General features: G+C 37.9%; 1 long non-coding RNA gene across 1 annotated transcript; it reads left to right on the top strand.

Annotated features, from left to right (window-relative positions):
- Positions 1-54985: 54985 nt before the first annotated feature.
- LOC123327761 lies at positions 54986-138414 on the top strand. The gene is made up of 2 exons (XR_006542465.2): positions 54986-55730; positions 137571-138414. It is a non-coding gene; the product is annotated as an uncharacterized LOC123327761 (long non-coding RNA).
- Positions 138415-144179: the final 5765 nt, after the last annotated feature.

Raw genomic sequence — 144179 nt, 5'->3', positions numbered from 1 at the left:
TATTTTCTCTTCGTTAAGTTAGTGATTCCAAAACTAAAAGAACAAAAATCTCTGCTACATTTTAACCCACTGATTCAGGCAACTTGCTTGTGCACTGTGCAAGTAATGTTTTGATGCTTAAATTGTACTCTTCCTATATGCAAATATGTACACAGATTACAATGTGAAGTAAATATTTATGAACTTCCATCAGATTGTTTAACATAAATGCTCATATGAAGGCATAATGTTTTAAAATGTAGGCTTCAATTCCTCTCATATAAGTATCTTTTGTAATTTATAGGCCACTCTAGCCTTATTCCATATAGAAAACATTATTTTTTTTTTTTCAGTAGCCTTAAGATTGAAAAAGCTGGGTTAGAGAGCTGTGTTCCACGGTATATGATATTCCAAGGGGATTAAAGGGAGAGAATCTTGGCCTGTGGATCTTGCATCTGTGAATATGAAGCAAATTTGTCCTGTTTGAGCATCAGGGTTGCCTCTGCTAAAGAAAACTCACCTCTGTGAATGTGAGTATGACACGAAGTGTACTCTTAATATGCATCTAAAATCAAGACTAAGCAGTTTTTTAAAATCATGCATAACACAAACTGAATTGGAGAATGGGCAATCATCTGGCAAAGTAAAGCTGAAAATAAATGTTGGTGTTTAAGAACTTCAATAAATATCATCCCTGTCCTCCTCTGGGTTTGCAATTAGTGGGAATGTAGACTTAGACTCTGGTAGATGAAGATTTTGGAGAACTAAGAATTTGAGACAGCAGTCTGACTTATGGCCAGAGTTAAGGCTCCAAAAATGTAAATAAACTATGATGCCTCCCTGGATCTGTTAAGTTTGCTAAAAAGATAAGTAGCTATGTGTCCTGAGAAAACGATGCTCCAAATAAGAGGATCCAAAACAAATGCTGTTAGATTTGGTTTCATATAGCAGAAAACTCAAAATAACAGAAGCTCAAGTAAATAAAGGTTTATTTTGCCCTTATGAACAAGAAGTATGGAGAGAGGCTATATTAGGGTGTGTATGGTGGGACTGTGTTCATTAGGGAGCTGGGGTTCTTTGTTTATTAGCTGTGTTACCCTTGAAAACTACTCCTTGTTACAAGTCTTAGTTTTCTCATATATAAAGTAAGTGTGGTGATGCATGCATCATAGAATTGCTGTCAAAATAGTTGTTAAGATTAAACAAGATATAAAGTGACCATCAGAATAGGCACAGTGTATGTTATTTAACATTTAGGACTAACGATGAAAGTAAGAAGGCTCAGGAATAAAAATCATGTAACGAAGCAAAGGTGAAAATACAATGACAGAAAACAGAGCAGTAGCTAGGGAAAAGGAGTGGTGGGAGCTGACTCTAAAGGGAGGTGGGAATTTTGGGGCATGATGGAATTATTATAGGTCTTGATTTTGGTGGTGATTATGTAACTGTAAATGTTCATCAAAGCTCACAGAACTGTACATTTAAAAGGGTGAATTTACTGAATACAAATGATGGTGTATTTTTTAAAATAGAAAAAACCCATAAAGTAGAGCCGTAAAATTAAAAGTTTGAAGAGTCCTTTGATGTGTAGGCATATGCGGATACATGCATATATAAATTATGCACTTTTTATAATTATATACTTTATTGCTTAATCTGGAGATGGACAGAATTAAATTATAAGAGAGTCCTAGATTTTTAGATCTGGAAGAAAATTCATAAATTGTATAGACTAACCACATTAAAAACTAAGAAATTTGAGGTCTGTTAAGAAGATGTGATTGGCAAAGAAAGGGCACCAAGCTATTTCTTTGATGGCAGAGCAGTATTTAGGCTCATGTTTCCTATTAGAGTCTGATGCATTCTACTATGTCATAATTTCCTTCTTCAAATTTTTTTTAGAACAGTCATAATTTTTTAAGTTAAAAAGTTACTTTTTCTTTAATATTTAGAAAAATATTAATACTAATCTTAATTGCTATATACAGAAATAGAAACATTTATCACTATTCCTAACTACAAGCCAGATGAAAAATATAGGGAAATTTGAAGTTGGTATTGAAACTCTTATAAGTCACATGAATACCAGAGTAGCTATGCCACTTTAACTGTGTGTGATTGAGTGCCCACACTTTATTAAATAATCTCTGTAGCTTTGGTATAAAAATTTTGGACATGATGTCAAAAGACTAGGATCCAATCTCAGCTTCGCCACTAGTCAGCTCTCATTTCATGAGTAAATCTTACTCTCTTGAGCTCCTAGTTCCCTTATTTGGTTTGGACTAGATCAGCACTTTCCAAATATTAGGAAACATTTTAAAAATCAAATCTCAATCATAACCCTAATCTTAATGATTAAAGAAAAGAAAACTGCTTCATTTGAAGCAGAGAGAAGTCTCTGGTCTCTACCACCTAGCCTCCTCCACCAACCCCTCTTCAGGCTACTTTGAGATATCTTTCTGTTGTCCTAGGGTGCCAGGAACACAGTTCTAAAACTTCTAGAGAAGAAGTCCTTAAGGTTATTTTCTCTTTTAAAATACTCTAATTTGTGAGACCAAGAAATGAAAGGAAAAGAATAAGGCATTTTCCCCCCTAGCTTTAAGAAAGATGAGAAATCACAGATATTATGCAAGGCTTTTTCAATGCAGTTGTGGATTGTTTCATTGAGACTTTAACCTGTGACTTAAAAAAAAGGATAAAAGGACAAAAGAATAACTACTTTTTTGTTTGTAGTAAATTTGGGTTGTAGAATGTTATCAACAAAGCTTGCATCAGGAATATGTGTATACTGGTGCCACAGTAACTTGGGCTAACACCTGCTGCTATCGGTCTTGTATATCCAGCATTAGTCCAATAGGAAAGCTTGGGAGGCTCTATCAGCAAATTTGCTGAATATCAGTGAAATCAGTGCTGTTGCCTGATTGCCCTTGGTCAGACACATGTTGATAATGGGTAATAAACAGACACACGAATAAATGTTCTATGATAATAATCAAAAGTGAGAAGTGAGATTCAGTACAAGAACACAGTGAAGAAAAATTTCAAATAAGTTAATGGTGTGATAAAATGATTTAAAAAAATCATAGAACTAAAGGGTAGCAGCCTAGATGCCCCAAGATTGTATAAACCCAGTGGCTCAGATACATACCATAAAATTAGCTTGTTTGTCCAAGAAACAACACTGACCCCATAATAGTCTTTTGCTACATACTTGGGCAAAACTGTCACTAGCAACAATGTTTTAACACAGATGAAAGTAGTAGAAATGAGATGAAAGAAATTCAAATTTGAGTAACTGTATTTGGAGATACAAACAAGAGGCTGTGACAAGGAAATCCTAAAACACAGTGGCTCAAAGTAGATGTTTAATGTAACTAACCAGGGAGGCTGTTGAGTCATTTAGGAACCCAGGTTCTGTTTATATTGTTCTGCTATTCCCTAAAGTTGTTCTCAGCTGCTTGGTGGAACTGGACACTGTTTGCTTTATAGACTATGAGATATGGAAAGAGTATTAGAAAGCAAGTGATTTTCTCTTTTAAAGACAGAAGACTGAAATGGCTCACGTCACTCTTGCTTAACTACTATTGTGATGGTTAAGTCACTAAGTCATGTCTGACTCTTTGGGACCCTGTAGATTGTTACCTGCCAGGCTCCTCTGTCCATGGGATTCTTCAGGCATGAATACTGCAGTGGGTTGCCATTTCCTTCTCCAGGGGAACTTCCCAACCCAGGAATTGAACCCAGGTCTTCTGCATTGCAAATTCTTTACTGACTGATCTATGAAGGAAGCCCTTAATTGTTACTGCTGCTGCTGCTGCTGCTGCTAAGTCGCATCAAGAGACAAATCACGTGGTCACATGTAGCTGCAAGGAATTCTGGAAAACTAGTCAGGTGATCATATCTTGAGGAAAAGAGTATTCCTAAAAGGAAGGACACCATCTTTATGGCAGAAAGTGAAGAGGAATTAAAAAGCCTCTTGATTAAAGTGAAAGAGGAGAGTGAAAAAGTTGGCTTAAAGCTCAACTTTCAGAAAAGTAAGATCATGGCATCTGGTCCCATCACTTCATGGGAAATAGATGAGGAAACAGTGGAAACAGTGTCAGACTTTATTTTTGGGGGCTCCAAAATCACTGCAGATGGTGATTGCAGCCATGAAATTAAAAGACGCTTACTCCTTGGAAGGAAAGTTATGACCAACCTAGATAGCCTATTAAAAAGCAGAGACATTACTTTGGCAACAAAGGTCCGTCTAGTCAAGGCTATGGTTTTTCCAGTGGTCATGTATGGATGTGAGAGTTGGACTGTGAAGAAAGTTGAGCACCAAAGAATTGATGCTTTTGAACTGTGGTGCTGGAGAGGACTCTTGAGAGTCCCTTGGACTGCAAGGAGAGCCAACCAGTCCATCCTAAAGGAGACCAGTCCTGGGTGTTCATTGGAAGGAATGATGCTGAAGCTGAAACTCCAATACTTGGGCCACCTCATGCAAAGAGCTGACTCATTGGAAAAGACCCTGATGCTGGGAGGGATTGGGGGCAGGAGGAGAAGGGGACGACAGAGGATGAGATGGCTGGATGGCATCACCGACTCGATGCACATGAGTTTGGATGAATTCTGGGAGTTTGTGATGGACAGGGAGGCCTGGCATGCTGGGATTCATGGGGTTGCAAAGAGTCAGACATGACTGAGCTACTGAACTGACTGACTGAAAAGGAAGGATAAGAGAAAGGAAATTAGAGGATAGTCTCCGCAACTGAATGTAAACCCGGTGTGTAATGAAGTTTCATTTTGTAATTGAGGAAATGCTTCTGTGATAGATTAATGGAATAAATGAGGCCCTTTGGCTGAAGGAAAATGAAAGACATTTGTAAGAGAGAGGTAGGAATTTTACTTACTTTGTAGCATGATTGTTACAAATGGAGAGCAGTGGAGTTCTGATATTTATATCATCTTGGTGTAGAGTCCCTTTGAGTCATGTGTGAGACTCAAGATTCACTTCAATTTGTATTTTAAGGTGCAACTGGTTAAGTTCTTGCAGAAGCTGACAAGGCCAAAAGTAAATAAATTTGGTTTTATCTTCATCAGACTTCTCTGAGGGAATGATAATTATGCAAACATATGTTAAATTAACTATTCAAATTCTTAAGTATTCAACTTCAATTCCTTTTGGAAAGAAGACACAGAATAAGTCCAATCCATTGGGGGAAATCTGTGTATTATCAATATTTGACTACAGGGATACCCTCAGTATTATTGACTTAGGGTTAGCAGACTAAAAATGGTATATAGGGTTGGCTCTCATATAGGGTGCCCCTTGAACAATTTGTTCCAGGCTTCTGACAATTTCTTTTACAGTATAGCTCGTACTATGGAGCTTTTCAGGCAAGAGTACTGGAGTGGGTTGCCATTTCCTTCTCCAGGGGATCTTCCCAACCCAGAGATCGAACCTGGGTCTCCTGCACTGCAGGCAGATGCTTTACCATCTGAGGCACAGGAAAGCCCATACTATATATTTAGTATAGGATAAATTTTGGTAAATTAAACAAACCTTGTGTATTAGAAGTGCTATACAAGAGTTAAGTAGAGTCTTTTATAAGTGAATTTTAATCACTTTTTAAGGTCAGGTTTGCAAAGAGCATAAATGCTACAAACTTACCCTCTCACAGAGTTTCTTTCTCAAATTCCTGCACAGAATCCTACAGAGTTATTCTGTTTGTATTTGAAAGATCATATCCTGACTTCTCCTATGAAGACTTTGCTCAGAGTTTAGACAATTTTTGCAGCTGGGGTGAACCTATAGCTTGCTGGGGAAAATCAACATGAAGCAATTGATCACTCATCCAAAAATAAGAGTTCTAACAGAAAGGGGTAGTAACTGCTGAAAAAGTATGCTTCCATCAAATGATAGATGTGTAGGAGAAATAATTCTGCTGATACATAATAATTTTTAAAAGAAATTCTTTGTGTTTAAGGATCATTTTTTTGGCTTTTTATTAAAAGGAAAATTGCTTTCCTAAATGAAAACAAATCTCTATTTCTAAGGGTTAATATCCTGCTGTTTGTTAGTTACATGAAGTTATGTTGAGATACCATGTGGCGTATGGAATTTCTTCACTTAAAATCAAAGTTCTGTGACTGAAAGAAAGAGTAATAATAATTAAACATATAAACATATTGTATATTTGTAGAAAATTTTCTGGTAATTAAATAAAAGAATAATCTTTGTGATCACAAGGACTGTAGCCTTCCAGACTCCTCTGTCCATAGAATTCTATGGGCGAGAATGCTCGAAGGAGTTGCCATTTCTTTCTACAAGGGATCTGCCCAACCCAAGGATTGAACCAGAGTCTCCCACACTGCAGGCATGTTCTTTACTGTCTGAGCCACCAGGGAAGCCACAAAAGAATAATCACAAAAATCCAAATGACCAATAATTTTCCTGCAATTGAATGGCTTTCAAGTGACCTCCAAAATTTGATCCTGATATGTAGATTACAAATCATGCCCTTATTTATAATAGATATTTTCCCTATAATGCTGATAATGAGACTCTTTAATTCATCTGATTATGATGATTATGATGTTTGCGCTCAGAGGGCGCAAACAAAACCTTGTGTGCACCAAGACCAACAGAAAGGAAAAGTGACCCCTACAAGAGACTGAGCCAGACCTGCCTTTGAGTGTTTGAGTGTCTTCTGTGGAGACACAGGTCAGCAGGGACCTGCAGCAGGGACAGGGGCCCTGGCTGCAGCAGGCCTGAGAGGTGCGGTGTGTGGCATAGATCCATTGGAGGAGGTCACCGTTAGCCACACTATAGAGCCGCCAAGCAGACAGCCCACAAACTAAAGAACAATTATACAAAAGAAGTTCTCACATTGTTACAAAAGTTCTGGAGCCCACAACAGATTTCCCAAACCTGGGATCCGCAAAAAGACTGAGAACGTCCAGGGAAACAGGCTCTTAGAGGGCACAACAAAACCTTGTGTGCACCAGGACCCAGGAGAAAGAGCAGTGACCCCACAAGAGACTGAGCCAGACTTGCCTGTGAGTGTCCAGGAGTCTCTGGTGAAGGCGTGGGTTGACAGTGGCCTGCAGAGAGATCAGGGGCACCGAAAACAACAGTCCTGGGAGATGCAGCCTGCTGGCACAAGCCTTTTTCAAAGGAGGTCACCATTACCACCATTACCCCTATCATAGTTTGGCATCATGCCAAACTACAGGGAGGGAACACAGCTCAACCTATCAGCAGAAAATTGGATTAAAGATTTACTGAGCATGACCCTGCCCACCAGAGCACAGCAAGACCCAGTTTTATCCACAGCCAATCCCTCCCACCAGGAAGCTTCACAAGCCTCTTATCCTCATCCATCAGAGGCAGGCAGAATGAAAGCCACAATCACAGAAAATTAAGAAAACTGATCACATGGATCACAACCCTGTCTAGCTCAATGAAACTATGAGTCATGCTGTGTAGGGCCACCCAAGACAGATGGATCATGGTGGAGAGTTCTAACAAAACATGGTCCACTGGAGAAGGGAATGGCAAACCACTTCAGCATTCTTGCCTTGAGAATCCCATAAATGGTATGAAATAGCAAAAAGATATGACACTTAAAGATGAACTCCCCAGGTTGGTAGGTGCCCAATATGGTACTGGAAAAGAGTGGAGAAATAGCTCCAGAAGGAATGAAGAGGATGAACCAAAGCAGAAAAAACAAAAAACAAAAAAAAAACCAGTTGTGGATGTGTCTGGTGGTGAAAGTAAAGTCTAGTGCTATAGAGAACAATATTGCATAGGAACCTGGAATGTTAGGTCCATGAATCAAGGCAAATTCGAAGTGGTCAAACAGAAGATGGCAAGAGTGAACATCAACATTTTAGGAATCAATGAACTAAAATGGACTGGAATGGGTGAATTTAATTCAGATGACCATCATACCTACTACTGTGGGCAAGAATCCCTTAGAAGAAATGGAGTAGCCCTCATAGTCAACAAAAGAGTCTGAAATGCAGTACTTGAGTGCAATCTAGAAAACTACAGAAGGATCTCTGTTTGTTTGCAAGGCAAACCATTCTATATCACAGTAATCCAAGTCTATGCCCCAACCACTAATGCAGAAGCTGCAGTTGAATAGTTCTATAACCTTCCAGAACCAACACCAAAAAAAGATGTCCTTTTCATCATTGGGGACTTGAATACAAAAGTAGGAAGTCAAGAGATACCTGGAGTAACAGGCAAGTTACTTGGCCTTGGAGTACAAAGTGAAGCAGGGCAAAAACTAACTGAGTTTTGCCAAGAGAATGCACCGATCATAGCAAACACCCTCTTCCAATGACACAAGAGACAACTCTACACATGGACATAACCAGATGGTCAATATGGAAATCAGATTGATTTTATTCATTGCAGTTGAAGATGGAGAAACTCTATACAGTCAGCAAAAATACAAGACTGGCAGCTGGCTGTGGCTCACATCATGAGCTCCTTATTGCCAAATTCAGACTTATATTGAAGAAAGTAGGGAAAACCACTAGGCCACTCAGGTATGACATAAATCAAATCCCTTACGATTATACAGTGGAAGTGACAAATAGATTCAAGGGATTAGATCTGATAGAGTGTTGGAAGAACTATGGATGGAGGTTTGTGAAATTGTATAGGAGATGGTGATCAAAAATATCCCCAAGAAAAAGAAATGCAAGAAGGCAAAATGGCTGTCTGAGGAGGCCTTACAAATAGCTGAGAAAAGAAGAGAAGTGAAAGGCAAAGGAGAAAAGGAAAGATATACCCATCTGAATGCAGAGTTCCAAAGAATAGAAATGAGAAATAAGAAAGCCTTCCTCAGTGAAAAATGCAAAGAAATAGAAGAAAACAATAGAATGGGAAAGACTAAAGATCTTTTCAAGAAAATTAGAGATTCCAATGGAATATTTCATGCAAAGATGGGCACAATAAAGGACAGAAACGTTATAGACCTAACAGAAGCAGAAGATACTAAGAAGAAGTGGCAAGAATACACAGAAGAATTATACAGAAAAGATCTTAGTGACCCAGATAACCAAGACGGTGTGATCACTCACCTATAGCCAGACATCTTGGAGTGTGAAGTCAAGTGGGCCTTAGGAAGCATCACTACAAACAAAGCTAGTGGAGGTGATGAAATTACAGCTGAGCTATTACAAATCCTAAAAGATGATGGTGTTAAAATGCTGTACTCAGTATGCCAACAAATCTGGAAAACTCAGCAGTGGCCACTGGACTGGAAAAAGTCAGTTTTCATTCCAATCCCCAAATAAGGCAATGCCAAAGAATGTTCAAACTATAGCACAATTCACACATTTCACATGCTAGCAAAGTAATGCTCAAAATTCTCCAAGCCAGGTTTCAATAGTACATGAACGGAGAACTTCCAGATATTCAAGCTGTATTTAGAAAAGGCAGAGATAGCAGAGATCAAATTGTCAACATCTGTTGGATCATCAAAATAGCAGGAGCATTCCAGAAAAAGTCTACTTCTGCTTTATTGACTATGCCAAAGCCCTTGGACTGTGTGGATCACAACAAACTATGGAAAATTCTTCAAGTGATGGAAATACCAGACCACCTTACTTGCCTCCTGAAAGCAACAGTTTGAATCAGACATGAAACAACAGACTGGTTCCAAATTGGGAAAGGAGTACGTCAAGCCTGTATATTGTCACCCTGATTTTTTAACTTATGTGCAGAGTACCTCATGTGAAATGCCGGGCTGGATGAAGCACAAGCTGGAATCAAGATTACTGGGAGAAATATCAATAATCTCAGATATGTAGATGACACCCTTGTGGTAAAAAGCAAAGAGGAACTAAAGACTCTTGATATAGGTGAAAGAGGAGGTTGAACATGGCTTAAAACTCAACATTCAAAAAACTAAGATCATAGCATCTGGTCCCATCACTTACTTCGTGGCAAATAGATGAGGAAACAATGGAAATAGTGACAAACTTTATTTTCTTGGGCTCCAAAACACTGCAGCTGGTGACTGCAGCCATGAAACTGAGACCCTTAATCCTTGGAAGAAAAGCTATGACCAATCTAGACGACATATTAAAAAGCAGAGACATATTCTACCAACAAAGGTCCATTTAGTCAAAGCTATGGTTTTTCCAGTAGTCATGTATGAATGTGTGAATTGGACTATAAAGAAAGCTCAGCACCAAAGAATTGATGCTTTTGAACTGGAGAAGAGTCTTGAGAGTCTCTTGGACTGCAAGGAGATCCAACCAGTCCATCCTAAAGGAAGTCAACACTGACTATTCATTGGAGGGACTGATGCTGAAGCTGAAGCTCCAATACTCTGGCCAACTGATGCGAAGAGCTAATTCATTAGAAAAGACTCTGATGCTGGGAACGATTGAAAGCAAGAGAAGTGGACAACAGAGGATTAGATGGTTGGATGGCATCACTGAGTCAATGGACATGAGTTTGAGCAAACTCCGGTAGTTGGTGATGGACAGGGAAACCTGGCATGCTGTAGTCCATGGGGTGACAAAGAGTTAGACACGACTGAATGGCTGAACTGAACTGAATTGAGGCAAATGAAGAGAAACTACTGCATCGTTATTATTGGTCATTTAGCACTATGTGAATATATTTCTTCATTTGGTGATGGTTTGTTTATACAAAATACTGGAAACATTTATTTGATTATCATCTATTAATAATTGCAGACAGATTTGAATGATCATGATTGTCATCTTGACAATGTATAACTTCATGTAATTTGACCAGGACCTTCCTGTCAGGAGCTTAGAAAACCTTTTGAACCTGTATAATGCTCCAGAAGAGGAGGTGGCAAGAATACACAGAAGAACTGTACAAAAAAGATCTTCACGACCCAGATAATCATGATAGTGTGATCACTCATCTAGAGCCAGACATCCTGGAATGTGAAGTCTAGTGGGCCTTAGAAAGCATCACTATGAACAAAGCTAGTAGAGTTGATGGAATTCCAGTTGAGCTCTTTCAAATCCTGAAAGATGATACTGTGAAAGTGCTGCACTCAATATGCCAGCAAATTTGGAAAACTGAGCAGTGGCCACAGGACTGGAAAAGGTCAGTGTTCATTCCAATCCTAAAGAAAGGCAATGCCAAAGAATGCTCATACTACCACACAATTGCACTCATCTCACATGCTAGTAAAGTAATGCTTAAAATTCTCCAAGCCAGGCTTCAGCAACACATGAACCGTGAACTTCCTGATGTTCAAGCTGGTTTTAGAAAAGGCAGAGGAACCAGATCAAATTGCCAACATCCTCTGGATCATGGAAAAAGCAAGAGAGTTCCAGAAAATATATATATTTCTGCTTTATTCACTATGCCAAAGCCTTTGACTGTGTGGACCACAATAAACTGTGGAAAATGGGAATACCAGACCGCCTGACCTGCCTGGACATGGAACTGGACAAGAACTGGGCATGGAACAACAGAATGATTCCAAATAGGAAAAGGAGTACGTCAAGGCTGTATATTGTCACCCTGCTTATTTAACTTATATGCAGAGTACATCATGAGAAACGCTGGACTGGAAGAAGCACAAGCTGGAATCAAGATTGCCGGGAGAAATATCAATCACCTCAGATATGCAGATGACACCACCCTTATGGCAGAAAGTGAAGAGGAACTCAAAAGCCTCTTGATGAAAGTGAAAGTGGAGAGTGAAAAAGTTGGCTTAAAGCTCAACATTCAGAAAGCTAAGATCATGGCACCTGGTCCCATTACTTCATGGCAAATAAATGGGGAAATAGTGGAAACAGTGTCAGACTTTACTTTTTCTGCTCCAAAATCACTGCAGATGGTGATTGCAGCCATGAAATTAAAAGACACTCCTTGGAAGGAAAGTTATGACCAACCTAGATAGCATATTCAAAAGCAGAGATATTACTTTGCCAACAAGGTCCATCTAGTCAAGGCTATGGTTTTTCCAGTGGTCATGTATGGATGCGAGAGTTGGACTGTGAAGAAAGCTGAGCACCAAAGAATTGATGCTTCTGAACTGTGGTGTTGGAGAAGACTCTTGAGTCCCTTGGACTACAAGGAGATCCAACCAGTCCATTCTGAAGGAGATCGGCCCTGGGATTTCTTTGGAAGGAATGATGCTAAAGCTGAAAGTCCAGTACTTTGGCCACCTCATGCGAAGAGTTGACTCATTGGAAAAGACTCTGATGCTGGGAGGGATTGGGGACAGGAGGAGAAGGGGACGACAGAGGGTGAGATGGCTGGATGGCATCACCGACTCGATGGACATGAGTTTGAGTGAACTCCTGATTTGGTGATGGACAGGGAGGCCTGGCGTGCTGCAGTTCATGAGGTCAGAAAGAGTCGATCACCACTGAGTGACTGAACTGAATACTCCAGAATAATCTTTCTTTAAAGTTCCTGGATTTTGGGCTTCCTGCCAAGTGTGTGTCCCTGAGGCAGTGTCTTATTTTAATTCTTGTCTTCCTACTGCTCTTTGAATTAGGTCTCCAGAATTCCATTACCCGGAAAGATATCAGACCGTAGTGGGTCACACTGAAACTTGAAAATGACTCCTTAATATTAGTCAGCACAGCTGCGGCTTTGAATCCCAGGAGAAAAGTGAAAGTGTAACCTACTGGAAAATCCTCACTCATCCATTTTCTGACCCTCCTGCATCTTTCCTCAAGATCATTCTACTATTTCTCTGCAGTTACAAGTATGGCAGTTCGTGTATGAATTTTGCAAAATGAAGTAGTTGGCTCTGGTAGCTTGTGAAATGCATTTTCTTTTCAAATTTATAAGCCAATCTTGAACAGCAGTTGTTATTAGTATTTTAGATGTCCCAAGATCTTTACTGAAACATGAAAGTTAAATGCTTTCACAGTTTTTCTGCTCATAGTTTAATTTTTTACCTTTATTTCCTAAGTTGAATCTTGAATATGGAGTGATGTTTGTACTTTCTCTTAGATATAAAGTTGAAAGGCAAGGGGAAATTGGGGCTTGTTTCATTTATATTTAAAAATTTTGCCTGTATAAAGAAAAATAATAAGGCATAGAACAGGATAACAGAGGACTGTCTGGACAGGATCAACATTTCAGCAAAAAGTAGTGCTTTAAGTTAAAGATTTCAAAGCTCCAAGAAGATCCACTGAGAATATTCAGGCTTGAAAATATGACACAAAAGTGCCAAATCAGTGGAATAACAACATAAAGCCTGAATGTTGGAGTAGGCATTATCACTGATGGTAAAATAGCCATAACTGAAATGATTAGAAGGGATTATGGGCAGTCCAGAGAAATAAAATTAAAATGAAAGGACTATAAACGGTCGACTTTAATCTTGTGGTTCCAAGTTTAAGCCAAAATAGTAGCAAGGCAAAATTGTGGAACTATTGTGGGGAAAAATACTTTTTCTAAAATGCTTTTTCCTCAGTACATGCCCGAGAATAAAAATATTTTTCTTTCAATGGAGAATTGTCAGCTTGAAAATTCAAGCACAGTGTGTAAGACATGAGCATTGTAGGTAGGGCATAATTAAGGAGTTACAGTTAACATTAGACAGCATTTGAATTGTTGTATATCAGGTCACGGGAAAGCTTTTTATAATTGTACTTCAAAAGAAGAGATGGAGAAGGCAATGGCACCCCACTCCAGTACTCTTGCCTGGAAAATCCCATAGGCGGAGGAGCCTTGTGGGTTGCAGTCCATGGGGTCCCTAGGAGTTGGACAAGACTGAGTGACTTCACTTTCACTTTTCACTTTCATGCATTGGAGAAGGAAATGGCAACCCACTCCAGTGTTCTTGCCTGGAGAATCCCAGGGATGGGGAGCCTGGTGGGCTGCCGTCTATGGGGTCGCACAGAGTCGGACACGACTGAAGCGACTTAGCAGCAGCAGCAGTAGCAAAAGAAGAGAAGCATGCAAAGAAGCAGAATGCTGACCTATTTAAGTTTAGTCAGTTTTGAAAGGAGTCTGTTCAATATTAAACAAGATTTAAGATTCTTTAAAATGCATTTTCTTTGGAGTTAGAAATATCTGTGATTTTAAGAGTATTATACTGTTTGCTTTTGTTGAGTATTTTTATCTTAGCAAAATGCACAAACCTGTGACTTAATAGCTGGGAGTTTCCATTGGAGTTATCTTCCTCCATGTCTTCATGGTTCTTATGTGCTAGGATTTTAGTGACTTGCATTTGTATCAGATCTCTTCAACCAACTATACATGATTTTGACAAGTCTTTGGCTTTTTGCACCTCCATTTATTTATTTAAAAGTGCTGGATTAGATTTTTAAGGTCTCTTTTTGTTTGAAAGTTCTATTTAAATTTCTCATAATTTATGATTGCTGACATTCAATATAATTATGAAAGTCTGAGTATGGCATAAGAAAACAATTTTTAGTTATTTGGAAGATAATAAGAGAAAACCTTTGAATATTTGGGTGTACCTTGCAAATATGAGAGATAATTTTGAATAATGCTTTACCAGTTTGCCTGCCTTTAACTCTATAATTCTTATTTGGACTTAACTGAAGCAAAGAATTATTTATAAACAGATTTACCTGTTTCTTTATTTGAGACATATAATAAGAACATTAAACAATCTATAATTTATGAATAAAAAAACAAATGTCCCTTACTTTAAAAAATATCAGATTATTTGGCTTTCTTCTATTTGTAATCTATCTATCTATTTCAAGAGAAGAGACAGAGAGAGAGAGAGACTAAGGAAGTCTAGGTAAACAGTGTTGAAAGAGTTTAGGGTTAGACATAAGAATTGAAAAAGGAGTAAAATTTTTTTTTTTTCCAGAAAAATTCTTCTATGGAAAGACATGGGCACTGTGTCCTCTTTTGCTTTGCACAAAAACTTCTTTATATTTTCTTCAGGTCAAATATTAGGTATAATAAGTTTGTAGGACTTAAACGACTACTACAGTATTATTTTGAGTCAGGTCAAGGATTGAAGTAAAGGAAATTAAAAGTCTGGGTTTGACTTCTATGGGAAAAGAGTCCTGGTTCTGGGAGCCAAGTTGGACTCAGTGAGAGAAATGAAAGTATACATTTTCCTCTTGATTTATAGATTACTGAAACCTAGGAGAATAGCCAGTCACTAGAAAGAAAAGACTAAGCAAGAAAAAATTCCAAGTTTCATAAATTTTGAAACTGATATTCTAATTCGTTCAAATTTCTTGGTATATACAAGAGGTTATTTAGAGTGAATGAAAACCAAGTGAATACTTACAAAATGATAGGTATATCATGGCCAAAAAGTGAGTGCTATTGATAATTAAAAAGAAAGACAAAGCCCATTAAAAATATGAAACCTCAAAAGAAGTTAAGCAGATTAGGAAAAAAAAAAGTTTCTAAGTAGGATACTCAAGAGGAAAGTCTCAGAAATCCAGTGGGAGTCATGAATAAAAAATGTCTGGTGGATTTTTATGCACATTTTTCAGTTAAATATAAAGACAACAACCTATGTGGCTGTTAGAATATTCTTCTATTTTAAGAGGCTCAAAATTTATTTTGCAATAGAGCCAGTGGGGTATATGCATTACTCTTCATTTTTTTTTTTTTTTACTTTACAATATTGTATAGGTTTTGCCATACATCAACATGCATCTTATAAGTAATTCTACTAGTGTTCTAAAACTGCCACCTTAACTTGCAGGTAATAACATTACCGTTCAGAGAAAGATCTCGTTTTCAGTAGTGAGAGTTAACAAATACTTTGAAATTAAGCAGTCTTGGCTACTTCAGTTTTGATTACATTTAGTATATCTTGTTAGTGTTTTTTCAGATATTTTGAAAAATAGTTGGACATTTTGAAAATTATTTTTTCTGAAAAGACTAATACAAATACTTCTTGGAACATGTCACATGTTTAACTCTTTACATACTATACTATTTCCCCAAGGGATATGAGCCAGTACAAAAATGCAATAAAGTTGAGACATTTGTGAGAAAAGTATATATACAAAGTAATAAGAGATCTATCCACCCACTTTTATCACATTATTCTGTCAGAACACTTAACATTGTCTAAAATCTGCCACTGTTTCCATGTTTTCCCCATCTATGCCACAATCTCATGGAACCGGATCCCATGATCATAGTTTTTTGAATGTTGATTGTTAAGCCACCCTTTTCACTCTCCATCAAGTTGGTGATGCCATTCAACCATCTCATCCTCTGTTGTCTCCTTCTCCTCCCACTCTCAATCTTTCCCAGCCTCAGGGTCTTTTCAAATGAGTCAGTTCTTTGCATCAGGTGGCCAAAGCATTGGAGCTTCAGCTTTAACATCAGTCCTTCCAATGAACACCCAGGACTGATCTCCTTTAGAATGGACTGGTTGGCTCTCCTTGCAGTCCAAGGGACTCTCAAGAGTCTTCTCCAACACCACAGTTCAAAGGCATCAATTCTTCGGCATTCAGCCTTCTTCACAGTCCAACTCTCATATCCATACATGACCACTGGAAAAACCATAGTCTTGCCTAGACGGACCTTTGTTGGCAAAGTAATGTCTCTGCTTTTCAATATGCTATCTAGCTTGGAGAAGGCAATGGCACCCCACTCCAGTACTCTTGCCTGGAAAATCCCATGGACAAAGGAGCCTGGTGGGCTGCAGTCCATGGGGTCGCTGGGAGTCGGACACGACTGAGCGACTTCACTTTCATTTTTCATTTTCATGCATTGGAGAAGGAAATGGCAACCCACTCCAGTGTTCTTGCCTGGAGAATCCCAGGGACGGAGGAGCCTGGTGGGCTGCCGTCTATGGGGTCGCACGGAGTCGTACACGACTGAAGCGACTTAGCAGCAGCAGCAGCAGCTTGGTCATAACTTTTTTCCAAGGAGTAAGCATCTTAATTTCATGGCTGCAGTCACCATCTGCAGTGATTTTGGAGCCAAAAAAATAAAGTCTGACACTGTTTCCCTATCTATTTCCCATGAGGTGATGGGACTGGATGCCATGATCTTTGTTTTCTGAATGTTGAGCTTTAAGCCAACTTTTTGACTCTCCTCTTTCACTTTCATCAAGAGGCTCTTTAGTTCTTCTTCAATTTCTGCCATAAGGATGGTGTCATCTGCATATCTGAGGTTACTGATATTTCTCCTGGCAATCTTGATCCCAGCTTGTGCTTCATCCAGTCCAGCATTTCACATGATGTACTCTGCATTTAAGTTAAATAAGCAGGGTACAGTATATTGCCTTGTAATACTCTGAAACATCCACTTCTGCTTCATTGACTATGTTAAAGCCTTTGACTATTGGATCACAACAAACTGTGGGAAATTCTTAAAGAGGTGGGAATACTAGACTACCTTATCTGCCTCCTGAGAAACCCTTATGCAGGTCAAGAAGCAACAGTTAGACACAGAAAAGCACAGTGGTTCAAAATTGGGAAAGGAGTAAATCAAGGCTGTGTATTATCACCCTCCTTATTTAACTTACAATTCATAGTAATTTAATAAATATGAAGTATTTGTTTTTTTAAGCTGGTAAACATACAGCCATGAAACCGATTTGAATTGCCAAAAGATTTTATAATAAGCCTGTATATTTCTAATATCGTTTATGATTTTCAGTTTGGCCAAATTTTCTCATTTTTCTTAAGTCACTTTACTCTGTTCACCCTTGTACTTCTTTCTTTACTTTTTCAATAATTTCAACTTCTTTTTATTGATGCTATTATTTTGCTTGTTTTGGTTTATTGTTGTTTTGCTTTTCCTTAACGTCTACATGTGCGCTTAGTCATGTCTGACTCCTTGCAACCCTGTGGATTGTAGCCTGCCAGGCTCATGTGTCCATGGGATTTCCCAGGTGAGAATACTGGAGTGGGTAGCCATGCCCTCCTCCAGGGGATCTTCCTGACACAGGGATTGAACCTACATCTCTCGTGTCTCCTGCATTGGCAGGTGGATTTTTAACAAACTAGGCAAACTGGGGGTCAAAGTGAATATTTATTTTACATTAAGTTGTTTTTGTTTGATAATAAATTCTTTTCAGCTATCATCTGAGCCCTATTTTAGTTGTACCATATGAATTAGTATAATGTTTCTAATTATTTCTAAAATAATTTATAATTCATTTTTCTCTTGGATTCATGAAAGCCTTTTAATTTATAAAATGTTTATCCTTTATTATAAACTTTCATTGAATTATATTTAAGGAATGAGACCTATCAATATATCTTTTTAAAAAGTTTTAGAATTTTTAAAATGTGACGTAAAATTGGTGTATGATTGTCAATGAACATAAGAATGTATTTTCTCTGTTTTGAATGTACTGTTATATATATAGTCTATCAATTAATTTAATTAAATAATTAATATTCTCAATATTTTAACTGCTTACTCTGTAAAATTGTGAAAAAGATATATTTTCTATATTTATATTTTAATCAAGTTAATCTTTTCACCTCAGGAGTTCTTAATTTTTAAAAATTTTCATGTTGCTTGTTGCTTAAAAATGTATCTCTGTTTTATCATCTTGATGAATTACATTGTTTGCCAATATGTTACAATATCTCCCTTTCCTATTTCAATGTCATTAGCTATAAATTTTACTTTATCTAATGTTAATTATTTAATTATGACTGTGCCTGTGTGTGTGTGCTCAGTCAGTCGGTCGTGTCCAGCTCTTTGCAACCCCAAGGACTGGAGTCCACAAGGCTCCTCTGCCCATGGAATATCTCAGGCAAGCAAGAATACTGGAGTGGGTTGCCATTTCCTTCTCTAGGGGATCTTTCCGATCCAGGGATCAAACCAGGATCTCTTGTGTCTCCTGCATTTGCAGGTGAATTCTTTACCACTGTGCCACCTGGGATTCAAATATTAAACATCTAATCTTTTCATTCTGTTTGCATTCACCCATTTTTTATTTTTGATGTCTCATTGTCACGGATTTTGTTGTAGCTTTCAAAAACAACAAGTATTTTAAAAATAAAACATAGTTTGATTGTCTGCCTTTCTTTAGGAGAAAACAACCTTATAATAATATTTATAAAAATGGTTGAAGTGTGTGCTAAGTCGTTTCAGTCATGTCCGACTCTTTGGAACGCTATGGACCATAGCCTGCCAGGCTCCTCTGTCTGGGGGGTTCTCCAGGCGATAATACTGAAGTGGGTTGTCATGCCCTTCTCTGGGGGGTCTTCCTGGCCCAGGATTTGAACCTTGGTCCTGTTTCCTGCATTGAGAGATGGGTTCTTTACCATTAATACCATCCGGGAAGCTTATATTTCTTCTATCTCATTTTATTTTTGCTTAATAAATTTTCTGGTTTGGTCAAGTTTTAGTTTATTCCTTTCTTTTCTTACGTATTTGAAGTTTAATGGCTGTCAAATTTGTTGGTGTAATGTAGTCACTGATGGCCAAATTAAAGGTCAGTTATATTCTCATCATTGAGGACACATGGTGAACAAGAGAGTTAAGGTGTTTGCTGTCATGAACTTTATATTCTGATGAAGGCAGATAGATTATAAACCAACCGAAAAATAGGTAATAATTTAATAAACAAGAAACTATTAGATGAATACTGTAGAGAAATCAAATAGAAAAATATAATAGGTGACTGGGAGGCTTAGAAGTACCTTCTGAGTTCTGCTACCTTCCATGCTCTGTCAAGAACACCTTGATAAAAAAAAAGGCAGTGGCATGGTCACCAACTTCTCAGCATTCCTGATGCTTTTTATTAAAAGTGTTTTTACTCATTTATTTAATTTTTTAGGCCATTCTGGTTGGCACGTGGTATCCTCTCTGTGACCAGGGTTCAAAACTGTGACCCCTGCAGTAGAAGCTCGGAGTCTTAATCACTGAATCATGGAAGTCCCCCAAAGCTTTTCCTCTGCGTTTCTAGACTGGCAAATGCACAGATTCTCTCTCTTTTTTTTCTCTCATTTTAACATAATGTACATATGGAACTTGCATTGGGGTAAAGAGAACATGTGTCTTTCGGTAAAACTATTTTTTTTTTTCCTTCAGCAGAACTGAATGTTTTTCCATTCTGACATTTCATTAATTTTGCTTCAAGGAAAAGAAATGAGTTGATTAAAAGTGGAAAAAATGACAGTAGTAGCATATTGTGGTAATATATTTATTTCATGTCAAATTAAATCAATAAAAGAGGTTAAGATTATCCTGTAATACTTTCACCATTTGTTGAGGTCTTGAAGATTTTTTTTAAAGAAAGATGGCCAACAAGCTGATTTACACCATAGTTGATACCACAGCTTCTATTGTGACAAAATATTGTTATAATTTTGAGAGAATGAAATACATTAAGATCAGAGCAGTATAGTTAATGGAGACTTAAAATTTATCTACTTAGCACTATAAGACATTAAAATCTTGAACAGTTGAAGCTTTCATTTCACCATTAGTAAACTTTAATTTTTTATAGTGTTTGCAATAGTGTTAAACAATATTTGCAAAGTTTTAACTATTAATTTTCCAGACAGTTGTCATTAATGATTCAGTTTTATGAAACATTGTTTTTTTTAACCCTTTAAAAAAATCACTGGGATAATTTTTAGAGTAAAATAATATAAGAGCAATTAAAATTATCTTAAATTCTTACTTAGCACTCAGTTCAGTTCAGTTCAGTCGCTCAGTCATGTCCGACTCTTTGCAACCCCATGAACCACAGCATGCCAGGCCTCCCTGTCCATCACCAACTCCCGGAGTATACCCAAACTTATGTCCATTGAGTTGGTGATGCCATCCAACCATCTCATCCTCTGTCGTCCCCTTCTCCTCCTGCCCTCAATCTTTCCCAGCATCAGGATCTTTTCAAATGAGTCAGTTCTTAGCATCAGGTGGCCAAAGTATTGGAGTTTCAGCTTCAACATCAGTCCTTCCAATGAACACTCAGGACTGATCTCCTTTAGAATGGACTGGTTGGATCTCCTTGCAGTCCAAGGGACTCTCAAGAGTCTTCTCAACACCACAGTTCAAAAGTATCAATTCTTTGGCGCTCAGCTTTCTTTACAGTCCAACTCTCACATCCATAAATGACTTCAGACAAATATTTGTATGTCTGTGCAGCTCTTAGAGAAAATCCAGATTTGGCTTTACTCACTGATAGTTGGTTTGAAGTTGTTGAAAACTGTTTGAGATACTAAGTGCTTAGAGGGGTTTTGATTATTAGCTGGCAGACTTCAAAAGGCTTGGATATTTGGTTTGGATAAAGCTTGATTAGTTTGAGTGGCTATTCAGATCTCCCCCCAAATCTCTTAGGGCTTCTTTCCAGGTCTTTCCTATTCATTCTTCACCTGTCTCCCAAGAAAGTTGAGCTTCATGGTTTTAGAACTGCAGTTCCTAGATAAATATTCTTGAAGACTGTCTTTATAAAGATTGACAAGTCATTTGATCCACTATTTTTTAGAACCTTTATATTCATTGTCTACATATGCAGATAATTTTCTTTTCCTGTTATCAGGATCGTGGACTTTTAGAACTCTATGGGAAGCTTTGAGATCATCTAGTCAATTCAGCTATGTGTGCGTGTTAAGTCACTTCAGGACTTCCCTGGTGGCTCAGATGGTAAAGCATCTGCCTACAATGTGGGAGACCCTGGTTCGATCCCTGGGTCAGGAAGATCCCCTGGAGAAAGAAATGGCAATCCACTCCAGTACTCTTGTCTGGGAAATCCCATGTACGGAGAATCCTGGTAGACTACAGTCCATGGGGTCGCAAAGAGTTGGACACGACTGAGCGACTTCACTTCACTTCACTTTAAGTCACTTTAGTCAAGTCCGATTCTTTGTGACCCCATGGACTGTAAGTCTTCCAAGTTCCTCTGTCCATGGGATTCTCCAGGAGAGGATACTGGAGAGGGTTGTCATGCCCTCCTCCAGGGGATCTTCCTGACCCAGGGACTGAATTTAGAGGGACTGAATTTGCGTCTCTTAGGTTGCGTTGGCGGGTTCTTTACTACCAGCGCCATCTGTGAAGACCAGCTAGTCAATTCAGTTATACATGTTGGGAAGGTGAGTTCTCTAAGCTACTTGGTGGCTCAGACGGTAAAGAATCCGCCTGCAATGTGGAAGACCTGGGTTTGATGCCTGGGTCCAGAAGATCCCCTGGAGAAGGAAAAGGCTACCCACTCCAATATTCTGGCCTGGAGAATTCCATGCACTGAGGAGCCTGGTCCATGGGGTCGCCAGAGTCAGACATGACTAAGCGACTAAGCTTAGAAGCTACTTTAAGATCAGTTGTTGAATGGAATACAAGTAGTTCAAATAAGACTGTTGTAAGGGACAAATCAGATAATATATTAAAAATATCTGGCCATATTAAGCTATGCACAGTACACACACAGACTTTTTACTTCCTTCCTTTCACATAGAATGAGTTTAGTAGATAAACGTGGACTGGCTTCTGCCTCATGAATCCTCTTTTGACCATAATTCCTAAAATCCTCTTCCTTAACTCTCTATTGATCTAAAACCATTTTCTTCTTTTTTCCTCTTTCTTTCCTTGATAATTATTTTTCTCCTCACCTGTTCAATCTTTGCCTTTCTAGTCATATGGATTTTTATCATATATTGTTTTCCAGGATTAATAGCCAGAATTTCAAGAATACAATCAATACTATATAATGTGCACTTCTTAATAATCCATCTCAAAGAGATTAGCATAATGGATGTAAGTTATATACTTTGTAATTTTTATGTTCAAATATATCCCATATATAAATTATGTATATTATAGAGGTCATTGAAAGCAAATATTTTTCCTTTGATTAGACTGATTGATTGTAGAATATTTTCTATATCAGCTATTATGTTAAGCCCTTTCTTCAATCATTTTTAAAAATCCTCAAAGATTTCTAATGAAACACATATTTCCTCTATTTGAAACACTCTGTCCCCTGATAGTCACACAGGGGGTTTTTCCTCTGGTTTCACCTCAAATATCTTCTTCCATAATATCCCATCTAAAATGTGTCCCAGGCTCTCTTTAATACATCATTTACTTTTATTTCTTACTACCTATCATATACATATATAAAATTATCTTAGTTGCTTACTTGTCATTATTTCCCTCCCTCGACAACTATAATTTAAGCCCCATGATATCAGAGATTTTGTCTGTCTTGTTCATTGCTGAATTTCTAGCACCCAGCATGATGCCAAGTACAAACGGATGTTCAATATTTATCAATGATTTCATGTTACTTCAACTGAACCAAATCTAGTAAGGCTGATTAACTCACTCAGTTAAAAAGCTAGTGAGGAGCAGAATAGTTGTCCAACTCATGTTTCTATAATTTCAACATCCATGTTTCTCACCACAATTTTTGATTGTTCTCAGACTATTTTTAGATTTTACCTAAAAAGAGAATGAAAACAAGAGCCATTCCATTCTTGTGTAAACCAATTCAGGATCCCACACATTCAAATATCCTAGACAAAACTGTTACTACTAAACAGCCATGTGTGTTTTCCAGATTCTCATATTTATTGCAGATATAATGATTTAATTAGAAGACTTTTGAGAGTCCCTTGGATGGCAAGGAGATCAAACCTGTCAATCTTAAAGCATATTCATTGGAAGGACTGATGCTGAAGCTGAAGCTCCAATACTTTGGCCATCTGATGTGAAGAGCTAATTTACTGGAAAAGACCTTGGTGCTGGGAAAGATTGAGGGCAAGAGGAGAAGGGGCTGACAGAGAATAAGATGGTTGGATGGCATCACTAACTCAATGGACATGAGTTTGAGCAAACTCAGGGAGATAATAAAGAACAGGGTATCCTGGCATACTGCAGTTCATGGGGTATCAGAGAATCAGACATGACTTGGCAACTGAACAACAATTAGTTATTTATGGGACATTCATTTCTTCCTTTAGTTATTCGGAAACTTCAAGGAGATATTTTGGATTCATTTTTTCATTTTGTGATCAGTTTTTGAATTCCTCTTGTTTATTTTTTTTTCTTTTTCTTTTCTTTATTTTTTTTATTTTTTAACTTTACAATATTGTATTGGTTTTGCCATATATCAAAATGAATTCCTCTTGTTTAATCCTTCAGTGCTCTGTAGCTTATAAAATAAATTATAATAGTTAATTGGTCCAAGAATTTTTGCATTTAATGTTTATGACATACATTATCAGGTCTGACTACAGTATTTGAATAATTTGTGAGGTACCCAGGCTTAAAATAGTTTCTTTAATAATACCCTTAAAATAGTTTCTGATTTATTGTTATAACAATCTGGGAGCTGGAATTTATTGGTATTATGTTTTCAACATCTCTGGTGCCACCATGTTATTACTCAAAGAATTAAGATTTCAGTCCTTAAAGGAGAACAATGTTGACATTTCCTTCTCTATAACTCATCTATGAATGAGCATCAACCATTTATGAGGAGAAGGAATAAATTAGAAGTGTTATATATTACCATTAATTGAAAAACAGAAAGATACATTATTTCTTTTTTAAATAGATTTTCTATAAATACATTTGCTTTATATTTTACTAAGTTGCTTTTTCAAAACTGAAAATGAAGTCATAGAAGCAATTTTAGTTTGAGAGTCTTTTCATAGGTAAACTAGAGAAGTTTATTAACACTTAGATACAGATGTACAGGAAAGTTAAGTATAACAATTAAAGCAGTTTAAATCTATCTTATTCACAATATTGGGGTGAGAGAAACTCAGAAAACATGTAATTCCAGCGAGTCAACTATATAAATATTTTCAGTTGAGTTGGTAGCAAAAGATTTTAAATATAATCTAAAAATGAAGATTGTAAAGAAATTTACCTCTGATCTTCTTCTCTGAACACTGATTTTATATAAAAGTTTCATGAAGAAAACACTTGGGTATATGTTATTAGGTCATTGTTTTTACATAATTTGTAGTTACTTTTAAGTACCACAATAATGTAAATTATTACATAATTTGTGTAGACTCTGTTAAGAAAGACGCACGCTAAAGGCTATCTCAGTTCAGTTCAGTCGCTCAGTAGTGTCCGACTCTTTGTGACCCCATGAATTGCAGCACGCCAGGCCTCCCTGTCCATCACCAACTCCCGGAGTTTACTCAGACTCACGTCCATCGAGTCAGTGAGGCCATCCAGCCATCTCATCCTCTGTCGTCCCCTTCTCCTCCTGCCCCCAATCCCTCCCAGCATCACAGTCTTTTCCAATGAGTCAACTCTTCGCATGAGGTAGCCAAAGTACTGGAATTTCAGCTTTAGCATCATTCCTTCCAAAGAAAATGCCAGGGCTGATCTCCTTTAGAATGGACTGGTTGGATCTCCTTGGCAGTCCAAGGGACTCTCAAGAGTCTTCTCCAACACCACAGTTCAAAAGCATCAATTCTTCAGCGCTCAGCCTTCTTCACAGTCCAACTCTCACATCCATACATGACCACTGGAAAAACCATAGCCTTGACTAGATGAACCTTTGTTGGCAAAGTAATGTCTCTGCTTTTCAATATGCTATCTAGGTTGGTCATAACTTTTCTTCCAAGGAGTAAGCGTCTTTTAATTTCATGGCTGCAGTCACCATCTGTAGTGATTTTGGAGCCCAGAAAATAAAGTCTGACACTGTTTCCACTGTTTCCACATCTATTTCCCATGAAGTGATGGGACCAGATGCCATGATCTTCATTTTCTGAATGTTGAATTTTGAGCCAACTGTTTCACTCTCCTCTTTAACCTTCATCAAGAGGCTTTTTAGTTCCTCTTCACTTTCTGCTATAAGGCTGGTGTCGTCTGCATATCTGAGGTTATTGATATCTCTCCCAGCAATCTTGATTCCAGCTTGTGCTTCTTCCAGTCCAGCGTTTTTCATGATGTACTCTGCATAGAAGTTAAATAAGCAGGGTGACAACATACAGCCTTGATGTACTCCTTTTCCTATTTGGAACCAGTCTGTTGTTCCATGTCCAGTTCTAACTGTTGCTTCCTGACCTGCATACAAATTTCTCAAGAGGCAAGTCAGGTGGTCTGGTATTCCCATCTCTTTCAGAATTTTCCACAGTTTATCTACAGGAAATAAAAAGTCAAGAACTTGAAAGAGGCTTCTACTTTATCAAGATAGTAACAACCCTGAAACTACAGAGTTTTAAGAAAGATTTAAAGGTTACATTTTACTCTAATTGAGATTTTCCTCAAAATATTTTTAAATTTTAAAAATATTTTAAAATCTATAATATACTTTGATTTACTATTTTAAAGGAAACTAATACTGTTAAAAGCTTATATACATGAAAAACATTTAAAATATGACTTAATGATGGAGCATATTAGAGTGTTCTGGGCTTATTCAGTTTCCTAAAATAATTTAAAATTCACTAACCTGATTTTACTATGGAGATTTTTTTTAATTTAACCTCTATTTTTTGATTTTTATAAAACATATTTTAGAGGTTAATGTTACTATTTAGTGCTTGTAATTATATTTCAACATTGTGAGTTCTGCCTCTTTGTGAGGTCAACAGTAATATTTTATAATTAATCCAGATGAAAAGTTATTTAATTATATTTTATTTGTTTTGTAAACTAGACTTAGCAACTGAACAACAAGCGTTTCCTAGTAGTAAGACAATTTTAATTTAAGTATAAGAAGATATATGTTTGCCAGCATAAAACAGAAGGCCAGTCATATAGGATTCATTTTAAAAACAGTGTGCTCATAGAAGCTATAGAAGAATTAAGGCCAACCAAAGTAATTTTCATTAGTTTTCTTGGTTCATCTGTATTTACACAGTAGCCAAACCAACTTTGTTTGTAGCAGTATTTAAAAAAATTTCTATGGCTCACTATGGGACCTGCTCTTTCAAAGTACCTCAGTAATAATGTAGGAGATTACAGGTTATTTGGGATAAACTCATTTAAACTGCTTATCTTGACAAGGCTACTCTCTTTATGCTGAAAAGCATATCTCTCTACCCATGAATGTCTGAAAATCTGCTCTTTGCAGTTCTATCTATAATGCTCAATGTTGAACATATACATATTCAAATATTATCTTCTCATACCCATCAAAATGATGATCAAAAAAAAGAACACAAATAACAAATGCTGGTGAGGATGTAGAGAAAAGACAACTCTTGTTGCCTTGTTCCACTCTTGGTGGGAATGTAAATTGATACATCCACCATGGAAACAGCATGGAAGTTTCTCAAAAAATTAAAAATAGAACTACCATATGACTCAGCAATTTCACTCCTTTGTATATATCCAAAGAAACCCAAAACACTAGTTTGAAAAGATGCATGCACCCCAAAGTTCACAGCAGCATTATTTACAATTGTCAGGACTTGGAAACAACCTAAGCATCCATCAACAGATGAAGAAATAAAGAAGATGTGGTATACAAAACACAATGGAATACTACTCAGTAACATGCATGGACTTGGGGGGATTTATGCTAAGTGAAATAAGTCAGACAGAGAAAGACAAACACTGTGTAATATCACTTATATGTGGAATCTAAAAAATACAGCAAACTAGTGAACAAAGCAAAAAACCAGCAGACTCATAGAGAACAAACTAGTGGTTACCAGTCGGGAGAGGGGAAGCGGGGAGAGGCAATATAGAAGTAAGGGATTAAGAGGTACAAACTATTATGTATAAAATAAGCTACAAGGATATATTGTACAATATTGGGCACATTGCCAACATTTTATAATAACTATAAAAGAGCATAACCTTTAAAAATTGTGAATCACTATATTGTACACCTGTAACATATAATATTGTATATCAACTATACTTTGAAAAAAAAATGATTGTAAAGCTTTCTGAACTGAGGACAGATAAAACTGACCACTTAGAGTGTTCTAGTTCCATTGCTTAAAATGATGTTGCTGCTGCTGCTGCTAAGTCACTTCAGTCGTGTCCGACTCTGTGCGACCCCATAGACAGCAGCCCATCAGGCTCTGCTGTCCCTGGGATTCTCCTGCCATTCTAAAATTGTCTGGTGCTGAAATATGTTCAACTTCAGTATACACTTGTTGAATTTTTCTTATATTGGGACACTAGATGAAAAAGGTCAAAGATGGCTAAATTGCTCAGCACGTATCTTTAACTAGATTTGAGCATTGAGTATGAAAAACATAAACTGTCATTCTTGGAAACAGAACTAACTGTAGACTCAGATCAAATCAATAATGACAGCAAAATCTTATTTAAAATTTAGTTTTATTTGCAACTACACTTTTAGATTTAATTCTTCTTTGATTTCTGTATTGTTTTTTGGTTTTTCCCTGGTTAATTTAATTATTATGCTTCTTTCTTTGTTGCTTCTTGCAGGGGACTTTTATGAATGATCTAGTTCTGATTTTCAGTGCACACCATGTTCTTTTTAAATATTGGATTAGTATGTGTTATATTTTCTCCCTTTCCATTTCTTGAAGCTTACTATTTTAAAAGCTTTTGAAGCTAGAGAATCTAATGATTAATCACCTTGTTTATGAGTAAGGTTTAACAAATGTTGGCTGGTAGTAATAACCCATTAGTTATTAATGATAAAAAGTCAAGAATTTATATACCAATATCATGAATGCTCACAATTGAGAATGATACAGTCCTGAGGTTCTTATAGCTATAGTTTTTGTTGTGTCAAGTAATAAAGATCCCAGAATGAAAAATATGTTACTTAATTCCATAAGAAATACAAGTTGAAGCAACCAATTTTGTATGGCCTAAAACATCTGTCATTAATAGAGGCTATAGTAATTTTTAACTAACTATATTAGTTTTTTAGTTAAACAGAGGTTCTAGAGATTAATTAAAATGACAAAAAGAGACTTACATTGCCAGAAAAAGATATCTTAATTAGTGTCTAATGAAAAGCTTTTGTTTTTAAATGCCAAAATATTTGAGCCAAGATTAAGAGATTTTCAGCCAAGATTAGATTATTTTCCAGTCATAAAATGTGTCAAATTGTAACTCATGTTTATTAGTATAGCTTTCATTTTTTTATAAACCCGAATAAAATCTGTGTAGAATTGGCAAGTAATTTTAAAAGCTAAATATAACTCTATAAATTGTAATTTGGAATTTCATTTGGATCTTATTTCTTAAAGCCAAATAAACTCATGCTTCATAGGTTTTAGAATTTATGAAATACTGGTTTAAAGTTGGACAGCTTTTTGATTCTCTTTGGAATAATCCAGATCTCAAAGTAATCTATGTGTGAGAAAAAATTGACTATTTGAAACATTATGAAAGCTTTACAAGGTTTAATTTTCCCAGAGGAAGTAAGCAAATTTAACCTTGTATATCTAGTTGGCTGGGAGATATTTAAGATAAATCTCCAACCTCATAAAGATGTATCACATTAAGAAGTCCAACATTTTTGACAATTAGCTTTTTAAACATAAATTCTGTCAATTCTATTTGTTTCAATGTTTTGCATGCTGATAAACTTAAAGAAAATCGATATTTGAGAGTAAAGTAAGTAATCTGAAACAGAACCCACATTCTATTACCATAGATACTCTAGTAATATATCATATATAATTTTACTGTTTCCTTTGGCTTATTTTGGCTCCTAGCTTGGTCTTCTATTTTAGCTTCTATAGGTGAAAGTTTAAATATTGATTTGAGACCTTTGTTCTTTTTTAATTTAAGCATTTAATGCTAGAAAATACCTTTTAGATATTCCTTTTGCTACATGTCATGAATTTTGACATGTTGTATTTTCTTTTTTTACTCAGTGCAAAATATTTTGTAACTTCCTTTATGCTTTCTCCATTGGCCCATAGCTTCTTAAAAGTGTTGCTTAAATTATGAATGTTTGATGAGTTTCCAGGCAACTTTGTAATACTGATTTCTAGCTTAGTTCCATTGTGATCATAAAACAAACTTTGTATGACTTAGCTTTTAACACTGTTAATGTTTGTTTGTGTCTCAGTATTTTCAGATGCTCCATGGGCCTGAAAAGTCTATATATTCTTCTGCTTTTATATGAAATGTGTCAATGTGAATGAAGTCAAGTTGGTTTATAGTGCTGTTACTGAGGTAGGAGGTACATGCCTGCATGCCCAGCCCCCCAGGGTAAAACAATTGGAAATTCATTCCCTATGGACTGAAACTCCAAGACAAGAATAGCAGGACAAATAAGGGAGGAGGCTGGGCCCTGCCCAGACCACATATTTCTCATTCCCAAAGTCAGGAGATCTCCTTAACCACAACTGCGCAGTAAGGCTCCTTGGAGGTCAAAGGAGGAGTAATGTCAAGGGATGCTTTACCCATAAAATTCATCCTGGCTAAGAGATGTGTGCGTACACATGGAAAGATCCTGAGATATACCAAATATGGACTGTGAACCAGGCAAATCAAAATGATTGACCAAGGAACTGGAAGAAATGCCCCATATAAGTGATTTAAATTACCCCGAGAGTGCAACTCAGGGACTCTCCCTCTGAATCTGCTCATGTGTTTATCCACATGTACTATTCTCTTTTTCCTCTTAATAAATACTTATAAATTAAATACTTAATAAATACTTCACTACTTTGCATCTTTGTGGAAATTCTTTTCAGCAAAGCCGAAGGGCCAGGGCCCTTGCCCCTGACCACTGGTCTAGTGGCTAGACCCTGGTGCTCTCACCACCACTACCTGGCCTCAATCTCTGGCTGGGAACTCAGGCCTGGCTCCAAGTCATTGCAGACAGAGGTATCTCAAGATCATTCTGATTTTCTTTATCTTTACTGGTATTCTCTCCACTGGTACTAACAATGATTCAGAGAATTTGTTGAACTCTCCAGTGATAATTTTCTCTCTCTTATTTTAATTTTATCAATTAAAAATTATTTATTTTATTTAGTTTTGGCTGTGCTGGGCCTTTGTTGCCGTGTGAGGGTTTTCTTTAGTTGCGGTGGGTGAGGGCTACTCTCTAGTTGCAGTGCGTGGGCTTTTCATTGTGGTGGCTTCTCTTGTTGTGGAGCACACATGGGCTCTAGCGTGCATGGGCTTCAGGAGTTGCTGCACGTGGGGTTAGTAGTTGTGGCTGGCTGGCTCCAGAGTGCAAGCTCAGTAGTTATGGCTCATGCGCTTAGTTGCCCCACAGCATATGGGATCTTCCTGGACCAGGGATTGAACCCCTGTCTTCTGCATTGCAAGGCAAAGTGGATTCTTAACCACTGGACCACCAGGGAAGCCCCTTCCTTTTATTTCTAATTTATTTGTGTTTTAGTCAAAGGGATTTAAAAAAAAAAATATTTAACAGCTTTACTGAAGTTTACTTAACTTATAAAAGGAAATGTACGTATTTATTGTGTACTCTTTGATGAATTTAAAACTATACAAATGCCCATGATACCGTCACACAATCAAGTTATCTAGCACCCCCCAGCATTTCCTACGTCCTTTGTTTTCCCCTTGTTGTTTGTTTTTGAGTAAGAACACAATATAAGAGTTATCCTCATAACAAATTTTGAATTGCACAATGTATTGTAACTATACGCATGATATTATATAGCAGATATCTAGAAATTATTCATCTAGTATAACTGAAACTTTATACCCATGAAAATCAACTCCCTAGTTCCTTTTAACACTTTACCTCTGGTAAGCAGTATTGTATTCTATGCTTCTATGAGCTTGACTATTTTAGATTCCCAAGTAAGTGGAACCAATGTGTATATATTCAATAGAATATTGAGGAGCTACTGCACTCCCGTATTCACCACAACATTTTTTCACAATAGCCAAGACACAAAAATAGCCCAAGCATCCACTAACAGATAAATGGCAAAGAAAATGGAATACTATGCAGTGCCCCCAAAAGAAGGAAACGCTGCCATTTGTGACAACATGGATGGAACTGGAGGACTTTAATCAGAAAAACAAACCAGTCACAGGCATTGTTTAATACAGCAAGTTCTTCAGACCTTCTGATGAACATCAAATTGTGAGATCCACTCTACTAAATTGACGCAAATAAGTCTAAAGGGTTTCTTGTAAGAAACACACTGTCGGCTATTTCTTTTTCATCTAACTTGACAATATCTGCCTTTTAATTGTTTAGACTACTTGTATTTATGTAATTACTACTTTAGTGATAGAACTGGTATATAATTACCATCTTGTGTTTTATTTTCCATTGTCCCATCAGTTTGTCTCTTTTGTTCTTCTTTCACTGCTCTTTTTTGGACTGATTTGATAATTTTTTTATGATTTTATCTACTTTATTGACTTATTTGCCCTACCTCTTTTTTTAAGTGGGCTTCCCTCATAGCTCAGTTGGTAAAGAATCCAGTGGTTGGTCTAGAATTTGCCATTACTTCTTAATTAACTATAATTTACCTTCAAATATAGTTTATTCCATTTCCTTCATTTCATCTTTTATGCCATCATGGTCATACATTTTACTTCTCCATATTATAAAAATCCCAAAATATATTGTAACTACTTTTTCATTTGGACAGTCTTTTATATTTTTAAAGTGATTAAGCATGAGGAGAAAAGTCTTTGTATTTACTTTCATCTTATCTTTATTATTTCTAGTACTTTGCCTTTCTTTGTATGAATTTAAATTTCCATCTGGCTTCATGCTCCTGATGAATTAAGACATTCCATTAACAGTTATTGTAGGGTAGGGCTGTTGGCAATGAATTCATCCTATTTTGTTGGTCAGAGAAATATTTTAAATTTTATCTAAAATTTTAAAAGATTTTGTTTCTTTTTGCTGAGTATACAATTCTAGGAGCCATTTTCTCTATTGATATTTTAAAAATGTCATTCCATTAACTTTTGGTTTGTATAGTCTTTGACGAGAAGTCTGCTATAAATTTTTATCTTTATTCCTGTTTGTAATGTTGGTTGTCTTCAAATACTACCTCTATTATTGTTGTTCAGTTGCTAAGTCATGTCCAACTCTTTGTGACCCCGTGGACTGCAATACGCCAGGCTTCCCTGTCCTTCACCATCTCCCAGAGATTACTCAAACTCAAACACACAGAGTAGATGATACCATCTAATCATCTCATCTTCTGTTGCCCCTTTTTCCTCCTGCCCTCAGTCTTTCCCAGCATTAAGGTCTTTTCCAATGAGTCAGCTCTTTGCATCAGGTGGCCAAAGTACTGGAGCTTCAGCTTCAGCATCAGTCCTTCCAATGAATATTCAGAGTTGATTTCTTTGATCTCTTTGCTGTCCAAGGGACTTTCAAGAGACTTCTATAGCACCACAGTTTGAAAGCATCAATTCCTTGGCGCTTAGCCTTCTTTATGGTCCAACTCTCACATCTGTACATGACTACTGGCAAAACCACAGCTTTGACTAGATGGACCTTTGTCAGCAAAGTAATGCCTCTGCTTTTTAATATACCGTCTAGGTCTGCCATAGCTTTTCTTCCAAGGAGCAAGTGTCTTAATTTCATGGCTGCAATCACACTCCAAGGTGATTCTGGAGCCCAGGAAAGTAAAATCTGTCAATGTTTCCATTTTTTCCACATCTATTTGCCATGAAGTGATGGGACCCAATGCCATGATTTTTTTTTTTTTTTTGGAATGTTGAGTTTTAAGCCAACCTTTTCACTCTCCTTTTTCACCTTCATCAAAAGACTCTTTAGTTCTATACAGTTTTAAATTTCTTTGGGGATACAAATTTTATGTGTATTAGTGCACTTAATATCATCCTCCACCTCTTGGCTATTCTATCTGCTTTCTCTTTTCTTTCCATTTTAGCTTGGATAACTTCTGACTTATCTTCAAGATCATTGATTTTTTTCCTCATAGCTACATTCTGTATGTTGATAAACATGTCAAGGTAATTTTTCACCTCTGATACTGTGTTTTAAAATTTATGACATTTCTGACTTTTGTTTTACACTTCAATAACACTGCTTAAAATTCTTATCTTTTATTGTATATAGTTAATTTTTCCTAAGTGCTGGAATATGATGTATAGAAGAACAGTTGAGACTGAAGTGAAAATTATTTCCTCTCAGAAATCAGCCCATCTCTTCTGGGAGGTTGTTAATATGGAGACTTCTCCAAATCTTCTCAGTACTTGAGCTGGGTTTGGATTTAATTGTTGCTGTGCATGTGGTAAGTCACTTCAGTCATGTCCAATTCTGTGCAACCCTATGGGCAGTAGCCTGCCAGGCTCCTCTGTCCATGGGGTTCTCTAGGCAAGAATACTGTCATGAGTTGCCATGCCCTCCGCCAGGGATCTTCCTGACCCAGGGATTGAACTCATGTCTCTTACGTCACCTGCATTGGCAGGCAGGTTCTTTACCACTAGCACTACCTGGGAAGCCTTAAACCTTTATTGAATTACAGGCTTTATATTTTTTAAGTTATTTTATTTATTTAAAAAATTAACTTATTTATAAATTGGAGGATAGTTATTTACAATATTGTGATGGCTTTTGCCATATGAATTGGCCACAGGTATACATGTTTCCCCCTCCTATTATGAAACCCCTGCTACCTCCCTCCCCACCTTATCCCTTTGGATTGTCCCAGAGCACCAGCTTTGTGTGCCCTGCCTCCTGCATCGAACTTGCACTGGTCATCTATTTTATATATGGTAATATATATGTTTCAATGCTATTCTCTCAAGTCATCCCCCCCTCTCCTTCTCCCACTGAGTCCAAAAGTCTCTTCTTTACATCTGTGTCTCCTTTTCTGCCCTGCATGTAGGATCATCAGGACTGTCTTTCTAAATTTCATATGGAGAAGGTGTGGAGAAAAGGGAAGCTTCTTACACTTTTGGTGGGAAAACAAACTGGTACAGCCACTATGGAGAACAGTGTAGAGATTCCTTAAAAAACTGGGACTAGAACTGCCATATGACCCAACAATCCCACTGCTGGGCATACACCTTGAGGAAACCAGAACTGAAAGAGACACATGTACCCCGATGTTCACTGAAGCACTATTTACAACAGCTAGGACATGGAAGCAACCTGGATGTCCATCAGCAGATGATGGATAAGGGAAATATAATACATATACACAATGGAATATTACTTAGCTATAAAAAGGAACACATTTGAGTTAGTTCTAATGGGGTGTATGAACCTGGAGCCTATTAAATAGAGTGAAGTCAGTCAGAAAGAGAAAGACAAATACTGTATATAAACACATTATAGGCTTTAAATTTCTATAGCAGTGGGTATGGACCTAACAGAAGCAGAAGATATTAAGAAGAGGTAGCAAGAATACACAGAAGAACTATACAAAAAGGATCTTCATGACCTGGATAACCATGATGGTGTGATCACTCACATAGAGCCAGACACCTTGGAATGTGAAGTCAAGTGGGCCTTAAGAAGCATCACTATGAGCAAAGCTAGTGGAGGTGATGGAATTTCAGTTGAGCTGTTTCAAATCCTAAAAGATGCTGCTGTGAAAGTGCTGTACTCAATATGCCAGCAAATATGGAAAACTCAGCAGTGGCCACAGGACTGGAAACAGCCAGTTTTCATTTTAATCCCAAAGAAAAGCAGTGCCAAAGAATGTTCAAACTACAGCACAATTCACACATTTCACATGCTAGCAAAGTAATGCTCAAAATTCTCCAAGCCAGCCTTCAACAGTACATGAACCATGAACTTCCAGATGTTCAAGCTGGATTTATAAAAGGCAGAGGAATCAGAGATCAAACTGCAAATATCTCTTGGATCATAGAAAAAGCAAGAGAGTTCCAGAGAAAATCTACTTCTGCTTTATTGACTATACTAAAGCCTTGGACTGTGTGGATCACAACAAACTATGGAAAATTTTTAAAGAGATGGGAATACCAGACCACCTTACCTGCCTACTGAGAAATCTGTGTGCAGGTCAAGAAGCAACAGTTAGAACTGGACATGGAACAACAGGCTGGTTCCAAATTAGAAAAGGAGATACGTCAAGGCTGTATATTGTCACCCTGCTTATTTAACTTATATGCAGAATACATCATGCAAAATGCCAGGCTGGATGAAGTACAAGCTGGAATCAAGATTTTGGGGAGAAATATCAACAACCTCAGATATGAAGATGACACCACCCTTATGGCAGAATGTAAAGAGGAACTAAAGAGCCTCTTGATGAAAGTGAAAGAGGAGAGTGAAAAAGTTGGCTTAAAACTCAACATTCAAAAAACTAAGATCATGGCATCTGGTCCCATCACTTCATGGCAAAAAGATAAGGAAACAATGGAAACAGTGAGAGACTTTATTTTCTTGGGCTCCAAAATCACTGCAGATAGTGACTTCAGCCATGGAATTAAAAGACACTAGCTCCTTGGAAGAAAAGCTATGACCAACCTAGATAGCATATTAAAAAGCAGAGATATTATTTTGATGACAAAGGTCCATCTAGTCAAAGCTATGGTTTTCCCAGTAGTCTTGTATGGATGTGAGATTTGGACTATAAAGAAAACTGAGCACTGAAGAATTGATGTTTTTGAATTTTGCTGTTGGTGAAGACTCTTGAGAGTCCCTTGGACTGCATGGAGATGAAACCAGTCAATCCTAAAGGAATCAGTTCTGAATATTCATTGGAAGGACTGATGCTGGTATTGAAACTCCAATACTTTGGCCACCTGATGCGAAGAACTGTTTCATTGGAAAAGATCGTGGTGCTGGGAAAGATTGAATGCAGGAGGAGAAGGGGATGACAGAGGATAAGGAGGTTGAATGGTATTGAAACTCCAATACTTTGGCCACCTGATGCAAAGAACTGTTTCATTGGAAAAGATCGTGGTGCTGGGAAAGATTGAATGCAGGAGGAGAAGGGGATGACAGAGGATAAGGAGGTTGAATGGCATCACCAACTTGATGGACATGAGTTTGAGCAAGCTCTGGGAGTTGGTGAAGGACATGGAAGCCTGGCATGCTGCAGTCCATGGGGTTGCAAAGAGTCAAACACAACCGGGCGACTGAACTGAACAGTGCTAGCAGTGTTGTCTGCAGTGCTGAAGGGTTTTTCTCAGTGTTTTTTTTCCACATTCACTTTTCAGCAGTCCTCCATGCCAACACTACAGAGCGCTCTCTCTCCATTTTTTTACCCTTCCCCAGATTGTTATTGATTGCTGCTCATGTTAGGGGAAGAGGGTGCTCTATTATTCTGGTCTGCTTTCCTGGTGGCTTGGATGGTAACGAATCTGCCTGCAATACAGGAGACCTGGGTTCGATCCCTGGGTTGAGAAGATCCTTTGGAGAAGGGAATGGCTACCCACTCCAGTATTCTTGCCTGTAGAATTTCATGGTTAGAGGAACCTGGCAGGCTACAGTCCATGGAGTCGCAAAGAGGAGGACATGACTGAGCAACTAAACATGTTCATGAGCCTCATTTTTAGGTACGATCTCTGCTGTGGGCCTTGGAGGTGCAGTTTTCATAGACCAGGTTTTCTAACTCCTGCCAACCAAACCCCGCCTTATGTATTTCAAACTGCTTGGATAGGAGAGTGTTTTCTGCTTATTCCCCATTGGTAGCAGACCTCTACTTGGTATGAGTGTAGGATATTGAGTCCAAGACGTTTACCTGCTCCTCTTTCACGAGCGGGAAGATCTTCCTCCTTCTCTTTGCTCACTCCCCAGAAACAGTGGGCATGTCAATGTTCTATAGATAGGAGGACTTCTTAATCACCCCCAAGAAGCAAATGGGTTATGCCTCTCCCTGTTCCCCTGCCCCCCCCAAAACAGGATTTTTGCCTGGATCCTAAGGGCAGTAGTACTTGCTGCCTCTATTCCAGTAACTTAATGCTTTTACATTTTATAAGAGAAGGACCTGAGAAAATACAGTTTTGTATCTGTTCCCCAAGGGTAGCCCTGCATACTGAGGTTACTGAGGGAAGCTCTCTCCAGTTTTCTTTCTTGACCTTCAACTTTCATGAAATTGGCTCATTGGAAAATGTTTGCGCATGAGTGTAAAATATCCTTGTTTCTAGGGATTTCAGTTTTTCCAAATTTATATGCTAGTACATTCTCAGCCTTTAAGAGTTTGTTAAAGTTTAGGGTGATTTATTCCAACTCACTTCTAAGGTGATATCTCATCCTCTAAGGTGAAAATTAGTGTGTACTGTTTCTCCTCAGAGGGCTTGTCACTTGTTGGAATTCAGAGTATTTGCCTGCCTTGCAAACTCAGCTCTCCTACAGAAATGATTTTGTGGATAATTTGATTTTTTTCTTGTTGTTAGGATGATAGCAGCATTCTTTTGTGGTTTTCTGAATCCTAAGGAGATTCAGAACCTCCCCGAATCTCTATAGTTGTTTTAAAGCAGCCAGTTAGTGGAAGAGATGCATTAACTTAACTAATCTTAAAAGAAAAACAATAAAATATATTGATAGTACAGTAAGTTTGAGACTTAAAGAATACTAAGCGTATCTTTAAAATAATTGCAATATTGAAACATGGTCAATAAAATTATATAGTTGTACATAAGAAAGCCAGATATTGGTACCTGAAATTGTTAACTGGCATATGGTCCCATCACTTCATGGCAAATAGATGGGGAAACAGTGGAAATAGTGGCTGACTTTATTTTTCTGGGCTCCAAAATCACTGCAGATGGTGACTGCAACCATGAAATTAAAAGACGCTTACTCCTTGGAAGGAAAGTTATAATCAACCTAGACAGTATATTAAAAAGCAAAGATGTTACTTTGCCAATAACTGTCCATCTAGTCAAGGCTATGGTTTTTCCAGTGGTCATGTATGGATGTGAGAGTTGGACTATAAAGAAAGCTGAGTGTCGAGGAATTGATGCTTTTGAACTGTGGTGTTGGAGAAGACTCTTGAGAGTCCCTTGGACTGCAAGGAGATCCAAGCAGTCCATCCTAAAGGAGATCAGTCCTAGGTGTTCATTGGAAAGACTGATTTTGAAGCTGAAACTCCAATACTTTGGCCACCTGATGCGAAGAGCTGACTCATTTAAAAAGACCCTGACACTGGGAAAGATTGAAGGCAGGAGGAGAAGGGGACGACAGAGGATGAGATGGTTGGATGGCGTCACTGACATGGGTTTGGGTGGACTCCGGGAGTTGGTGATGGACAGGGAGGCCTGGCGTGCTGTGGTTCATGGGGTTGCAAAGAGTCGGACACGACTGAGTGACTGAACTGATAATGAATTATGTGGCATTTCCTATATTTCTATGGTTATATTCATAACAAAAATATTAGTTTTACTTTATGTTGATCAGTACTTACCTAAGTTTCTTGGAGGAAATAGAATGTAAATTTTAACTTGAAGTGTATGTGACTTGAATTAGCAAGAAAGAGGGATGGGCAATCCAGGCGAGAACAATGGCAAGTTCAAAGGCATGAGAATAGAAAATGAGAAGTGAGATTATGGTACATTAAAAAACCATAACGATACTAGCCTTGTTTTGTTTCTCTGTATCAAAAGTGGCAAAGACCCAGAGGGATGGAATGGGGAGGGAGGAGGGAGGGGGGTTCGGGATGGGGAACACATGTATACCTGTGGCGGATTCATTTTGATATTTGGCAAAACTAATACAGTTATGTAAAGTTTAAAAATAAAATAAAATTAAAAAAAAAAAAGTGGCCAAGACAACCCCGAGCCACATCCAATCTGCAGCCTGTTTTTGTATGACCAGTAAGGTAAGAATGATTTTTAAATTGTTAAAAGGTCGCCAAACAAAACAAAACCAAACCAAGTTGCAGGAAAAGAAGGATAGGAAGAGATAAAAGAGGCTGAAAAGGAGGAGGTGACTGAGACTATATGTGACTTGCAAAGACTAAAATATTTGCTATCTGAACTTTCACAAAAGAAGTTTTCCAATCCCTGATCTGTATAGTTTTCTTATTTTTTGCTATTCTATTACAGAGAAATAGAAATCCCCTTCAAATTTTTAAAATCTGTGCTAAATATATGTGCCATATTATCAAATTCCTCTTTAATTTGCTTTCAATTGATTTATAGAATTAAACTGCTTATAATTATAATTTGAACTCATATTTTTGCACAATACACATTTTTTTGTGGTTCTAATTCTTTAAATGTGAATTTATAATTTAAGAGATCACATATTTCCATATAGTTTTTACATTGTCCTTTCCTTTGTTTGTTGGTGAGCCAGATACAACCATAATTTCATTTTTCAAATTGCTATAAATCCATGATATACTTAAGGGGCTTGACAGGACCTGTAAGGAAAAGACAGGACCATGAGATGACTGTAATGTACAACAAATTGGTGAAACAGTACATTAACACTGGATTTTTCCCATGAAGATAATTTTGACTTTTTGATTTCTTCCTTGTCTTCCTTGTTTTTTCTATTTTTATTTGCCATGTTCTATCAGATGGTTGAGACAACCACGTCAATTAGACAGGGCCAATTATCTAAGCCTTTTTTCTTCTCTCTTTCTGTTTGATGGTGGTGATGCCTCACACCCTCAGAAGATGGTAGTTACAGGAGAAAAACTAAATCTGATATTCTGATTTTTCTTCAGGTACTGATTTTTAAGAATTAGTTAAACAAAGAGACTGTCATTTGGATGATAACTGTGGAATTTGATTAGAGCATTTCATACTTGTCTCTATCTTAATGAACACCTAATAACAGTAATTAAAAATAGATTAGGCTTTCATAAATATTGCTTAAAATTTCACTTTTATGTAGTCAGATCTTCAATAGAAATGTGTTCTTAACTGATAAAATATCTTACAGTGTCCTTTTAATTGTTTCACCTGCATCTTCAAATACACCATAGAAAGAACTTCTTCATGGGGAACTTCAGTTTGTGATATGAATTTGTTCTGTGCTTGGCATGCAGAGAGTGGAAAGACCAGGAACATTACTTTGTGACCTCTGCTGCTCTCAGCAAACAGATACCAAAGCACAACAGGAAAATATCTGTTCTTTGTTTCAGGTATTTTATAAAGCAGCTATCAGTCCTGAAAGTCAAATCTGATAATTTTCAATCCCCAATGTAAAAATCAAAGGATAAAGTAAAATTCAGAGTAAGATTAAGGACAAAAGGAACATGAATTCAGTTTTATTGGTCTTATTAGTGGATTTAACGAAAGAATTTCATAACATGCTTTTTGCCAGTTCATTGCTGACTCTGTGGCTTTGATGATTCCTGGCACTCCCATAAGCCTAATTGACTTCATGGTGAGGAAAACTGACTCTTGTTGTTAAAATAAAATGTCAAGATAAACTTGGTAGGTTTTTTGTTAAGACAGAGATTTTTAACCTTGGATTAAAAACACAAGAGAGGAAAAATAATCACATATTTCGACATTCAACTTTCAGATGTGAAGACCTCAAAATTATTTTAACATCAACCTGTTAACTAATGGCCATGGTCTCAAATATTTGGTCTCAAAATTTTCTAAAGACTTCAGGCTTACTAACATTTTCTTCTTAGCCTTGGGCTCCGCAGTAAAATTGCACATTTTCAGCTTTCATCAGTTTCAGTTGAGAGTTTTATTCATTTATTTTTTACTTGGATAAAGAAGTATTAGTAGAAAATAGTATTGTATAATTCTAAAGATCATTTCTAAGAAACAATTGGTTGACATTTAAATTGTGTCTTTCTGAAATTTATACATTGAAGTCCTGACCCCTCATGTGACTTATCTAGAGATAGAGTCTTTTGCAGATAATTAAAGTTAAATGAGTTAATAAAAAGGATGGGGCCCTAGTTTGATCAGACTGTGGCCTTATAAGAAGAGGAAGATCTCTGTGTGTGTCTCCTGCATGTGAGAACACAATAAGGCAGCCATCTGAAAACTAGGAAGAGAGCTCTTACCAGAAACTGAATCCTGCTGGACCTTGATCTTGGACTTTCCAGGCTCATGAGCTGTGAGAAAGCAAATTTCAGTTGCTTAAGCCACTCAGTCTATGGTATTTTGTTATGGCAGCCTAAGTTCACTAAGATAATTAATTTGCATTCAGGGGCTTTCTTAATTTTTTCCACGATATATGAAAATAAATACTTGAAATACTTTAAAAGCCTACCCCCAAAGCAAAAAAAAACCAGCAAACAAAATAAAAGCCTAGGGATGTTGATAAATTGATTCCGTAGCTAAATCACCTTTCAGAAACTATTCATAGAGCAAAATGCAACTGCCTTGTATAGTTAAGAATGAGCATAGCATGGCTTTCCTCCTTCTAACAGACCAGAACTTCTTAGAAACATATTTTACTATACAAAGGTGAAGGCTCTCTTTCAACTTGTGCACTGCAGATACTTGGTTTAATAAAGACTCAATATTATGTCCAGTAAGTCAAAGATTTGTTTGTTGTTGTTTTTTAGTTGCCAAGATGCTTCTGAATCTTTAACAACCCTATGGGCTATAGCTGAGCAGTCTCCTCTGTATGTTAGGATATAAGCCCTTAACTATCTGAAATTTTTTTTCCTCTTTCTCACTGCCTTTCACTCATGCAATACCTTTCTTTGCTTCAAACAAAGTTTCCAATAGTTTATGTGATCTTTGTTATATTTGTATGATTTGACTTTATGATAATAAGTTCAACTAATATTTTTCTTTCTTTTTTGACTCTGAAAAGCCTTACCAAATTACCTGTGAAATAATAGTTACTCTTTAGCCTCACATTTGTTTATGTGCAGGGAAGAGAACCTTAGAAGAGATGGAATTTAAGGGCACGAAAAGAAAACAGCATGCTGTTGCTTTAGGCATATCAAACCTTCCTCTAACTCAATCCAAGTTTGTAAGGATATCTGCAAACAGTGAAACAACTTCTAGTTTCTAATTATGAATTATGGAATTAGTGAAGACGGTATATAGTTCATGTCTAAAGTATATGATAGAAACTACCAAGTGAAACTTCTTTGTGTAAATGAACATATGGAAGTTTCAGATTATAGCACAACTTGGGAGAAAAGAAATTTGATACTGTTTAATTACTTTATATCCTGGATGGTGACAGGAAGGATGTCTCCCATGCACATGTTTATCACTCATGATCATGTTTTATGTGCCAGAGTGGTGCGATGGTGGGAGTGGAGTGATCTGCCTCTCCTTTTGTTTGTTTGCTCAGTTTAATTTCATTGAACTTTGACTGAACTTAAATGCTTTGACTACCAAGAGGAGCCTGGTGGCGAAAATACCAAATACTCTTAAGAAAACTACAAATACAAATACTTTTTCCTTCAAATACCAACAGGATAGAGGAGTTGTCTTTTGAGAATAGCACTGGCAGAACACAGTCTATCTCCTGTGTTCTGGAGTCCTGGACTCCTACCTAGCTGGGAGACATACTTAAATGCTTATATATCTGTCATGGGTACACTAGGGTTTCCCTGGTGGCTCAGCTGGTAAGGAATCTGCCCGCAATGCAGGAGACCTGGGTTCAGTCCCTGGGTTGGGAAGATCTCCTGGAGAAGGGAATGACAACCCACTCCAGTATTCTTGCCTGGAGAATTCCATGGACAGAGGAGCCTGTTAGGCTGTAATCCGTGGAGTCGCAAGCAGATGGATATGACTGAGTGACTAACACAGTGGGTGCACTAGAGTTTTTTATGCCTCTGTTTCATTACATTATTGGATTTTTCCCTTTGTGTTGAGTCCTGGGGTTGAATCATGAACCTGTAATCTGAGAAGGGATGTGAGAGGGAAATTTTGGCAAAAAAGGGTAGGGGACTAAGAGTCCACTGATTTAGTGAACTGAGGGGGAGGAGGGGTATAGGTTTAGCAAGATCAGGTGGCAGAGTTCTTTGCCATGTTCCTCTCCCAATCCCAAGCTTCTCACCCTCAAGATCCATTCTCAGGGTGGGGTAGGAGCTTGTAGGAACATCAAGACAGATATATAAGGTCCTAAGAAGACCAGGCAGAGTGAATTTCTTTCTCTAAAAAGACTAGGGAAAGCAGCAGTTCCAAAAGGGAACTCCCAAAAACCAAATCACAGTCACCCATGCAGGGAGCAGACCAGAGGAGCCTCACCCCAGAGGAGACCAGGCAGGAGTCCCAGGTCTCTTTCTGCTGCACTGACGCTTACCTTAGACTTTTGTGAGGATGGTACATATACCCTCCCCCAGCCAGATGTCTTCTGGACAGAGAAGGATGAGGTGCCCAAACTCTCAAAGACTTGATCATTCCCTAAAACACTAAGCCATTCAAAGATCCATTTAAATGAAGCCAAATACAGTGCTAACAGCGCTAACCTGCAAATAGTCCAAGTACTTGAACTAAAGGAGACTGAGATTTTGTTAATCAACAGTGACAAGGTTCCTTGTTACTGAGAGGGGTCAGAAAGATTATGTTAGCTCTAGAAATTAAGGCAATCCATTTATTTGCCTATCTGAGTACAACGTGAATAAAGTCACAATTCTGATAACGACTAGAAATTAATAAAATTGTGAATATTGTATGGTGGGCATAAGCCCCTTTTCTGGGTCATATTTCACTTATCTTTGTTAAACACATGCTTGACCTAAGTTTGGGTATATATTGGTCTTTGAAACTTTCTGAGGTAAACAAATGTTTGGATTGACTCAATACATTTTTTTGTATTTTTTTAACCCCCAATTTTAATGTACTTACACATTTGAGGTGATTTTGAAAAATTTATTTTGTCAGATGTTAAGGAATAATATGGTAGAGAGAACACTGGCCAATGAGACAATGAAGGTATATGTGTTTTACCCTTGACTTTGTCACTTACAGCTATGAGGACCAAGGCAAGTGCACTAAGCTCTCTGATTATCACTGCTTTATCTACACTACAGAAGCAACTGTCTTGCGTAGTCCATTTGTGAGATGATTGTAAGAGTAAGTTGTATAATGTTTGTGAATGTACTTTGAAAATTGAAATTAACTTTATCAAGGAAATATAAAAGTATTATTTAATGAAAAACTTTTTGACTCTAATTTAGCTATTTAGTATTTTAAAACTTTTTTTGAAATAATCTCAGATCTATATAAATGTTGCAAACATAGTACAAAGAACTCTTAGAAGCTTCCAATTCAAATCTGCCAATTTTTAATATTTTGCCATATCTGCTTTGTTATCTCTCATGTGTATATATATATATCTATATATTATCCATGTATATAGTTTTCTGAAAAAATATTCTAAATAAGCTGAAATTATATTTTATTATGCTACTTTGTCTTTTAAAACTTTAAAGTTCATTTCTTTAGACTAGGAATATTTTCTTATATGACCATAATATAGACAACAAAATCAGAAAATTTAACATTAACACATTAATTTAATCTATAGTCCATATTCCAATTTCATAAATTATCCCCAAAACATCTTTGACAGCAGTATTTCCCAGTCTAGAATCCACCTTTTGTCTTTAGCTGTCATCTCTTTAGCTTTATTTAGCTAATAAATTGGAGAAGGCAATGGCACCCCACTCCAGTACTCTTGCCTGGAAAATCCCATGGATGGAGGAGCCTGGTGGGCTGCAGTGCATGGGGTCACTAGAATCGGACACGACCGAGTGACTTCACTTTCACTTTTCACTTTCATGCATTGGAGAAGGAAATGGCAACCCACTCCAGTGTTCTTGCCTGGAGAATCCCAGGGACGGGGAAGCCTGGTGGGCTGCCGTCTATAGGGTCGCACAGAGTTGGACACGACTGAAGCGACTTAGCAGCAGCAGCAACAGCAGCTAATAAATAAATAGGTTCTCAGCCTTTTTTGGGGAGATTCTTTCATAAGAATATGGGCCAATTATGTTGTGGCATTTTTCTGTTTGGATTTGTCTAGTGTGTACTCATTATTAGATTTAGGTTACAGATTTTTGGCTGGAATGTCACAGAAGTGATGACATGTCCTGCTCAGGATACTGTATCCTAAAGCACATGAATGAATGTTTGCTCCTTACAAGAGATGCTAGTTTGAACCACGTGGCCAAAGTGTTTCCATTTTATCCATTGTATAGTTATGATTTTTCATTTTGTAATTAAGTGATTTATGGAGAAATGTTTTGAGACTATGTAAATATCTTCTTCATAGAATTCATTTCTCTCCTCCATTGAGTTTATCATTCATTGCTGATTTTTGCCTGAACAAATATTTACTCTGATGGTTTCAAAATGGTGATTTTTAAATATAATTATTCCTTCTATATTTATTAGTTAACATTTTATACAAGAAAAACTTTTACTTCTCCTTTATCTGTTTATCTACCTATAAATTTATTGTCAACATGGATTCATGATTTTTATTTTATTCAATGAGTTAAATTTATTACTGTCTTTATTTGTTGATGCTCAGATATACCTATTTGTTATTTTAATAATTTAAGAGATTAAGATTTTTTTTTTATCAGCTGTACAGATTTACATTATTTTTTCGTTCCATCAGTCTGGAGGCCTCAAAAAGAATATTCCTATCTATACATTTGTGTGATATTAAGTATTTTCTGAAAATTAGTACATAAAAATTCTTTTCTCCATCCATGTTCTAAACCAATTGAAATAGAAACATCATATTTAGAGAGAATGAAACAATAGTTTTCTCCTTTAAAACTGTTGGGGAACTTAATAAATTTGTTAGTTCAGAGGGCTTTCTCAAATTTCATCCCTTATAACAGTTACCTAGTCATCGGTTAGTTGGGCAATGAGAGGCATTCCTCATGAGGGCCTCTTTAAATTCATGGTATAGAAGAGTAGGTGAATGTTTGATTTTAGTTAGCAGGCAGATACCAAAGAGGGAGAAGAATTAAATGGGATTTGAGAATGTGCAGTTCTTTCTACCAAATTTACCATGATATCAACTCCCTTCTTGCTGTGGAGAGGAGCATGTAAGGCTGTAGTAAGAGAGGACAAGAGTGTTACTCTATAAGAGGTCTCCCTACAAGAAAGCATCTGGATTAAGGAAGAAGTGTTTTTGCAAATGCCTGGATAAATAACTGTACTTCTCTGAGCCTCAATATTTTCATCTGTAAAAAAATTAATTCTGTTATCCTATTTATTATTTGAAATGTACTATTATAAAAGACAAAGTGAAATGCCGAGGTCCAGCCCCGGCTGATCCAGGGTATTCGAAGGGGAGACGGCGTCGGCGACTATTTACATATTCATCAAAGATATAAAGAGTAATAGAATGAGGATAGCTCAGTAGGAAAATTCAGTGGAGAAAAGAAGCTGAGTAGCTTGGTTTATGCGGAAAATCAATATAACCCGTGACACCAGGTTAGCTCTGACCACGGAGGCCGCAGGCGCCCTCTTGAATAGCGGAAGATGCCCCACCTTAGACACCTTCTCGAGTGGGTCTTAGAAGCCCAGGCAAATAAATGGTCGCAGAGGATAGCCACACTCCAGATGGAGACTCAGCTGGAAGTTAAGGGGAAGAATGCCATGGGGAGACCAAGCGTTGGTGAGCAAGGCCCGTAGCTTTATTTTCAACAGGGGCTTATATACCCTAAGTTACACATAGAGGATAATAGGGGATGCAAAGTCAGCAGTCTTTGATCCTTATCAAAAACCAGGGTTTCTTTCCTGCAAATTTATCATATACAAATGGTTTAGGTGATTTACATCATCTTCTGGCCAGAAGGCCTATTAACATTTTATGACTCTTGATAAAGGTTTGTCAACCGTAAGACTTATTTTCTCTAAGAGTAATTATTTTAAGGTTTGGCGCCATCTTCCGAAGATAAATTGCATTCCTATAGGGTGGATGTGTAATGGGTTTAAAACAAAGGAAAGAATTTATTACCTTAAGGGTCTAAAGTTGCTAGCACGAAGGCCACTACTTATTTTTTCTACATACCAACTATATTAATTAATACAAATTCAAGGATACAATTCAGGGGATGTGAAACTTGGCAACAAGCATTGGCTCATCAATGAAATCTTTTACTAGTTTTATTCTGACAGTTTCTAACTCTCTGATAGGCTCTAAGCTATTTGAATATCTTAAGCTTCCCGTGCCTCTCGAGGCTGGGAGACTGTAAACAATCGTATGCATAGCTGTAGGAGTCCGGGTAAACTTGTCAGGCAAGTTAGAGAGCCATCTGAGGGGTTTAGATTTAAACACTCCTAATCGCCCAGGAACTTTATTAATTGGAGCTGTAAGTTAACTCTTTGACAGAGAGAGTGAGATGGTGGTGGGGGACAGCCCCCAGTAAAGTCAGAGGTGAGAGCACAAAGCAATAAAGTAGGCAGACTCTGGTTTTTTGGGGGGTAGATGCTCAAGAATATCCGGGGGGACTCCTGAGGCTCGATCCCACCTTTGCGTATGCCAAGCGTCCTTCCTCATGACCTTTGTCACGAGTGGAATGTCTCTCGCCAGCTCCCGGCAGTGAAAGTCGCTCAGTCATGTCCAAAGACCCCATGAACTGTAGCCTGCCAGTCTCCTCTGTCCATGGAATTCTCCGGGCCAGAATACTGGAGTGGGTAGCTGTTCCCTTCTCCAGGGGCTCTTCCCAACCCAGGGGTTGAACCCATGTCTCCCGCACTGCAGGATGATTCTCTACCAACTGAGCCACCAGGGAAGCCCAAGAATTCTGGAGTGGGTAACCTGTCCCTTCTCCAGCGATCTTTCCCACCCAGGAATCGAACTGGGGTCTACCTGCATTGAAGGAAGATTTTTTACCAGCTGAACTACTGGGGAAGCCCATAAAAGACAATCCCTTTTGTGGACTTAAAGAAGAAGAGGACTAAGACCTTGTCTTAACTCCAGCATTGAAAGCCTGGCACAAAAGAATGACTCATTTATGGAGAGTCTTAAAGGCAGAATAAAGGGAGATGGGAGGAAAACCAGGAGCATGCAGTATTGCAAAAGTTAAAGGAAAAGTTTTTCAAAGAGAATGGTGAACTGTTTTGGCCTTTACTGCTGAAGACTCAAATACAATGAAAACGGAAAAGTCGCTTTTGTGTCTAGCAATATGGCGTACACTGATTGCTGCAGTGAGCATCTGATATGAAGAAATATTGGGGAATAGAACTTAGACTACCGAAAAGTAGGAAAGAAGTGAGGAAAGGGAAGTTGTGAACATAAACCCACATTCCTGGGAAATTTTGTTCTGCAGGGAAACAGGATAGTAGCCAAGTGGGAATTGTGGGAAGGTTGTAAAGATGAGAGAGATTTGAGACTGTTTATACTGACGGAAAAATGGGGCAAGTGGAGAATACAAAAACTAAAGTATCGGAGAACCAATTCTAGCACACAGGTTAGGTATTGGTCTTGATAAGAGGAGAAGCATCTTCCTTATTTTTATCAGTAGGCCCAGAGAGATGCCTGTGGGGAGCTGCAGACCCTATCTCATGGTTTGAACTTCCTTTGCTATGTAGGAGGGATGATAACTTGCTGAAAATTAAATGGGAGACTTAGGATAGATTATGGGGGCACTTGGAGATTTAATTAGAATAGAAGAAATTAGAAATGGTTGTGAATAATTAGCTGACTAGAAAAATAACTTGGCAGACCAAGACAGAGGGCCAGTTAAGTCTGTTGATTCATGCTTCATGTACAATTTTGTCTTCCTTACTAGAATGTTAAAGTTTGGGAAGTTAAAAGGTATGGTTTTCTAGACTTGTCTTACTCAGCTACCAAATAAACATTTTGTAATTAGCAATATTCTCCATAGTTAATAAAGTATAACATTTTAGTTATCAAGATCTCTGGTAAGCTTTTCCAGTCTTAAATTTTAAACTATTGGAACTATGTCCTGTTTTACATATTGTAGTCAGTTCAGTTCGGTTCAGTTCAGTCACTCAGTCGCGTCTGACTCTTTGCAACCCCATGGACTGCCGCACACCAGTCTTCCCTGTTCATCACCAACTCCCGGAGCTTGCTCAAACCCATGTCCATTGAGTCGGTGATGCCATCCAACCATCTCATCCTCTGTTGTGCCCTTCTCCTCCTGCCTTCAATCTTTACCAGCTCAGGGTCTTTTCTAACCAGCTCTTTGCATCAGGTAGCCAGAGTATTGGAGTTTCAGCTTCAGCATCAGTCCTTCCAATGACTAGTCAAGGTTGATTTCCTTTAGGATTGACTGGTTTGATCTCCTTGCAGTCCAAGGGACTCTTCAAGTCTTCCCCACTCCAGATTTTGTAGTAAAATGATTTAAATACCAATAGTAAACTCTTAAATTTCAATTGATGGGATAGTTTCAAAGTTATCTATAGGAACTTTAAAACTAAATAAGAAACAAAACAGCCTGCCAAAGTACATTTTAATATTTCTCAGCAAATGAAATGATGCAAATCGCTCACTGTTCTTTAGACTCTACCTTATTTTAAACAAATATTTCAGTTCCTTATATGATTTTCTTAAATTATTGAAGTTTGAACCTTGATTCTTGAACTTTTCTTTGTAAAATAAAAAAGCAGTATAACTTTCCATACCTAGACTGAGAGTTAGGTCAATTAGTGGGATAATTTTTTATATTACTGGATGTTTATATATGTTGGTTAAACACTAATGATTTCAGTTTTTCCTATAATAAAAAAGAATACTTAAGGATAATTAAGATAGAAACTATTCTCAGGATTCTGTCTTTTTCAGTTATTTCAGATGGATCTTTCTATGTTTTAGTGCCCAAGAAATAGAAGTGGTTTTTTCCTTTTTTTTTAGCTTGTAACAGATTTTAAAACACAATTGTAAATGTCTTTTTAGTGGATTTTGGTTTGGCCTGCTAATCCCTTTCTGCTCTACTTCAGTTTTACATTAAAGAAATTCATATCCTCTGGCTTATGTAACCAATTCATTATAAAATCATCAGCTTTCCATCCTTCCCTCTCCCCTTCTGTCCCCACCTCTCTCTCTCACCAGTTTCTAGTATCCTTAAATCATACCCTTAGACTCCTGACACATCAGTGATGGGCAAGATTTTTATTCACAGTAAGTTAGAATATCCTAATGATTACATTGTTCATATTCAGGTTTGATTTTACATTTTAATATTTTTGCTACTTGATAGAGATCAGCTCAACAGCTGTATCTTAATTTTATTCATCTTTTGAACTTTTCTTTTTGTTTCCTTTGACTTGATTTCTGATAACCATCTGAGAGAATCTGACAATGGTTGCTCTTTTAGAGATGTGCCTGGATTCTAGCTTGGCTGATTGTACTTGAAGTTTCCAAGTGGTTTTTAAAGAATTTGAGGTTCCCTCAAAGCCCAAATAGGGCTTGCATGTATTTCTGTTTCTATAAAGACACGTACTGTGAGAGAAATTGGATCTCTTGGAATGTTTACCCTCAAATAATTTAATAAGAACATATTTTGGGTTTCTTTAATTATTTACATTTTCAGAATCTTTCATGTGCTTTAGCTCACAGAGTATACAGACTTGTCAAAGTATGCTGTTTGCAGTGGAGCAGAAAATGAATGCTTTTGGGATCAGAGAGCTAATTCTCTTTCTCTTATTCAGTAGTTTTAAACTTTTTTAGAGTAGTTAGCTATTGAGGTTGTTCGTAATGAATCAGTTTCAATAATGCACAGAAAATAAGTGTGTGTGTGAAAGCACTCTAACAGATATCTATTAGATTTCAAACAGTTTTCCTATCCAGGGTCGTATTTTTCAATACCTGCCCAAATACTGGAGGTCCATCTTATTCTTATTCTGTGGTCTTACATTCCTTTGAAAACTGGAGAGTTTAATTCTTTCATCTCTCACTTGCAAATAAAAAAAAATTAAAATTCATTACTCTACAGATTCTCTACTTGAAATGAGCTTATTTTTATTCATGTGTGTTTAAATCCTGCATCCTTTCTAATATGGCTTGAGGATCCAAGAGGTTAGAAAATAGAATTCAGAAAACTAGATGCAGAATATAATTTATTACACTAAATAGAGCCCTTACAGCAATAAAATATTTATTTGATTTTTTTGCTCTTTTTAATCTGATCTGGAAGGGGGCAATAAAAATTCAACAGGCCTGAAGTCATTCAGTGATATTTATATTCTTGTGGAGAAATATAACACTAACTACAGAATCTAGGCCAAACAAGGAGTGAAAGACACTTCCCATCTTCATATAGACTGAGGGTTCAGATATATTCATCTCTTAGGAGAAAAATATGTTTAATAAAATAGATTTACTTAAGTATGAATATGGCCTCCCTACTTAAATCTTACTAACTGAACTTAATTTACTCTTTTGTTATGCTATATTTTATTATTCTCTGTTTCAAAACTTTTAGTGTCCCTAACCATTTGGTTAGGTCTCTGAAGGCAGGAAACCTTCTGTATGCATCTTTGTATTTCCTAAAGCATTTTGGAGAAACTAGATAAAAGTTAACATTCAAAACTTGACTGATTTAATGAGAAAATAAAATTGAGAATGAATGACTTTCTATAGTTTTTTTATGTTGCTGTTCAGTTGCTAAGTTGTGTCTGACTTTTTTTGACCCTGTAGATTTTAGCACACCAGGCTTCCCCGTCCTTCTCTATCTTCTGGAGTTTGTTTTTCTGTACTAACGGCAAAATTTTGCCTGTGATGTTGTGTGTACTCAGCAGAGCTTAAAACCCTGTTTTGACCTGTATGAAAGACCAAGAGCTCATCTCTTCTCATGGTCACATCAAGTTTACAACTATTTACAGAACAATCATGGATGAAAAATTAGGATATAAAGAAGGAACCACAGGGAGATGGGTAGGAGGGACAGAACAGTTAAGTTCCATAACCCCAGGTGCTGCTGCTAAGTCACTTTAGTCGTGTCCGACTCTGTGTGACCCCATAGATGGCAGCCCACCAGGCTCCCCTGGCCGTGACCCACAAATGGGAGATAATTACAATTTGAGGAATTCTCCCAAAGGCATGAGGGCTCTGACTCTCACATTGGGTGCCCAGCCCGGGGTTCCTGCACCAAGATGTTCAGCCCCCAGAACATGACCATGAAGGCCAGCAGCACTTACTATCTGGAGTCCCAGATCAGATCAGATCAGATCAGTCGCTCAGTCGTTTCCAACTTTTTGTGACCCCATGAATTGCAGCATGCCAGGCCTCCCTGTCCATCACCAACTCCTGGAGTTCACTGAGACTCACGTCCATCGAGTCAGTGATGCCATCCAGTCATCTCATCCTCTGTCGTCCCCTTCTCCTCCTGCCCCCAATCCCTCCCAGCATCAGAGTCTTTTCCAATGAGTCAACTCTTCGCATGAGGTGGCCAAAGTACTGGAGTTTCAGCTTTAGCATCATTCCTTCCAAAGAAATCCCAGGGCTGATCTCCTTCAGAATGGACGAAGGCTGGGGGAAATAGAGTCCATTCTGAAAGGGCACATGCAAAACCCCACCTGATGTGAGACCTAGGTCAGAAACAGTAATTTGAAAGGAGACTGCAGATCAGGAGAGTCTCTTACCTCTGAGCACAAAGACATAGCCTCATCCCAGTGCACAGCCTGGAGGCTCCAGGACTGGGATGCCTGTCAGGCATCTACTGGGTGGGGGCACTGCCCCCATCAACCAGCAGGTGGGCTGCTTTAAGACTCCTGAACCTATAGACACCCCCGATAGGAACCTGTCTAGCAGAGGGCCCAGGACCCCTGACCTCATATCCCAGTCAGTGCACAGGCACAGGACCCAGGACCCCAAGGACTCTGCAGCCAGAGACCCCAGGACACAGCCCTTGTGGGGTGCAGAGCTGCCATGGTCTTGGGGCTGTGGGCTACCTACTGGTGAGTGGGGTCAGGACTGGGTGATCCTCGGGCTGATTACATACACTGGTGAGTGAGGCAGACGCTTGAAGAGAGAATCAGGTGGGAACAGCCAGGCCCAGGGGTCACTGAGGTGGTGCTGGCCCTTTGATGGGCAAAGAAAGGTCCCAAGTTCTCCCACAGCAGTTCTTTGGGTTTCTGGAATTGGGGTCGTCCTGCGAGTGGGGGGGTGGCCAGGTCCTTACAACTACTTGATGGGTCCTGGAGTCCTGAGTTTAGTGCCGCTGCATTGGTGGGAAGATCTGGGTCCCAGGCTCTCTCCTGTGCAGGCCGTGTTCCCAGGTGGCTGGTTGCTCAGGGGTTCCTCATGCAGGTGGCCTGTCGGGTCAGCGATACCTCCAGAGGATCCCAGTTCCAGGGCCGGCAGGCTGGTAGGTGGGGCCAGGTTCCCGGCCTAATACGCTTCAAGGGAGGGAGGCTCCAAAATGGCCGCTGGCCCTCACCTCACGTTTGTGGTATCAGATCTCCTAAACGGTCATTGCCTGTGCTGCGTCCCCAGGGTGAGCTCCAGTTGCGTCCGGCATCTCCGGAGACTTTCTTAGACCGACAGGTGGGTCTGACCCAGAGAACTTTCATGTTACTGCTTCCGACCTGGATCCAGAGCATTTTCCGTCCTGGGTCTCATGATTTTGTGTGCACCCTGTGACCTACAACCTTCTGGCTCTCCCAAAAGTAAGCACCTTCAAAATCAAGCGTTCTGGAGGCTGGCCTTCCTGGTGCAGGCTGGGGGCAGGGACCTCAGTGTGGGGCATTGACCCCTCACTTCTCTAGGAGAACCTCCTTAATTGTAATTATCTTCCAGTTATGGGTCACCCTCCCTTGGTATGGTTCTTGACTATACCACATCTCTGCCCCTCCTACTTGCCTACTTGTGGTTTCTTCTGTTTTCACTTGTAGAAGATATTTTCCTGCTAGTGTTCAGGCTTTCCTTATCAATGTGAGTAGCTATAAGTTTGCTATCCTTTTTCATGGTCCTCCTTTTCTACCATCTTGGCTACCAACCTGTCTTGGACTAGCATTCTTTTACCTTGTTAGTTCTTTGATGCTTTTAAGTAGGTTTATGTGAGTTTGATCCCTGGGTTGGGAAAATTCCCCAGAGGAGCGCACAGCAACCCACTCCAGTATTCTTGCCTGGAGAATCCCACAGGCAGAGGACCCTGGCGGGCTGGAGTCTGTGGGGTCGCACAGAGTCGGACATGTCTGAAGCAATTTAGCAACACGCACAAATATTTTACCCAGAATTTTTGCTGATTGATTTATTTGGAAGAATTTTTCTGAATAACCTTGCCTCTATTTACCAGAGATAGAAGGGTGATATAGGCCAGCAAGATGCAGTAACAACCACAAACTGGGTGATTCAGAGCAATAGAAATGTATTGTTTCATAGTTTTGGAGGCAGAAAGCCTAAAATCAAGTTTCAGCAGGGCTATTCTCCCTTTTAAGGTACTAGGGAATGATCTCTTCCAGATCTCTCCTGGCTTCTAGTTGCCTCTGGCATTTCTTGGCTTGTGGCTAGCTGTTTTTTTCCTCTCTCTCTTCCTATGATGTTCTCCTGTGTCCATGTCTGTCTCTGTGTTCAAATTTGGCCCTATCTGTAAGGACACCTTACAGATATCCTTGGATAAGGAAATGGCAGCCCACTCTTGCCTGGAGAATCCCAGGGACGGGGAAGCCTGGTGGGCTGCCGTCTCTGGGGTTGCACAGAGTCGGACACAACTGAAGCAACTTAGCAGCAGTAAGGACACCAGTCAGATTGGATTAGGGTTCATGCTAATGACCTCATTTGGACTTGATTACCTCTGTAAATACCTTATTTCCAAATACAATATTCTAAGGTACTAGAGGTTATATATGTTAGGGCACTAACGTAAGCTTTTTGGGGGACAGGATTCAAATCTTAATGCTCACCAACTCCATTTCCTTTTCATGGGCACCCAAAGGCAAGATTTCCTGATCCCTATTACAGTTAGGTCAGGCCACCTTCTTGGTTCTGACTTTATGAATGTGGTGGGAGTGATGTGTACTGAGCCTAATTGTAGACCATCTTGGATGTTTTTCTTCAGCTTTGCTCTTTGCTCACTGGCTGCCTGAATGTAGAGGGCACTGAGGAGGCACTGGAAGATCTCAACAATACAAGATGGAGAAGCCAGATACCAAATCACCAGGGAAGGTCAGTTGCAGTTGACAAAACCCATTTGGACTGTGATATGAGTGAAAAACATATGCTTGTTGAATGAAGCAATAATCAGTGGTAAGTCTTACTCTTGATTCATAGTCATTTCTACTGTGCCTCTTACTTCTGAGTTGTTTCTCATTGATCTCAAGGTCAAAATATCTCATTTGAAAAGCCTTTCTCTTTGACCAACATCTTGCTTTGTTGAGTTATAACACAGCAGGTTTTTATAGCAAATAAAACACTTTAGTGAAAAAAATTCACCTCTATTTTCCCAGGAGTTGATATTATCAAAATAGTTTCATAATAAACATGGTTCCATTTACTTTATACAAATCATAAAAGCAGTTTTGTAGGGTAATAATGCTCATGCTTATTCATCAATTAATGCTCCCAGATATAAATTAGATATTGTCTTACAGGATCAGTTTTTTAATATAATTAAATTTTAAAAGTATGTTGCTGTACAATATTATATAAGTTATAGGTATACACTATAGCAAGTCACAATTTTTAAAGGTTATACTCCATTTATAGTTATTATAAAATATTGACTATATTCCCTGTGTTGTACAGTATATCCTTGTAGCTTACTTTATGCCTAATAGTTTGTATAACTTAATCCCTTACCCCTATATTGCCCCTTTCCTCTTCCCTCTCCCCACTGGTAACCACTAGTTCTTTTCTATATCTGTGAGTTTGCTTCTTTTTTTAAAATTATATTCACTAGTTTGTTGTATTTGAATCTATAAGTGAGTTTGCTTCTTTTTTGTGACATTCACTAGTTTGTTGTATTTGTATCTATATGTAGATTCCACATATAAGTGATATCATACAGTAAGACAGGTCAATTTAAAAGATAGTGTACCTTATAGAATTTATTACTGGTACTTTTCCTTGGAAATAGAACTATGATTTTCTAAGTTTTAGATAAAATAAAGGGTTTACACACAGACACACACACACACACATACACCTCTATGTATTACTGGATTTTGTCCTGATACAAAATATCTCAACTTTAAGATTTGCATGTATACAATGTACTGAGTCAATTTTAGAGCACAGAAGTGTGTTTGTTGAGTCTGGTGCCAAATAGTGGAAAATGAATGAAAAATAAGAACAAAGGAAAAAATAAAATTGAAAAGTATCAGAAAATGATAGCTAATAAAATAATTGAGAATGTGTTTTTTTAAGAAATTTCTAAGTAGGTCACATTTCCTTCCATGTCACACAGCACCAGAAACAGTTACCATTTTAAAACCTATGATTTTACTTTTAAAGATTATTTTGCTTCATCTTTTCTATTGTAAAGGAGTAAATAATTTCCACTGGGTGTGGTAATGAATTACTATTGCTTTTTGAATAGCTGAAGTCATCTCACTACTCACATATGTAAAATATTACCAGGTTAAGTAGCTACCCTGTTGTGGAGGATATATATTTTTATTTCAAGATATAAAGTCCTATTATACTGTAATAGAAAAAAGTTGAACAAGTAAAATTCTAACTGTGAGAAAAAATTTACATGGGTGTTTCAAGGATTGAATATAGCATTAAAGATTGGAGGAGAATTAATCTTCCAAGAAGAGTAGTAGAAACATATTTCTTTGTAATATTTAAAAACCAGGCAAGGCAGAACATTACCAAATGGGTGTTAGAAGATAATCTGGTACACTCAGGGATATGGAATGTAAAGCCTGAGATACCTATTTCAGCTTTCACCAAGTTTTACTGCATATTATGCTTGTGGAGGAAAGGAGATGAGGAAAAACTACAGCTCTTAAAATAATTTTCAGTATAAAAGTTTGCCTCTCACAGTGCAGCTAGGGTATAGAACCACTGTCTCATTGTTCAGGAGTTCATTTCTGATAGTCATTAATGATATTTCCTTATATGACACACCATTTACTGGAACAGATAGGTCATTTTAGACAATAATTTAAAAAGATACATTCAATGAAAAATCCTACTAGTGGTTTGTTCTACTTTAAACCCTCAATGAATTGCTATGCTCCAGTAATTAGGTTTTTTTTGAGTCAAATTAAGGCAGGTTGTTCTCCATAAGCTGATCAGGAGGTCAATCAAGCAGTAATATCAAGATCTTCTGTTGTTTCAGAGACCTTAAGTGGTCAGGACAGAATTTTTAATTGAGTGACTGTTTAGGTCTTGGCAGTTGCAGTTAACAGGAATAAATTTTGCATGTTAATTTGTTGGTAAATTGAGATCTCAGATAGGTTGCTTAGAGGCAACAACTTGGATTATGGGGTTAAAATGACTATCTGAAATGTGATACTTATCATTGTGAATTACTTTTTTATCAGAAGGTACAACCTGTGTTGTCAGCCAAGTTCTAGCAGTAGAAAGTTATCGTTGTGGTCCACACTGTTCAAGTCTTTTGATGATGGCTGACCCAGCCAACTAAGGTGACTATATTGCCCTCACTTTGGATTTAGATACTGAGTGAAATAAAATAATCATGTAAAACTAAGAATATTTGACAGTTTCAAAAACAGATGCAAATACGAGATACTCCATAAATAATTATTAAAAATTCAAACAACCAGTTGTTGGACATCTGACTTTTTTTGCATTAAATTTTAATGAAAATAGTCAATAACTGAAATGTATGTATATTTCCTAGGCTTTTTCTATATCAATAACTTAAATTATAAGATAGGTAGCCAGAAAACAATATTCAGTGGCACATGAAATGTTTTAGTCACAATATTCCACAACCATACATATATGTGTTAAGATACTAAAATAAGTAAGATGTTTGGCTTTAGAATAAAGCTGAGAAGATAATTGAAGCTATGTGCTTGTGTGTGTGTGTGTGTGTATTAGTTGTTTAGTTGTGTCTTGACTCTGCGATCCCGTGGACTGCAGCCCTCCAGGCTCCTCTGTCCATGGGTTTCTCCAGGCAAGAATACTGGAGTGTGTTGCCATTCCCTTCTCCAAATTGAGGCCACAGAGTAAAGTTAAAAAAAAAAATCTCTGAACAAAACAGGCAGTTGGTTATTTGGCAAAATCTGACTTTTTCACAGACTAGCTTTGTGAACTTGAACCACTTGTGTCTGTGCTTCACTTTTCCTAGTCTTTAATAAGAGGAGTAGACTAGATCAGGGAGCCTCAGTGTTTTTGTGGAATAGAGTATTATTTAATTTTACTGGAGCTTGAGATGGTGATAGTCACACTAGAAGGCAAGAGAAATTTATGATTGGTAGAAATCTATAGCCAATATTGGGTTTTGTGAAGTGCAATCTTTTTATATTGGACATGAAGGTAGGTAGTTGGGGAAATCTTGTGGATAAATAGAATGGCAAGAGAAATTTCATAAGATCTACAGCCTAGAGCCATCAGACAACTATAAAATAAAACTCATTGTAAGCTGGCGCTAACCAAAATAATTAACATCTAAATTTATTTTATTATTTTAAAATGCATTTGTTGAGCAATTACATTTTGAAATTGAACATGGAACTATTTATGGAAAGTATATCTAAAAAACTATTTTATTTATAAAATTACATTTTATAATTGAAAACTAGTAAGAAATATACTGTAATTTTCTTAACCATCTTTTAATGAGTATCAAATAGCACTATAAAATGAAAAATAAGTTTTGAGTAAATTTGAAATAATGAAAATAATTAACTTGATGGTCAATTAAAGTAATTGCAATTTATCATATATATTTGGACAATCTTATTGTATTGCTTTATTGATGGTTACCATTGTTTGTTCAGTCACTAAGCCATGTCTGGACTCTTTGTGACACCATGAACTGCAACACACCAGGCTTCCCTGTTCTTCACTGTCTTCTGAAGTTTGCTCAGATTCGTGTCCATTGAGTAGATGATGCCATCCAACCATCTCATCCTCTGTCATCCCCTTCTCCTCTTGCTTTCAATCTTTCCCAGCATCAAGGTCTTTTCCAGTGAGTCACTTCTTTGTATCTGGTGGCCAAACTATTGGAGCTTCAGCTTCAGCATCAGTCCTTCCAATGAATATTCAGGGTTGATTTCCTTTAGGATTGACTGGTTTGATCTCCTTGCTGGCAAAGGGACTCTCAAGAATCTTCTCCAGCACCACAATTCGAAAGTATCGATTCTTCGTTGCTCAACTTGGTACCATCTGAGCTACCAGGGTGCTTCCCTGGTAGCTCAAACAGTAAAGAATCTGACTACAATACAGGAGACCCAGGTTGAAGCCCTGGATTGGGAAGATCCCCTGGAGAAGGGAATGGTTACCCACTGTAGTATTCTTGCCTGAATACTTGTGGGACAGAGGATACTCGGACAAAGGATCCTTGTGGGATATGGTCCATGGGGTCACAAAGAGTCAGACATGACTGAGTGATTAACACTTTCACTTTCACAACCTTCTTTATGGTCCAACTCTTGCATCTGTAAGTGACTACCAGAAAAACCATAGCTTTTACTAGACAGACCTTAGTCAGCAACGTGATGTCTCTGTTTTTTTGTTTTTTTTTTTAATATGCTAAGTTTGTCATAGCTTTTCTTCCAAGGAGCAAGCATCTTTTAATTTCATGGCTGCAGTCACTATCTGTAGTGATTTTGGAGCTCAGGAAAACAAAATCTGTCACTACTGTTTCTACTTTTTTCCCATCTATTTGCCATAAAGTGATGGGACCAGATGCCATGATCTTAGTTTTCTGAATATTGAGTCTTAATTTAGCTTTTTTACTCTCCTCTTTCACCTCATCAAGAGGCTCTTTAGTTCTTTGCTTTCTGCCATTAGAGTGGTATCATCTGCATATCTGAGGTTGTTGATATTTCTCCTGGCAATCTTGATTCCAGCTTGGGATTCATCCAGCCTGGCATTTTGCATGTGTACTCTGCATACAAATTAAATAAACAGGGTAACAATAAACAACCTTGACGTACCCTTTTCCCAATTTTGAACCAGTCTGTTTTTCCATGTCTGGTTCTAACTGTTGGTTCTTTACCTGCACACAGGTAAGAGATGGTATTGCCTGTCTCAGGAGACAGGTAAGATGGTATTCCCATCTCTTAAATGACATTTTTTTGTTTTATTTTGCTTAAATTTTGTTATTTCCCTTCAAGTTTATAGGAAAAATGTTTAGTGCTAAGTATCGTTATATCTATTTTATAATGAATTATCTGGGTTTAAGGAAAATTACTTGTCTAAGGTAAATTACTTAAGTAAGAGGCAGAACAAGAATTCATATCCAGGTCTCCTTGACACTGAAATCCGTGCTTTTAATCAGCATGGACTCTACTCCTTACTTATGTATTTATTTCACAAATATTTATTGAGCCCCAGTAATATTTGAAACAACTCTCTAGGCACCAGTTCTGAGGGAATAAATAAAAGCATGAAAAAACCTTGCCTTCTTAGGACTTGCAAGTGAAGGGTAAAATCACCACCAGCAAATCATTTTCATAGCTTATATGGCAAATGAACTTTCTTCTGTTTAATTTTTCAGCAGTGCTTTATTATAAGACAAAGATTACAGAAAATAATAAGCTGTTTGTAAGCTGAACAGAATGAGAATCATAGAGTAGATTTACAGCAATCTCTTCTGAGGATAGCAAGAAAAACAGACTGAAATTTCAACTTTGCCTTTAGATTCACAGTCGGGTTGATGGAAACAAATAGCCCCAGGTCATTCACCTTAAAACCTAAATAAACAAACAACTGGCCAACCAGAGGTATAGAATTGGTATAGAGTTTAAAGGCTCAAGAGACAATTTTCTATGACAGGTTTACCTGGGTTATCCTTTAATGCACATTAATGAAGTCTTCTTTATGTACAGTCAGGAAGGTCCCCTGGAGGAGGAAATGGCAGCCCACTCCAGTATTCTTGCCTAGAGAATCCCATGGACAGAGGAGCCTGGCGGGCTACAGTCCATGGGGTCGCAAAAAGTTGGACACAACTGAGCGACTAACACTTTTCTTTCTTTTTTATCTGAGAATGAATAAAAGACACAAAAAAACCCTGCCTTCTTGGAACTTGCAAGTGAAGAGTGGGAGACAGAAATAAGCTAACTAAATAAATCAGTTATGCAGTATGTTAAATTATAATGATGCCAAAGAGCAATAAACCAAGGGAAGGGAAGAGAGGGTGTTCAGGGGGCAATTGCAATTTTAAATAGCATGTTCAGAGAAGGACACCATGAGAAGATAATATATGAGTCAAAACTGGGAGGAGCTAAAGGAAACTTGTCATGGGGTTATATAACAAATGAGGATTCCAGGAAAGCAAATAGCAGTTGTGAAGGCCCTGAAGTGGAGGGAATGCCTAACAAACTCCCAGCACACAAAGGAGGCCAGTGTGACTAGAGCAGTGTAAATGCATGAGATTGTAGAAGATAAGATCACAGAGACACACGGAGCCAAGCTACACAGGACCTTGTAGCTGTTGCAATTGCTCTGATTCTCTCTAAGTTTGATAAAGGGCTTCTGGAGAATTTTGAGAATTGTGCATAGTCTGACATATATTTTATCAGTGTTGAGAAAAGTGTAAAGGGGAGAAAGGGTAGAAGCAGAGAAACGCCTGAAGAGCCTATTGGCAGTAATTCAATGGACTTAGAATAGTGACTAATGTGGGAAATAGTGGGAGGCAGTCGATTCCAGGTATATCTGGAAGGTAGAGCTAATGATATTTGCTGTGGATGTGATGTGAGTTGTAAGATAAAACTCTGTAAAATGTTTTCTCTGAACAGCTATTAATACAAGTGTGGAGTTGCCCTTAATCAGCATGGGAAGAGCACGTGTGGATAGAGGTTAGAGGTGAAGAGTTCAGTTTTGGATGTGGAAAGCTGAAATATCTCTTAGACATCCATGTGGAAATAGGTTGTGTAGTTGGGCCTGGGGTCTAGGGAGACGTTCAGGCTATATTGGGAAATATGAATTATAGCAGAGACCGGACAAAAGGGAATTAGTGAGGACACAAAAGATATGCAAGAATTGAGCCTTTGGGTGTTTCAACATTCAGAGGTTGTTGGAGAGCTGAAGAGGAAACTTCAAAGCAGAATAAAAAGTATGGCCAAAAAGAGGATAACAGGGATTGTAGTGACCTGGGAGCAAAGATACGTTTACAGGCAGAGGAGTGACTAGTTGTATGGACAGCCGCTGAGGGATAAAGTAATAGAAGAACTGAAAAGTGGCCCTTGGTGACCTCAAGAACAACAGTTTAAGTAATGTGGTGGGAGAAAATCTTGAATATTTTGAGAAGTTTTACTTTACAGAGAAGGAAGTGTAAAGAGTATTTATGGGAGGAGGGAAATAAGTAATGATGGTGAGAGATCTTTTTTTTTTTTTCAACTTTCATACACTGATGGAACAATTCAGAAGGGAGAAAAAAGCTGATGATGTAGGAGAGAGAAGTGAGAATTGCTAAATCAGTGTTCTTGGGTTGAAGAGAGTAAATGAGATTAGAAAGCAAGTGAAGAGGCTGGCATTTGCTGAGAGCAAAGAATGAACAAAGAGTTCATCCATTTTAACCAGAGGGAAGACAGAGTAGATAGGAGCAGATTCAAGTATCTGAGAGATGAGGTGGTGATGCTTTACGGATGTTTTCTTCTGAAGTTTTCAATTACTGAGAGGTTGGCATATAATATTACATTAACATATAATATTCAGATTAGGCAGATAAACCTCAGGTATCTTGAATTGGAGACTTGCTCAACTTAAAATTTACAATTGAAGACTAGAATGTGGCATAAACTGAGAATGAAACCTTTTGAAAATTGTAGCAGATTCACATTGCATCCATTAGTTACTTTTTTATAGCTATAATAAAAATTTATACTTAATCATGGAAAGAATTATTTTCTTCTAGGTCTTTTTTCTTCGGAAACAGGGAGATGGTAATCATCGTTATCAGCCTTATTTTTGAAGATCATGGGCAGCAGTAAATATAATGTTCTTTATGTGAAGGTTATAAAAATCATCAAAGGGTGATGAATAATTTCTGTTTTATAATAGAATAAGTGACCTTTTCAGTGACATGAGTCTGTGGGAGAATGAATAAAATTCACATTTGTATATTAAAATTCTAGATTCCAACTATCTGATAACGTTTCTTGTCAAACTATTCTAACAGCTCCTATTACTTTGGGGAATGTTTAAATAAAGCCTTTCACAAAAATAAAGAAAATAAGCTTTTCCCTCCTCTATACTTTGTGCCAAAAGGACCAAGGTTTATATCGTACCTTTCTGTTAGCAGGTACCAAAAGAATTTATAATGTGGGGTCTATCCAAGAGGAATATTCCCAAAGTTTGCTAAAAAAAAGAAAAAATAATTTTAAAATAGTCTACATTTAAACTACACTTAGAATGTTCTGCAAGCTTAAAAGGATGTTTAGAGTCAGTTTTTAAAAACAGTGGGATTTAGTGTAATAGGTTTGGCAACAAAATCAGTGCAGTTCATACAACTGATGAATTGATGCAGACCCAGCTGACTAACACATACCATGTGTTTGCTTTGGCAGAGAATTTGGAAAAATAATTTGGAGAAAAAATTATATTATTCAACAGATTTCACTTTTGTTGTTGTTTTGTGGGATTCTTAAAAAATTTCTAATCAGTCTTACAAAGGTAGGTTTTTCAAAGATCTTCCCATTGATTGGAACCGGATTTGGATCTTTCATAAAACAAACAAAAAAAAGATGTACAAGGATAATTCTACTCATTTCATATGTTTCTTTTAATCACCCACTGCTCAGAAATAGATTTATGACTATTCATTTCTCAGTTGGTACCATGTTTATGAATTTATTCTAAAAACAGTGCTATAATGCCCCTTATCAACATTTCTGATATAACTATGGCATATAAAATCTATTTAAACTTTGATGGCCAAGAATAGCACTGTGTTTTGCAGTGATGATTAAATGTGCTATTCTAAGACTTTGTTTTTAATTATAGAATTTTGTTGTTGTTCTTCAGGTAAGGTTAAAGCTTGTTTCTTGTGTAAAGTAGGTTATTTAAATATTGCTACAAGTTTTCAGAAGAGTTTTTTGGTTTGTTAGAATATTGGAATTCTTGGTGTTCAGTAAAATCCAGAAATATTAATGATGTGATGAACCCAAGTCTGGAAAGAGCTCTGATTCCATTTTATGGGGTTAAAAGTCGCTTCATAGGCTGTTCTATTATAAGACAGATATGTTGATTACACTCCTAAATTTGCTTCAGGAGCTAGACATACTATTTTCCACTATAGATTAGCCTGACTTTCCGTGCCATGTTGATAAACCATGAAATTCAGGAGATACTGGGATATTTTCCTCAAGGATATATGAATTCCTAAAGCTAGAGGCAGCTCAGTATAGCATATGTTAATGTACAGTGTATTACATGGGAAAGAGCTGCAGACTGATAAAACAGGCAGCTGATACTCTGAAGTAAATACAAACACTGAAGATTATTCCCTCTCTATTTTTTGGTGTCCTTGAACAAGTTGTTAACCACTGTGAAACTCAGGTAGACTTGTATAAAAAATAGAGACACTGACACCTACTTAATTTCCAAGGTTGCTGTAAAGATAAAAGAAACTCTGTACTGTGTATTGCACTTGGTACATGGAATCCTTCTTTTCCTCCCGCTAGTCTGTAACCTTAACAGTGGGACTGTGAGGAGCTCAATGTAGTCATCATCAACACATTCTCATAGGTGCTCAGAGAACATTCAGGGGAACTAACTGCAGGACAATGGAAGAGGTGCCTTTTATCTAATCCATACAACTTTCTGAGATTGGATCATTATCTCTATTTTATTAATAAGAAAACTGAGGATTAGAGAGTTAAACCCAAAGCCATATAGCTAGTAGTATCAGAAGCTGGAATTCACAACCTTTGAAAGAATCATCTGCCTTTGAAAGGCATACCTTCTTAGAGATTTCTCAGAGAAGTGGAAAGGGAGGACTTTTTTTCAAAGTCATAAATATATGCCATATGTTTTCCAGAGGCATGATCTCATTTAATTTTCAGAATAACTCTATAGGAAAAGCATTATCTTTCCCATTTTTCATGAGAAGAAACTCATACCCAGAGATTAAGTAACTTTCTTAAAGCCATACAACTATTAATTTATCAAGCAGTGATTCAAATCCAGAAAAAATCAGTTCCGATTCAAAAAAAGTCCAAAACCAAAAGTCCAGTTCCAAACTTACACTTTTCCTAAAACAACATGCTGCCTGGAGGTATAGGATAAGCAAGACTGAGAAGTCAACAGTTGGGATAAATATTTGGGAAATGTGATTGGACTGCATGTTGAGAAAGACAATGGAAGCAGAAATGAGAATCCAAGATTGAACTTTTGCTGTGGGGGGGCAGGGACCTCAATTTATCTTCCCTCTTCTTCCATACCTCCAGACTTCTACTACAGTGCAGAACTTTCTGTTCCCTGTACTTTCCATGCTATTCCATGCTTCTGTAACTTTGAGCATGTATTTTTAAATTTATTTTTAAATTGAAGGATAATTGCTTTACAGAATTTTGTTTTTTTCTTCTCTGAGTAGAATGCCATTTACTCTTCTTTTTCTGGAAAATATCTCTTGAACTTCAAAAACACAGTTCAGAATTTATTTTGCAAATCTTTTGCTGATCCAATCAATGTTCACTTGGATGCTTTTCTTTTTAGTTCAGCATTGTCTCAGATACTTACCTCAGAAGCATCATTTTTGTGACTCTGGAAGCATGAATAGAGTTATTGAGAACTATTGTCCTGAAGATTTTCCAAACCTGTATCTAAGTGTGGATTGATAATCCTTTCAGATAATTCTAAATGTATAAACTCCTTAGATTTTAGGATGAGAAAGCTTTACAGACACACACACACACACACAGGTAAGATCTGAAACCTTACACAGTGTTCCAGATATTACTGATACCAAACCATTTCTACCCTCAACATACCTACTTGATATCTCTCACCATGCTTTGTACATGATAAGCAATATGGAACAATTGAAGTTCAGAGGAATTAGCACAATTATGTAAATTAAGAGAAGTATGATCAAGATTAGAATGAACTAGACCCTTGTGGTATGTGAGCCTTTGCTGGGAAACGGTGATTCTGTCACTTTGATTTCCGAGTTCAACATCCTGTTTCCAATGCATATCTATCAACACCTTCACCATTATCTTTTTAAAAAGAATTACTATTGTATTACAGATGTTTTCTTTTGGTTATAAAATTTTGATTCAGCAGTAAAGTTAGATTTACTGACTGGAAGAGCAAGGACTGTTCACTTTTTCCCTGCTTCATGCCAAGTCTATAGTGTGTGGTTGAGTAGGACAATAGATATTCATTGTTTTTCAAATACCATTATTTTTTCCAGTCAAACATTCATTGAGAATCATGAGCTTTACAAGTGAATTTATGACTACTACAAATATAGTGATAAATTCATTAACACTTACTTTAACTGCTCCATTCACTGAATGTCCCATATGTACAATCAGGGTCTATTAAATAGAGGGAAAAAAAAGAAGAAGAAGAAGAAAGACTTATTAGGGACAGTGGGGAAATGCAGAGCTAGCAACCAACTGGTAAATCTGGAATATTCAGGCAACAATAAATAGCTTATTTGGCTTTGTTTATGGCCCCTTACTTTACTTTGGGCTATAGTGATCAAGGAAAAAAGTGAAGCAGAGATCTATGACTTGATTTAATCATGGAAAATAAAAATGTTTGTCTTTGAAATATAACTTGGGTCATGGTCTCATAGTTTTGTGGACTGGTGCTAACGCTGAAAATTCGACTATTGCTTTTGTGATTCTTGGTCAACAGTCAATGCATGGCTTGGGCTCTAAAGTCCTAAAAAATGGGCTCATTATGTAATGAATATCTCCAAGCTGGATGAGCAGAAGAGTTTCAAAATGGGTCTTTGGTCTGGCATTTCTGCATTATTTGTTAAGCCCACAAAATGTAGATTTTTATCTCTAACTTCTGTTCACTCACTTGTGGCTACTTTAGGAAGTAATTTTTCTTTACTTCCTCAGTGAGAACTGCAAGATTTTTGTTGGTACAATTTGGCCACTGCTTAACAGAAGCAGCTTGCTTATATTACTTCCTGTATTTTTTTTTTTAAGACCAACATTTATTATCCCTTAAAAATTCCTTAACAGCTTTCTTTCTTAGGGATTTTTTTTCCCCCCTGAAGGAACAAGGGACTTAATTAGGCTAATAATTTCTTACCCATGAGGACATAATGAATTTATTCTCCATTTAATAGCCTTTGAAGGAAATTACTCAGTATTTAGAAAGGGGGGAAATCAGGCTATAAGAAATCTTTTCTAGGAGGCTACATTTCTCAGTTTCTTGCCTTAAAGTATCCATTTTGATACTTTAAAATTATACTTTATGTGATAAATTGAGACTCCCTACTTAAATCTACCTTCTCTTTTGGGAATGAGAGGTATTAAAAATTCTATTTTGGCTGAGTAAAGAAATGTTAATGACCTGTCTGGCAGTTGTATTTAAACATGCTAGCTTGTTACTATATTGCCAAAACAAATGAAAATTCACTGCCTGCTATTGGAACCAATTTAGTTAGGTAACACTTTGTTTTTTGGGGTATCATCAGGGGAGTGAGTTACTCCACTTAACTGAATTTTCCACATAAATGCTTCAGAGTTATCTTTTTAAAACAGAAATCAAGGCATATTGATTTCCCGTTGAAGTCTTTCAGTGACTTCCTGTTGTCTAAAGAATAATGCATTGCTTTATAATTTACCATTCCAATTTCATCTCCCTTCAATTTCCCTACCACCTATTTGATGTTGTACAGTCGCTCAGTCATGTCTGACTCTTTGCGACTCCATGGACTGCAGCATGCCAGGCTTGCCTGTCCTTCATCTTTGATAATCCATCTACCACTTTAATTTACTCACCATTCTCTGGACCTATCATACTCTTATTTCTTTGATTTCCAGATGCTGCTCCATGTGGTCATGACCTCATCAGTTTATTGTATCTCTTCTATTTCCAGAACCACAATACATGTTTCTAATATGGAAGCCGTCTGTATGATGACTCTTTAATTTCTATGTTAGCTTTCCTCACTAAATGGGGAGCTAATAGTGGTCAGGGACATGACCCTCTCCACTTTTTTTTTTTTCAATTTTCATGTCTTTAGAGACTCATTTAGTGCCTGAAAGCCAGTGATACTATATTCATTTCCTGTGGGAGCTGTAACAAATTGGCAAAACCTGAGGGACTTAAAATGAAATTTATTCTCTCATAGTTTTAGTTTCCAGAAATGCGGAATTCAGGTGTCAGCAGGGCCACGCTCCTTCCTCCAGAGACTCCGGGGAGAGTCTGTTCCATGCCTCTTCTAGCTTCTGGTGCCTCTCAGCAATCCTTGGCATTCCTTAGTTTGTAATCACATCACTTAATCTTTGTCACCATCTTTACATCATCTTCTCCTGTGTGCATCTCACAGGAGTTTCAAAACTCCATCTACCTCTCTCTTTTGATTTACTTTTTTTTTTTTTTTTTTTACCTTTCTCTTATAGGGAAATATATGTGTTTGCATTTAGGGCTTACCTCGGTAATACAGGAGAAGTTCCTCCTCTCAAGATCCTTAACTGAATCACATCTTTTGCCATATAAGGTAATGTCCAGAAGTTTTATGCATTAGAACACGGAAAAATCTTTGTGAGCCATTATCAGTCTATCACAGATACTTAATGTATTTTAAACTGAATTACTCATTCAAATGATATAACTTTCAAAATATAAAAGCATATTTGAAAAAGTATTACTAAAGCATATCTCATGCTTAATTGTTTCCTAAGTTAGAACATGGTATTCAGGCCATAGTTTCATATTTTTTTGATATGAGTGTTCTCTGATTTTTAAAATAAACTGTATTTTCAGTCATGGGCCAATCTTATGCTTCTAGAGTATTTAGGAAAGCACTTTCACTGCTTTCCAGATATATTCAGACTGCAGTAGTTATTGAGTATCTATCTAATGTGGAGCTGTACATAGAAATAAGATTCAGTTCCTTCTTCAAAGAAGTTACTGATTAATGTGGAAAATAGACATAGAAGCAGAACTATATCAATAAAATCTGCAACTGTTTTGTGACTAAAGGGTTAACAGAACCTTTCAGCTTTATGTATGAGCAGTTGATATTTGGTTAACTGTTTTTCTCTGTTACCCTGGAAGCCTGATAAAAGTAATGTATCAACTGTAACATTACTTTCTGATAACATTGGTTATGGTAAAATCTGATTGATTAGCATATTGCATTTAAACTTGGAACAAGTATGAATTAGCCATATTAAGAATACATGAAGTATATGTCCATTGACAGATGAATGAATAAAGAAGTTGTGGTACATATACACAATGGAATATTACTCAGCCATAAAAAGGAACACATTTGAGTCAGTTCTGATGAGGTGGATGAACCTAGAACCTATTATACAGAGTGAAATGAGTTAGAAAGAGAAAAATAAATATCATATTCTAGCACATATGAAAGTCCCATGGACGGAGGAGCCTGGTAGGCTGCAGTCCATGGGGTCGTGAAGAGTTGGACACAACTGAGAGACTTCACTTTCACTTTTCACTTTCATGCATTGGAGAAGGAAATGGCAACCCACTCTGGAGTTCTGGCCTGGAGAATCCCAGGGATGGGGAAGCCTGGTGGGCTGCCGTCTATGGGGTCACACAGAGTTGGACACGACTGAAGCGACTTAGCAGCAGCAGCAGCACATATATACAGAATCTAGAAAAATGGTACTGAAGAATTTATTTACAGAGCAGCAGTGGAGAAACAGACAGAGAATAGACTTATGGACATGGGGAGAGGGGAGGAGAGGGTGAGATGTATGGAAAAAGTAACATGGAAACTTACATTACCATATGTAAAACAGATAGACAACGGGAATTTCCTGTATGGCTCAGGAAACTCAAACAGGGGCTCTGTATCAATCTAGAGGGATGGGATGGGGTGGGAGATGGGAGGGAGGCTTTAAAGGGAGGGGATATATGTGTACCTATGGCTGGTTCATGTTGAGGTTTGACAGAAAACAACAAAAATCTGTAAAGCAATTATCCTTCAATAAAACAATTAATTAAAAAAAAGAATACATGAACTATAAATAACTGAAGAGGACATTGTAACAGGATTGCCAGGAAGTGCTAAGGGCCTAGTTGGGGTTGGAGATGAGAGTTCATGATTAACCCAAGCCATACAGTTATGTCATTTTTCTTCAGCAAATCATGGTCATCCAAGTATAGAAACAAGCAAGGTGAGTTTGTAGTATTTTTCAAGGTTAGAGTTTTGCCTGGTTAGTTTCAGCAGAATGATTTGGGAACTAGGGACTTAGAGATACTAGCTGGGGAAGTTCTGGTGATGAACCATGGGCTTCAGGGAATGAAAATCAGAAAAGAATTGATAAATTGGAAGGAAACGGAGGCCTCAAGGGTCTTTGCCCTTCTTAGTAGTAAAAGAGATGTTGTCAGCAAGGGCATGAGAAACTGAAAGGAAGAGAAAGAGTGATGGAGGAAGAGTCCTTTGAAAGAGACCAAGCAGGGAACCCTGTGGTGACAAGGATGTGCATTGGGAGGGAGTGACTGAAGCAGAGAGCAGGTTGAAGGTAGCTGAAGCTCAGACGTTCAAAAATTATAATGCTATTGTGTGTGTAGTTGGATAATATGACTAGATGTTAAGATGACTCAAGATAAAAAAGCACTTGGAGTAGAGACAAGCTATACGGAGAGGGTGATGGCACCCCACTCCAGTACTCTTGCCTGGAAAATCCCTTGGATGGAGAAGCCTGGTAGGCTGCAGTCCATGGGGTCGCGAAGAGTCGGACACGACTGAGAGACTTCACTTTCAATTTTCACTTTCATGCATTGGAGAATGAAGTGTCAGCCCACTCCAGTGTTCTTGCCTGGAGAACCCCAGGGACAGGGAAGCCTGGTGGGCTGCCGTCTATGGGGTTGCACAGAGTCAGACACGACTGAAGCGACTTAGCAGCAGAAGCAGCAGCAGCAGCAGTATAGGTCAAATAGAAAATTTCCAAAGAATTGGAGAAATTATTCAGAGCTCAGCAGATGATAGCAGCCAAGAGGAAGAAAGGACTCAAAAAACAAGGAGCTAGTACATAGAGTCAGAAGAAAATTGAAAAACTAGGAGAGAAGCAGTGCTCTTTCTAGGATCTGAGGTGGCTGATAGGTAGAAGAGACATGTTGTACTAGAGACAGTGATGTGGGAGAGGAGGATTTGTTCATAATAGTGAAGTAGAAAAAGCACTTTCAGAAGGGAGTGGTGAGTGTTTACAATGGACCAAGATTCCAGAAAACCCTGTGACATGAATTTGAGTTTCAAGAAAACAGTAGGAAGAGAGGCAATTAATTGTGCAGAAGTTGTAAGGAAAGTATGAGGTAGTTAGGTGATGAGCCATTTTTTCAAGACTATGTTCAGGAAAAGTCAGTGACCAAAATTAAAAAAGGAAAGATGCATGGTTGGAGTTGATGGACTGAAATATCCCAACTTTTAAGTCACTTCTTTGGGTTTAGGGTCCTCAGAGGTAACAGCAGAGCAGTTGAGAAATATCACAAGGTGGTGAAGGACCAGCTTCAGCTCCAGGTGGGTGTTGAAGATCTGATACAGGAGTCACCTTTTACTGCTATCAGGGGTAATAGCTATTTTCTTAAAAATCTACTGCTTTTTAATCTATTTTGAAACTGGAATTGTTATTTAAAGTCATGAGTGGGTCTAGCTGCTCACTGCTCAAAAGCCAATAAACAGGTCAGGTTGGTGGAAAGGAAAATTTGCTTTATTTCAGATGGCAGCAAACTGGAGGGAGAGGGGTGACACACGTCTGTCCAAAGGCTGACTCCCCCTCAGGGCACCAGTGGGGCAAGAGCTTTTATAGACAGAAGCTGGGTGGCGGGCATGGCAGCTACATGCAGTAACAGCTCATTCATCTCTGACAGTCATCTTCAGATTGGTCCTTGGTGGTCTGACCAGCATCATATTGATTGTTTTGGGTACAGTTAATCTTCAGTTGCAGGGTCCATTTGTCCCATTTTCTCTGAGATCACTTCTCAGAATTGTGGCAGTTTATGTGCTGGGTACAGTCTGGTCATCATGTAGTTACTTCTCCACCTGGTTTTTTGATATCTATAAGACAACTCACAGGATATTTCTCAGAATATTATCTGTAGACCTTGAGAAAGAGCAAAAGACCTTGAATATGCTTAATGACTATATCATTATTATTTAGTCTCCTTTGACTCCTGTACAATGTTACAAACCACCACTGTCCATAGTTCTTTAGGCACTCTATCAGATCTGATCCTTGAATCTATTTCTCACTTCTACTGTATAATCGTAGGGATTTGACTTAGGTCATACCTGAATGGTCTAGTGGTTTTCCCTACTTTCTTCAATTTAAGTCTGAATTTTTCAATAAGGAATTCATGACCTGAGCCTCAATCAGCACCTGGTCTTGTTTTTGCTGACTGTATAGAGCTTCTCCATCTTCAGCTGCAAAGAATATAATCAATCTGATTTCGGTATTGACTATCTGGTGATGTCCATGTGTTGTTGGAAGAGGGTGTTTGCTATGACCAGTGTGTTCTCTTGGCAAAACTCTGTTAGCCTTTGACCTGGTTCATTTTTCACTCCAAGGCCAAATTTTCCCGTTGTTCCAAGTATCTCTTGACTTCTTACTTTTGCATTCCAGTTCCCTATGAGGAAAAGGACATCTTTTTTTGGTATTAGCTCTAGAAGGTCTTGTAGGTCTTCATAGAACCATTCAACTTCAGCTTCTTCATTATTAGTGGTTGGGGCATAGACTTGCATGACCATGATATTGAATGGTTTGTTTTGGAAACGAACAGAGATCATTCTGTCATTTTTGAGACTGCACCTATAGGTTGACTATGATGGCTACTCCATTTCTTCTAAGGGATTCTTGCCCACAGTCAAAAATGTATTGGTCATCTGAATTAAATTTGCCCATTTTGGTCCATTTTATTCCACTAATTCCTAAAATATCGATGTTCACTCTTACCATCTCCTGTTTGACCACTTCCAATCTACCTTGATTTATGGACCTAACATTCCAGGTTCCTATGCAATATTATTCTTTACAGCATTGGGCTTTTCTTCCAGCACCAGTCACATCCACAACTGGATGTTGTTTTTGCTTTGGTTCAGCCTCTTCCTTCTTACCTGAGCTATTTCTCTACTCTTCTCCAATAGCATATTGGGCACCTACTGAGCTGGGGAGTTCATCTTTCAGTGTCATATGTTTTTGCCTTTTCATACTGTTCCTGGGATTCTCAAGAGAAGAATACTGAAGTGGTTTGTCCTTCCCTTCTCCAGTGGACCACATTTTGTCAGAACTGTCCACCATTACCTGTCCATCTTGAGTGGCCCTGCACAGCATGGCTCATAGGTTCATTGAGTTAGACAAGGTTGTGATCCATGTCTGTCTGAATGAATAGTGTGATCCATTCTATCTGAATGAAAATCACAATCACAGAAACAACCAGATCTGGAACAATGGACTGGTTCAAAATTAGAAAAGGAGTATGTCAAGGCTGTATATTGTCACCCTCTTTATTTATTATATGCAGAGTACATCATGCGAAATTCAAGGATGGATGAAGCACAAGCTGGAATCAAGATTTCCAGGAGAAATGATGATAACCTCAGATATGCAGATGACACTAAAGAGCCTCTTGATGAAAGTGAAAGAGGAGAGTGAAAAAGTTGGCTTAAAACTCAACATTAAAGAAACTGAGATCATGGCATCTGGTCCCATCACTCCATGGCAAATAGATGGGGAAACAGTGGCTGACTTTATTTCTCTGGGCTCCAAAATCACTGCAGATGGTGACTGCAGCCATGAAATTAAAAGATGCTTGCTCCTCGGAAGAAAAGCTATGACCAACCTAGACAGCATATTAAGAAGCAGAGACATTACTTTGCCAGCAAAATTCTGTCTAGTCAAAGCTATGGTTTTTCCAGTAGTCTTGTATGAATGTGAGAGCTGGACTATAAAGAAAGCTGAGTGCTGAAGATTTATGCTTTTGAAATGTGGTGTTGGAGAAGACTCTTGAGAGTCCCTTGGACTGCAAGGAGATCCAACCAGTCAATCCTAAAGGAAATCAGCTTTGAATGTTCATTGGAAGGACTGATGCTGAAGCTTAAACTCCAGTACTTTGGCTACCTGATGCAAAGAACTGACTCATTGGAAAAGACCCTGATGCTGGGAAAGATCGAAGGCAGGAGGAAAAGGAGATGACAGAGGATGAGATGGTTGATGGCATCACCGACTCAATAGACTTGAGTTTGAGTAAGCTCCGGAAGTTGGTGATGGACAGGGAAGCCTGGCATGCTGCAGTCCATGGGATCGCAAAGAGTTGGTCACGACTGAGAGACTGAACTGAACTGATGGCAATTCTATTTCCGTTTTTTTTTTTTTAAATGAATCTCCACACTGTTATCCATAGTGGCTGTACTAGTTTGCATTCCCACCAACAGTGTAAGAGGTTTTCCTTCTCTCCACACCCTCTCCAGGATTTATTGTTTGTAGACTGTTTGATGGCAGCCATTCTGACCGGCATGAGATGGTACCTCATTGTGGTTTTGATATTCATTTCTCTAATAATATGTGATGTCGAGCATCTTTTCATGTGTTTGTTAGCCATCTGTATGTCTTCTTTGGAGAAATGTCTGTTTAGTTCTTTGGCCCATTTTTTGATTGGGTTGTTTATTTTTCTGATATTGAGCTGCTTGTGTATTTGGAGATTAATTCTTTGTCAGTTGCTTCGTTTGCTTTTATATTCTCCCATTTTGAAGGCTGCCTTTTTACCTTCCTTGTAGTTTCCTTCTTTGTGCAAAAGCTTTTAAGTTTAACTAGGTCCCATTTGTTTATATTTGTTTTTATTTCCATTACTTTGGATGGTGTGTCATAGAGGATCTTGCTGTGATTTATGTCAGAGGGTGTTCTGCCTATATTTTCCTCTAAGAGTTTTATAGTTTCTGATCTTACATTTAGATCTTTAATCCATTTTGAGTTTTGTATGGTATTAGAAAGTGTTCTGGTTTCGTTCTTTAACAGGTGGTTAACCAGTTTTCTCAGCACCACTTAAAGAGATTGTCTTTTCTCCATTGTATAGTCTTGCCTCCTTTGTCAAAGATACAATGTCCATAGGTGTGTGGATTTATTTCTGGGCTTTCTATTTTGTTCCAGTGATCTATATTTCTGTCTTTGTGCCAGTACCATATTGTCTTGATGACTGTATCTTTGTAGTATAGTCTGAAGTCAGGCAGGTTGATTCCTCCAGTTCCATTCTTCTTTCTCAAGATTGCTTTGGCTATTTGAGTTTTTTTTGTGTGTTTCCATACAAGTTGTGAAATTATTTGGTCTAGTTCTGTGAAAAATACTGTTGGTAGCTTGATGGGGATTGCGTTGAATCTATAGATTGCTTTGGGTAGTATACTCATTTGCACTATATTGATTCTTCCAATCCACGAACATGGTATATTTCTCCATCTATTTGTGTCATCTTTGATTTCTGTCATCAGTCTTTTATAGTTTTCTATATATAGGTCTTTTGTTTCCTTAGGTAAATTTATTCCTAAGTATGTTATTCTTTTTATTGCAATGGTGAATGGGATTGTTTCCTTAATTTCTCTTTCTGTTTTCTCATTGTTAGTGTATAGGAATGCAGGGGATTTCTGTGTATTAATTTTATATCTTGTAACTTTACTATATTCATTGATTAGCTCTAGTAATTTTCTGGTGGTGTCTAAATTTAGTTTTCTATGTAGAGGATCATGTCATCTGAAAACAGTGAGAGTTTACTTCTCGTTTTCCAATCTGGATTCTTTTTGTTTCTTCTCTGATTTGCAGGCAGATTCTTTACCATTTGAGTCACAAGCGAAGCCCATACATTATGGGATGATTCTAAAATCAATATAATTAACATATTCATCACTTCATGTAGTTAACTAATTTTTGTGATGAGAATGCTTAAGATCTATCATCAGCAACTTTCAATAATGCAATATTATTATCTATATTCTTATAGGTAATATATTATCTAGTAACTTTGATATTATTAACTGTACACACCAGCAGATTATATATTAGATTCTCAGAACTTATTCTTATAATTGAAAGTTTATATCCTTGACTTACATTTCCCTGTTTCCCCTTGCTTTTAGTTCCTGGCAATCAGCATTATGTTTCTATGAAATTTTCTTTGTTTTTAAGATTCCACATACAAGTAATACCATAGGTATTTATCTTTTTCCTGACTTATTTTATTTAGCATAATGCCTTCCAGTTTCATCCATGTTGTCAAAAATGGCAGGATTTAATTTGTTTTTATGGCTGAGTAATACTCCATTGTGTTTGTATGTGTGTGTGTGTTTGTGTGTGTGTATGTATATAAAAACTTCCCAGGTGGCTCAGATGGTAAAAATCTGCCTGCAAAGCAGGAGACCCAGGTTCAGTCCCTGGGTCGGGCAGATCCCCTGGAGAAGGAAAGGGCAACTCATTCCAGTAAGCTTGCCTGGAGAACTCCATGGACAGAGGAATCATGTGGGCTATAGTCTATGGGATCTCAAAGAGTTGGACACCACTGAGTGAATAACACTTTCACTTTCATATATGTGTGTGTAGATATATATATCAGATCAGATCAGTCGCTCAGTCGTGTCCGACTCTTTGTGACCCCATGAATCACAGCATGCCAGGCCTCCCTGTCCATCACCAACTCCCAGAGTTCACTGAGACTCACATCCATTAAGTCAGTGATGCCATCCAGCCATCTCATCCTCTGTCCTCCCCTTCTCCTCCTGCCCCCAATCCCTCCCAGCATCAGAGTCTTTTTCAATGAGTCAACTCTTCACATGAGGTGGCCAAAGTACTGGACTTTCAGCTTTAGCATCATTCCTTCCAAAGAAATGCCAGGGCTGATCTCCTTCAGAATGGACTGGTTGGATCTCCTTGCAGTCCAAGGGACTCTCAAGAGTCTTCTCCAACACCACAGTTCAAAAGCATCAATTCTTCGGTGCTCAGCCTTCTTCACAGTCCAACTCTCACATCCATACATGACCACAGGAAAAACCATAGCCTTGACTAGACGGACCTTTGTTGGCAAAGTAATGTCTCTGCTTTTGAATATGCTATCTAGGTTGGTCATAACTTAAGAGGTGGCAAGAATACACAGAAGAACTGTACAAAAAAGATCTTCACAACCCAGATAATCATGATGGTGTGATCACTGACCTAGAGCCAGACATCCTGGAATGTGAAGTCAAGTGGGCCTTAGAAAGCATCACTACGAACAAAGCTAGGGGAGGTGATGGAATTCCAGTTGAGCTATTCCAAATCCTGAAAGATAATGCTGTTAAAGTGCTGCACTCAATATGCCAGCAAATTTGGAAAACTCAGCAGTGGCCACAGGACTGGAAAAGGTCAGTTTTAATTCCAATCCCAAAGAAAGGCAATGCCAAAGAATGCTGAAACTACCACACAATTGTACTCATCTCACATGCTAGTAAGGTAATGCTCAAAATTCTGCAAGCTAGGCTTCAGCAATACGTGAACTGTGAACTTCCAGATGTTCAAGCTGGATTTAGAAAAGGCAGAGGAACCAGAGATCAAATTGCCAACATCTGCTGGATCATGGAAAAAGCAAGAGAGTTCCAGAAAAACATCTATTTCTGCTTTATTTATTGACTATGCCAAAGCCTTTGACTGTGTGGATCACAATCAACTGTGGAAAATTCTGAAAGAGATGGGAATACCAGACCACCTGACCTGCCTCTTAAGAAATTTGTATACAGGTCAGGAAGCAACAGTTAGAAGTGGACATGGAACAACATACTGGTTCCAAATAGGAAAAGGAGTACATCAAGGCTGTATATTGTCACCCTGCTTATTTAACTTATATGCAGAGTACATCATGAGAAACGCTGGACTGGAAGAAGCACAAGCGTGAATCAAGATTGCCGGGAGAAATATCAATAACCTCAGATATGCAGATGACACCACCCTTATGGCAGAAAGTGAAGAGGAACTCCAAAGCCTCTTGATGAAAGTGAAAGTGGAGAGTGAAAAAGTTGGCTTAAAGCTCAACATTCAGAAAACGAAGATCATGGCATCTGGTCCCATCACTTCATGGGAAATAGATGGGGAAACAGTTGAAACCGTGTCAGACTTTATTTTTTGGGGCTCCAAAATCTCTGCAGATGGTGACTCCAGCCATGAAACTGCCATATTACTGTTTTACATAATCAGGTCAGGTGAGTTGCTCACGTGTGTCCAACTTTGTGACCTAATGGACTGCAGCTTGCCAGGCTTCCCTGTCCATCACCAATTCCCAGCGCTTACTCAAACTCATGTTCATTGAGTCCGTGATGCCATCCAACCATCTCATCCTCTTTCATCCCCTTCTCCTCCCACCTTCAATCTTTCCTAGCATCAGGGTCTTTTCCAATGAGTCAATTCATTACATCAGGTGGCCAAAGTACTGGAGTTTCAGCTTCAGCATCAGTCCTTCCAAAGAAATCCCAGGACTGATTTTCTTTAGGATGGACTGGTTGGATCTCCTTGCAGTCCAAGGGACTCTCAACAGTCTTCTCCAACACCACAGTTCAAAAGCATCAATTCTTCGGCGCTCAGCTTTCTTTATAGTCCAACTCTCACATCCATACATGACTACTGGAAAAACTATAGCTTTGCTTAGATGGACCTTTTTTGGTAAAGTAATGTCTCTGCTTTTCAATATGCTGTCTAGGTTGTTCATAACTTTTCTTCCAAGGAGTAAGCGTCTTTTAATTTCATGGCTGCAGTCCCCATCTGCAGTGATTTTGAAGCCCAAAAAATAAAGTTTGACACTGTTTCCCCATCTATTTCCCATGAAGTGATGGGACCATATGCCATGATCTTTGTTTTCTGAATGTTGACTGGGTCCAAATCAGGAAAGGAGTGCATCAAGGCTGCACGTTGTCACTCTGCTTATTAAACTTCTATGCAGAGTACATCATGTGAAATGCTGGACTAGGTGAAGCACAAGCTGGAATCAAGATTTATGGGAGAAATATCAATAACCTCAGATATGCAGATGACACCACCCTTACAGCAGAAAGCGAAGAACTAAAGAGCCTCTTGATAACGTGAAAGAAGACACTGAAAAAGTTTTCTTAAAACTCAACATTCAGAAAACTAAGATCATGGCATCTGGTCCCATCACTTCATGGCAAATAGATGGGGAAGCAAAGGAAACAGTGAGAGACTTTATTTTGGAGGGGAGGGGCTCCAAAATCACTGCAGATGGCACGTGAGTCTAAGTGAACTCCGGGAGTTGGTGATGGACAGGGAGGCCCTGTGTGCTGCGATTCATGGGGTCGCAAAGAGTCAGACACGACTGAGCGACTGAACTGAACTGACTGAACTGTTGTTCCATGTCCAATTCTGACTGTTGCTTCTTGACCTGCATACAGATTTCTCAGGAGGCAGGTAAGGCGGTCTGGTATTGCCGTCTCTTTAAGATTTTCCAGAGGTTGTTGTGATCCACATGAAGGCTTTGCCATAGTCTATAAAGCAGAAGTAAATGTTTTTTTTGAACTCTCTTGCTTTTTCAGTGATCCAACGGATGTTGGCAATTTGATCTATCTTGTGCCAATTTACATTCTGACAAAAATGTATGGGTTCCCTGTTTTCCACATTCTTGCCAATGTTTATTCATATATATGAATAGAGGTTCTGTCAACATTTAAGATGGTGAAGTAGATGGATGTGAATTCATCTTCTCCTGCAAGAACTCCAAAATTACAACCTGCTGCTGAAGAACCATTGACAGGAGAATGTTGGATCCCACCAAAAAAATATACCTCAGGACCAAGGGCAAAGGCGAAGCCACAGCAAGATGGTAGGAGGGGCAAAGTCACATTTAGAATCAAACCCCATACCCAACAGAGAGGCCTGAAGGACTCTAACAAAACCTTGTGTGCACCAGGACACTCCACAGAGACTGAGCCAGAACTGCACTTGAGTGTTTGAGTGTCTCCTGTGGAGGTACGGGTCAGCAGTGGCCTGCTGCAGGGGTCGGGGCTCTGGGTGCAGCAGGCCTGGGTATGGCATAAGCCCTCTTGAAGGAGGTTGCCATCAACCCACCATAGAGCCACCAGAAATTACACAGGACTGGGGAATCAGACTCTTGGAGGGCACAAACAAAACCGTGTGTGCACCTGGACCCAGGAGAAAGGAGCAGTGACCCCACAAGAGACTGGCCCAGACTTGCCATGAGTGTCCAGGAGTCTCCAGCAGAGGCCTGGGTTGGCAGTGGTGCAGGCTTGGGGGCACTAGATGTGGCACTGCGTGCGTGGGACCTTTTGAAGGAGGTCACTATTATCTTCATTAACTCCACCAAAGTTGGATCTCAGGTCAAACAACAGGGAGGGAACACAGCCCTGCCCATCTACAGAAAATTGGATTAAAGATTTACTGAGCATGGCCCTGCAAATCAGAACAAGACCTATGTTCCCCCTCAGGCAGTCTCTCCCAGGAGGAAGCTTCCATAAGCCTCTTATCCTTATCCATCAGAGGGAAGACAGAATGAAAACCACAAAGAGGAAAATTAATCAAACTGATCACAAGGACCACAGCCTTGTCTCATACAATGAAACCATGAGCCATGCTGTGTAGGGCCACTCAAGACGGACGGGTCATGGTACAGAGTTCTGACAAAATGTGGTCCTCTGGAGAAGGGAATGGCAAACAACTTCTGTATTTTTGCCTTGAGAACTTCATGAACAGTATGAAAAGGCAAAAAGATAGGACACAGAAAGATGAACTACCCAGGTCGGTAGGTGCCCAATATGCTACTGGAGAACAGTGGAGAAACAACTGCAGAAAGAATGAAGATGCTGAGCCAAAGTAAAAACAATACCCAGTTGTGGATGTGACTGCTGATGCAAGTAAAGTCCAATGCTGTAAAGAGAAATATTGCATACGAACCTGGAATGTTAGGTCCATGAATCAAGGCAAATTGGAAGTGGTCAAACAGGAGATGACAAGAGTGAACATAGACATTTTAGGAATCAACAAACTAAAATGGACTGGAATGGGTGAATTTAATTCAGATGACCATTACATCTACTATTGTGGCCAAGAATCCCTTAGAAGAAATGGAGTAGCCATCATAGTCAACAAAAGGGTCCGAAATACAGAACTTGGATGCAATCTCAAAGTGACAGAATGATCTCTGTTTGTTTCCAAGGCAAACCATTCAATATCATGGTAATCCAAGTCTATGGCCCGACCAGTAATGCTGACGGAGCTGATGTTGAACATTTCTATGAAGACCTACAAGATCTTCTAGAACTAACACCCAAATAGATGTCCTTTTCATTATAGGGAACTGGAAGGCAAAAGTAGGAAGTCAAGAAATAACTGGAGTGACAGGCAAATTTGGCCTTGGAGCATAGAACGAATTAGAGCAAAGGCTAACAGAGTTTTGTCTAGAGAATGCACTGATCGTAGCAAACACCCTCTTCCAGCAACACAAGAGGAGTCTACACATGGACATCACTAAATGGTCAACACTGAAATCAGGTTGATTATATTCTTTGCAGCTAAAGATGGAGAAGCTCTATACAGTCAGCAAAAACAAGACTGAACTGACTGTGGCTCAGATCATGAAACCCTTATTGGCAAAATCAGACTTAAATTGAAGACAGTAGGGAAAACAACTAGACCATTCATGTATGACCTAAATCAAACCCCTTACAATCATACAGTGCAAGTGAGAAATAGATTCAAGGGATTAGATTTGATAGACAGAGTGCCTGAAGAACCATGGATGGAGGTTCATCACATTGTAGAGGAGGCAGTGATCAAGACCATCCCCAATAAAAAGAAACGCAAAAAGGCAAAATAGTTGTCTGAGGAGGCCTTGCAAATAGCTATGAAAGTAGAGAAGTGAAAGGCAAAGAAGAAAAGAAAAGCTATACCCATTTGAATGCAAAGTTTCAAAGAGTAGCAAGGAGAGATAAGAAAGCCTTCCTCAGCGATCAGTGCAAAGAAATAGAGGAAAACAATAGAATGGGAAAGACTAGAGATCTCTTCAAAAAAATTAGAGATACCAAGGGAACTTTTCATGCAAAGATGGGCACTATAAAGCACAGAAATGGTAGGGACCTAACAGAAGCAGAAGGTATTAAGAAGAGGTGGCAGGAATACTCAGAAGAAGTATACAAAAAGGATCTTCATGACCCAGATAACCATGATGGTGTGATCATTCACCTAGAGCCAGACATCCTGGAATGCAAAGTCAAGTGGGCCTTAGGAAGCATCACTACAAACAAAGCTGGAGGAGGTGATGGAATTCCAGTGAGCTATTTCAAATCCTAAAATATGATGGTGTGAAAGTGCTATATTCAATATGCCAACAAATCTGGAAAAATCAGCAGTGTCCACAGGACTGGAAAAGGTTAGTTTTCATTCCAATCTCAAAGAAAGGCAATGCCAGAGAATGTTCAAACTACTGCACATTTGCACTCATCTCACACGCTAGGGAAGTAATGCTCAAAATCCTCCAAACCACACATCAACAGTTCATGAACCATGAAATTCCAGATGTTCAAGCTGGATTTCGAAAAGACAGAGGAACCAGAGATTAAATTGCCAACATCCGTTGAATCATCGAAAAAGCAAGAGAGTTCCGAAAAACATCTACTTCTGCTTTATTGACTACACCAAAGTCTTTGACAGGATGGATCACAACAAACTATGGAAAATTCTTAAAAAGATGGGAATACCAGACCACTTTACCTGCCTCCTGCGAAATCTGTATGCAAGTCAAGAAGCAACAGTTAGAACTGGACATGGAACAACAGACTCGTTCCAAATAGGGAAAGGAGTAAATCAAGGCTGTATATTGTCACTCTGCTTATTAAACTTAGATGCAGAATACATCATGTGAAATGCCAGGTTGGATGAAGCACAAGGTGGAATCAAGATTTCTGGGAGAAATATCAATAACCTCAGATATGCAGATGACCCCACCCTTATGGCAAAAGCAAAGAGGAACTAAAGAACCTCTTGATTAAAGTGAAAGAGGAGAGTAAAGAAGTTGGCTTAAAACTCAACAATAAAAAAGCTAAGATCATGGCATCTAGTCCCATCACTTCATGGCAAATAGATGGGGAAACAATGGAAACAGTGAGATACTTTCTTTTTGGGGGCTCCAAAATCACTGCAGACGGTGACTGCAGCCATGAAATTAAGACTCTTGCTCCTTGGTAGATAAGCTATGACCAACCTAGACAGCATGTTAAAAAGCAGAGACAGTACTTTGCCAACAAATGTCCATCTAGTCAAAGCTATGGTTTTTCCAGTAGTCATGTATGGATGTGAGAGTCAGACTATAAAGAAAGCTGAGTGCCAAAAAACTGATGCTTTAGAACTGTGATATTGGAGAAGACTGTTGAGAGTCCCTTGGACTGCAAGGAGATCAAACCAGTCAATCCTAAAGGAAATCAGTCCTGAATATTCATTGGAAGGACTGATGCTAAAGCTGAAACTCCAGTACTTTGGCCACCTGATGCGAAGAACTGACTCACTGGAAAAGATCCTGATGCTTGGAAAGATTGCAGGAGAGAGGGAGGGGAATGACAGGGGATGAGATGGTTGATGGCATCACTGACTCAATGGACATGAGTTTAAGTAAGCTCCAGGAGTTGGTGTTGGACAGGGAAGCTTGGTGAGCTGCAATTTCTTTGGTCAAAAAGAGTCAGAGACTACTGAATGACTGTACTCAGAAACTCTATATAGAGGCTTCCCTGGTGGCTCAGATGGTAAAGAATCTGCGTGTAATGTGGGAGATATGAGAGACTAAGGTTTGATCCCTGGGTTGGAAAGATCCCCTGGAGAAGGGCATGGTAACCACTCCAGTATTCTTGCCTGGAGAATTTCCATGGACAGAGGAGCCTGGTGGGGTACAATCCATGGGGTCACAAAGAGTCAAACACAACTGAGTGACTAAACACACACATACACACATACACACACACTGAAACAATCCTAAAGCAGTAATTAAAGCTTGTCATTTCTTTGTACTTATAGATGTAGTGGAAAAAAAACCAGGAAAGTTTGACAATAGTCTTTGAATATCTTACAGAAATAATTTTCCATATATGATAAGTTTTCAAATAAAATGTTTAATTTGTGATTTTTTAAGCAGGCTACTATATGAAATCTCTTTAATTCTACTAAAAGTCTAGAAATGAAATATATTTAATTTTTAAATCCTTTTCCAAGCCATATTAGTGTATTTAATGAAAGGAATTTCAATTTATGTTAGGCAACAAATCATAGCTGCGGAAATGGACTGCATTTCTCTTCATTTTTATACTCTTATAAATGTTTTTTCTATGCAAGCATGATTATTAAACATGAAAAAGTTAGTTACTTGAATGAAAAATCTTTTCTCACTTGTTATGTCAATTTTATGAAGTTAAAATGAGAATTATTCTTTATTCCATACAATGTTTGAAGATAAGCCATTATTGCTTTTGCTCCCTCAGACCTAGAAAAGTTTTTTATGATCAAAACTTTAAAGTGAGAGAATACAATGACTCATAAGTAGATAAAAATGATGTTCCTTAGCTTATTCTTAAAGTTATTCTTAGAAACTTATTGGAATTATATATATATATACATATATATCATATAAATATATATATAATGTGTATAATAACATATATACACATATATGTATAATTCTACACACATTTATTTTAATTAGTGATGTTATCATCATTAGCTATAACTTTTATTATGGAAATGACTGATAAAATATGGCAGATGATATTACCTTTTTATAAGAAATGATCGCAGAATTTGAATATAACAGACTCTAAGAAGACTTACCAGTGTGAAAATGCATAAAAATGATATTCTCCCAAATAAAACAGTTCCTTAAAGTAGCATTCCTGAGACTCTGCAAGTATTTAGCTATTTTGTGACTAGGGATTTAACAAGAAAAGGATACTATCTTGGATTTCAAACTGGTTTGGATCTAATTAAACTGAGTTGTTTAATAACATTTTCTTTTAAATAACTGGGAGGGGACATTTTCTTTGCAAATTCTAATTCTTTGGCTCTGTTATCATGTAGGATCTGATATTAAACTGGCTTGACATTCACTTCTAATTCCTGGGCAAAGATTGCAGCAGTTTAGCTTGTGCAGAAAGGCTCATGTTTTTTCACTGTTGACATTTCACTTGGTCATTTTCTTTGTCTTTGAAAGAGTGACCTCCCAACTTTGCTCTTTATCTCTTCTCTGTCAATTTCTTCCTCCCTCAGTCTCTATTCCCTGGAAATGCTTTCATCAACAAGCATAGCCCTGCCAACTAACGAGCTAATTTTAATCTGAGCAAGAAGTGCATTAAAGCTTATAAATCCACCAAACCTGGAATTATTCCTGCTATTATCTGGGGCTGCAAACTAAACGGCACAATCTTTGCCCTAGAGGGAGACATTATCTTTATTATTCTGGTCAGGAAACAAATCTGCCCCTGCCCCGGAGACACTAACTTCCTGAGTGCTCAGTAAATTGAATGGAGCTTGTCCTTGCAGATGGACTTAATTCATACAACTGATTTTCTGCTTAGATTTTCCTGTCTAGGATGGATTTCTGCCCCAAGCATAGTCTCCTTCACTGGAACCCTTACATTTTACCTAATTTTTCTAATCTCTTTCACAAAGATGCTATTCTTTTCCTTACCCCGTATCATCTCTGCCTTATGTCTTGTCCTTTCGCTAATGGGCTGATGACATGGACCCTAGAGGCTGAAGACCTACATTTAAATCCAATCTAGATATGAATATATGCAAACATGCACCAAACACAGATTCATCACACCTCTTTGGGCTTTTGTCAGACTGTCCAGCAAACCTCAGAATCTCTTATATTTCGACTTTTCTCTTAGTTGGGGGGGGGGGTGGTGGTGGTAATTCTGCATGACATTTCTATATGACTGTGACTTTTCTCCAGGGTATCTCTTAAAAGATTTTTATATAGCAAACACTCTTAGAAGATAGAGATAGAGTCTTTATATACCCTGTAAAGGTAGAGGGCAAATTTGTTTCCCGAACAGGATAGTAAAATATTATCTTCCTCCTGGTGACTGAGATGGTAAAGAATCTGCATGCAATGCAGGAGACCCAGGTTTGATCCCTGGGTCAGGAAGATCCTCTGCAGAAGGAAATGGCAACCCACTCCAGTATTCTTGCCTGGAGAATCCCATGGATAGAGGAGCCTGGCAGGCTACAGTCCACAGGTCTACACAGAGTTGGACACGGCTGAGTGACTATTACTTGCTTTTCTTTCTTGGACAAAGAATGACATTGTTATCTGTCATCACTCTGTAAAACTGAGGATTTTCCTGAACTCAAGGGTCATAAGCTACGACCAAACCCAACTGTGTGCCCAGCATTCACCTAGGCCTCTCTGCATTGACCTATGGTGTTTGGGGGTTGGGGGAGAACTGACTGAAACGTGAAGCTCATGTTGCTTGCTGTGCTATGAAGCCCTTTTGCCTCTGACCTAGGAGTCTTATGTCTTCTGCTAGCATGTGTGAAACTGAGAAAGGGTAAAATTTCAGACCCTTCACAGGTTTTACAGTTACTCCCCTCATTTTCTGTGGAGTGGGAAAAAATACAGGCTTTAAACTGTAACAAAATTCAAATTCAGTCACTTCTCTGCTTTGTGATCTCATGCAATTCATTAAGCCCTGTTTCAGTTTCCTCATTCATAACATGAGCTAACATTGTTGAGGATTAGAAAATGCATGCATATAGAAATGTATATGTGTATACAGCTTTGTGTATTTCATGGATCATAGAGATAAGGATTGAAGCCAGGGCATCTGGTTCCTACAGCCATGTTCTTTCCACTGTAGCACATGGATCTGATAGGAAATACCATTTAATATATTGACTCTCTTCTTTCTTCTGTTTTGCTAATTTCAGACATAATTATTAAAAAAACTTCAATGAATATAGTTAATTTTTCACCAGATATTTTCAGAGAACAGGAGGTATTTATATTAATTTGGAAGTATTGGTTGAATTGAGAATTATGCTTCCTGAAAAATGACATTTTGCATACATTATACATTTGTATAATACATAATTTTCTATTTAAAATTTAAAGAACTATACTCCTTTAAAAACTTTGCCTCTTCTGTTGTATTACAGATAATATCCAAACAGATTTTGCATTTAACTTTTACTGGTTGAAATTCTCAAATTTCAAAGCAACTAACACAACACAACAACAACAACAACAGGCTTTATCTATAGATATAGTCATGGTGGAAGGCTAGGGCTTCAGCGTGAATTTTGGAGGGACACAAACTTTCAGTACCTAACAACTATGGTAGTATTTCATAGGATAATTTCTTACAAAATCCTTAAGTACAGGCCAATGGCAGTATCCCAAGTACATTAGGGTAAACGCACTATTGATGTCCATTTCAAAAATAGCTATGTCTGTATTTGGAAACAATGTAAATATGTACTAGCAGGATATTAAGTAAATAAATTTTGATATTTTCATACAATGCTGCTGCTGCTAAGTCACTTCAGTCGTGTCTGACTCTGTGCGACCCCATGGACTGCAGCCTACCAGGCTCCTCCATCCATGGGATTTTCCAGGCAACAGTACTGGAGTGGGGTGCCATTGCCTTCTCCCTTTCATACAATAAATGTATGTAAATATTAAAATTCTGTTTTCAGAGAATCCTTAATTAGTCAGATAATCATAAAATAAATGTTAGTGAAAGAGTGAGAGCACGATCTATTTCTGTCTTCTGTATCCCAATTGTAGTAATGTGTCTGTAGAGAAAATGCAAGAACAAAGGATTAACAATGATTAACTCTGGGCAGAGAAATTTGAAGTGATTTTATTTTCTTCTCTATATTTTAAAAAAGTTCCCACTTACACTGATTACACAGAATGTTTATGTTATCAGTGGTGGAAAACAGTAGATATTTAAAAAAAAAATCATCTGACTGTGACCATGAAAGAAATTCAACTACTGGCATAACATTTAAGGCTCCAGGACCTATTTTGAGTCCTTCTCTCTGGCTTTCCTTTCTCTTCATGGATCCCATTCCCTGGCCAAACTGAACTTCTTGCTGTTAGATCAATAAGTATTCATCCTTTTTTTTTTTAAACCTCTGTGCTCATGTGGTTAGCTCTGCTTCCACCATAACACTTCCCCTCACCTCTGTTAAATTCTACCCAGTGATACACTCCTCACTCTTTACCCACTTAATGAGATTGTCTTTACATCCCTAAATGCCTCTTGAACAATCTTCCAAGTTACTTTTGACTTCTTATGGCAGTAATCAACTTACAAGTAATCATGTTCATTTACTCAATCAGTATTATGGAGCATATATTATAATATGAACATTATTTTAGTTACTGGGATTATAGTAATAAGAAAAAAAAGGGGGGAAACCAAACAGACAAAACTCTCTGCTCACTCTGAATTTTTAGCAGAAAAGAAAGAAAATAAAAAGTAAATATATTAGAAGATGATCAGTATTATGAGTGAGGTGAGTACGTCCTAATGTTCCCATTGCCTATTTGTCCCCACATAAATAGTAATAGCATCCTTGCCCATCTCAAAGTGTTTTAATTTGGATAAAAATTTATTTGGACATTCTAACTATGGTAAAAAAAAAAAAATGAAGCCGAGAAAGGCATAGGGAATGTAAGTGTTGGGGTCTACATTTATAAATAAGATGATCAATAAAAATGTCATGAGGAAAGGACAGATGAGTAAAGATCTAAGAGGTAGGGAAGTGTGAATGTATTTATATGCTTCAGCCCAGTGAAAATTTGAAATTTGTATACAAAAATGAAGAAAAAATTTTGTTGTACTTTCTAGATTTACAGGCTTTTGCTTCTTCTAAGTTAGTGTGTGTGTGTTTACTCAGTCATGTCCAATTCTTTGTAACCCCATGGGTTGTGGCCTGTCAGGCTCCTTTGTCCATGGGATTTTCCAGGCAAAAATACTGGACCAGGTTGTCATTTCCTTCTCCAGGGGCTCTTCCCAACCCAGGGGTCGAACCTACATCTCTTGTGTCTGCAGGCACATGGTTTACCACTGTGCCACCTGGGAAGCCCCTATGTTAGCATCCTGTGCAGCTAATTTGATTAATCCAAGATACTCAAGTCCCCTTATTCTTATTTGTTTCTGGAAGTAGAATTTGCATATTACATAAAATGTATGTTGGTATTAAAATATCTTCTGAGATAAATTTAGTTTAGGCACTTGCTTACTTACCAAAAAGGAAAAAAAGCAGGACCAAAGCAGCTGTTTCTAAGAGCCACTTGCACATTTTGCAGCATATGCTATTTGGAGAAAATTATGAAATATTAAAGTTATTCACCAGGGGGTGCTATAGTTATCTGAAATGAAGTACAGCAGCACAGCCCAATCTCAGGTATGCCCAAGAGTTTAGACTTAGGCTTTGGGAAACATACTTTTTAAAATGTTCTCCTTTTTTCATTTTTATTTCCTTCTTTTGCATTATCCTTGTGTTACCTCCAACAAATCCACAAAATGTATCACCCTAATGATGCTTTATGTCAGCTAATATTAAAATCAGTTGAGTTCACTTGAACCATAACTACTGATAACAATCATGAATCATAAACACACAGATAATTCACAAAATGATGCAGGTATAGCTATACATTTCCTGCCTAAAAGTTACATTACATTTTTACCATGGAAACCACTAACATGTGGTTATCACATAATTTCTTCTCAATGAATCAATACATAATTATATAAATAATTAACAGATTTATGATGATGATAGTGAGCCTCTTTACATGGGGCTCAAAGTTTATATTCAAATGGAAAAATAAGAATATCTTTGCACCATAACTTACGATAAGTTATGAACCAATATGTTGCTTTTCCCCATAAGCCAGGATGAGCTGGTTTTACTGCCCATAAATGTAAATAATAATAGTATTTATCTCAAGAGGTTGTTTTGTGAATTATAGAGATAGTACACATGAGACCTCTAACACAGTGCCCAGCACATAGTAAATCCTTATTACTGTTTTTTTTTGCAGGTCTAGAGTTGGACTATCTGGGTTCAGATCCTGCTGTACTACTTAGTATCTGAGTAACATTGGCTAGGTTATTTAATCCTTATGTGCTTCTTTAAAAAAAAAAAAAAAATGGTGATAATTGTAGCATTTATCTCAGGTTCGAAACAGTACATTTAAGCATTTATCACAGGGACTTTCTCAATAAACGCTCCATGATTATTATTACCAAATGACTATACCATTTGATCAACTACAACATCTGTATTTTCCATATTTTTCTGTTACTTTAAAATACCCATCCATGTTCTATTGTTCTATTTGATTTCTCTGATGCTGACTTTTCTTTCCTGGGTCTGAATTGTCTTTCTTTGCTTACTCACTTTTGAGTTTCCTTTCCAGCCAGGTACACTATCTGCCACTTGATCTGCTGACACAAATGTTGCCCAAGCGTCCTTGGACAGCTTCAATGGTCCTTTCATGGAGGTATCGAAATGTATTTCAATTCTTTACTGTTTTTTTTCCTAGTAATCAAGATAATCATTTCCATTAAAATATGATTTGGAAAGCTCACAGATGCGCAGTTGAGGAGAAAAAAAAGGCAACCATTATATTAAGAGCTTGTGTGAATTTGGCTCTGTCATTTGATCACTATAGGGTTTTGGACCACATGCTCTTTTGAAAGATCAGGACCCTTCCCAAGTGTCAAGGTCACTTCAGGCTCCAGTTTACCACCTTTAGCAAATTCTCATTTGCATTTCTTCTTTATGTCTGTATTTATAAATATAGATATATTTTTACCTGCTGTGTAGCTATAGTTATATAGTCATATGTAACTATCCAAGCATTGACCCATAGGGGAAATCAGTATCTGTCTTTGAGTTCCCCCAAATATCCTTCTCTTACAAGAGCTCTGCTTGTGTGAGACTCTAAGTGAAGGTCTTAGAGGACCAAACAGAGGTTACTTTGACAAAGCAATTCTAAAATTGAATATTAGAAATTCTTATTCTTTAGAATTCCTGGGTGATTTGCTCATCTAATTTGACTCTCTCCTACTACATTTCTTCTCTTTTCAATATTATTTCTCTCAGCAGAGAAAGCAAACAAGTGTACCCACTTTATTTGGCAGAATAACTTGGATTTCAACAAATACATTGATTTTTCTGTTTCACATTACTTTTCCTGTTTATGTCATGAATATTTTGCCATATGAATATAAACTTTGTGGACAATATGTTAATGGCTACATATTGTATTAGAATACATCATTTTCTTAATCAGTAATGGTTTAGACATTAAAACATTTGATTTTTTTACTATTATAAAGTAACCTGAATTTAACACTTCTTTGTGAGTTCATTTTTGCTCACATCTAATATTGTTTCAAGAATGCTTAGTTTAGCACTTACTCAATAAAAGCTTGATAAATATAAACTTTTTCCTGAAGAAATAGTCTTTAGTCATATAAAATGCAGTTATTGAAAACTTGGAAAATATCAGAGCATTTTATTGTTTTTTCCTTCCCTTTCATTTCAAAAGCAGTTCCCACTCACCTGTGTTGATATTTCCTGAAAAAATTGGTTCATTTTATATCTTACCTGTGGAAGTTTATACGACCTGTGGTGGTCATAAAATAGCAGGTACATTAGCATTTACAGAACACTGTATTTGTATTATTTCCCTATCCTCCTATCTTCTACATATTATTATCCTACCTCTTTTGGAATAAAACATGTTTCAACCCACAACTCATTGAGTACCCCACTCGAGCATTCCCCATCCCCCACCCAATTATCTATGTGTTTATGATTCATGATCGTTATCAGTAGTTATGGTTCAAGCGAACTTGTGCTGTGTCTCTGGGCACAAAAAGCCTTTCTCAGTGTCCTCACCAAGGGCTGCAACAGCAGCGGACTTACTGAACAGGATGCCTCCCTCTCCTCTTCCACAGCAGCGGAAGGAAGGCTATCTACATTTGGTAGTAGTATTGGTGCATCATTGCGTGGCTGGAGCAGGCTGAGTGGAGGATGTGGAGGGCCTCTTACTGGCAACACTGCATTCCTGTTAGTGTTCAAAAGGACTGGGGATAGTGGCAGAATTCTACTTGAAGTGACTGCGGCTGGAAAGTTACGTGTGCTAGTTTGAAAGAGTTAGTCGAGTTGAACGATCTTGCATTGTTTTGGGGGAATAATTTCCTCTGACTGACTACAGCTGATGTCTAGAAGATGATTCTTTCCTACTGTTATAGAGTAGGGTAAAAATGGCAGTGAAATGGCAAAAGGTAAATTATATATATACTAATAATTAAGGTGTGACACAAGTGAAGTTATTTCTGTTGGCAAATCACTTGCTTCACTTCTATTGCCCTTTATTTCCATTCTATGTACTATATTCAAAGAAATAAGAAGACAATAGAAAAGAATTCTAATTTCCAATCCAAGTGTAGTACCAGCTTGGTTCTGGTTCAAGATGGCAGAGTAGAAGGACGTGCACTCTTCTCCTGTGAGAGCACCAAAATCACAACTAGCTGTTGAACAACCATTGACAGGAGGATGCTGGAACACACCAAAAAAAGATACCCCATGTCCAAAGATAAAGAAGAAGCCACAGCGAGACGGTAGGAAGGGCGCTATAATGATAAAATCAAATTCCATACCCACCAGGTGGGTGACCCACAAACTGGAGAACAATAATACCAAAGAAGTTCTCCCATTGTTGTGAAGGTTCTGAACCCCACGTCAGGCTTCCTGGCCTGAGGATACAACAAAGGGACTGGGAATCCTCAAGGAATCTGACCTTGAAGCCCAGGGGGATTTGATTATAGGACTTTCACAGGACTAGGGGAAACAGAGACTCCAGTCTTGCAGGACACAAATAAAACCTTGCATGCCCCAAGATTCAGAGGAAAGGAGCAGTGACTCCACAGGAAACTGAACCAAAACCACCTGCTAGTGTTGGAGGGTCTCCTGTGGAGGTGTGGGTCAGCAGGGGCCCACCACAGGGATGGGGGAACTGGAAGCATCTGCCTGGAATGTCCCCTTTGGAGTAAGCCCTCATGGAAGTTGCCCTTAACCAGAATATAGACCCCAAGGCTGGGTCACCTCAGGATCAGCAGATAATTGGATTAAAGCTTTACTGAGCAAGGCCCTGCCCATCAGAGCAAGACCTAGTTTTTCCCACCACCAGTCCTTCCCATCAGGCAGCTTACACAAACCTCTTAGCTTCCTCCATCAGAGGGCAGACAGAAGAAGCAAGAAGAACCACAATCCCACAGCAAGTAAAACAAAACCATGTTACAGAAAGTTAATCAGCTTGATTAAGCAAAAAGTTATGTCCCAGATGAAAGAACAAGATAAAACCCCAGAAAAACAACTAAATGAAGTGGAGATAGGCAACCTTCCAGAAAAATAATTTGGAATAATGATAGTGAATATGATTCAGGATCTTGGAAAAAGAATGGAGGCAAAGATTGAGAAATGTTTACCAAAGACCTACAAGTACTGAAGAGCAAACATACAGAGATGAATGATACACTAGAAGGAATCAATAGCAAAATAACTGAGGCAGAAGCATGGATAAATGACCTGGAGGACAGAATGGTGGAAATTACTGCCACAAAGCAGAATATAGAAATAAGAATGAAAAGAAATGAAGACATGCTAAGAAACCCTCTGGGACAACATCAGATTCACCAACATTCACATTATAGAGGTCCCAGAAAGAGAAGAGAGAGAGAAAGGACCTGAGAAAATATATGAAGAGATAATAGCTGAAAACTTCCCTAACATGGGAAAGGAAATAATCAACCAAGTCCAGGAAGCACAGAGAGTCCTGGGATGGATAAACCCAAGGAGGAACACATTGAGACATATAGTAATCAAAGTGACAAAAATTAGAGACAAAGGTAAAATATTAAAAGCAAGAAGGAAAAATGAAAATAAAATACAAGGGAACTCCCTTCAGGCTATCAGCTGATTTCTCAACAGAAACTCCACAAACCAGAAGGGAATGGCATGACATATTTAAAGTGATGAAAGGAAAGAAACTACAACCAAATCACTCTACTCAGTAAGACTCTCCTTCAGATTTGATAGAAAAATCAAAAGTTTTCCAGATAAGCAAAAGTTAAGAGAATTCACCACCACCAAACCAGCTTTACAACAAATGCTAGAGGAACTTTTCTAGGAAGAAAACAAGGAAAAGCCCTACCTAAAGAAAATAAATCCCAAACAATTAAGAAACTGGTCATAGGTAATCAGATCATATGTATCGATAATTACCTTAAATGTAAATGAATTAAATGCACCACCAAAAGACATAGACTGGCTGAGCAGATGAAAACATGTGCATGTATGCACTTCCACCTACAACATCACACTGCTTGGTCCCCCAAATTGCTTGTAATTATTTTATATTAGGTTAACCATATTCCCATTATGGCTGTGAATTGTAATTATCTTTTATTTTTTGTCTGACTATTGATTGTGAAAACTGATAAACATTTTTTACTATTGTGATTATGTAATGATTACTCACTTAATACCATTGTATCATGATTGGTCAACAGAAAAATTATAGAATTCTATTTTACCAGAACTACCATTTAATAGAAAAACCTGCAATCACTTTTTAAAATCCATATGCATATGCATATCAGAATTATCTTGAAATTTTTTGAAAAATACAAATTCCCAGGTATTGCTTTTTATCCCCAGAGCTCCAGATATGTTTCTAATGAGCATCCATGTTTAAAAACAACTGTACTATATGAGCATCTTTTACTTTTATCTAGTTTGTTTCACTTTTTCTATTTCATATTCAGTGCTCCCATTTCATTTAGTTAATGTTTTCCAGTCTCTCCATCTCCTTTTTTTTTAATGTTCTTTCTCAAGCCTTTATCAAGCATAGCAGAAAATTTTTTGTATACATATATATATAAAATATATATTTTAGAAGACTTATAAATTTTTGCCTAATTAAAAAATTTATGACATTTTGATTCCACATTTTGATTTGACTTAGTATGAATAGAATGCTAGATTTCTAATAAACAAAATAGATATGCAGCTGGGATCAAAGTTTACTATCTAGCACAGGGAGCTATAGTCAATTTCTTATAATAACCGATAATGGAAAATAGTTTCAAAAATAACTTATGTGTGTATGTATAACTGAATCCCGCATACAAAACAAAGTTCTATTTTTGAAATCTACTAATGTTTATCTTTTTGCCAGCTTTTTCTAAATGTCCTATGGACATCTAATAACAATGTATGAGACACAAAATTGTAAATCTATTTGTGTAGGAAATGATTAATATAAAGTAATTAAATATAAATCTATTATATTTAAATTGTTAATGATATCATTCAAGATGCTACTGTCCTTATTTTTTTTTCTGCCCTTGATAAAATATTCTCAGAAAATGTTAATATGTCTCACTATGACTATATATTTTTTCTTTTTCTTTATATTTCTTCTGATTTTTGCTTTATGTATCTTTGTTTCTTTGTTATTAAGTTATCTAATGCTTTATGATGTCTATCTTCTTTGTGAAATTGTACCTTTTTTCATTAAAAATATTCATCTCTTTTTCATATAAAATTTAAAAAAGAACAAATGTAGTACAATGTAAAGGTTGCTTTGAATACATGTTTTTTGCATTATCCTTATACACACACGAGTCATTCTTCCTCATACTGTATTTTGTCTAGATGGTACATAGAATGTTTAAAAAGCTGAGGATTCAGATCCCCGAAGACTTCTACATTAAATTAAATGTGTACACTGAAATGGGCAAGTGGGAAAAACAGCATGAATTTTCAGATCTTTCACAGTGTATGTGTAGATGAATGGTGTTTAATTTAATAGGCAATACTGTTAACTTCTCAACAACTCCCCCAAGAATCTCTTCTGTGTTGGCCTTTCTCATCTATCAGAATCAATGTGTTGCCAGACAAAGAACCCTGGTTCATTTAGGGTATGCAGGTCACTTGTTATACTGGCAATGAAGACTCTGGTTAGAAAGTTTATTAGATTTAGAGATTGATGATTGAGGGCTGGAGTCTGAGTTTTATGAATGCTTTGTAGCTTTCAGCTTTAATGACTAACTAGGGAAGTATTCCTTAGGCTCCTGCTGTTAGATGACACAGGCATCAAAAAGAGACTCCTAATTAAAATGAACCAAAACCATTTTGCTCTGCGTTCTGGGGATTGGTTCAAACAGTTTGGGAATGAACAGACTTTTTGCTTGAATTGAATCCAATAATTTTATTTAGATTTGGAAGAGCTCTTCGAATTTCTCTTCCAATATTTAGTGGGCACGTTAGAAACATTAGTAACATTTGTCAGGGGGAGACTTTTCCACCAGCAGAAGTTTGGGCTAGTGTTGGGAGCCAAGATTTAGCAACCACAGGGACTTTCTGGTGAAGATCCGTGGTTGCTTGTACCGCTGGCAGTGTCTGGTATTGCTGTCTGCTAAACCAGAATTATGTCTCCAGTATAATTCACTTGTCTGAAGGGTTCCTAAGGACTATCCCATTTTAAGAATAAGAATAATGAGACTCTAGAACAATGAACACCTATTCTGTACCAGGAAATTCTCAGTTCTTTAAATATATAATCTTACTTTAAACATGCCATAAGGTAACTAATAGTATTGCTTTCTTTCTTCTTTTTTTTTTTTTTTTTTTTTACTGGAGAAACAGATTTAGAGAGATTTAAAAATATATCCTGTTACTTAATAAGAGACAAGGTGAGGATGCCATCTAAGTTTTTGATCCAAAGCCTGTGCTTTTAAGCTCCTGTGTTATATTGTTTACCTAAATTGGTTGTATGATGAACTATAGTAATTGAAAGACTGAAGTGCCTAATACTTTGTATTAGTTATTAAGTGTTTGCCTCCATGTGAATTTTCAAAACCTCCAGAGCATTTACCTGAATGTGCCAGCCTGTCTTGTTTCCACATGCGTCAGTGTTCCAAATATGAGCAGAGGGAAATAGCTGAAGGTCAGTGTGACGCTCAAACTGGATAAACCTGCTGTGTTGGCCTCTGGCTGAAGGCTTGAGAGAAAACAGCACTGACGATTTTTGTTTTATGATGAGTATAATTATATTTTTAATAACCTTTAAGTGACTAAAATATCTTTCCTAGATATCATAGCATCATTTAAAAAGTGACTAAAATATCTTTCCTAGATATCCTAGCATCATTTAAAAAGCCTTTTATTTGTAAAATAATCCTTTCATATGATATCTTTTTTCCTTTTTATCCTTTGTGCTTTTATAGTCTCAGACGGTGCATTACCACAGTGTCTTTTGAGGACAGATGGGATAAGAAGTGTTAGGTTTTGTCAGTGATGCCAATTTAACCAGTTTGAATATCCAACCCATGAATTTGAAAATATAAGTGTAATCTGAAAATGTAGTGTGAAAGGTATATCTAGCTTTTTTAGACTTGTCTTTGAGGTACCTAATTAACAAAGTAAGAGAGCCTTATTCCTAGGAGGCTTCTGAGGGTGTCATTGAATTTCACTTCGATGCATTTAGCAAAAATATAGGGAAAAGATCACCTAAAAGAAATGATTGATTCTTGTTAGATTGCATTATGGCATTACTAAGCTTTTGCTCTCAGTGCCATTTTAAAATTTAAGATCCTTCCATTGTTTGGTTTACTAAGGTTAGCTAATAAGCTATTAGAAATGTAAACTTAAGAGTCAGTTCGTAGGATATGAAAAAGGGAACTCTTTATTACTTTACCCTCTTCTTTTTCCATCTAGATTTTTGCTTTATTTAAAGGTTAAATGTATATAAATTTACAAGAAATGGCCATGCCAAATGTTGTCCTTATATCAATTAAAGTCAACAAATTCATCTGGGGCATTGACTTTGTGCCAGACATTGAATGAAGTACAACGTCCTCATTAGATCCTGTCTCCTCTATCACTGGGATTAATAATCCTTCTCCATAGGTTCTGTCTCACCTCAAATTCCTGTTTTAAGAAAGAAAGAAATGAAGAGTTTTATTTTCTTTGTTATCTATGAACCTAATACCTTAGTACCTGTGTATCTGTCTTACCCTCATGTTTTCAAGTGCTGGGCTTTCTTCCTATGAGTTCCTATTCTACATGGGTATCCTTTGCTGGAGCCTGTACCCATTAGTAGCCTCATACCTTGCACAGGTCATCCAAATTTGTGTGGATTCTGGAGAGAGGGTCTCATGTTCCTCCTATTCTGGGCTTACCTCTTGGTTTTTGCATGTACTTTTTTGACTTGCACTCTATAAAAATATTCATGTTTGGTACAAGTTTTTAGGCAGCAGCACAGAATACACGTACTCCCAAATTTAGTTGTCCAAAATCTAAATTATAGGTCTCCTAAGCCTTTGCTGTTTTACTATGCACTTGCAAAGATTTCTACTTTTTTTAAAAAAATTTGAACAAAACAGTGTAATTTGTCCTTTAGTTAGATTGTAAATATTCTTCAGTAGGCTTCATTTCTTTAGTTAATTTTTTGCCATTTTTTGATCAAAGTTAAATGGAACACTGCCTCTAAGTTATATGTTTATGTGTAATCATGATATAATCCTTAGGTTTTGGGTATAATTATTTTGTAGCACTCTTCTTCAGCATGAAGTCAAATGAGGACTCTATTCCTAATTAGGACTTTAGGAAAAGTTTGTGCAAGAACCTAGGAATTATTTTGAATCTTAGGCCTTCTGCTTTCTAATCATCTTTTTCTTAATGATACTGTTTCTTCTGTGTTATTTTCCTATTGCTTTGAATTTTCTGGAGAAACAAAAATCACTTACATGAAGGGAAAATTGTCTGGAGGAAAATTTATTCAAAGAGTCTAATGACCAATGGGGATGGCATTGATTGCTTATATCTTAGTGATACAGAAGAGATCTTGGTGGCAAGGCAACTTCTTAAGAGTAACAGATTTTCTTACAATGACTGAGATCCAAAAATTAGTGAAAAAGTTTAAAATAACACATTGCATATATAGAGGAGGGAAAATTCCCCTCTACTCTCTTTGGGCCTCTGGCTAGGCCAAAGAATTGAACTAACGTAAGACAAATTAACTGGAGAAGGCAATGGCACCCCACTCCAGTACTCTTGCCTGGAAAATCCCATGAATGGAGGAGCCTGGTAGGCTCCAGTCCATGGGGTTGCTAAGAGTCGGGCACGACTGAGCAACTTTACTTTCACTTTTCACTTTCATGCATTGGAGAAGGAAATGGCAACCCACTCCAGTGTTCTTGCCTGGAGAATCCCAGGGACAGAGGAGCCTAGTGGGCTGCCCTCTATGGGGTTGCACAGAGTTGGACACGACTGAGGCGACTTAGCAGCAGCAGCAACAAGACAAATTAACAGGGGAAAAGTGTACAAGTTTTATTGAATTTTTACTTGTACGTGGGAGCCTTCACAAGAGAATCAAAGCTTGAAGTGACCAGAGCGAGAAGTTTTTATACTTTTTGGATAAAGAAGATTCATTTGTGAAGAATTGACAAGACAAAGGAATTTGAAGAAGTAACTAGGAAAATGAGGGTTAGTTTAACAAACTTTACAGCCCTAAATTTACTGTCTCTGGTGATAAGGTTGTCTTCTATTCTTCTGTTACATGGAGGGTGCCTTTCTTATAAAAGATTTATCTCCTCTTTTCAGGAGTACAAAGGAGGGTCAGAATGACCTTCTTGCACAGTCATATTTGGCTCAATATTATATGTTGTGCAGTTTTGGTTTATATAGGGCTCTCTGATAGAAGCAAACCGATGCTGTAAAGGTGTTATTGCATAGGAACCTGAAATGTTAGGTCTATGAATCAAAGCAAATTGAAAGTGATCAAACAGGAGATGGCAAGAGTGAACATAGACATTTTGGGAATCAGTGAACTAAAATGGACTGGAAAGGCGGAATTTAACTCAGATGACCATTATATCTACTACTGTGGATAAGAATCCCTTAGAAGAAATAGAGTAGCCATCATAGTCAACAAAAGAGTCTGAAATGCAGTACTTAGATACAGTCTCAAAAACGATAGAATGATCTCTGTCATTTCCAAGGCAAACCATTCAATATCACAGTAATCCAAGTCTATGCCCCGACCAGTAATGCTGAAGAAGCTGAGTTGAATGGTTCTATGAAGACCTACAAGACCTTCTAGAACTAACACCCCAAAAGGATGTCCTTTTCATTATAGGGGACTGGAATGCAAAAGTAGGAAGTCAAGAAACACCTGGAGTAACAGGCAAATTTGATCTTGGAGTTCAGAATGAAGCAGGGCAAAGTCTAATAGAGTTTGCCAAGAGAATGTACTGGTCATAGCAAACACCGTCTTCTAGTGGTACAAGAGAAGAGTCTACACGTGGACATCACCAGATGGTCAATACTGAAATCAGATTGATTATATTCTTCGCAGTCAAAGATGGAGAAGCTTTATGCAGTCAGCAAAAACAAGACTGGGAGTTGACTGTGCCTCAGATCATGAAATCCTTATTACCAAATTCAGACTGAAATTGAACAAAGTAGGGAAAACCACTAGACCATTCAGGTATGACCTAAATCAAACCCATTACAGTTATACAGTGGAAGTGAGAAATAGATTCAAGGGATTAGATCTGATAGACAGAGTGCCTGATGAATTATGGATGGAGGTTCATGACACTGTACAGGAGACAGGGGTCAAGACCATCCCCAAGAAAAAGAAATGCAAAAAAGTGAAATGGCTGTCTGAGGAGGCCTTACAAATAGCTGTGAAAAGAAGACAAGCAAAAAGCAAAAAAGAGAAGGAAAGATATACCCATTTGAATGCAGAGTTCCAAAGAATAGCAAGGAGAGATAGGAAAGCCTTCCTTAGTGGTCAGTGCAAAGAAATAGAGGAAAAGAGTAGAATAGGAAAGACTAGAGATCTCTTCAAGAAAATTAGAGATACGAAGGGAACGTTTCATGCAAAGATGGGCTCAATAAAGGACAGAAATGGTATGGACCTATCAGAAGCAGAAGAATACACAGAAGAACTATACAAAAAAGATCTTCATAACCCAGATAATCATGATGGTGTGATCACTCACGTAGAGCCAGGCATTGCGGATGCGAAGACAAGTGGGCCTTAAAAAGCATCACTACGAACAAAGCTAGAGGAGGTGATGGAATTCCAGTTGAGCTATTTCAAATCTTAAAAGATAAGCTGTGAAAGTACTGCACTCAATATGCCAGCAAATTTGGAATACTCAGCAGTGACCGCAGGACTGAAAAAGGTCAGTTTCCATTCCAATCCCAAAGAAAGGCAATGCCAAAGAATGCTCAAACTACCGCACAATTGCACTCATCTCACATGCTAGTAAAGTAATGCTCAAAATTCTCCAAGCCAGGCTTCAGCAATACACAAACTGTGAACTTCCAGATGTTCGAGCTGGTTTTAGAAAAAGAAGAGGAACTAGAGATCAAATTGCCAGCATCCGTTGGATTATTGAAAAAGCAAGAGAGTTCCAGAAAAACATCTATTTCTGCTTTATTGACTATGCCAAAGCCTTTGACTATGTGGATCACCACAAACTGTGGAAAATAATTAAAGAGATGGGAATACTGGGCCACCTGACCTGCCTCTTGAGAAACCTGTATGCAGGTCAGAAAGCAACAGTTAGAACTGGACATGGAACAACAGACTGGTTCCTAATAGGAAAAGGAGTACATCAAGGCTGTATATTGTCACCCTGTTTATTTAACTTATGTGCAGAGTACATCATGAGAAACGCTGGACTGGAAGAAGCACAAGCTGACATCAAGATTGCCGGGAGAAATATCAATAACCTCAGATATGCAGATGACACCACCCTTATGGCAGAAAGTGAAGAGGAACTCAAAAGCCTCTTGATGAAAGTGAAAGTGGAGAGTGAAAAAGTTGCCTTAAAGCTCAGCATTCAGAAAATGAAGATCATGGCATCTGGTCCCATCACTTCATGGCAAATAGATTGGAAACAGTGAGAGACTTTATTTTTGGGGGGCTCCAAAATCACTGTAGATGGTGAGAGCAGCCATGAAATTAAAAGATGCCTACTCCTTTAAAGAAAAGTTATGACCAACCTAGACAACATATTAAAAAGCAGAGATATTACTTTGCCAACAAAGGTCCATCTAGTCAAGGCTATGGTTTTTCCCGTAGTCATGTGTGGATGTGATTGTTAGACTATAAAGAAAGCTGAGCACCAAAAATTGATGCTTTTGAACTGTGGTGTTGGAGAAGACTCTTGAGAGTCCATTGGACTGCAAGGAGATCCAACCAGTCCATTCTAAAGGAGATCAGTCCTGGGTGTTCATTGGAAGGACTGATGCTGAAGCTGAAACTCACATACTTTCGCCACCTGATGCGAAGAACTGACTCATTGGAAAAGATCCTGATGCTGGGAAAAATTGAAAGCGGGAAGAGAAGGGGACAACAGAGGATAAGATGGTTGGAGAGCATCACCAACTCAATGGACATGAGTTTGAGTAAACTCCAGGAGTTGGTGATGGCCAGGAAGGCCTGGCATGCTGCAGTCCCTGGGGTACAGAGTCGGACCCACGACTGAGCAACTGAACTGAACTGATAATGTTTATGTGACTAGATAGGTCTATTTCTCCTGAAATAATAATCCTGTTTTAACTACTAATAAATGATAATAACTCAGTGCTTCCAAGGACAAGTCTCCCACTTTATTCATCAGAAATGTCTTGTGTAATATTGGAATTTGCTTGTTATATAAATTTTACAGTCAGCTTGAAAAATTCTTTGAAAAACTGTGTTGGGGTTTTGATAGGAATTATATTAATTTTGCAGGTGTCTTTTTGGAAATTTGATGTTTTTCTGAATATTAAAATTTCCTTTCCTCTAGCAAGTGATTAATAAATACAATAAATGGGGCACCTTTTGTTTATCTTTTCTTTAGTGCTTTATAGTGCTCTATATAGTTACTGTATACTTTCTTAGATATATTCTGAGGTACTTTATATTTTATGTGCAGATATTTGTGTATGTATGTTAGATATAAAAGTGTGTAGTATAATTTTATATATATAGACTTAAATCCATGTAAGAAACCTGAAGCCTGATGTGCTGCAGTCCAGGGGGTCGCAAAGTGTCGAATAAGACTGAGGGACTGAACTAAAGATGTAAATACACCTTTGTGTTACATATAAATTATTTAAATTATATCCACATAAGTTAGTAACTTAATTAATACTAATATATTGATTTTAAATCTGGCCTGTTTGCTAAGTGCTTATATACTTTAAAACAATTTTCTGATAGATTTTGTGGGGGTTTTCTTTGGAGATAAGAAAGGCTTCCCTAGTAACTGAGATGGTAAACCATCCAACTGCAATGCAGGAGACCCGGGATCAATCCCTTGGTTGGGAATATCCCCTGGAGAAGAAAATGGCAACCCACTCCAGTTTCCTTGCCTGGAAAATCCCATGAACAGAGGAGGCTGGTGGGCTACAGTCCATGGGGTTGCAAAGAGTTGGACATGACTGAGCAACTAACACACATACTTTGGAAATAAAAGAATCAAATAATGTTTGAATAGTAAAAATACATTTCTTACTCTTAAATCTTATTTTATTCTTCCGTCTTTTCTTAGTAACTTTGCTAGGATCTCAACTCTAATGTTTAATACTTTGTCCTTGGTTCAAAGTTATGCTGCTGCTGCTAAGTCGCTTCAGTCGTGTCCAACTCTGTGCGACCCCAGAGACGGCAGCCCACCAGGCTCCCCCGTCCCTGGGATTCTCCAGGCAAGAACACTGGAGTGGGTTGCCATTTCCTTCTCCAATGCATGAAAGTAAAAAGAGAAAGTGAAGTCGCTCAGTCGTCTCTGACTCTTAACGACCCCATGGACTGCAGCCCACTAGGCTCCTCCGTCCATGGGATTCTCCAGGCAAGAGTACTGGAATGGGGTGTCATTGCCTTCTCCGAAAGTTATGCTACTGATTGCCATTAAAATATCTGTGTTTGTTCTTGAAAAAAATCACTTTACTGAGGTATAACTTACAGATGATAAAAGTCACATTTTAATAAGTATGATTTTTAGGTTTTAGAGTTGTGCATGTGTCTCCACAATCTCATTTTAGAACACTTCCCTTGCTCACATTTTCAGTCAATCCCCATTCCCACCTTCACAACTAGACAACCACTGATCTACTTTTTGTTGTTATAAATTTGTTTTTTCATACTATTTCACATAAATGGAATTATATAATGTGTATTTCTTTTGAATTATATAATATGTATTTCTTTTGAATTTCTTTGGCTTTTTTAAAATTAAAATAACATTTTATTGTATGAGAATAGCACACTTAATTTATCCATTTTTTTTTGATGGACAGTTGGATTATTTCTAGTTCTCACTGTTTAAGTAACATTGCTATGGACTTTTCTGTATATGCATTTTTGTGCACATAATTTTTCATTTCTCTTGGGTAGATTCCTAGTAATGGAATGGTTGGGTCACATAAGTTTATGTTTAGTGTTTTAAGAAACTGCCCAAACTAATTTCCAAAATGGTTGTATTATTTTATATTCACAGGCAACATATGAGGTATCCAGTTTCTCCACATGCTTGCCAATACTTAGATAAATTGTACCTCAACAAAATTTAAAACTTTTGAGCTTCAAAGAATACTGACTGTCACAACTCAACAGTGAAAAGAAAAAAACCGAGTTGAAAATGGGAAAAAATTTGAATAAACATTTATCTAAAGGAAAAATACAAAGGCTGATAGGAACATGAAAAGATGTTCATATTATTAATCATTCAGTTCAGTTCAGTCGCTCAGTTATGTCCGACTCTTTGCGACCCCAGGAATCGCAGCACGCCAGGCCTCCCTGTCCATCACCAACTCCCGGAGTTTACTCAGACTCACGTCCATCGAGTCAGTGATGCCATCCAGCCATCTCATCCTCTGTCGTCCCCTTCTCCTCCTGCCCCCAGTCCCTCCCAGCATCAGGGTCTTTTCCAGTGAGTCAACTGTTTGCATGAGATTGCCAAAGTACTGGAGTTTCAGCTTTAGCATCATTCCTTCCAGTGAATACCCGGGACTGATCTCCTTTAGAATGGACTGGTTGGATTTCCTTGCAGTCCAAGGGACTCTCAAGAGTCTTCTCCAACACCACAGTTCAAAAGCATCAATTCTTTGGTGCTCAGCCTTCTTCACAGTCCAACTCTCACATCCATACATGACCACTGGAAAAACCATAGCATAGGCTAGATTAAGGAAATGCAAATCAGGATCACAATGTAATACTCCTTCAGATTCACTAGGGTATCTATAATAAGGACATATAACAAGTATTGGTAAGGATTTGGAAAAGTTTTTTTTTCACACAAAAGCTTGTACAAAAATATTGATAAAAGTTATTCATAATAAACCAAAGTGGAAACAACCAGTCACAAAAGACTAAATGTTGTATGATTCTGTTTATATAAAATGTTCAGAAGAGGCAAGTCTGTAGAGACCAAAAATAGATTAGTGGTTGCCTAGGGCTGGAGAGAGTTAGAGACTATGTAGTTAGGGATTTTTAGTACATGAGTGTTTCTTTTTGGTCTAACAAACATATTTTAAAATTAGATAATGCTAATGGTCACTTAACTCTGTGATTATACTGAAAATCATAGGATTGCACACTTTAAAAGGAGAAATTTAATGGTATGTGAATTATGACTCAAAATTATTATAAGAATCAATGGATTATAAATATAAGAGTTTATTTCTGGACTGACAATTCTGATGAGTTAATGCCTTGAGCTAATGCCGTATTTATATGATTACTCTTGCTTTTATAATAAATTTTGAAATCAAATAGTCTTCCAATTTTGTTGCTTTCTTTCACGACTATTTTTGAATATTCTACATTTACATTCCCATACAGATTTTAGGATTAGATTGTCATTTCCATAAAAACAACGACTACAGTTGATAAGAGGTGCTTTGAATTTATGGATCAATTGGCAGTTACAGTTGACAATATGAAGTCATCCAGTTCATGGTCATGGAAAGTACCTTCATTTATTTAGATCTTTAAGAATCTCAGTAATATTATATGATTTTCAGTATGCACATCCTACATGCTTTTGTTAAATTTATTCCTAGGAATTTAAGTAAATTAGAGGCTACTGTTAATAATAATGTTTTCATAATTTATTTTTAGTATTTTCATTGCTAGCATACTGAAGCACAATTGACTTTTATTTTATTGATCTTGTAGCAATACAGTATGACCTTCCTTAACTTATTTATTGGTTCTAGTAGATTTTGTGTGTGTGTAGGTATTAGAAGATTTTCTACAAAAAAAGAGTATGTCATCTATGAATAAGAGTGTTTTATATTTTTCCAATCTGGTTGTCCTTATTATAAATGATAATTTATTATTATAATTATCACCACCACCACCATCATCATCACACATCAACCTCAGATATTATTCAGTTCAGTTCAGTCGCTCAGTCATGTCTGATTCTTTGCGACCCCATGAATCGCAGCACGCCAGGCCTCCCTGTCCATCACCAACTCTCAGAGTTCACTCAGACTCACGTCCATCGAGTCAGTGATGCCATCCAGCCATCTCATCCTGTCGTCCCCTTCTTCTCCTGCCCCTAATCCTTCCCAGCATCAGAGTCTTTTCCAATGAGTCAACTCTTCGCATGAGGTGGCCTAAGTACTGGAGTTTCAGCTTTAGCATCATTCCTTCCAAAGAAATCCCAGGGCTGATCTCCTTCAGAATGGACTGGTTGGATCTCTTTGCAGTCCAAGGGACTCTCAAGAGTCTTCTCCAGCACCACAATTTAAAAGCATCAATTCTTTGGCACTCAGCCTTCTTCACAGTCCAATTCTCACATCCGTACATGACCACAGGAAAAATCATAGCTTTGACTAGACAGACCTTTGTTGGCAAAGTAACGTCTGTGCTTTTCAATATGCTATCTAGGTTGGTCATAACTTTCCTTCCAAGGAGTAAGCGTCTTTTAATTTCATAGCTGCAGTCACCATCTGCAGTGATTTTGGAGCCCAGAAAAATAAAGTCTGACACTGTTTCCACTGTTTCCCCATCTATTTCCCATGAAGTGGTGGGACCAGATGCCATGATCTTGGTTTTCTGAATGTTGAGCTTTAAGGCAACTTTTTCAACTCTCCACTTTCACTTTCATCAAGAGGCTTTTGAGTTCCTCTTCACTTTCTGCCATAAGGGTGGTGTCATCTGCATATCTGAGGTTATTGATATTTCTCCCGGCAATCTTGATTCCAGCTTGTGCTTCTTCCAGTCCAGCATTTCTCATGATGTACTCTGTATATAAGTTAAATAAGCAGGGTGACAATATACAGCCTTGATGTACTCCTTTTCCTATTTGGAACCAGTCTGTTGTTCCATGTCCAGTTCTAACTGTTGCTTCCTGACCTGCATACAGATCTCTCAAGAGGCAGGTCAGGTGGTCTGGTATTCCCATCTCTTTCAGAATTTTCCACAGTTGATTGTGATCCACACAGTCAAAGGCTTTGGCATAGTCAATAAAGCAGAAATAGATGTTTTTCTAGAACTCTCTTGCTTTTTCATGATCCAGTGGATGTTGGCAATTTGATCTCTGCTTCCTCTGCCTTTTCTAAAACCAGCTTGAACAACTGGAAGTTCACAGTTTACGTATTGCTGAAGCCTAGCTTGGAGAATTTTGAGCATTACCTTACTAGCATGTGAGATGAGTGCAATTGTGTGGTAGTTTGAGCATTATTTGGCATTGCCTTTCTTTGGGATTGGAATGAAAATTGACCTTTTCCAGTCCTGTGGCCACTGCTGAGTTTTCCAAATTTGCTGGCATACTGAGTGCAGCACTTTCACAGCATCATCCTTCAGGATTTGAAATAACTCAACTGGAATTCCATCACCTCCACTAACTTTTTTGTAGTGATGCTTTCTAAGGCCCACTTGACTTCACATTCCAGAATGTCTGGCTCTAGATGAGTGATCACACCATCGTGATTATCTGGGTCATGAAGATCTTTTTTGTACAGTTCTTCTGTGTATTCTTGCCACCTCTTCTTAATATCTTCTGCTTCTGTTAGGTCCATACCATTTCTGTCCTTTATCGAGCCAATCCTTGCATGAAATGTTCCCTTGGTATCTCTAATTTTCTTGAAGAGATCTCTAGTCTGTCCCATTCTGTTGTTTCCCTCTATTTCTTTGCATTGATCATTGAAGAAGGCTTTCTTATCTCTTCTTGCTATTCTTTGGAACTCTGCATTCAGATGCTTATATCTTTCCTTTTCTCCTTTGCTTTTCACTTCTCTTCCTTTCACAGCTATTTGTAAGGCCTCCCCAAACAGCCATTTTGCTTTTTTGCATTTCTTTTCCATGAGGATGGTCTTGATCCCTGTCTCCTGTACAATGTCACAAACCTTAGTCCATAGTTCATCAGGCACTCTATCTATCAGATCTAGGCCCTTAAATCTATTTCTCACTTCCACTGTATAATCATAAGGGATTTGATTTAGGTCATACCTGAATGATCTAGTGGTTTTCCCTACTTTCTTCAATTTAAGTCTGAATTTGGCAATAAGGAGTTCATGATCTGAGCCACAGTCAGCTCCTGGTCTTGTTTTTGCTGACTGTATAGAACTTCTCTATCTTTGGCTGCAAAGAATATAATCAATCTGATTTCAGTGTTGACCATCTGGTGATGTCCATTTGTAGAGACTTTTCTTGTGTTGTTGGAAGAGGGTGTTTGCTATGACCAGTGCATCTTCTTGGCAAAACTCTGTTAGCCTTTGCCCTGCTTCATTCTGGCTTTGCCCCAATTGTAAGAGGAAAGCACTCAGGCTTTCACTAAAAATGATGTTAGGTGAAAATCTTTGTGTGTATTTCCCCATTAAGAATTTGAGAAATTTTCCTTGTATATATAATTTGTTGAAAGTTTTTATTACAGTAGGTGTTAGAGTTACCAAATAATGTTTCTGTATCTAATGTGATCACGTGTTTTTAATCTTATAATTTATTAATAAAGTATATTACATTAATTGATTTTGGAGGTTCAGACATCTTTGCACCACTAGGATAAATCCTTTTTTATTACGGTGCTTCCTTTTTTGTATTGTTGCATTTGTTTTGCCAGTATTTTATTTTTTCCCAGAAATGATAGTGATTTTATTAAATAATTTTCTGCCATTGCTTCCTTTCTCATATGTCTCCATCTTGCTTTTCCACCAAGGTGGTAGTTTTTCTGCAGTATTCAGCTTCTTTTTAACAAAACTATTTATTTTTAATTGGAGGATAATTGCTTTACAATATTGTATTGATTTTTGTCATCAGTTCAGTTCAGTTGCTGAGTCGTGCCTGACTCTTTGTGGCCCCATGGACTGCAGCACACCAAACCTCCCTGTCAATCACCAAATTCCAGAGCATGCTCAAACTCATGTCCATCGAGTTGGTGATGCCATCCAACCATGTCATCCTCTGTCATCGCCTTCTTCTCCCACCTTCAATCTTTCCCAGCATCAGGGTCTTTTCCAATGAGTCAGTTCTTTGCATCAGGAGGCCAGAGTATTGGAGTTTCAGTTTCAATATCAGTCCTTCCAATGAATATTCAGGACTGATTTCATTTAGAATGGACCGGTTGGATCTCCTTGCAGTGCAAGGGACTCTCAAGAGTCTTCTCCAACACCACAGTTCAAAAGCATCAATTCTTTGGTGCTCAGCCTTCTTCACAGTCCAACTCTCACATCCATACATGACCACTGGAAAAACCATAGCATAGGCTAGATTAAGGAAATGCAAATCAGGATCACAATGTAATACTCCTTCAGATTCACTAGGGTATCTATAATAAGGACATATAACAAGTATTGGTAAGGATTTGGAAAAGTTTTTTTTTCACACAAAAGCTTGTACAAAAATATTGATAAAAGTTATTCATAATAAACCAAAGTGGAAACAACCAGTCACAAAAGACTAAATGTTGTATGATTCTGTTTATATAAAATGTTCAGAAGAGGCAAGTCTGTAGAGACCAAAAATAGATTAGTGGTTGCCTAGGGCTGGAGAGAGTTAGAGACTATGTAGTTAGGGATTTTTAGTACATGAGTGTTTCTTTTTGGTCTAACAAACATATTTTAAAATTAGATAATGCTAATGGTCACTTAACTCTGTGATTATACTGAAAATCATAGGATTGCACACTTTAAAAGGAGAAATTTAATGGTATGTGAATTATGACTCAAAATTATTATAAGAATCAATGGATTATAAATATAAGAGTTTATTTCTGGACTGACAATTCTGATGAGTTAATGCCTTGAGCTAATGCCGTATTTATATGATTACTCTTGCTTTTATAATAAATTTTGAAATCAAATAGTCTTCCAATTTTGTTGCTTTCTTTCACGACTATTTTTGAATATTCTACATTTACATTCCCATACAGATTTTAGGATTAGATTGTCATTTCCATAAAAACAACGACTACAGTTGATAAGAGGTGCTTTGAATTTATGGATCAATTGGCAGTTACAGTTGACAATATGAAGTCATCCAGTTCATGGTCATGGAAAGTACCTTCATTTATTTAGATCTTTAAGAATCTCAGTAATATTATATGATTTTCAGTATGCACATCCTACATGCTTTTGTTAAATTTATTCCTAGGAATTTAAGTAAATTAGAGGCTACTGTTAATAATAATGTTTTCATAATTTATTTTTAGTATTTTCATTGCTAGCATACTGAAGCACAATTGACTTTTATTTTATTGATCTTGTAGCAATACAGTATGACCTTCCTTAACTTATTTATTGGTTCTAGTAGATTTTGTGTGTGTGTAGGTATTAGAAGATTTTCTACAAAAAAAGAGTATGTCATCTATGAATAAGAGTGTTTTATATTTTTCCAATCTGGTTGTCCTTATTATAAATGATAATTTATTATTATAATTATCACCACCACCACCATCATCATCACACATCAACCTCAGATATTATTCAGTTCAGTTCAGTCGCTCAGTCATGTCTGATTCTTTGCGACCCCATGAATCGCAGCACGCCAGGCCTCCCTGTCCATCACCAACTCTCAGAGTTCACTCAGACTCACGTCCATCGAGTCAGTGATGCCATCCAGCCATCTCATCCTGTCGTCCCCTTCTTCTCCTGCCCCTAATCCTTCCCAGCATCAGAGTCTTTTCCAATGAGTCAACTCTTCGCATGAGGTGGCCTAAGTACTGGAGTTTCAGCTTTAGCATCATTCCTTCCAAAGAAATCCCAGGGCTGATCTCCTTCAGAATGGACTGGTTGGATCTCTTTGCAGTCCAAGGGACTCTCAAGAGTCTTCTCCAGCACCACAATTTAAAAGCATCAATTCTTTGGCACTCAGCCTTCTTCACAGTCCAATTCTCACATCCGTACATGACCACAGGAAAAATCATAGCTTTGACTAGACAGACCTTTGTTGGCAAAGTAACGTCTGTGCTTTTCAATATGCTATCTAGGTTGGTCATAACTTTCCTTCCAAGGAGTAAGCGTCTTTTAATTTCATAGCTGCAGTCACCATCTGCAGTGATTTTGGAGCCCAGAAAAATAAAGTCTGACACTGTTTCCACTGTTTCCCCATCTATTTCCCATGAAGTGGTGGGACCAGATGCCATGATCTTGGTTTTCTGAATGTTGAGCTTTAAGGCAACTTTTTCAACTCTCCACTTTCACTTTCATCAAGAGGCTTTTGAGTTCCTCTTCACTTTCTGCCATAAGGGTGGTGTCATCTGCATATCTGAGGTTATTGATATTTCTCCCGGCAATCTTGATTCCAGCTTGTGCTTCTTCCAGTCCAGCATTTCTCATGATGTACTCTGTATATAAGTTAAATAAGCAGGGTGACAATATACAGCCTTGATGTACTCCTTTTCCTATTTGGAACCAGTCTGTTGTTCCATGTCCAGTTCTAACTGTTGCTTCCTGACCTGCATACAGATCTCTCAAGAGGCAGGTCAGGTGGTCTGGTATTCCCATCTCTTTCAGAATTTTCCACAGTTGATTGTGATCCACACAGTCAAAGGCTTTGGCATAGTCAATAAAGCAGAAATAGATGTTTTTCTAGAACTCTCTTGCTTTTTCATGATCCAGTGGATGTTGGCAATTTGATCTCTGCTTCCTCTGCCTTTTCTAAAACCAGCTTGAACAACTGGAAGTTCACAGTTTACGTATTGCTGAAGCCTAGCTTGGAGAATTTTGAGCATTACCTTACTAGCATGTGAGATGAGTGCAATTGTGTGGTAGTTTGAGCATTATTTGGCATTGCCTTTCTTTGGGATTGGAATGAAAATTGACCTTTTCCAGTCCTGTGGCCACTGCTGAGTTTTCCAAATTTGCTGGCATACTGAGTGCAGCACTTTCACAGCATCATCCTTCAGGATTTGAAATAACTCAACTGGAATTCCATCACCTCCACTAACTTTTTTGTAGTGATGCTTTCTAAGGCCCACTTGACTTCACATTCCAGAATGTCTGGCTCTAGATGAGTGATCACACCATCGTGATTATCTGGGTCATGAAGATCTTTTTTGTACAGTTCTTCTGTGTATTCTTGCCACCTCTTCTTAATATCTTCTGCTTCTGTTAGGTCCATACCATTTCTGTCCTTTATCGAGCCAATCCTTGCATGAAATGTTCCCTTGGTATCTCTAATTTTCTTGAAGAGATCTCTAGTCTGTCCCATTCTGTTGTTTCCCTCTATTTCTTTGCATTGATCATTGAAGAAGGCTTTCTTATCTCTTCTTGCTATTCTTTGGAACTCTGCATTCAGATGCTTATATCTTTCCTTTTCTCCTTTGCTTTTCACTTCTCTTCCTTTCACAGCTATTTGTAAGGCCTCCCCAAACAGCCATTTTGCTTTTTTGCATTTCTTTTCCATGAGGATGGTCTTGATCCCTGTCTCCTGTACAATGTCACAAACCTTAGTCCATAGTTCATCAGGCACTCTATCTATCAGATCTAGGCCCTTAAATCTATTTCTCACTTCCACTGTATAATCATAAGGGATTTGATTTAGGTCATACCTGAATGATCTAGTGGTTTTCCCTACTTTCTTCAATTTAAGTCTGAATTTGGCAATAAGGAGTTCATGATCTGAGCCACAGTCAGCTCCTGGTCTTGTTTTTGCTGACTGTATAGAACTTCTCTATCTTTGGCTGCAAAGAATATAATCAATCTGATTTCAGTGTTGACCATCTGGTGATGTCCATTTGTAGAGACTTTTCTTGTGTTGTTGGAAGAGGGTGTTTGCTATGACCAGTGCATCTTCTTGGCAAAACTCTGTTAGCCTTTGCCCTGCTTCATTCTGGCTTTGCCCCAATTGTAAGAGGAAAGCACTCAGGCTTTCACTAAAAATGATGTTAGGTGAAAATCTTTGTGTGTATTTCCCCATTAAGAATTTGAGAAATTTTCCTTGTATATATAATTTGTTGAAAGTTTTTATTACAGTAGGTGTTAGAGTTACCAAATAATGTTTCTGTATCTAATGTGATCACGTGTTTTTAATCTTATAATTTATTAATAAAGTATATTACATTAATTGATTTTGGAGGTTCAGACATCTTTGCACCACTAGGATAAATCCTTTTTTATTACGGTGCTTCCTTTTTTGTATTGTTGCATTTGTTTTGCCAGTATTTTATTTTTTCCCAGAAATGATAGTGATTTTATTAAATAATTTTCTGCCATTGCTTCCTTTCTCATATGTCTCCATCTTGCTTTTCCACCAAGGTGGTAGTTTTTCTGCAGTATTCAGCTTCTTTTTAACAAAACTATTTATTTTTAATTGGAGGATAATTGCTTTACAATATTGTATTGATTTTTGTCATCAGTTCAGTTCAGTTGCTGAGTCGTGCCTGACTCTTTGTGGCCCCATGGACTGCAGCACACCAAACCTCCCTGTCAATCACCAAATTCCAGAGCATGCTCAAACTCATGTCCATCGAGTTGGTGATGCCATCCAACCATGTCATCCTCTGTCATCGCCTTCTTCTCCCACCTTCAATCTTTCCCAGCATCAGGGTCTTTTCCAATGAGTCAGTTCTTTGCATCAGGAGGCCAGAGTATTGGAGTTTCAGTTTCAATATCAGTCCTTCCAATGAATATTCAGGACTGATTTCATTTAGAATGGACCGGTTGGATCTCCTTGCAGTGCAAGGGACTCTCAAGAGTCTTCTCCAATACCACAGTTCAAAAGCATCAATTCTTCGGCACTCAGCTTTCTTTATAGTCCAGCTCTCACATCCATACATGATTACCGGTAAAACCATAGCTTTGGCTAGATGGACCTTTGTTGGCAAAGTAATGTCTCTGCTTTTTAATATGTTGTCTAGGTTGGCCATAGCTTTTCTTCCAAGGAGCAAGCCTCTTTTAATTTCATGGCTGCAATCACCATCTGCAGTGATTTTGGCGCCCAAGAAAATAAAGTCTCTCACTGTTTCCACTGTTTCCCCATCTATTTGCCATGAAGTGATATGACCTTTTCCAGTCCTGTGGCCTCTGCTGAGTTTTCCAAATTTGCTAGCATATTGAGTGCAGCAATTTCATAGCATCATCTTTCAGGATTTGAAATAGCTCAACTGGAATTCCGTCACCTCCACTAGCTTTGTTCATAGTGATGCTTCCTAAGGCCCACTTGATTTCACATTGCAGGATGTTTGGCTCTAGGTGAGTGCTCACACCATCATGATTATCTGGGTTGTGAAGATCTTTTTTGTATAGTTCTTCTGTGTATTCTTCTGCTTTTGTTAGGTCCATACCATTTCTGTCCTTTATCGAGCTCACTTTTACATGAAATGTTCCCTTGGTATCTCTAATTTTCTTGAAGAGATCTCTAGTCTTTTCCATTCTATTGTTTTCCTCTATTTCTTTGCATTAATTGCTGAGGAAGGCTTTCTTATCTCTCCTTGCTATTCTTTGGAACTCTGCATTCAAATGGGTATATCATTCCTCTTCTCCTTTGCTTTTCACTTCCCTTCTTTTCACAGCTATTTTAAGGCCTCTTCAGACAGCCTTTTTGCTTTTTTGCATTTCTTTTTCTTGGGGAAGGTCTTGATTCCTGTCTCCTGTACAATGTCATGTACCTCCATCCATAGTTCATCAGGCACTCTGTCTATCAGATCTAGTCCCTTAAATATATTTCTCATTTCCACCATATAGTCATAAGGGATTTGATTTAGGTCATACCTGAATAGTCTAGTGGTTTTCTCCACTTTCTTCAATTTCAGTCTGAATTTGGCAATAAGGAGTTCATGATCTGAGCCACAGTCAGCTCCTGGTTTTGTTTTTGCTGCCACAGGACTGGAAAAGGATAGTTTTCATTCCAATCCCAAAGAAAGGCAATGCCAAAGAATGCTCAAACTACTGCACAATTGCACTCATCTCACACGCTAGTAAAGTAATGCTTAAAATTCTCCAAGCCAGACTTCAGCAATACACAAACCGTGAACTTCCAGATGTCCAAGCTGGTTTTAAAAAAGGCAGAGGAACCAGAGATCAAATTGCGAACATGTGCTGGATCATGGAAAAAGCAAGAGAGTTCCAGAAAAACATCTATTTCTGTCTTATTGACTGTGCCAAAGCCTTTGATTCTGTGGATCACAATAAAGTATGGAAAATTCTGAAAGAGATGGGAATGTCAGACCACCTTACCTGCCTGTTGAGAAACCTGTATGCACGTCAGGAAGCAACAGTTACAACTGGACATGGAACAACAGACTGGTTCCAAATAAGAAAAGGAGTATGTCAAGGCTGTATATTGTCACCCTGCTTATTTAACTTATATTCAGAGGACATCATGAGAAACGCTGGGCTGGATGAAGCACAAGCTGGAATCAAGATTGCCGGGAGAAATATCAATAACCTCAGATATGAAGATGACACCACCCTTATGGCAGAAAGTGAAGAAAGATCTTCTTGATGAAAGTGAAAGAGGAGAGTGAAAAAGTTGGCTTAAAACTCAACATTCAGAAAACTAAGATCATGGCATCTGGTCCCATCACTTCATGGCAAATAGATGGGGAAACAATGGCTGACTTTATTTTTCTGGGCTCCAAAATCACTGCAGATGGTGATTGCAGCCATGAAATTAAAAGACACTTATTCCTTGGAAGGAAAGTTATGACCAACCTAGATAGCATATTAAAAAGCAGAGACATTACGTTGCCAACAAAGATCCGTCTAGTCAAGGCTGTGGTTTTCCCAGTGGTCATGTATGGATGTGAGAGTTGGACTATAAAGAAAGCTGAGCACCAAACAATTGATGCTTTTGAACTGTGATATTGGAGAAGACTCTTGAGAGTTCCTTGACTGCAAGGGGATCCAACCAATCCATCCTAAAGGAGATCAGTCCTGGGTGTTCATTGGAAGGACTGATGCTGAAGCTGAATCTCTGATACTTTGGCCACCTGAGGCGAAGAACTGACTCATTCGAAAAGACCCTGATGCTGGGAAAGATTGAGGGCAGGAGGAGTAGGGGACGATAGAGGATGAGATGGTTGAATGACATCACCAACTTGATGGACTAAGGTTTGAGTAGACTCCGGGAGTTGGTGATGGACAGGGAGGCCTGGCGTGCTGTGGTTCATGGGGTCGCAAAGAGTCGGACATGACTGAGCGACTGAACTGAAGTGAACTGATGGGATTGGAATTTTTCCATATATCAGCAAAAATCAGTCATAGGTATACATATGTCCCCTCTAGAACCTCTGCCCGCATCCCACCCCGTCCACCCTCCTAGATTGTCACAGCCCTAGTGGTTTGAGCCCTCTGTGTCACATAGAGTATTCCTACTGGTTATCCATCTAGTTTGGCCTTGAAATACAAAATGAAGCAGGGTAAGGGCTAAAAGGGTTTTGCCAAAAGAATACACTGGTAATAGCAAACACACTCTTCCAACAACACGAGAGATGAGGCTGCACATGGACATCACCAGATGGCAACATTGAAATCAGATTGATTATATTCTTTGCAGCCGAAGGTGGGGAAGCTCTATATAGTCAGCAAAAACAAGACAGGAGCTAACTGTGGCTCAGATCATGAACTCCTTTTTGCAAAATTCAGACTGAAATTTAAGAAAGTAGGGAATACCACTAGACAGTGCAGGTATGACCTAAATCAAACTCCTTTTGATTATACAGTGGAAGTGACAAATAGATTCAAGGGATTACATCTGATAGTGTCTGAAGAACTATGGACAGAAGTTTGTGACATTGTATAGGAGACGGTGATCAAAACTATCCCCAAGAAAAGGAAATGCAAAAACGCAAAATGGTTGAGGAGGCCTTACAAATAGCTGAGAAAGGAAGAGAAGCTAAAGGCAAAAGGGAAAAGGAAAGATACACCCATTTGAATGCAGAGTTCCAAAGAATAGCAAGGAGAGATAAGAAAGCCTTCTTAAGTGAACAGTGCAAATAAATAGAGGAAAACAATAGAATGGAAAGACTAGAGATCTTTTCAAGAAAATTGGAGGGATTAAGGGAATATTGTGTTCAAGGCACAATAAAGGACAGAAATGGCAAGGATCTAACAGAAGCAGAGGAGATTAAGAAGAGGTGGCAGTAATATACAGAAGAACTGTACAAAAAAGGTCTTAATGATCTGGATAACCATGATGGTGTGATCACTGTCCTAGAGACAGACATCTTGTAGTGTGATGTCAAGTGGGCCTTAGGAGACATTACTATGAACAAAACTAGTGGAGGTGATGGAATTCCACCTGAGCTATTTAAAACTAAAGATGATGCTGTTAAAATGCTGCACTCAATGTGTCAGCAAATTTGGAAAACTCAGCAGTGGCCACAGGACTGCAAAAGGTCAGTTTTCATTCCAATCATAAAGCGCAATACCAAAGATATTCGAACTACCACACAATTGCACTCACTTCACATACTAGCAAGGTAATGCTCAAAATCCTTAAAGCTAGGCTTCAACTGAGAACTTCCAGGTGCACAAGCTGTACTTTAAAAAGTCAGAGGATCCAGAGATCAAATTGCCAACATCGTTGTATCATAGAAAAAGCAAGAGAATTCCAGAAAAATGTCTATCTCTGCTTCATTGACTATGCAAAAGCCTTTGACTCCGTGGATCACAACAAACTGTGGAAAATTCTTAAAGAGATGGGGATGCCAGACCACCTTACCTACTTCCTAAGAAACTTGTATGCAGGTCAGGAAACATCAGTTAGAACCAGACATGGAAAAACATTCTGGTTCAAAACTGGAAAAGGATTACATCAAGGTTGTATATTGTAACCCTTCTTATTTAACTTATATACAGAGTACATCATATGAAATGCTAGGCTAGAGGAATCACAAGCTGGAATCAAGATTGTCAGGAGAAATATCAACAACTTCAGATAATGCAAATGATACAACTTGAGTGGAAGAAAGTGAAGAGGAACTAAAGAACCTCCTGATGAATGTGAAAGAAGACAGTGAAAAAGCTGGTTTATCACTCAGCACAAAAAAATTAAGATCATGGCAGCTGGTTCCATCACTTCATGGCAAATAGATGGGGAAAAAATGGAAACAGGGACTGATTTTGTTTTCTTTGGCTCCAAAATCTCTTCAGATGGTGACTGCAGCCACAAAATTAAGATGCTTGCTTCTTGGATGGAAAGCTATGACAAACTGGACAATGTGTTAAAAAGCATAGATGTTACTTTGCCAACAACGGTCCACATAGTCAAAGCTATGGTTTTTCCAGCAGTCAGTTATGGATGTGAGAGTTGGACCATAAAGAAAGCTGAGCACTGAAGAATTGATGCTTTTGAATTGTGGTGCTGGAGAAGACTCTTGAGATCCCTTGGACTGCAAGGAGATCAAAGTCAATCCTAAAGGAAATCAACCCTGAATATTCATTGGAAGGACTGATGATGAAGCTGAAGCTCCAATACTTTGGCCACTTGATGCAAAGAGCCGTCTCATTGTAAAAGATCCTGATTCTGGGAAAGATTGAGGGAAGGAGGAGAAGGGGGCAACAGAGGATGAGATGGTTGAATACCATCACCACCTTAATGGACATGAATTTGAGCAAACTTCTGGAGATAGTGAAGGACATGGAAGCCTGGCATGCTGCAGTCCATGGGGTCACAAAGAGTCAGACATGAGTTAGTGACTGAACAACAGCAACATGTATTTTACATATGATAATGTATAAGTTTCCATGCTGTTCTCGGTTCGTCCCACCCTTTCCTTCCTGTACTGTATTCACAAATCTGTTCTCTATATCGGCATCTCCATTGCTGCCATGCAAATTGGTTCATCAGTACCTGTTTGCCCTTATTTTATTAAGGAGTTTGGATCTTTTTTTATGAGTTATATTGATTTGTAGTTTTCTTTCCTTGTGATATATTTTTCTTCATGCTTAGGTTTCAGAGTAATTGTTGTTAGAGTACCACCAATCACCTTTGGTAGGTCTTCCCTTGGCTCGTATTTTCTGAGGAGCCGTTTATGTTATTTATTTTTCAAATAGTTGATAAATTTCAACTGTGAAGTGGTCAAGCAGTCAAGCAACAGTGCAGTGGTTAATCAGGCCATGGGTATTACTACCACAGTTGTTAAGTTGACTTTTCACACATATTTTCATAAATTGGTCATAGAAGAAGATAACAAGCCCAAATGAATTCAGACAGTTTGTTACTTACACAGACAAGAAAAGTAGCACAGTCTAGTCTCAACTTCCCACAGCCCTTGTGCCACAGGCTGGCACAGAACCATACATAGTCCAGATGGCAGACAACATATGCAGTGGGTCCGTCTGTCATGAAGAAGTGGTCTCTAAAATATGAGCAAGCAACTTTATAAATTTCTGTAGAAGGGCTGGGAGGACAAGCTGGAAAGTTCTGCACTCAGCTAAAACCAGGGAGATGGATGAAAATGATGATGGCAGTCTTCCACAAGATAAGAATGAGGAATTATTCTGTGGCAACTCCTCAATGGATGTATCTCCTCTTGGTCCAGAAGAAACCATAGGACATTCCACCAAGATGTGGGTTAGACTGCAGTCAAGCCTTGCCTATGAGACCTCTTATGTGTCTACAGGTAAAAGAGTAAAGTCACTAGGGTGACCAGGCAGAGCCTTTCTTGTACAAAATCTTAGTACTGGGCTTTTCTTTGTGGGAATATTTTTCATTCCTAATTCAATTTCTTTCATTATTTTAGGCCTATTCATATTTTCTATATCCTCCTCAGTTATAAAATAAATATTTATTCAGTTTCAGTAATTTATGTCTTTCTAATAATTTGTTCTTTTTATCTAAGGTATCTAGTTTTGGTGTAGTATTAGTTTATAATCTTTTTTATTTCTGTAAAATTGGTAGTAATGCCCCTCTTTCATTCCTGATACTGGTAATTAGTATCTTTTTTTTTTCCCCCCTAGTTCTCTGTAGCAACATGTTTTGTCCGTTTTGTTAATCTTTTCAAAAGTTAGTTAGCTGCTCAGTCATGTCCAACTCTTTGTGACCCCGTGGACTGCAGCACACTGGGCTCCTCTGTTCATGGAGTTCTCCAGGCAAGAATACTGGAGTGGGTTGCCATGTTCTTCTCCAGGGGATCTTCCTGATCCAAGGATTGAACCCGGGTTTCCTGCAATGCAGGCAGATTCTTTACCGCTTGAGCCACCAGGGAAGCCCAGTCTTTTCAAAGAACCAACTTTTTGTTTCATTGTATTTTTTCCATTTTTCAGTTTTGTGTTGCAGTGATTTTTTTCCCCACAATTGTTATTATTTCTTTAGTTTATTTTGTTTATCTGGTATTTTCTGGTGAAAACTTTTATTATTGATGTGAAATCTTTTTTCTTATTTGATAAGAGCACTAATACTCTAAGCACTGTTTTAGGTGCAGTCCATAAATTTTTGTTTTATTTTCATTGAATTTTGATTATCATCTAACGAGTGGGATTTGATATTGGGTTTTATTTTCAGGGCAAGGCTAAAGACATCTGAAGGTATGTTTTTGTGTACAGGGTTTGGATTTATTGGGTCGAATGTTTTTGTGTGGCAAGGTTTTTGATACTCCCAACTCGACTTTTATCCTTTATACTGTTTTTCCATCAGAGCTAACAGACTGGAATGTTCCTAAGTGCCAAGGGTAGAGTAGTGCAAAGTTTCTACAGAACTTTGGAAAGGATGATTAACTACTTGACAAGAAATTTTTCTCATTCCAAACAATTGGATTGAATGAACTGGCATTTTGGTGAGGCTGTCCTGAGAAGCCACTTTTCTTTTCCGTTTTCTCCTGCTGCCCCCATGTCTAACGAGCACAAGGTTATATATACAGCCATGTGGGATAGTATTGTGATTAATACTGAGTTCTGAAGGCCCTGCTTTTGCTAGTGAAATTGTATCATATAGAAGAATAATGGATGTGTATTAAGAGGAGTGTAGTTACATTTATTCTTTTCAATTTTCTTGATTTTTTTAGTAGAAGCAAATTTGAGAATGGTGCTATAATATTTTAATGGTAAATAAAAGCCTCTGAGTGTCTGAGATCTGGCATAACACACTTTTGGAGGTGTTGAAGATACTACTCTTGTCTCAGTGAAGAACAACCTAGACCATAATCCTGGCTTCAACTTTGAGGCCACTTTGCTGTTACTAAGCAGGGAGAGAGAGAAATCAGGGAATAGAGAAGATTTTGAACATTAAACAAATTTTTAAATTGCACCATGGAAATAAGAGAAGATAGATTTAATTTGTTGAAGAATGACTTTCTCTTGACAGTAGAGGAGATTTATGGCAGCAAACTTTTTTATTGCTGATGTTGGCTAGGAAGTGAGTTGGTGAATGAGATCATAGAGTAATCTTGCAGTAAGATTAAAAAGAAAATAAACACTAGTGTCTGTTGAACCCTTAATATGAGTCAGGACCCCTAAGTGGTTCTTTAACCTGGTCTCTTTGCTGAGGGATCAACACATGTGGTTTGTACTTCTGTATCAGCACTTTTCACTTTGAAACTCATATTTTTAGTTTTTCTTATGTGTAGTGTTTATAGTATTACCTTTAAGGGTAAGGGCTGCATTGTATTCGCCTTTTGCCCCTCGCAGTGTCAAGAACCATGCTTTGCACATAACAAGTACTTAGTACATTACTATTAAATTGGATTGAAATGAACAAGAGATCACAAGCTTGAATGACGCATTTCAGAAAGATATAAGCAGAAAACCATAAATAAATGGCACAGCAGAATTGCCAAGCATTATAGAGCAACTAAAAATGTGGTATATTCAAACAAATGAACAAATAAACAGTGCCCTAAAATCTGTTTGAAGAATGCTTTAAAAGGATGATACTTTTCTAGGTGAGAATATTCTCTCAGCTAAAGTTGTTTATGGTATTACCACATTGTATGGTATACATTGAACTTGTGAAGCAAAATTCCTTAATTTCTAAAATAAGTCATGTTCTAGAAATTGGAGTACCTGGACAATTAGTTGACTAGTATTTTTGATAAAAATTTCTATCTCCTAATCCAGGGAACGTATAACTATAATAACTTTCCCACATGGACTTTTATCATGTGGCCTTGTATTTGTGTCCTAGAGTTTGGAGCCTTGTAAAACATAGGAAAAGCAAGCATTTAGTATTTCTAAGTGTAATAATTCAGATACTTTTTTCTCTCCCATGTTTTTTTACCACAGACATTAGATTTATAAAAATTTAAAGAGAAATTTTGTTCAGCTATTCTTTTATGTGATACAAAGCCCATTTGATCTTTCTCTTTCTTTCCTTCCTTTCTCTCTCTCTCCCTTTCTCTTCTTCTTTCTTTCCTTCCTTCCTCCCCCACTCCTTCTCTCCCTCCCTCCCTCTTTCTCTCTCTCTATTTATTTCACAGGCAGAGCATATGATAAGTGTTCCTGTGTAGTATAGACAGAAAGAGCGAAGACCCAAGGGAAGATGTGAGTTTGAACTTGAGTTACATGAATTTTGGCAAATCTCATGTCCCTTCAGCTCTAGAATTTCAGTTTTCTCACCTGTAAAATGAAAGGGATTGAGCTAGAGACTCTTGTAGTTTAATTAAAAAAATTTTTTTAAAGTAGGTGTTTAAACTTATAATACACTTCAAATACACTGCAAATGATGGATGATAAACTCTGTGAGGATAACATACATTTAGCCTAAACTACAAATGTGTTGGTCTAAAATGTAAATGTATAGAAGAGTTCTTTAAGTTTTAAATTGTGAGCTTTTTAAGTCATTGATTCACTTGCTTTGTGTTGTGTCTTCAACATTAGTAATAACATAAACTTAGAGGGAGGCAGACATGATTTTTATAACTGTTTCCTTGTTTCAAAATTAAAAAGAAAGATTATTTGTAGTATTTTTGAGAGAATTCAGTGTTCTGTGAAGAGTTTTGAAGGTGAAAAGCACTATGTAAATGAGAAATTTTATTATTACTCTTTGACTGTCAACAATGCTCTTCCCAAGTCATAGCATATTTATTGCACTTCTGTTGTCCAGTTCCCTCTCTGAAAAATCATTATTTTAAACTAGCTATTAGCTTTCTATTGTTTAGGATAAAATTGTTTAGCTCAGTAATGTCTCAGCTAAGAAAACTGTGAAACAGCCAACTATTTCCAAGTAGGGGATTTGACACTATCTTGGTCATTATTTCTTCCAAATTTTTGGGTAGAGTTATTTCATTGTTGATATAATAATACTGCATGAAAAATTAAGCAAAATAAAAAACAAGAAAAAAGCAAAATATCACCCCAAGTTTTTATAATCTCACAGTAGCCACCATTAGCTTTCAGTTCAGTTCAGTCGCTCAGTCGTGTCCGACTCTTTGTGACCCCATGATTCACAGCACATCAGGCCTCCCTGTCCATCACCAACTCCCAGAGTTCACCCAAACTCACGTGCATCGAGTCAGTGATGCCATCCAGCCATCTCATCCTCTGTCGTCCCCTTCTCCTCCTGCCCCCAATCCCTCCCAGCATCAGGGTCTTTTCCAATGAGTCAACTCTTCGCATGAGGTGGCCAAAATACTGGAGTTTCAGCCTCAGCATCATTCCTTCCAAAGAACGCCTTCAGAATGGGAGAAGATAATAGCAAATGAAGCAACTGACAAACAACTAATCTCGAGAATATACAAGCAACTCCTACAGCTCAACTCCAGAAAAATAAATGACCCAATCAAAAAATGGGCCAAAGAACTAAATAGACATTTCTCCAAAGAAGACATACAGATGGCTAACAAACACATGAAAAGATGCTCAACATCACTCATTATCAGAGAAATGCAAATCAAAACCACTATGTGGTACCATTTCACACCAGTCAGAATGGCTGCCATCCAAAAGTCTACAAGTAATAAATGCTGGAGAGGGCGTGGAGAAAAGGGAACCCTCTTACACTGTTGGTGGGAATGCAAACTAGTACAGCCACTCTGGAGAACAGTGTGGAGATTCCTTAAAAAACTGGAAATAGAACTGCCTTATGATCCAGCAATCCCACTGCTGGGCATACACACTGAGGAAACCAGAATCGAAAGAGACACATGTTCCCCAATGTTCATCGCAGCACTGTTTATAATAGCCAGGACATGGAAGCAACCTAGATGTCCATCAGCAGATGAATGGCTAAGAAAGCTGTGGTACATATACACAATGGAGTATTACTCAGCCATTAAAAAGAATACATTTGAATCAGTTCTAATGAGGTGGATGAAACTGGAGCCTATTATACAGAGTGAAGTAAGCCAGAAAGAGAAACACCAATACAGTACATTAATGCATATATATGGAATTTAGAAAGATGGTAACAATAACCCTGTGTACGAGACAGCAAAAGAGACACTGATGTATAGAACAGTCTTATGGACTCTGTTGGAGAGGGAGAGGATGGGAAGATTTTGGAGAATGGCATTGAAACATGTAAAATATCATGTATGAAACGAGTTGCCAGTCCAGGTTCAATGCACGATACTGGATGCTTGGGGCTGGTGCACTGGGACAACCCAGAGGGATGGTATGCAGAGGGAGGAGGGAGGAGGGAGGAGGGTTCAGGATGGGGAACACATGTATACCTGTGGTGGATTCATTTTGATACTTGGCAAAGCTAATACAATTATGTAAAGTTTAAAAATAAAATAAAATTAAAAACAAAAACAAACAAAAAAAACAAAGAACACCCAGGGCTGATCTCCTTTAGGATGGACTGGCTGGATCTCCTTGCAGTCCAAGGGACTCAAAAGAGTCTTCTCCAACACCACAGTTCAAAAGCATCAATTCTTTGGTGCTCAGCTTTCTTCACAGTCCAACTCTCACATCCGTACATGACCACTGGAAAAACCGTAGCCTTGACTAGACGGACCTTTGTTGGCAAAGTAATATCTCTGCTTTTGAATATGCTATCTAGATTGGTCATAACTTTCCTTCCAAGAAGTAAGCGTCTTTTAATTTCATGGCTACAGTCACCATCTGCAGTGATTTTGGAGCCCCCAAAAATAAAGTCTGACACTGTTTCCACTGTTTCCCCATCTATTTCCCATGAAGTGATGGGATCAGATGTCATGCCCTTAGTTCTTATTTCAGAAAATTCTCTGTGCAGTAGAGAGATATACACTCACAAACACACAATATGTACAGGTAGGAATAATTTTTTATAAAATAGTATTATATAATAATGATAGTTTAGAAGTACCAAGATTAATTAAGGTTTTAACACAAAGAAAGATTAAATGAATAGATTAGCTTGAATAAATATTGTTTACCACAAGAGTTCATGAAGATCCCATTAATATTAAGAACAAGAGATTATAAAAACATCAGTGATGTAAAAACCTCTGTTTAATTTTTATATAGCATTATGTGACCTCTTATGTTGAAGATAAGAGAGTTCTTAAATTGCATCCAGGCTCCTTATTTGATCTTCGGTGTTTTTATTATTTATATTTTCCCTTTTACTTTATCACATCTTCTAAATCATTCTTTTTATATAACATAAGTATCACTGATGTTGAGTTTTATGTTTCCTGCATGTGGGGGGATTCAGTACTCACCAAATAGGGTGATCCTTTTAAACATTGTTTCCACTGAGATCTTTCTTTTGATTTATCTTTTTGTCCCTTGGGTTTTTCACTTTTCTGGAAGGGCTCACAGGTGTTATATTCCAGGACTTAAATGTTTCAGTTGGCCATTTTAGTTCTTTCATTATTTTAGGAAATTTTTATATTTTGTCTGAACGTATTTTCTGTGCCATTAGTTGAACGCCAGGCCATGTATACTGATTGCCATGGCCTGGATCATCTTTTCCTTCCATGTGTATCATGTTCTCTCTACTTAATTTAATTCTTAATCTAGTTCCTTTACATGCACTTGATAATCTCATGACTATATGTATGTTTGTGGCTTGATGCTTATAATTTATCTATTGGTTTGCAAATGGTGTTTGGTCTCTCTGTTTCTCTGGCTCTGGATCTCTTTTTTATTTCATTTGGTTGTTTATCTTAGCTTTGAACTCTCATATTATTGAATTTTTATTCTTATTAAGTTCTTTTATAGCATGATGTGTTAATACTTGTAGAGAATGATCTTTTTATTGGATTTGTTTGATTATTTGTTTTTCTCAAAATAAATTCTACATCTGGTTTTGCATGCCATGATCTCCCCTGACTTTTTTTTTGTTGCTTTTTGTATTGTGTGTATATGTGTGTTGCACATTTCATCTAGCTTATGCTAAATAGTAGCATCTCTGAACAGACCTCCTATTGGAACTGATTCAGAGGGAGGGTGGTCGCAATTTGTTCATACAGTATTTGAGGACTATTACTCCCAGTGCTGGGAAAGATTGGGGGCAGGAGGAGAAGGGGACGACAGAGGATGAGATGGCTGGATGGCATCACTGACTGGACGTGGTGATGGACGTGAGTCTGAGTGTACTCAGAGTGTACTCAGTACACTGAGTCTGAGTGTACTCCGGGAGTTGGTGATGGACAGGGAGGCCTGGCGTGCTGCGATTCATGGGGTCGCAAAGAGTCGGACACGACTGAGTGACTGAACTGAACTCCCAGTGAACTGAGTTTTAGAGTCATGTCATGGGAGTTCTAGCCACTTTTTCAGCACCTGCTAGTAGGCATGGGCCAGAAAAGAGGTCTTATTAAAACCTGAATCCAGTCTGTGTTGGATGACCTGACTTCTGTTTTCTGTTCTTAGGTTTTGTCTTTGATTGTTCTCTAAGCAGAGTTGTACTTTTATTCCTGTGTCAGTATAATTTGGGGTTTCAGATCATTTTCCCAGTTTGGAGTGAAGCCCTGTAAACTAGTGAGCCCTGAAGTTTCTTCTGTATGTTCTCTGAGCCTGAGACCTAGACTCTAATAATTTGGGCATCTATTCTTGGGGATTTTACCACAACTTCTTCCTAGTTTCTTTTGTCTCTGATTATGTGGTATTGGTGAGATTTTTCAGAAGTTGACTTTTCTTTTTCTACCAATACAGCTTCTGAGCCCTGGTTAGGAGCCTTGCTCTTTTAGCTAGAATCTTATTTTTCTGCTTGGCCATCATTTTTTAATGTTTATGTAATAAAGGGTTTCTTTCATTCCGTGGTTGTTGTTCTGTCACTAAGTTGCATCTGACTCTTTGCAACCCTATGGACTACAGCATGCCAGGCTTCCCTGTCCTTCACTATCTCCCAGAGTTTGCTCAAACTCATGTCCATTAAGTTGGTGATGTCATCTAACCGTCTTATCCTCTGTCACCCCCTTCTCCTTTTGCCTTGAGTCTTTCTCAGCATCAGAGTCTTTTCCAATGAGTCAGTTCTTCACATCAGGTGGCCAAAGTATTGGAGCTTCAGCTTTAGCATCAGTCCTTCCAATAAATATTCAGGGTTGATTTCCTTTAGGATTGACTGGTTTGATCTCTTAGTTGTCCAAGGGATTCTCAAGAGTCTTCTCTAGCTCCACAGTTCAAAAGCATCAATTCTTCGGTGCTCAGCCTTCTTTATGGTCCGATTCTCACATCTGTACATGACTGCTAGAAAAAAACATAGCTTTGACTATATGGACCTTTGTCAGCAAAGTGATGTCTCTGCTCTCTAATACACTTTCTAAGTTTGTCTTAACTTTCCTTCCAAGGAGTAAGCATCTTTTAATTTCATGGCTGCAGTTACCATCCACAGTGATTTTAAAGCCCAAGAAAAGAAAATCTGTCACTGTTTCCACTCTTTTGCCATGAAGTGATGGGACCAGATGCCATGATCTTAATTTTTTGAATGTTGAATTTCAAGCTACCTTTTTCACGCTCCTCTTTCACGCTCATCAAGAGGCTCTTTAGTTCCTCTTCACTTTCTGCCATTAGAGTGATATCATCTGCTTATCTGAGGTCGTTGATATTTCTCCTGGCAGTCTTGATTCCAGCTTTTCATTATCCAACCTGATATTTCACATGATGTCCTGCACATAAAAGTTAAATAAGCATGCTAACTGTTGCATTTTGACCAGCATACAGGTTTCTCAGGAGATAGTAGTACTACTATTGAATTTCAGTGCTTCCCCCACCCCCATTGTTGTCATTCAGTCTCTAAGTCATGTCCAACTCTTTGGGACTCCCATGGACTGCAGCACACCAGGCTCCCCTGTCCTTCCCTATTTCCTGGAGTTTGTTGGAACTCACGTCCATGGAGTCAGTGATGCCATCCAACCATCTCATCCTCTGTCACTCCCTTCTCCTCCTGCCCTCAGTCTTTTCCAGCATCAGAGTCTTTTCCAATGAGTCAGCTCTTCGTCTTTATTTCATCAGTTTTTGGCAGATGATTGGTTTGCAGTGTCTGACTTCATTTTCCCTCATACCTCAGAATCTCTGTCTTTTATGCTTCAATAATCAATTAGATTTCTGAATATTCTGATGAAAACAATAACATTTTTGCCTATTTCTAGATATAAAAACTGACAGCAGACCTTTAAAGAAAGCTGACTACAAACATCCAAAGAACTGGCTATCCCCACCCCACTTACCTGCCTTATTAGACCTTTCATTTTTGGGGGTCTGTCACTTCTTTATTTTTGATTTTAAAGACTAGTTTTCTCTTCTGGATATAATTACATCACATATAGATTAGTACGCACTTTGGCTTTCTGTGAACATCTACTTGATTAATTTGGCTAATATTTTAAACAGTATTAATAATCTAGGATTTTATTGGGCCATTATTAAATATTTATATGCTTGTTGTACAAGAATGTCTTTTCTATGGTCACTATAGAAGCCACTTTATTGAGTTCAGAATTAAAATTGACGTATGATTTGCCATTTTTAGATTATTATCTTATTTCTGCTGTTCCTACCTATTTTGATATTTCAGAATAGGGATATTGTCTTTGGTTTTAACTTTTAAAGTATCAGTTTAAGACAATGACAAAATATTCTTTTCTTAGCTGGTATTTGGTTCTTCTTATCTAGCAAGCTTGGGAGAGAATTTTTAGATTAAAACAAATTCTACCCTGTTTAAGGGTAGAAGGAGTGTTCCACGGTTATTTTTTTTTTTTTTGTCATGATTGATTTTTTAAATTAATTTTTATTAGAATATAATTGCTTTACAATGATGTCAGTTTCTACTGTACAGCAAAGTGAGTCATATATTTGTATACATATATCCCCTCTCTTCAGGATATCCTTCCCATTTAGGTCACAGAGAATCCAGTAGAGTTCCCTGTGCTTACTCATAGGTTTTCTTTAGTTATCTGTATTATACAAAGTTTATATATATGTATGTCAATTCTGATCTCCTAATTCACCACACCCCTCCTTCACCCTTGGTATCCATGTATGTGTTCTCTTTATCTGTGTCTCTGTGTTTGCTTTGCATTGAAACTGTATCATTTTTCTCATCATTCATCTGTATCATTTTTCTAGATTCCACATGTAAGCGATATTACACGATACTTGTTTTTCTCTTTTGGACTTACTTCCCTCAGTATATCATGTCTGATTTTTTTTTTTAACCATATTTTATTTTTTTTAATGTTTAATTTTATTTTATTTTTAAACTTTACAATATTGTATTAGTTTTGCCAGATATTGAAATGAATCTGCCACAGGTATACATGTGTTCCCCATCCTGAACCCTCCTCCCTCCTCCCTCCCCATACCATCCCTCTGGGTCATCCCAGTGCACCAGCCCCAAGCATCCAGTATCCAGAAGGGAAAGAGACACGTGTACCCCAATGTTCATCGTAGCACTGTTTATAATAGCCAGGACATGGAAGCAACCTAGATGTCCATCAGCAGCTGAATGGATAAGAAAGCTGTGGTACATATACACAATGGAGTATTACTCAGCCATTAGAAAGAATACATTTGAATCAGTTGTAATGAGGTGGATGAAACTAGAGCTTATTATACAGAGTGAAGTAAGCCAGAAAGAAAAACACCAATACAGTATACTAACACATATATATGGAATTTAGAAAGATGGTAACAATAACCCTGTGTACGAGACAGCAAAAGAGACACTGATGTATAGATCAGTCTTATGGACTCTGCGGTTATTGTTTAATTCGTGAGTTCTGGTTTGGGCTGAATCTATGCTTTCACTTTTGAGGATCTATCACATATTCAGGTTGTAGAGGAAAACAATTATAACTCAAATATGTGTTGTATTTTTGTTTGTTTACCTGAAATACTGAGAATTTCCAGAGTTTAGAGATACCCCCATACTGTACATTTCAAAGGCAGCTGCAGGTTTGGGTTCAGTTGATTGTATTGTAGGGAATATGAAATTTATGACATGCTGTCATAAAGTCCTTCTACACCATTGGGGAGGAGTGTGTGTGTGTGTGTGTGTGCAATTTCTCCCTTTATGTGTATTATAGATTTGAGGAGACAAAAAGCATGCATTATGCACTGTGTTTTTATTTTCAAGATTTACATACTGCATAAAGTGTACACAGCCCTCCTCTTTCCTTCTGCTACCATAGAACCTGTGTGGAAGGAACCTGACAAGATGGACAACTACATTCTTGCCTAGTTCTACGGGCCATATGGTACACTCTCATTAGCCATTTGGAGAAGGCAATGGCAACCCACTCCAGTGGGCTGCCATCTATGCGGTCGCACAGAGTCGGACACGACTGAAGCGACTTAGCAGCAGCAGCAGCATTAGCCATTACCAGCTCTCCCTTCTGTTCTTGTGTCACTTGTCTCTCATAGGTGTTTCTTTCATCTTTCTGTTTGCAACTAGCAATTACTCATACTCTGTGGCCACATTTCTAAATAACCCCTGTATTTGCTTGCATTATGTTTAAGAACCAATTTCCTCTTTTAAACCAATTACTGATGATTTTTTTCCCCAACCTCAGTATTTTTACAGAGCAGTTGAATTCTTTCAAGTTCAGGCTTAAAATTGTTGAAAGTCCATATTTACCTAGTTAACATACATTCTATATGATGTTGCATAGTCAGTATATAATTATTGACTTTTTATTTTCCTTTATGATATCTTTGAAAGGTTGAGCAAATCAAAATATTTCTTTTTTCAGCTCTGTTAGGTCTGGATAAGACATGCCTAGATATTTATAGTTAGAAGCCTTCCAGTGAAACCACCATTTATTTTTTTTTAATCCTTTCACTACCTAGTAATGATATTTAAACAGTGAAGTCATTCCCTGAGTGTTCTCTCTAATCTTTATGTTTTTGAGCACTCTTGTGTAACAAGACAGGAAAGAAAACAGAAGCAGTTATTATGTGAAAGAAAAAAATCATGAAAGAATTTAAGCAGTGTTTATATTAACTTCTATTCCTATTTTTAAAGTAAGCACGGTGTTAGCACAATTTTAAATATCCAAATGTAAACAAAGTCAGTTCTTTTCTTTATAAATTTATGGGAAATTCTTCCTAACACAGGATGGATACTATGATAATGTTATAATCTGGATTATACCTGCAAGTTATTACTTATATTTGACTTTCATATTTCATAGATATTGGCATGTAGGTACTACTAGTAATAAGAATTGTCACAGAATTTTGATATCTTTTATGTCAAATTAAAGAAAATTGGTCACTCACTGGGAGAAGAGATATAATGGGAAAGGAGTAATTAATCTTGTGAAGCTCTAAATGAGACTGGCTAGTATTACAATTAAGCTTGAATAAATGGGTTTCCTAGGTAGTGTAATGGTAAGGAACCCACTTGCCAATGCAGGAGATGTAACAGGCGCTGGTTTGATCCCTGGGTTGGGCATATTCCCTGAAGGAGGATATGGCAACCGACTCCAGTATTCTTGCCTGGAGAATCCCATAGACAGAGGAGCCTGGCGGGCCACAGCCCATAAGGTTGCAAAGAGTTGGACATGACTGAAGTGGCTTAGCATGCAACACGCAAACGAATCCAGGATGTTAGTTATGTCTTCCACGTTCCAGGCTCTATTTTACCATTTTCTTGGGAGTAGAAATGCATGTTATTGCCTAGAGGATCTTATTACCAGTGATAGATGAAAGATAGATAGCCCTTGGTGCAGTGGCAGTGCATTCGGTAAAACTTTCACAGTAAACTAGGATAGACTGGAATGTATACTGGTGAGAGGGATTCATTAACTGGCTCATTGTTTCAGGAATTTAGAAATATGAGAGGAATAGTAACTGTAATGACAGAGTTGGATGATGCTCTCAACAAAGATAAAGTGGAGAGTGGGGAGCAAATATTCGGCAATTCAAAGCTAAATATGAAAGGTCAGATTCTCTGAAGGAAGACTTGGCTATACCATGGAATTATATATGGCAATGTGTGCTCAGTTCTTTTTCCAAAGGGAGCTATGGACATTTAATCAGGTAACTATAAAATGTGGAAAAGGGAATGCCCAAACATTTTGGGAACTAGATATAGGGTCAGATAGAATTGTTTAGCTCTGCCTACCACTCCCTTAACAAATGGTAAATTGTTCATCATATTTCATCTGAGGAGGAATCACGGAGATTAGCAGCACCCTTAGAGACATAGCAACCCAGGATGGTGGTTCCCATTGTATTTCCATTTATCTTACCTTTCCAGTCTTGAACCTGCTAAAACCTGGTGGATCCTTGAGGATGTTATCAGATTATCACAACCTCAACCAAGTAGTAGCCCCAGTTTTAGCTGCTGTGCCAGGCATGATATTGTTGCCAGAGTACATTTATACAAAGTTGGGCACATTGCTTGTGGTGATTAATCTGGAGAATGCATTCCTTCCAGTCTTAACAGAAAAGAGGATCAGAAAGTTTACATCTACATAAAACAGATTACAGAATACTTTTACCTTTCCCCCAAGATATAAACTCTCCTGCCTTCTGGCAAAATGTAAGCTCTGCTGTTCTCTGCTAACTACGCTCAGCCCACTCAGTGCTTCTGCCCATCCATTTCAGTCTCTTTAATCTAGTCTCAACCTCATAGCACCTTAACTTCTGTTCCTTTTTAACACTGTGACCTTCTGTATGATAGATAATTTCTTCAGGCTTCATTTCTACCTTAATAAATGGGAATAATAATTATGCCTCATAAATGAGATCATTTTTGTGTTAAAAGTTAGGTGAACATGGATAAGACCTGGTGGCTCAGACTTTGTGATAATGTAATCAGGGTCTGTCAGCCTGGGCTGCTGTAACAAAATGCCACAAACTTGTCAACAACACAAATTTCATTTCTCAGAACTCTGGAGGCTAAAAGTCCACGATCAGAGTGCTGGCATGGCTGGTTTCTGATGAGAGCCCACTTCTGGGTTGTAAACTCCTGACCTCATGCTCATTCTCACATGATGGAAAAGAAGAGCAAACTGGCTCTCTAGACTCTACTTAAAATGGAGCCAATCCCATTTAAGAGGGCTCTACCTTCATGATCTAATAATCTCCCAAAAACTTACCTCCGAATACTATCACATGGGGTTTAGAGTTTCAAGACATAAATTTTGGGGGCGCACAATCAGTTAATTGCAGGATCTAATGAGGAAAATAATGGAATGTGCCTTAAGTAGCAAAAGAGAAGAAATTTCCATAGGTGATGCTGGAGATGAGAACCAAACAAGGAATGCTGAGGACCCAGAAACTGACAGCAGCAGAAGTGTTCATCCCCCACTAGGCTTGAAAGACAAAGGAATGAGATAGACTGGTGTTGTCAGAACTCAGAGGTTAGGTTGACTTGAACCTAACCTCTGGAACCACAGTGGGCTTGAATGGTGGGAGCTGAAGCCAAAGAGGAAATTCAGCCTTTCTCAAAAGAGCTGACAAAAGCAAAGGATGGAGAGATGAAGAGAGAATTACTAGAGTTGCTCTGTTTTCCCTACCCTCCAGTATCTTGCCTCTCAATGACCAGAAGTCAGTTGACATTGAGCCAGGGAAACACCACCTGCAGAGGCCAGCTCAGAGCACAGGAAAAATCTGAAGCCAACAGTGTTTTCATCTTTAGGAGATCACATGACATAAGGCCACATCATTGTGGGTAGGAGTGGGTGTGGGGTGTCCCATGGATGTACTGCATTTGCCACTATCAGCTATTCTGGAATTAAATGAATTCTGATTTAGGCAGTGAGGAACTGGAAAAGAAAACTAATGGAACACTAAGCAGCAATAGGAGATGAATTTCAAATGCATTATGCTAAGTGAGAGATGCTAGACATAAAGAATATGTATACTGAGTGATTCCTTTTATATAAAATTCTAGAAAAGACAATAGTGATGGAAAGCAAATCAGTGGTTTTGGGAGGCCAGGGTATGGAGGGAGAGGAGTAACTGCAACGTGGAATGAGAAAAATATTTTAGCATAATGAAAATATGTTGTAATTGTGGTGTTAGTTGCATAGTAATTTTAATATATATTTATTTTAAAGGGATGTTAATTGATTTCTCAAACATGTCTCCCAATTTATTATCATTTACTATTGTGTTCTGTTCTCACAAATCAGCATATAGATTGCTATCATGTGGGAGACTAATTTTCTAACCCATCCTTTGATTATGTTAGAGAAGTCAAAACTCAGTTTTTCTAAAGTCACATTTAAAACTGTGGTTTTAACAGTGCATACTCATCTGAATGATTGAGAAAATTTTCCACTTTTTATCCAGCATTTAATCATGGAAGCCCAGTTAGAGTGTATGGTTCATATGAGGCACATGTTAGCATTTGACATCAGGTGCGTTAATGATTAATTTTCTACAACATCTAAACAAGGCATGTTAGAGGGGAAATGACTGTCAAGAACTCTGGATTCCACATGCAAGACTCGTTTCAGGAAATTATTTTCTGAATCAAACCGTATAACTCCATGACCTCCCTGGAGGGAAAACTTGAAGTACTCTTGCCTAAAATAGCAAAGTTGGACTTCTAAATTATGGAAAATGACAAACACATTGAAAACCTGGAAGAAACTTCTTGGGAGATTAAAACAAACATCACAAAGTACAGTGCATAGAAAAGAGCTGATTAAATTCAATATCATTATGAAAAAGATGGGTGGTACAATTTCAAAACCTAATAATATCATAGACTGACTGGAATGTTTGGAAACACTCCTTAGTGGAATTTTGGCAAGGCTGATGGAGGAGTTGATAACTTAATGTTGTGTGGAACTTACTTTCAGATACCAGTACTGTAGATAAGATCCATAACGTGGGATTAAAGAGGCCCTGTAACCAGAGAAAAATCATGGTAGGTAGAGATTTGAACTCCGGATATGAGAGAGACCCTTCAGTCAGAAGGAAGATCCTTGTCTTCTTGGAGCTAAGCCTGGAGACGCAGACTAGGGAGGGAAACTGCCTGAAATACCGCAGAGGGCATACTTATTGTTTCCTGTATAATTGTCAGTGACACAACAGGAGCAACTTATCTCCTTTGACATATTGAAGGCACACAAAGACTGCTGGGGAGGAGGCCTCTTGACATCACTCAGATGCTGATCTTGCCTCTAAAATAAATTCAAAGGAACTTTTATGTTTCCTAGAACTAGAGAATTTCTATGATGCTAATCACACTTTAGCTGTTTGGAATTGTTCTATCTTTCAGGAGTCTTCATGTTCTTCATAATTTATCTCAGTCATAATGAGCATAATTAGAAGTTTGTCTTTTTGCGATCTTTTAGCAATTTAAAATATATCATTAAATATTGCAATAAATATGAAGGGTGAGCTTTCTGCATTAATAGTGCTCAATAATATATTTTAATTGCATTATGAAAATGCATTTCATAATGCATTTCCAGCATTATGAAAATATTTTCCAGTGTCACTTTGGGGAATCAGGAGAGTTAGGCCTTTGTCACTGAAGTTTGTAGAACTTTGTTTATATCAGTGTGGTAATATACTGGAGAGGTAAAATGTCATTTCTCAAGCTGTAATACAGAAACTTGATAGGCATGAAACTTTATCATTCTGAAACATGTTTTTGGTTAATCAGACTGTAACTTAAGTGCTGCACTAATAGAATTTTAAATCAGTAAGTTATTATCACTCACAATAGATCTATTGATTAGGGAAAGCGTAAAGATTTTACTCACTAGATTCTTATTTCAAATCCTTTCTGTCATTGAATTGTGAGTTTAAGTGCATTTTGTTTTGTGTCTTTGTATTCTATACAGCTCTGTTTCCTTTGAACACATAGATATTGTAGATAAGACTGTCAGACTAAAAGATAGAGTGACTCTTGGGAGGTATTGGGGGAAAACCTGCACTAAGAATCTGAACAGATGTTAGAAATATGCTTTAATCCCTCAAGGCTCTTCAGATGTCAATTGGCTTATGTTTCTGGACATTATCTGCTGGATCACATTGAGCTATCTCAATTTTATATTCCCAGGAATTGATTTCATTAATGAAGAACATGCCAGAACTTGGGGTTATCTACAATGAAAGATGATTTCTTCAGGCCTGGTGAGCTGAAAGATGACTAGATGACCACTTTGTGAATAGAAGAAATTAAAGCTCAGGGCTGGTGTGAAGACTTTTAACAGCAAGCTGAAAAAACAACTGGACACACTTCAGAACTTTCTGGCAAGTGTTTACAATCAACTGGAACAATTTCAGGGCACATTAGGAAGAGGAGGAGGAAGAGGCCTGAACTGCTGCTGTGAGAAACTGGTGCACGGAGTTCTCATCTTACAGCAATTAAATGCCAAACATTCCCCCATCTACAGAGAGAATGATGTTGGGTTGAGTGAATGCTTAGAGTAAAAAAATATGTGTTACAGAAACAAACAGGAAATATGGCTAGGAAGTAAGGACGTATTCTGATCTGGCTTGTGAACTTTATGTTCAAACGTCTTACTACTTTCTGAGCTAAAGGTAGTAAGAGTTTAAATCCATCTATGACATTAGAATTTAATTTCCACATTATTACTCAGAAACTAAATGGCTTGTGGAGGTTCAAAGTAGGAATTGATACTTATTTAAATAGATACCTAGAACATTTAGTATGTTGTCTGATGTCTGAATTACAGCAATTTTAACCTGCAACTATTTCCCAGGGTTTCTTAGTGCATTAGTATTGGGACAGGTTTTATGTTGGAGCAGACAGCTTTGCTCAAATGATATTCTGCAGCCATGTGTGCTAAAAGAGAATTCTATGGGCATTCCAGGAACACTACAAAAATGAAGTTTTTATATACTTTCTTATAAAATATTAAATATCACTCTGATAAAGAGCTATTATTCTCTTATTTCCATTAAGGGATTGAGGATATTTTACTGAATCTTGAATAAGATTCTTTGGCATTCCCTGGGGGAATAAAATTCATTTGGAGATAAGCTTTTATTTTTTGTTTTTTGTTGTTTTCTATTTTATTTTCTCATATAACTTAGGAATGATGTGTATCTGCTGTGTACTCTATTAAGTCTAGTTTACTCCTCTTTCTAGAGCTGACATTTTTAGCTATTAGACTTTTGACACATTTTTATTCTCAAACATGTGAGAACAAAGCATGCTTTCCAAAAGAAAATTCTAGATTCCAATTCTGTTGAATAGTTCAGTCTCAGTTCAGTTCAGTTCAGTTCAGTCCAGTCGCTCGGTTGTGTCTGACTCTTTGCGACCCCATGAATCGCAGCACACCCGGCCTCCCTGTCCATCACCAACTCCCGGAGTTCACCCAGACTCATGTCCATCGAGTCAGTGATACCATCCAGCCATCTCATCTTCTGTCGTCCCCTTCTCCTCCTGCCCCCAATCCCTCCCAGCATCAGAGTCTTTTCCAATGAGTCAACTCTTCTCATGAGGTGGCCAAAGCACTGGAGTTTCAGCTTTAGCATCATTCCTTCCAAAGAAATGCCAGGGCTGATCTTCAGAATGGACTGGTTGGATCTCCTTGCCATCCAAGGGACTCTCAAGAGTCTTCTCCAACACCACAGTTCAAAAGAATCAATTCTTCAGTGCTCAGCTTTGTTTATAGTCCAATTCTCACATCCATACATAACTACTGGAAAAACCATAGCCTTGACTAGATGGACCTTTTTTGGCAAAGTAATGTCTCTGCTTTTTAATATGCTGTCTAGGTTGGTCATAGCTTTTCTTCCAAGGAGCAATTGTCTTTTAATTTCATGGCTGCAGTCACCATCTGCAGTGATTCTGGAGCCCAGAAAAATAAAGTCTCTCACCATTTCCATTGTTTCCTTATCTATTTGCCATAAAGTGATGGGACCGAATGCCATGATTTTAGTTTTCTGAATGTTAAGTTTTAAGCCAACTTTTTCACTCTCCTCTTTCACTTTCATCAAGAGGCTCTTTAGTTCTTTTTTGCTTCTGCCCTAAGGGTGGTGTCATCTGTGTTTCTGAGGTTGTAGATATTTCTGTCAGCAATCCTGATTCCAGCATGTGCTTAATCTAGCCTGGCATTTGGCATGATGTACTCTGCATATAAGTTAAATAAACAGGGTAACAACATACAACCTTGACGTACTCCTTTCCCAATTTGGAACCAGTCTGTTGTTCCATGTCCAGTTTTAACTGTTGCTTCTTGACCTCCATACAGATTTCTCAGAAGGCAGGTCAGGTGGTCTGGTATTCCAATCTCTTAAGAATTTTCCACAGCTTGTTGTAGTCCACATAGTCAAAGGCTTTGGCGTGGTCAGTAAAACAGAAGTAGATGTTTTTCTGGAATTCTCTTGCTTTTTTGATGATCCAGTGGATGTTGAAAATTTGATCTCTGGTTCCTCTGCCTTTTCTAAACCCAGCTTGAACATCTGGAAGTTCTCAGTTCACATACTGTTGAAACCTGGATTGGAGAATGTTGAGCATTAATTTGCTGATGTGTGAGATGAGTGCAATTGTGTGGTAGTTTGAACATTTTTTGGCATTGCCTTTCTTTGGTATTATGTATAAAGAATCAAAACAGCTTTCTTCAGTGTCAGAAATTTTATAAAATAGTCTAAAAAGTTAAATTATTATGCATTGGTTTATTGAACTGTGGGAAACTACCATGAGGCTTTCATTTATTTCTAGTCACAGTCTGCAGTCATGACTTGTTGACTACCCTATCCCTCATATAAGCCCACCTTAGGCAGATTGTACATTCTTATGGTCACTCTCCATCATAAAAAAAACTTGTCATGTTCTTAATTCTCATCTTTTTCTCTTGATTACTCGTCTCTTGCAACTTTGTCCCAAAGACTTAAATTAGAGGAGAAATGTCTGTTTTTTCACTCTTTCCTCTTTCTTCTCTCTCTCTTTGTCTTCTCTCCTTTGTTTTTTATTTTTTTAAATTTTATTTTATTTTTAAACTTTACATAATTGTATTAGTTTTGCCAAATATCAAAATGAATCAAAAAGAAGATGGGGAGGGCTGAATGCCTAGAATGAAACTCAAATTGTTTGTTCTTTTGCCTTTTGATGTTCTTCTTGGTAAGAGAGTTTGATGCCAGTTCTCCTTTAGAATGCATGTTTGAATTTCTTGGGGTGGTTCGTGTTTAGGAGTGGGATCTGCCCATTTCAAGGTTCCCTGATGTGAGGGGCCAAGTCCCATTTTATTTCTTCCTAATCACTTCTCAGACTTTGTTCCTGAATGTTCACTGCAGCAGGCCTAGATTGCCACCCTGGGCTTGGAACAACCAGACTCAAGACTAGCTATTTTCCATGGGATTCAACTGACCTTCCTCCTTTTTGTTCCTCATGGTGATAGTTCAGATTTTCCACAGCTGCCCCCTCTTCTGATTTCCCTCTCCCTCCACCCGTTCTCCTTTCCTCTCGTTCAGTACAATAATGAAAAAATCAATAAGCCTACTTAATAATTTAGTGCCCAACTAGGGTTGGATGACTCACAAGCTGGAATCAAGATTGCCAGGAGAAATACCAACAACCTTAGATATGCAGATGATACCACTTTAATGGCAGAAACTTACGAGGCACTAAGGAGCTTCTTGATGAAAGTGAAAGAGGAGAGAGGAAAATGTGGCTTGAAACTCACCTTCACTTCATGAAACGAAGATCATACCATCTGTCCCATCACTTCATGGAAAATAGATGGGGAAAAAAGTGGAAACAGTGCCAGATTTCATTTCTTTGTCTCTGAAATCCCCGCAGATGGTGACTGCAGCCATGAAATTAAAAGACACTTTCTCCTTGAAAGAAAAGCTATGACAAACCCAGACAGTGTATTAGAAAGCAGAGACATCACTTTGCTGACAAAGGTCCATATAATCAAAGCTGTGAGTTTTCCAGTAGTCATGTTCAAATGTGAGAATTGGACCATAAAGAAGTTTGAGTACCGAAGAATTGGTGCTTTCAAATTGTGGTTCTGGAGAAGACTCTGGAGAGTCCTTTGGAAGCAAGAAGATCAATCAATCCTAAAGGAAATTCACTCTGAATATTCTTTGGAAGGACTGATGCTGAAGCTGCAATACTTTGGCCACAGATGGGAAGAGTCGACTCATTGGAAAAGACCTGATGCTGGGAAAGATTGAGGACAAGAGGAGAAGTGGGTGACAGACGATGAGAGAGTTGGATGGCATCACCAATTCAATGGACATGAATTTGAGCAAACTCTGGGAGATAGTCCAGTTCATGGGGTCGCAAAGGGTTGGACATAAAATACCAGTTTCCTTTTTTTTTTTTTTTGCAGGCACCTCTCCATGAATCCCGTCTACCCAGGTTGGCATTGGGAAAGGCAGGAAAAAAATAACAATCCTTCCCCACAATTCCAACAATTTTATTCCTATTCCCCCCTACTTTCCTGATCCCTGCTTGTGCAACTAGATGGAAGGGCTTGTGGAGATTATTAAGGAGAAATGGGTTTAGCCACCACTTAATAACGTCTGGAAGATGAGTTCCATTGTTTGCAGTTCTCTTCAGATTGATTAATATAGCATATCTTTTTGTATCTCAGGCTTGAATCTTGGTCACCAATTCCAGGGTAAGAAAAAAAATCCCATTCATCACATTGCTATGCTTACAGAGAAACAATTTGTAGTATTCTCTATACATCAATCCATAAGGCATTATAAGTACTCCTGTCATTGGCTGTGCTTATGTTCACTTGTAATCTCATATTGTTCATGAAAGAATGATTGTAAACTTTTAAAGATTATCCAGGGATGTGATGTTTTTTTTTAGCAGCTGATTTTTTTTTCTCCATCAGTCCATGATCTTAAATCTGACACTAATGGCTGTTAACCACATTCTTCATAAAATTCTTCCTAATTTCATGTTCTAAGCTCCCAGATATAATACCTTTCAAATTTTCTTTACATCCTTCTCCTATACACACTCTTTAACAAAAAATAGATTTACCTTCTTCCTTGCTGTTATGGCTTACCATTCTAGACTGATGTTTGTAAACTTAAGTTGCTATAAAAGTGTGACTCCAGTTTGATTCAAACACACATTTATGTGTATTAGCCAGACTGACTAATCTAATTTAAAAGGAACTTTCACAGAGCTTTTACCAACTTTAGAACACTGTATTCATTCAGTATTTACCTCAAAGACAGACTCTGCAACACTTTCAAGGCTTCAATAGTGCTGTCCTTTTGTCTCTTTCCAGTATTTTTTCAGCTCTCTTTGCCTCCCAAGCTTTGCTTCAGGCATTCCTGTATCCTCTTGTCCTTGGTGTCTTGGGAATACACGCTTTTTCCGGTCTCTGTGTTTTAGCAAATACTTCCCCTCCTAATAAGAAAGCCTCCGAACTTCACTCACCTGCCCAAATAATGAGTTTTAAATATTATACTCTGTCATGAAATATTTCTGGATAGCTCTAGCTTATAGAGATCTTTTCTCGATTACTACATCTTACGGGTAGACCTCGTTTTGTTAGACTTTTCATTCAATATGTTTCCTGCTATGTTTGTTCCTCCTTGGATTTAAATATTTTGAATCATTAATACGTTAATACTTACTGAGGTTGGTGACCATATCTTAGATTTCTTTACATGCCTTGAAAGAGCCAGCATATACAAGTAGATAATATTTTTAAAAGTATAGTTTATTGTGCTCAGTTGCTCAGTTGTGTCTGACTCTTTGTGACCCCATGGACTGTAGCCCGCCAGTCTCCTCTGTCCATGGGATTTTCTAGGCAAGAATACTGGAGTGGGTTGCCATTTCCTTCTTCAGGGTATCTTCCTGAACTAGGGATCGAACCTGCATCTCCTATGTCTCCTGCATTGGCAGATGGATTCTTTACCCACTGAGCCTCAAAGAATATATAATATAGTGCAGCAGAAAGAGCTCCTGGCAAGCCCTCAAAATAGCAGTGTGGTCTTGGGAAATACTGCTTTCTGTCCTAAACCTCAGTTCTCTGGTCTGTAAGATAGGAAAGTAATGTCCCTTCTGTCTACTCTGAAATATTATTAGAAGTTGTGAATAGGATGTGAAGAGTTTTTAAATCTGAAAATAATGATTTGCCTATTACTTTAAATACATTTAGAAAAATCTGCCTAAACTTACTGTAAGTTCAATATAAAGAAAACACAAGAGTTGGATGGAAATGGAGATTTTTCATTTTCTACACTCGAAAGGGCAAATTGCTTATGCCTTTCTATAGAAAAATTTTCAGGTTTGAGGACATAAATTTATTTTATCAGTTTAGTAGATGAGGGTGTTGCTGCACACAGCAAAATTTTGTGTCTTATATAAGACCAGTGGCAGAACTAGAAATATACAAACCTTAAGGGCACAACAGAGGATGAGATGTTGGATGGCATCACCAACTCAACGGACATGAGTTTGAGTAAACTCCTGGGAGATGGTGAAGGATGGGGAAGCCTGGCGTGCTGCAGTCCATGGGGTCACAAAGAGTCAAAGACAACTCAGTAACTGAACTGTGACTCCTCGGGGTCTGAATATCTACTTAAGTTTTCTATACTGTTGTAAAATGAATAAAGCAACTAAGAGTTTGAAAAAAATTAGTTTTGAAATATGGGGTTTTATACTTTAATACTTCTAAAATCTAATTTTTCTAAATTTAAAAATATGTCCTCTGTAGTT

This window comes from Bubalus bubalis, chromosome 10 (assembly GCF_019923935.1).
Source record: "Bubalus bubalis isolate 160015118507 breed Murrah chromosome 10, NDDB_SH_1, whole genome shotgun sequence".
Lineage (NCBI taxonomy): Eukaryota > Metazoa > Chordata > Mammalia > Artiodactyla > Bovidae > Bubalus > Bubalus bubalis.
This window is presented reverse-complemented; position numbering and strand designations above follow the sequence as displayed.